Source organism: Sceloporus occidentalis, unplaced genomic scaffold, assembly GCF_023333645.1.
Source record: "Sceloporus occidentalis isolate IW3139 unplaced genomic scaffold, rSceOcc1.0.p SCAF_15, whole genome shotgun sequence".
Taxonomy (NCBI): Eukaryota; Metazoa; Chordata; class Lepidosauria; order Squamata; family Phrynosomatidae; genus Sceloporus; species Sceloporus occidentalis.
The window spans coordinates 11,428,283-11,572,461 of NW_028316995.1; the positions used below are offsets into that span (position 1 = coordinate 11,428,283).

Here is a 144,179-nt window from a genome sequence, read left to right on the forward strand (position 1 = left end):
ACACTTAGCAACAACACCAATGGGGTGTACAATTCTTTTCAGGCTTTGAAGAGTTAAAAGACGTTTCCAAGGGTGTTACTGAGGCAATCAAAACAATGTGACTTTATTTGTATAGTGTCTTTCATGGATAAAGCCTCACAACAGTGATAAAAATAACAAGGAACTATTGGAGAATCCGTATTTGACTCTGGGAAGTGAATCTTTGCCCTCAAGAACTAACAGTCTAGACTAGCAAAGTGACATCTCAAGACACATTTTTTGCTTGTGTAATTTTATAGACAAAGCGTGTAAACATTTTAGGTAGATTTGAAAAAATTAGGAAACTGAGAATGCTTTCCAAAATAGACACATTAATAGTTTATTTTTATCATTTAACAAAATGCAAAGTGATTGAACAGAAGTGTGACCAACATTTGTTTAGCATCAATTCTTCTAATTACAATAGGTATAGTTTTCTTAAAGATCTTGGCAGATAGGTTGTTCCAAACATCTTTGAGAACTAACCACGATTCTTCTATGGATTTGGGCAGTCTTAGTTGCTTTCCTCTCCATGTAATCCCAGATAGACTCAATGATGTTGGGATCAGGGCTCTGTATGGGCCATACCATCACTTCCAGGACTTGCTCATCTTAACACTGAAAATAATTCTTAATGACTTAATGACTTTGGCTGTATGTTTGGGGTTGTTGTCATGCTGCAGAATAAATCTGGGGCCAATCAGATGCCTCCCTGATGGTATTGCATTGTTCATTCCGACCAAATCCCCAAATCCATTTGCAGAAACGCAGCCCCAAACTTGCAAGAAACGTCCGCCATGCTTCACTCTAGCATGCGAACCTGTACAAGGGTGTACCAGGGTCCCACTGTTTCCTGCAATGCTGAGCTGACAGAAATGCTGGACATCTTCCGATCGCAAAGGAAAATAAGCGTTATGTGAATTTTATCTGCTGCACACCTAGCGGCACAAATGAACCAAGGCTAGTTAATACAATGAAGAACAGTGCTGATCATGAAAGACCCTGGTAAGGGCACAACACTCTCCAAATACTGGCCAATAACCTGCCTCCCTACAATATGGAAAGTCCTTTCAGGTATCATAGCCACCAAGCTATAGGACTGCATGGGCCAATATATGAGCACAGCTCATAACGGCATTGGGAACAACACCAGAGGCTCTAAGCACCAGTTGCTCATAGACAAAGCAGTCACCCAAGACTCAAAGTCTAGACAGACCAGCCTGAGCCTGGATTGACTACAGAAAAGACTATGATTCAATGCCACACACATGGATCTGTGAATGACTGGCGCTATACAAAGTCAACATGACACTAAGGACCTTCCTCAAGAACTCAATGGGAGTCTGGAATAGAACATTGGAAGCCAACTCAAGAGTGAAACTTTCATCAGCCGCCTCCTCTACATGGATGACATCATGCTGTATGCCAACAAGACATCGACTTGCTGATCATGGATCTACAATGAAGACATTTGAATATCATTCGGACTGGAGAAGTGCAGCAGGATTGTAGTAAAGAGAGGGAAGGTACTTAAGACCAATGGGGTAGAACTATCACCAGTCCACATACAAGTACCTTGGTATCCAACAGTCACATGGGAACCACGATGAGTAGGCAAGGAATAGATGTAGCGGTGCCAAGTGATAACAACATTAGGAAGAACGAGTATGAGAAGCTGGAGAAGTACCAAGGCCAGAAGGAAGAACTAGAGAAGATTTGGAGAGTGAAGAGCAAAGTGGTCCTAGTAGTTATAGGAGCACTTGGGGCTGTGACTCCTAAGCTAGGAGAGTGGCTCCAACAGATTTCAGGAACATCAGAAGACTCTGTCCAGAAGATGAAGTGCTACGAACAGCTAAGATACTGCGCAGAACCCTCAAACTCCTAGGCCTCTGGTAGAGGACCCGGGCTTGAGGAAGAGATATACTACCCATAGGAGTGAGAAGGGAATTTTTTGCATACATATATATGTATTGTTTTGACATAGCAGGGGGATGGAAATTACTTTTGATGAATTCACATTTTTTTTATTTTGTAGATTTGAATCCCTAAAAAGGGACACTCCCGACCCTCATTTGGACTTTAAAGGGGTTAATTAAAATGTTGGTGATGCCCCTCTTGCAAATCCATGGGTGGATTTGCCATTGCCTCTATCCCCAACCACAAGCTATTTGCAGTGCAGGAGATGTGTTCTCCTGACACATGATCAGAATCCCTCCTCATGCATTAGCCCTCTCCCCATCCAATAGTTATTTGTTGTGCAGGAGTTGTGTTCTCCGGACACATAGTACACTTACTGCCAGTCGGCTTCAGTTCTGGCTCGGCAAATGTCGGAGTGGATCTAAAGAGATCTCCTGTGCACATGCTCAGAAACTGCTCCCATGTTTTGTTTTGTTTTTAAACTATATTTAAAAATGTATATTTATGCACTCAGAAAGGACTGAGTAATAGTCATTATATAATAATAGTCATTATTCTTTGAACTAGCTCCATGGGATGCTGGGTGAAGGTGATACATTTTATTAGGCCAATATAGAAAAATATATAGAGCCACAGAAGTTTTTTACTTTTCAGACCAGGGACTATGCAAAAATGAATGTAATTTTTCTGTATGATTCTACAGTGATTCTGTAGTAAAAAAAATAAAAAAATGGATAAGGGTCTTGAACACTTATTGTCCTTCCCTAATCAATTAACGCTATACAAATTCAGCTGGAATCTGATGGGAGGATTTTGTGATGTGTGGAAGGATATGATAAGATCCTGTTTAGTTACTTTACAGAGAAAACTACTCACAACTATTTTCATACTTTTCAAGATATGTTGTACGTTATGCAGAGAACATGTGAGCTCTTTAAGACAATCATTGTCAATTAAGTTGACAGCTCTAATGGCACCATATAAATAAGTAATAATCATAATAATAATAATTCAGTTTCATACATAATAAACTGTTACTTGTTTTCATTTTCACATATAGTTTCACATACTACCATACTAACTACTAATTTTATTTACTTATTTGTGAAAACATTAGCAGCCAATGTGCTGGATAGATTCAAAAGGAGGAGGTAAAAACAATGGATTGTGGTGCAAAGTTTGAAAATGTAGAATATATTTTTAAATTTAGCCAAGACATGTAACTCCAAGTTAAGTGTGAAACGTTAGCCCTGTTTGATAAATCTAGGGCACTTCTGAATCTAGGTCATTTGCTAAACAGTTGTAATTTATTATTTATTATTAACCTATCACTGTCAAAATAAATACAAGAGAACGCCACGTTTACTTGTTTTATTTACTTAAAGAACACAGTAGTATGAATGATTATGGCTGCATTATTATAAGCTACAAATACATATTAAATTAAAGGTGGGAGTTATACGTGTTTACTTCCTTGATTTTAAATATTTTTTTTATCATGATAACATTCTTCTAATAAGAAAGTATGGCAAAGCTTAAAGTATATCAAGCGTAGATACCTTCCTCATTTACCGCTGTTATTGATTTACAATTACTATAATATGCCCAAAGAAGAAACCTAGCTAGTCTCTAAAGTTTGCAATCGTTAATACTTCAGTTATACAATAAAGGTATGATCTTTACCAAATTTGCACTTTTTCTTTCAACTGTTAACCTGGTATAACCTGGTATATCTTGAGCTACAATTGTCATGATTGTAGAGGATAATGGGAATTGTGGTTCACTAACAGACTGAAAATGCCTGGTTTCCTATAACTGATAATAATAATTTGTAGAGCTGTCACATAGAGAACTAGTTTCAGTAACGTATAACTGTAAAAAAACGTATCAGCCATCACTGTAAACCCCCTCCATTGCGGTGGATTTTAAAGGGACCATTTTCAATCATATATTTGTATACAATAAAAGGAATTCGCTCTTCTCCTGTTTGGATCTTCCCTTATTGCTCTTAGTGGCCTCATGAAAGCCTTCATACTTAGCTCCATGTTCATTTTTGAGCAAAATTATGACCACTGACAGGTGTAGCGAATAACACTGATAACCTTATCATGACAGTCCATGCATCTACGGGTCAGGGCTGTTATGGGGGCAAAAGGAGGACCTACACAACATTAGTCAGGTGGTCATAATGTTATGGTTGATCAGTGTATTTAATTAATTGTCTGTGGGAAATTAAAAAACATTTTCCAGCTTCAAATCGTTCACATAGCTGTTTAGTGATCAGGTCTCTTAAATAACCCTGAGCAGGGTTTTAACCCTTTAGGATTTGGCAAAGGTATCACATGCACCATGCTGATTTACATGAGGAATAAAACAGAGAGATCAGTGCCAAATGCCAATTCAAAGAATTAGGTAAAGCCAAAATCCAAGTGAATATAGTGTAATATTGAAAAATATAGACCAGACCTGCCAGCCTAGTTCTTATTGGCCTAGGTCAGTATATGCTGCTATATGGCAGAATACACATGTTAAGAACCATAGAGAGCTTTGGTACTTTGACATAATCACTGTGTTTTCAGGAAATAGCCCTACTACCATGAACAGCAAGACCAGCTTTCCTTAGTTATTTCTCAAATTTAAAAGATTATAATGTTAACATTTATTTAAAAATAATAATATAACCTCTTTTGTGTCCCGTATTATGAACTGATTGTCTGCTATTTCTTCCTGGATGTCACAACACTACCTCAAACTTAATCTGTCTCAGACTGAACTCATTATCTTCCTTCCTTCCATCTCCACCCCATTACCTGAATTCTCAATCTCTTTTAACAATATGACTATCTCTCCTACAAATCAGACTCAATGCCTCGGTGTCATCTTCAATTCAACCCTCTCCTTCTTCCCTCAAATTCAATCCCTCAGATCCTGCCACTTGCACTTAAGAAAACATCTCTTACACCCGCTCATTTCTCACCCAAGAAGCCACCAAAACCTTGGTTAACTAGGTTATCCTGCCTCAGCTGTTGCAACGCTTGTCTGGTTTAAATTCCTGTGTCTCAACTCTGCTTCCCCCTCTGTAAAGCCCTCCACTGGCTCCCTGTTAACTCAAGAATTAAATTAAAAGTTCTTCTATTAACATATACAACCCACCATAACACTGTTCCTCCACACATTTCTGCCCTCATAATAAAATACTCCCCTACTCGATCTTTACGTTCTCATAACAAAATACTCAATCCTTTTTTTCTTCTTCCTGTGGCATAAGGCTTTCTACCTCCCTTATCACCTCTTCCTTTTTTTCCACTTCAAGACTTCACTCGTACCTCACATCTCTGAAACACATTTTCAGCCAACCTCCACCTTTCACCAATATTCAAGAAAAATCTAAAAACGCTTAATCTCAAATAACTCTGGGACTATGTGAAGAGGGTTTTCTGTAAGAAAAATGGACATAGCGGTATTAACTCAAACGAAAATGAAAATCGATACCTTTAGCTGAAATGGATACATTTTCTCGGGCTTGAAACTCGGATCTGTGTCTTGATCTGTATTGGTCTTCATGCACTTTTTTCTACTACGCAGCCCTATTTATTGCTGAGCAAATCTACTTCACTTAGTTTTTTCTCTCCCATCGCATAACCCTAAACATAAATTTGGTACCATCAATACTGCTCTTTTCTTTTCCTCCTAACCCAACATCTCTTTGGTGCTATCTTCGTTCATTTTACTCCTTCTCTCTTGCTCACTCTAATCTCTACCCTAAGACCTTTCTGCCACTTTTGACACTGTGGACCACCCTCTTCTTCTTCAAAGCCTTCCCAGTCCTGGTATCTGTGACAATCTTCTTTCCTGGTCCTCATCCTACTTCTTCCAGAACTCATCCCCTTCGCTTCCCTTCTCAATTAGCATACCCCAAGGCTCAGCTCTTGCACCCCTTCTGTTCTCACTCTGCAATGCCACACTTATTATTATTATTTATTTATATAGGGCCAACAATTTACACAGCACTTTTTTACAATACATACATCCAAAGGGCATGACAAAACTTAAGACCCTCATCTTCAGGGAAGCATTTCAAATCTAAAGTTAAATCTTTTCCTCCCACATGCCTTTGCCTTACTTTCCTAGCCTCACTCTTGCTGTTCGGTGTCTCCCACCATACCCTATTATTTTGCAGTATGTCTGGCTATTGTATGCATTCAAGTGTATATAATGGCTGAGGTGTCTCTTTAATCAGAAATATTTTATACATGTCCAAGGTTTGATGTAGTTAATGAACAGCAATCTGACAAATCAAATATTTTCCAAATATTGTACTAACAATTATCAAAATTAAATGAACTACAGAATTGACAAAATTGTAATGTGATAAGCACAGACACACCAAAGTATGCTAATGTTTGTCCAAGCTGGCCATAAGGCATACATTTCTAGAAAGGAGAAGATTACTAGACATGCCTGACAACCCATGCCACTGTAAAGAGAGTAGCCCTCAATTGTCCAATAATAATGTGTCCATCAGGGGTGCATCCCACCATCCCATAGCTCCCTGTAAACAAATCATGTAATCCTATCCACATGAAAGGAAAGGCTGGATCACCATTTAGCAAGGGAAAATACAGAATTACAAGAATTTATTATGAATAATGCTTGCTATTTTTAAGTCAAGAAATATTTTCCTACCAATAAAACCAGTGGTGCAATGAGTTGATCAGCAGCAGCAAAAGGGATGCATGAACTTGATGGACTCCATTCTATCCCTTTAACGCTAATTAATATCTTACAATGTTACTTACTTTTCTTTATAACTGGAACACTTTCCCTCTTTAGAACTTGAAGCTACCATATCAAATAATGTGGGCATAGTAAAACCAAGTAAAATAATTTAGTTCCAACCCTGGGCATCCTAATATGTGTACCAAGCATGCTTCCACTGTGCTTTCATCAAGCCAAGTGCCTGTTCTTAGTTCAAGTTATTTTTTATCACATATGGGCAAAATAAGTACTAGATATTAATACATAAACTCAACATTCAAGGATTTAAAGTTTTATGATGAAATATGACTATACGTGCTTAAATTCTCATAGAATAACTAATGTCTTCATCACGCTCACAAAACTAATCTTCATTATTCAAATGCACATATTGTTCTTTCCCATGAAAACCTTGCTTCCCAGAGTTGGTGTGGGAAATGACCATATATATTTCATAGCTTATATGTCATGATTTCTGTACACATGTCATTCAAGGTTTCACTTTATAAAATGATAGAATTCAAAAATATTAAAAGTTTTGTAAGGTTAATAAAACCCAATATTTGATATGCAGATAAGGTTTATAATGAAAAAGCCTGGTGATACTCATAGTGTTTTAATGGACGGCTTGAACTATTCTTTGAAGTAATTCAAATTAACTTTAGGGGAAAAGTAGTATATTAAATATTCATATTTTTTAAATATATAGTTAAATATACAAGGAGTAAAAAGACCAAAAGGGAAAAGTATTCTAGTTTTTTTCTTTCAAAATAAAAAAGGTATTAGGTCTGAGGATAAACAATTCAGCTCTGTTGTGATATTACGATCTGGCTAAACATAAATTTAGTTACATATGACTGCTAAATGAAAAATAATGATGTAAAGTATCCACTGTGTCTATTAATATTTGTTGGAGTTCTAATATACTTTTGCTAATGTTGAGTACATGAAATTATCTAATTCAAAACCAATAGATTCACTGAGTTTTTTTTATTTAAATGGGATGCAAACTGTAAATCTCCCAGTTTTTATTTTGAGGGAGTTTTAAGATACGTTGAGGGGCATTATTTTAAATCAGTGGAGTCAGCATGAAAAAATAATAATTTGTTTTTATTTTAGGATCAAATTTCATTTACTGCACTCAAAGTAGTACATCGGTACTTTGAGTTCATATACAATCCAAATTGTTTCAATCAGAAATTCTAAGACTCGATGTGCAAGGATTATAATTAATAACTACCGGCTGCCTTGTTTCTTGAAAAAAAAGTTATCAACAAGCATTTGTTTTAGCACAACAAAAAAAAGTATAATTAGCTTATCCCACTTAGTAAATCTGTATGCATGCCAACTCATACCAAACTGCTACTCATACAAAATAATTGCAACAATACAGTTATCTTCCAGTCCTTTTGCACAAAATTTATTTACAATGTATACATAAATGTTCCATGATGGGACTATGGAAAAAAAAAAATGCACGCACAACTAATGCCTTGCTGAGAAATAAAGTCATCATATTAAAAATAAATCTTCTTCCGTTCTTGTTTTGAGCTGCGTAAAATAGGAAGTGATGTATATATTGTTTTTCTTATTTTATTTTTTTGCTGCGTGGGGACTGATGCTTTGATGTGACAATTAGGCTCCAAACACAAGGCCATTTGGTTTCCATGCCTCCTCCTACCAGTTTCCTTAAGACACTGCTTGCAACAGCTGATTAATCATTGTTGATGACTGAAGATTTTCCCATCCTTTCCGATTTACATCTGTTCGGGCCAATTCAAATATGGTGAGTAAATGAATTAGACATGCAAATTCAAGCCCCAGGCTAGAGAGGGAGAGAAACAGAGAGCGAGACAGGGAGACAGAGAGAAATAAGAGAAAGAAAAAGAATGACGGATAGAAATGTGCATGGCTAAAATCCATGGATCGAAGAAAAAAATCTTCTGCCTGACACACTTAGTGTAATGTTCTAAAATAACCTGCAAAAAATGATTTTTTTGTGGTTTGCAGAGTAACCGTAAGGCTTTTTTTCTTATTTTCTTTTTTAAGTAAGGAGGCTTCTGGAGGAAGTGAAGAGCTATGGAAACAACACACATAGTGTGGAAAAATTTTCACATTTTTTTAAAAAAATCTATAAGAAACAACATAATATGGTTAACAGTATAATATCATTTACAATATTTCACTCTTTGTTCTCTTAATGTCTTATATAACATATTTATTGTCTCCCAAAACTTGATTTCAGTGGCTGTTTTCTGCTTTTCTTTTTCAGGGGGAGGGGTAGGGTCCCTATGAAGAACCTGGGGTCTGTTTTGGTCCTACATAGATGCAAAGAATGTCACAGTCTGAGCAGAAGACAGCATTTGAAAAACTGTGTCATTGTAGACAACAAATATTCCTTTGTTATTGAGCATGAATGTCCATCGCATGTCCACTCATTGTTGGATCTCCTGTATTGAGCACCGAAGGGCTGGATGCTGACATTGGCATTCCAGGGTGAGCTGGTCCCCCATGCATCATCATTGCTGGGTGGTGATGGTGTCCAGGAATGTAGGTATGCACAGAAGGCCCATGGCGCAGTGGAGCATGATGTAGGGGCATCTGGGATGGAGAATAACTTGGCTGACCCATACTCATACCCATTGGACCACTCGGAGATATGTAATTCCCTGGCATACCGTGCAGTACTGTAAGGAAAAGAAATAATAATTAAACACATATATGTATCTAGTGATTTAAGTGGATAACGTGAAATTCATTTGTGTAAATTTAGTTGGCTCCATTTATAGAAGCAAGAGAGATAGATAGTTTTCTTACACACAAATACCTAAATGCAATGTCTTCACTCAGGACCCTTACCATGACATGACATGAGTCAAGGAGAGCAGACTGTTAAGATTGAGAACATCAGACAGAGGTATAAACAGGAGAAAGAAGAAGAGTGATAGTATAGGAATTAATGTACTGTGCCAGCTGTAAGAGATAAGCACAATGAGCAATTTGAAATGTAAGTAACAAAAAATATGACAAGAGAAAATGGCCCGTGGAAGGTACAGGATGGATGGATGGGAAAGTATGTGCGAGAGACGATGATGTAAGTGTTTAAAATTCCAATATCCAGAGGAACTAAAATTGTAAAACATGTGATGGCAACAAAATACTAAGCAACATGTTATGACGTGTCTTCTTTCACTGCATGCATTAATTTTACAAATCATGTTATGTGTGGGAGCGCCTTAAAACACCAAAACTTGTTTGGTGAACCATAGTAGTAAAACTCGGGAACAGGTGGATGATGTATGAAAAAAATCAGTGTTTGTACACATGTAAGAAATCAATAACTGTTGGCAATTAATTCCTTCCTTCTGATCACGTTGATTTAAAATAAATCAAACTGCAAACTCAGTCAAGCTTTCACTAAATTTCAGAACAATGAGAAAACGGAAAGTAAAACAATAACCTCCTCCTGCTTTTTGAGGGCCTCTGTCTTCTGCATGGATTGCTATGGTTGATGAAAACTGACAGGTGTATTGTTTCTGAGAGCAATAAGCTCCATAATCATCAAGGGTGAAAACCAGAACGTTACTGCTAAGTAGGTTCAATTGGCTTTAGTTGTAAGTAATGGGGCAGCATGAACACCTTGAATTCAGGGCTCAAGGAGCGAATGGTTGCTTAATCTAGCCTAAAGGAACATTTTGAAACTAATGAAAATTGGTTAGAAAATGTGCCTTTATATGCTGGTCTTTAATCTAAAGTGGTGATTTTCTTTTTTCCATAATAACTTTTAATTTAATTGCTTATGAATCATGGCACACATGTCTTTAAAATTAATTGACCCAGAAATTAAGAAACAATATTTAGATTAAGCCAGAAAATGTCCACGATATTTTGAAAAAAGCATTCTCTAGAATGGTTAGATGTGTTGGTCCTTAGTCCTGGAAAACACATTCAACGCAGGCTTTACATACGGAAATAGATTAAAAAAAAAACACACACATGCACATGAAAAAAAAAACTCCAGGGCTTTCTATGAAGAACAATAACACAACTGAATTGGGGAAATGAGATTGAGTTTGCAGGATTTTTACATTCCTTTGGAGAGAATAGAAAAATATTTTCTATACTAAATAACACAATGCAAGATTGTGGGGACAGTTTATCCAGACTTCACTGGGCCTGCCGCTAAGAGATTGCTTTAATGATCTCTATTTTTGTATACTGAATAAGTCAAATCCATTTGTCACACTGCAAGTGATGGCATACTTAATTTGGATATAGTCAATTAGCCTGGGCTAAGCTTCACAACCTGCTGTGCACACCTCTATTTTATATTCTTTTTCTTTCCCTTTGCCACACGTAATCCTGTTATAATGGGCAGAACAAAGGGAAGTAAACTGAAATTGTTAAAGTTTTTTTCCCCTTTTTTTCCATGGATAAAATTATAAAGCGAATGGCTACTCCAATTTGCCAGCGTTTATTTGCTTTAAAGGAGTCCCTGTTTGCATTCTTGATGTCTTAAAGGTTAGGGAAGAAATGTATCCCATGCATCAATTGTGTTTAAACAGATTTATGACACTTTGGGGACATGCTCTTTCCTTCGACTTGCACTGCTGCAGACTGCTTACATTTTGCAAATCAGTCTGTTGCCACGGCAACACCCCACTCCCCATCACAAGGCTCCACCGCCTGCCTATTCCTTGTTTTGTCATGTGGTCAGTACTGTATAATAACTAACACAAGAGTAAATGTACGCAGCGTACAAAGCTTTGTGCTTGAAACAAGCGCCGAGTCAATTCAGGGAAACAGGATTTTTATGGAAAAGGAATGAACAAGCATGGAGCTATGGGCACACAGACAATATGTGATATGAAGATCCAGAGGGAAAAAAAAAAACAAAATATGAAGAAAAAAATTCCTAGAACAAAATAAAACAGCACCCCTCATTGTACTTACTTCCCCCTTGCTTTGCCATTGGTAAACTACGTGAAGGTTACATGTAGTGCCACTGCCCCTCCATGCCCATATTCATGCCCATTCCACTCATAGGTCCTAAAAGGGAGATAAAAATCCAAGAAGATGCCAGAAGATCAGAAAAGTAAACAGAAAGCACCCAAAGAACCAGTGTCAATATAGCATCTGAAGAACAGGAAATGTCATAGAGGAAGTACCCAGATTTTACCCACTGAAATCTTTAAGATGCACAGATCAAGAGGTATAGGCAAAGCAAGATGTTATGTAGCTCACATAAAACTACCTATTCTGGTTACATGGCACACATGATTCCCCCACAATGGAGTTCACACTCATAGAGTTAACTCACCTGGTGCTCTGATTCCCATGTGTTGCTGGCCGTCCATTACAAAACCACCCATTGGCTGCCCATCGGGATTGTACGGAGTGCCTTGACTTACTAAAATGCGAAATATTAACGTTTAAATTGTAACTGTGAAGATCACTAAATGTTAAGGATGTGATATAACTGTATACTTAAAATTAAATACACTTAAAAACAACAAGATTAAGTAGAGAACACCTTGGTTTAAGAGACAATTGTCAACAGAATATTAGTCTGAACAGCAGTACAAAGTAACCCAACACCATTTGTGACCAGCATGCTATTATACTATGAAATGGTACGGTGATACATGTTGATATTTCCTGAGTCAAGTCAAGAATATGCAACATACGTCATTCTGTTACATTAAAGACTATGGATTAAGAACCACAAAAAAACATCAATAAGAAATAGTTCTGAAGATATATTATATTTTTAAGTTTCAGCTGGACACATAACAAGCATTTTTCAAATGTAAGTTGCCTTAGGCTATTAAAGCACAAAAAAAGATCTACCTTGATGAGTGCCTTTGAACCTTACCAAGCCTCATAAGGGATACTGACCCCTTACCCTTTTGACAGGTTATAAACTTTACAGCAATTCCACACCAAGCCATGCACCAGGGAGTAGCAGAAGGTATAGCTGAGAAAGAAAGCTAATACAATATATTTAAAAAAAAAAATCATAGATCAAATTTAAATAAATTAAAATGAATCAACTAATTTGCAGTGTATAGGGTTTCTTTTAGGTGTGCTTTACTCCCGGCAATCATACTATTTACCAGGTAATGGACCTCCCGGTGAATGGCTTGAGGATGGTTTTCGCCTGCGAGACTTGAATACAGTTACTATTGGGGACTTGCCTGCTCGATTAGATTGGTCTATCATGGGCTGGACTATTCTTCTTCTGGCGTTTATAAACCTAAAAAAAGAAAACAGACATGTGTATGGTCAATACCGTAATTGCTCAGGAACTATTCCGCATTTGACTGTCGATTTGAGAAGAGCAAGATGCAGTTCAGTCAGATGGTCTTTACATAGTTATAAATGTTCTAAAGGCAATGTAACCCCTTGTGACCTTCTGGAATACAAGCTAGAGGTTTCCGAGTTGATTTATGTTTAGCTGCTTTTACCACAGTTGGACATTTCCATTTAATCTTCACATGAGGGAATTCGCCAGGTTTGCCTGAAAACAATACACGTATACCGCTATAATTTCATGTTCTAAAAGGAAACAAGAATTATAGAATATATCGCGGGAAACCTTACACAGAAATGTTTAGCAACCTAAGTAAGGCTTCCGTTATCATTTTGTTTGGAGTCCATTTCGCAACTTTCATAAAAATTTCTCCTCTCTTTGGATCCTAATTCTATTTTAATGCCCACTATTAAGATAATGAACTGTAATGGCAGTACACCATCAAATGAGGGAATGTCTGGAGTTTTATCACCAACAGCTCAAACTGCTGGGGAGTTCACAGTAAAACTTAAAGACTTTTTTTTGTTCTTTTCTTTTGGTGTATTCAGAAACTGGGGTCAAGACAAGGTCAAAGTCGTAGAGTATTTGTGCTTACAATCTTGTTTTGTAGAGAAATACAAAAAAAATATCCTAACATTGCGAAAGGTAACTCCACATAAATATATAATCAACAATTAACAATTAAATTATTAACAGTAGTTTCCTAGTTCTGTAAATATTAATTAACCAAACACATTTTTGAAACATATTTCAAATGTGATAATTCAAGTTATTCAAATTAAATATATTTACTCAGATTATATATTCTTAATAAAGTCAAGTTCTCTATTTTATCCAAAACGAAAGGCACCACTAAACGTAACACAAATAAGATTATAGGTAGGAGGAAGTTTTGAATTTTTTAGTGTTTTTCATTGTAAATTAATGCCCTTTTGCATCATACAAAAAAACTAAGTAAAACTGTTAAAAAACTTAAATTTTTTACCTTTGCCATTTGCAAATTAGACAATGTTTAGGGGAACTTTTTGGTTTAAAAAATACTATACACTGTAAAAATAATAAAACAAAGAAATAAACAAAGCTATTGTCCAAGAAGGCCTCTTTGACCTTCACTTAGAGTGCATATATCCCTCCCCTTGTGACACAAAGATTTCTGAATGCCTTTCTTAGCTGGATGCCTCTGTATAAACACTTTCCCGTGGCCTCCTTACACTGGGGGTTCATTTGCTATTGTTCCCCAGAACCTTGCATTTGTTGCAAATGCTTACGTCGGTTTAAATCTCATTCGTTAGTCGTTTTAAATTAAAATATCCGTGTTCTCAATCATCTCTGTATTTAAAAGACTTCAAAAATGAGATTCTCTTTCTCCGATATGGTAACAAAGCAGGGGTTGCATGTGGAACGTTTAATTAAACAGTCCGTCCTTAATGTAGGAACATCAGAAACCCATTTCAGAAGAATGTATGGCAGCTGTACTTCACAATAAACAAACTTCTGAAAATACTTCCTTCTTCTTTAGCTCAGCACGTATATATGTAAGTAGATAAACTACGTAGGAACAATTTCTTGAAAGCCTTAAGGGAAAATTAAGAACATTTCCCTTCTAGGCAAGGTAATAAAATGGCATTCTTGCTCCTCCCAGAAGAAGTCAAACTGAGGTCAGCATCCCTGCCTCCTATCTGTTTAAATAAATTGGTCCAGCTGTTTATTCCCTAAATGGCCTTTGACCTTTTCTATCATCCCCCTTACTCTGGTAACCAAATGTTTCACTTTTACACCCAAACATTAATTACTATAAAAAAAACGCGCTTAAAGGGTAAAAATTAAACAACATAAAAATGTTTTAAATAATATAAAGAGGGGATTCTAAAACATTTAAAATTAGCTTTGCAAGTTTTTTGGGGGTTTTTTTTATGACTTACATTTGAAAAAAAAAATCCCAACTTCTACTGTTTAACTAGCCAAAACTTTCTTCAGGAATTACCTTCTCAAGTAAGCCACTTTCTTAGTACATAACGTTAAATACAGGAATATATTTTTTTAACATTGAGCAAAAAAAAAAAAACAACACGTTTTTGATCCTTTATTAGTCTGGGGATTCGGTTAAGATCCACGCAAAACCCACATGATTATTAACAAATGTTAGGAAGGGCACTGGAAAAATCCCAGAAACATCTTCTAAGTCTTTAATTCTTTGCACCAAATAAAATAAATACTGCAACAATCCCAGTTGCTAGCTGGTATCACATGTGCAGGGGATGTTAATAAACACCATATTACAGCACAGCAGTTGTAGACTTCCCTTTCTGTGGTTAACCCTCTGAGTTCAAAGTTATATGCAACTCAAAACCAATAAGATAATAATAAGATTTTATATATATATATATATATATATATATATATTAAACTGCAGACTCGGGTGAAAGATAACACCGTACAGGCCAGGTGCACCTGCCTATGTGTCTATCCATCTTTCTGTTTATCAATCTATCTAGTGTTTCCGTCTGCCTGACTGCTTTTCCAAATGTAGGTATTAAGATGATGTATGGTGTGATTTTCTGAATAGATGGTATTTTATTGAGCATTTAAAGTTAGAATAGGAAGGGAGAGTCTGACGGGATGGTTTATGAAAATTCTAGAGAATAGGTACATCTTGGGTAAACCCCTTAAGACATTAATTGGAAAAGGTGATTATGATGATGGTTAGAATAGTACTTGGATATAAAAGTGGCATTGTGTGTGTGTGTGTGGGGGGGGGTTCAGTTTTATTAAGGGCTTTCTAGGCAAGGCTCTTTAGTTTAAATCTAATTCTGGGGGTATGGCGAACCAATGGGACAGCAATATATTATTGTGTTTATGTAGTGTCATTTTATTCTTTAAGTTAGGACACTGTCATTTTACATCAGTTTTTACAATATTTTCCCGTATAGTAATGCTGTGTGAATTATTCTTATATCTTAATTAGTTAATGCTAAGCTCACTTTGAAACAAGTATCATTTGCCTTAAATTTTCTTTAAAACTGCTACCACAGCTTTCCGTTAATTAAATGTCATTACATAAAAATGGTTTAGCTTTTATTGCACTGCAACAACTAATTATCTCTATAATGATCATACATTATACACACAGAGTCCCGACTTTATGCAAAGCTGATTATAGTACAAATAATACGGGTGTCTCAAATTCATGCGAAAAGCGTGTAACCACCCAAATTTTATTTTTAACACAGAAAATATATTGATACGTGTGTCAGTAAGTCTGCAAGTAACAGTCTGTCTGAAAAGCAAAATACTTTTATTTATACATTTGTTGGGGAAACTATTTTTCCCCCACTTAACCATGTTACATAAACTGTCTGTTTCAAAATTGCAGCGGTTATTGTAAAAAAAAAATGTTGTATGTGCTCTCACAATTTTAATTCTCTCAATATGCCAACTAATCCTATCAAAAGGGATAACAAGAGGTCTTAAGGTCTTTTCCAACTAGGATTTGCTTACAAGCCATAAAGAAAGAGTATGGTTGGTGAGCAAAACTAAATATACAAACACAGCCCCTTCTTCAACCTTTCAACACTGCATCTACTTGTCAAAAACCTGTCTCCTCCAACAAGTCCTATCCTTTTCCACTTTGTCTTTCCTGATCCCCTATGCCTCCTCCCAGGCCTTATTGAATTTTTTTATATATATATATATATTTTTTTTCTATGTTTACAACATACAAGCATTTTTTTCTTTTACCCTTCTTACAATATAATCCAAATCAGCTCATTTTATTATAAATGTTTTATCTTTTTATCTTCTGTTTTCCATATCGCTTTAATTTTGTATTTCTCATGCTACAATGTACCCTTTTCTGCTACTTAATTATGACCACTGCAGCTCTTTTCCTTATTTCCAGGCCCATGTATTACCCTCCTTTTCAATGTTTTTGTGGTAATCATTGCACAAAAAAAGTTCACACCATTATTTAACCCTTTAAATACAAGCAGGAACCTATGAGCACATTATTCTACATATTTATAGTCCAGTCTTTGTAGTCGGGGGTTGCTCGCTGAATACTAGTCTAGAATGTATGAAGTAATACCTGGCACATTAAGCAGTTTTTGTCTCTCCCTCATGCTGTGAAAGAAACATAACCTAAAATTATTCACAAAGCAAAGAGGAGAGGATGAATGCATGCTCCACTAACTGCCTACTTCAGAAACATAATATTGGAATTTACACAAATCGCAGCAAGTCCATCAATCATACGAATCAGTAGATTTTTCTTCAAGCTCGGTTCTACTCCTCAGGCAGTAATGAAAATTTGTACTATGTACTTAAAAAGAAAAAGAGGACTATGTAAAAGCTTTTCAAATGCTACAGTGTGATAAAACCTAAAATGAGCAGTACCTGACAATATAAATTGCGCAAGGACAATACATCAGATATATTCAGTTTAGATGACAGTTTGTAGCAGCTGGAATTTTAAATGAGAAACTATTTTTTGTGGAAAAACTCTAAAATTGGACAGTGCGAGAGACCTAAGTTCAGACTGTTTGTGTACACTCATAGCATAAATATCCATGTTATAGCAGTAACAGCATTTTTCAACTGTGATAAGCTGCAAAAGAAATTCAGCATAATTAAAGGCTAGGTTTCTGGGTGCAGATAGTAAGTGTTCTGTTTAATTGAGGTGCTACTTTCGGTCTTATCAGCTGTAGCAACGGCTTTCCACAGATACAACCAAAAAAAAAATCCCTCTGCCAGTTCTGAGCCCCCTCACATTAAGATGATAGTTTAGCAAAGAACATTGAGATCTATGCCAGAAGAGTCCACTACCACACAACCAAGAACCATACGGAAGAGCTGTTGGTCCATCCTAACTTTCTCCTCACCACATCCCGCAAAGATCATTCTATAAGCAAATCCTAACCAAAGTCCAGGATTTCTCGTATATACTATTCTCTGAGGATTACAACATTTATGTGACAATAGCTCACAGTCAACCAAAGTTTGTATCGATTGCACTTGAAGGATTATCTGTGATGAAACCCCATGAGGTATGAGGAATGGGAGGGCCCTACTGAAACCACCTTACAATCTAGAACTATGCATAGTAATATCCATAGAACATTAGTTGTTCTTAACGGGCCCATTAGAAAAGTTGTATAAGGATAACATCCACTAGTACACATGTTTTTAAAAATAATTGTAAAATAACATAGGATTTTAATTTAACAGATCTGCGATCTCTTTTTTGTAAGCAAAGGTAATCTTCAAACATTTAGTTCAGATACAGAAAAGCCATACATCATTTACACAAACTCATTCCAGACGAGGCCCTGGACAATATATGCCTTCAAATGCATTTCTTTTGCTGGTGCCTCTGGCTCGCCTTCATTTTTTAAGAAGAGAAAATTGTTTTATCCAACAAGGAGGCAACATTTGCCCCATTTTCAATTTTTCAGGCTGACTTTTTAATGTCTAAAAATGCAGTTTGTTTTATGAAGGCACAGCCTGGAGCAACTCTATGATGTAAGGGAGAGGAGGTCTCTAAGGGAGAGCTGCTCAGCTTGTCGGGGTTTCATTTGACAGTGGTTAATTATGCCGCACCATTCTTGGCCACTGTTGACTCAAAAATAGGCAGGGATCAGGTCTGTGCAGGCACTGAAATACCACAACGCCACACTTTGTCTAAATACATATAGGGAGATTTAACAAGAACAGACCAAACCCTGACTTGTACAGAGATTTTTTTTTGTTAGTTCACATTGTTATTTTGTTAACATTCCCCGAAGACCTTAAAAGCACAACTAGATGTATTCTTGGAGAGGGTTCATTCTTGTTCTGTTGAGTTGAGACTATATGGTGCTTAAATTATCAGTTTCATATGACTGTACTTAACAGAGCCTTAAAATGAAAGGCATATGTAAAACACATTAAATAAAATTCTCACAGCTTGGGACCATGGACTTCTTTATTTTCTAAAATGGCCCTCAGATTAAAGTTCTAGAAAATATAATAAAGATGGTACCTAGAAAGGATATTACATGAAATGTCTAATGAAACCCAGAAAAAAGCAGTTAATGCCCAAAAACTGATATCTAAATTACTTAGAACTTATAATTTTTAATAAAGGTTCCAAGTTAAAGTGAACCACAATATAATTCTGAGAAACTCGGTACGCAGACAAAAATACTAAACTCAAAAAAGAAAATGTGGATTTCTCGAGCAATGCCCTGTACCTCCTATGTTACCAGGGGCATAGTCAAGATTCAATAATACAATGATGTCATAGAATCAATCAACATATAGCATGACAATTAAAAAAAAAAATCACTCAATTCATCATGTGTTCTTAAGACAAAGTCAGTCTTTCTTGCTAAAAATGGGATTAGCAAACATTTTATAGTAGACATCACTACCATTGTTATATAACTAATTTATACAGCATCTAACAAAAAACTCAGAATTAGGCAATATCCCCAAGGTTTTGAAATGACATATTGCATGTGAACAGATGTAAACATTTTTTTTAATATTATTTTATATTATTATGGCTATTCATTTATTTGTGTAAGACAGATACTGGCATCATCTACATTATATTTTTTATCAACAGCGAGAGATAACAATAGTAAACTAAGTTACCCTGAATTATCATTGACATTTCCATCCATACATTCTGCTTTGGCAGTCTGTTTGACTACCTGGATAGATTTTTAGGATGAACAACTCTTCTGTGTTAGTTATTTGCTCAGCTTTTCTGATAATACATTGGTTGTCAGGAAACTCTCCAAGGCCATCTACAGCAATATGCAAGCTAAACATTTTTTGAGTGATTACAATTAATATTTTTTTCTCCTAGGTGGAACTTTATAGCATTTTATATAGTGATATAAAGTGATTAATGTCATTAAGGAACTTAGCAAAAATGCACGTGATGCATCTAATTAAAATAATTACTGTGACTAATAGTACTTAAAGAGTCAAAAGTATAATTACAAAATTAAAATTATATATATATATAATTGTATCATATAACTGTATTTTAAAAGGAAAATATACCCAAATAGGCTATCCTAAAGATATATTTCTTGCCATTTTAATTTTTTATGAATTTAACTAAATGTTATTGTAGATAGTAAATGTCTCACTGCCCCCCATTATGCTAAGAATGTAAATGAAATCGTGTTATTCAATTCATACAATGGTCCATAGGGTGACAAAGATTCCTCAGATACTAACAGATACTAAATAAAGGTTGTAATTTTTTTTAATAAAAAAGTTTTTTTAAGGTTTTGTTTCTTATGGAATTTTTAGGCTATACAATTAAACAAAGCTTTGTAACTGCTCATTTTTTAGAATGAATTTCTCTGTTGCAATTTTATCTCCTCCTGAATAATCTCTCAGAAGTCTCACCTCACCGTCTGCTATGAAACAACAATGACATCACTAATGAGCTTCTAGCTGAGTGACTAACAGTCTGATTAGCTGAGCAACTGAGTGTTCCATTAAACAATGACACCTGTTTAGAAGCAGGGTTTGGCTAATACGTGCGCTGTTTCAGCTGTTCTGCAATGCCCTTTGAAACAGTCACTTTTAAAGGACATAGTATGGAAAAAATCCTAAACTTACATTTAGACATAAAATGTGAAGAATAAAAAAACAATATTTTTTCCAAATAAAAAAGTCTCTTTACATGAAATTATCAGTTCTACTACATCATTGAATTATTTGCTGTCATCTAAAAACTGTTAGCTTGGGTTTGGAAAAGGTGCCCAAATGGCTTCTTGAACTGGAGATGTGTCAACTTAAGGAGCAAATCTGGTCACCACAGGTTAGGAAAATATCATGCTGGAATGTATCTTCCCAAGATCTGTACATTAACATCAGAACTTTATTTTGGAACAGATTAATACTTTTTTAGAAACTGATTGATTCACTTGCCCTCGTATCAGGAGATTCTGAAAACTAGTCCTTGTTGGGGTACTATGAATTTAAAGTGAGAAACCCCAATTTAGAACACATCATAAGAAGCTGCTTTTCTAATAAACATATGAATCATGACTTAACATTTGGTATGCATAGACTAGTACAAAAATCAAATCAAGATTACTTGATCTTTGTAAAAAGATCTTTTTTTTCAGAACAAGCTGTAAAACCAGCATGTAGACAGAAAACACAATCTTATCTCTGATGTTATCACAGTATTACTGGAAAGTGTTCTTGAATTTTCATGAAGTATTAGAACGTGATGTAAATGTGACAGGTTAAGGGCTTTGTCAAGTCAAAAGCTTGGGAAATGCATATCATTAAGAAATGTTAAATTCAACGATCAGCATACAACGAGAAAAAGTTAGCATAATAATCCCGTCCAAAAATGCAATATTCCAAGTCATTGTTAAATACCATCCTACTGGAAGTGAGTTTATGTTTTTATACACATTTCATGTATTCCCACAAGCTGTGTTGCTGCCAATAATTTATGACTGATCTGCACCCAGGCTACCCTTCAGCAGCTTATTTAATCTCTGCAACAGTGATTTACAGTGGCTCATCATTAATAATACAAAAATGTACATGTGTGATAACAAGTAAGGCAGAATCTTTAACAGAAAAGCAAAAATTTTGCAAACTTATTACTTGCAGAAATTACTCAAAGCACAATAAATCAAGAAACACTTGTTTACCGTTCCCTGGAGCAGATTTTTGTATCCAAGATATCAATCCTAATATTCATGAAAATCTTAAAATGCTATGAAAGTTCTAAAAACAACAACAATATATATATAAAGAATATATATAAAGAAAATAAATTAATCAAAATAAAATGTTTGTCTTATAGCTACTAGTGATAATTAGGTATTTATTTTTTTATCATAGGTAATATAGGTTCCTCAAACATGCCCTGTAGCTCTATGGATGGATTTGGGAAAAATGATAAAGAATATTGTTTTTCTAAAAGTTATGCAATAAACTAGAGCACTCCATGGTACTCTTACAACATTGTATTCATATTACTTATAAACCCTAAAATATGTATTCATTTAATAAATTAAATATGTTATGCTTTTTATTTAAATAATATAAAAAACATTGTCAACTGGATATCATATTAGGATCTCCATGGTATAGACACCCTATAGTAGCAATGGTTAACAAACTCTAACAAGCTATTTTGTTACTCAAATGGAGTACCGGGGGGGGGGGGGGGGGGGGGTAATAAAGAAAAACCCTATTTATCTGAAACCCAGTTCAATTTGGTTTTCTGCATTGTTCAGAAACAAATAGAAAGTTTTTGACATTTAAGTTATTGAATGTAACCCTACCATACTTAGTCTAAAGATAATGGGAGTTAAGTCTGAAAGGAATTAGAAAGTGACAGGTTGGCCACTTTGGACATACAGTTATATAAAATACTGAAATAATCTATTTCATAATGCAGTTATGTTCTCTTACTAAAATCATATGAAATAAAAAATATTTATAAAAGCTGCACTTATGTAAATAGACAGCGTTCTTGGAAATATATTTGCATACACAGAACTTTATGTATTCCCAGTCCTCCATTTAATAGGGCAGCAGAAAATTGATCTCCCAAGGCAATTCAGGTCACATGAAATGATAACCCTTATAAACCATGCTTGTACGTTTGCCTGCCTCACATAGATAATGCACTGTGGCTATTAATCCTCTAATGGCAGAAATAACATAAGCATGTAGTTATCACTGAGATGATACATTGCAGATTACATAGGATTATATTGATAAAAATGACATTTCCTGTAACGAAGTTTAAATATCTGATAAAGCTCTTTTCTCTTGCTGATTTAGCATGCTGTGTTAATGTAAGTACAGAGACATCAAAACCAAACATAACTTCTTCAACCAATGTTTCTAGGCTACCATACTTAATTTTATCCAAATATCCAGTTTGTAGTATTTTGTTCTAATAAATGTAGCAAACCATACTCATCAAAGTCTGAGGGTGCTTCAGCTTTGTCCTAAACAAACATATAATCACATAGAGACCTGACCCGACCCAAAACTATTCTACTGATACAATCCAAAAAAATTATATATATCTTATGCATTTTTAGTGAGCCTGATGGATTTACAGATTCAGTTTGATAGTAGATATGAGCCATTTGGCCCATTTAGTCTGTCCATTTTTCTATCTGTCCCAAAAACTTCAAGCCTCCCTTGGTCTTTTGGCCTTGATTTATATTCAGGATAGCTTAATGTCCATCCACACATTTGTACAGTGAAGGTTTGTCCTTCACTGTATCAATCTATTACTCCAACACAACAATTCCAATAAAAACCATCAATGTAGGTAAATTATCTTAATGCTTTATTACATAGTAATGCTTCAAAGATAAGTTTCCTTAAAAACAAAGTATAGGTTAAAATGTGTTTTCAGGTCGCTTTAAAGAAAACACAAGGCACCCCCAAAAAAATAAATATAATGCACTATTTAAAAAAAATACTTTTACTTGCCAAAGTATATATATTTAAAATGGTATTGGAATGAATTCATATAGCACAGCAGTATAAAAATTCACATCGCTGGAAATATTCTTTAGGCATTATTACTTTCGCATCAATAAACTACGAGGGAAAGTAGGCACTTGCTGGGCGTGCCATATACCAACGCAAATCATTAGCTGCAGCTTGCCAGAGGCTGAAGCACTGATTGAATGTAGATATTGCCTCAAATTACTTACCAATTGTTCACTTGAAGTATGGTGAGACCTGTGTCTTGTGCCAACTGTTTTTTCTGTTCTTCTGAAGGGTAGGGGTGCTGCAAGATTAAAACAAACAAAAAAAAAAGATATTTAAGATTCATTGCCCTGTCCTCTTTGTTACAAAATAAAAATGTCAGCATGCAGGAGATAATTAAAAACTAAAATGCTGAGGTGTGTCACTAGTATTAGTTAAATACTACATCAGTGAATTATTAGGCACAGCAGAAATACTAATTATAAGAGCTAGTGAAGTGAAAAAAATCGCTATTCGGAGATCTGGCTTTACGCTGATATTCAATTTATCCTCAATTGGCACACAGTGGGAGAAAGTGCCGTACCAACAGGCAATCAGCTCAACATTTGCTCGTACTAGTTTCAAATTCAATTTATAGAGGGAGAGGGAATTGTACAAAAAAACTGTCTCTGTGTGCAAAAAGATCAGCTCCTTATATATTATGTGGTTTATCGACAAAAGGCAGGGATTTTGTATCTGTGCCAACTTAAGGTCATTGTATAGCATATTGTATAGCATATTTTGTCTGACATTAGCATAACTGTCTTGGCTAATCATAAGACGGCAGAGGCCAAATACAGCTATTCAAGTTGTTTTTCCTTTCTTTTTTTTAATGTTAATTGCAGGATAAAATTTCTTGTGAGAACTTAGAATGTTCCTTTCGAAAGAAACAAACATCAAGATAAATGACCTGTGAAAAAAAATATAATACGTGTAACTGTTTAAGGAGAGTTTTGTATCGACTTAGGGTCACCAGAAACTCTGATGTCTTCAGGCTGCCTATGAATCTCTGCGTACAATGAGGAATTCTTTATACTCTATGCATTGGAGATGTGATGTTGATTGTCTGAATCTGAAACACTTTAAACAAAGTTCAAGAACCGACTAATCACAGGTCTGAAACTGTATCAGTCAATCGTTTTACATTTTAGAACCCTAAGTAGAAATGGGAATATTTCTGATTACATGAAAGTGTCAAATGTTGTTGATGAGCCAAGGCTAAATGGAAGTGACCCGTTTATTAACTTATAAGGTTCATTTTTTCCCTTTATATTGATTTAAACACATATATCATTTAAGAATAACTTGTGTTAATCACTTTACCAGTTTTTTCATGAACAAATGAAGCCAGCAATCCAATCTAACTTATAGTGATGACACTTTGAGCACCCCAACTGCCACTTAGGTGCCTCGTTAATGGTGTCCAGAGAAGGCTTTAAATTGCTTGAGGGTTTAGTGGGTGAAAATGCAGTGCAGTCTCACTGATTCAGCTCCTTGGTAAGCAATATAGCCATGAGAAATTAGATAGGACTCGCCAAACTTGGGGAACTTTGACATAGCGGCGGGCTAAGCAATATATAGTCATATAGTGTGACAGAATCCCAAATATTTATGCCTCAGGTTTTTTTAAATGGTATTCGGTGGGTATGCACTGAGTTCTTGCTCTGTTTTGAATACTGACACAATCGTATCACGAGACAACTAGATAAGGTTGAGGAAAGAGAGACGACTTCTATTCTTCCTTCTGTTTTTTTCTTTTTAAGCAACTCATAATCAGTGACCCAAGAGCTCCAAACAGCTAGGAGCAGATTCACTGGGGAACACATGGAGCAATTGCTCCAGGGCCTCAGTACCTCTCGGTACTTACAGGATATGACCTGTAGCTCCCTCACCGTGCTGTGCATGGAAATGACGTAACTTCCTGGGCGTGGCGTATCAGTCAGGAAACATAAAGGACTGGCTATGAAGGACATCAGGGAGGCAAGCAGTCGATGTGGCAAGTACCTTGCTGATGGGTGGTGTAAGTGGCCTTTTTTGGTCTAATTCCGCCAGGGCCCCGAGTGCCTGAACCTAATCTTGCAAACACTGTATTCTAAAGTGAATTTATGCATCCCGTCTCCAGGAATTCCTAATACTAATACTTATGCTTCCAAGGTATCCCATGAAATATCCACAGATACAGTATGTGGTGTTTTCAGAACATATAGATTTGTTCATATAGTTACACATTATTTTAGGGTAAACAGAACTTAACAAGTAGCGCATAACATAATTTACAGAGACAACAGGTAAGGAAGGTCCTGCTCAAACGGGTTTACGATCTATTAGACTGTAACTGTGTACAAAATCCACAAGCTTTTAACCCTGCAATTCCCCATAGAATGAGTGCATGGATACCACTGGCTTTCAACAGGCCACGTTAAAACGTAATATATCTAAACCAGAATAAATTTAATCTGGCAGGAGATTTCGTTCGAAAACTATTTTAAAAAGTAATAATAATTTTTTAATAATAAAAAATAACTTTCTTCCACAGTTTTTTTTTACAGATATAAACATGCTTAGTTGCTTATGGGTAGCTTTAAATTGAAGGCACCTGTAAAGAGACATTTTGTGCAGAAGAACATGCTGGTTAGGCTAGCTTTTAATTCCATTAGCATTATTTGCTAAGAAGGATTAGACATGCCCTAACATTTCTTGCATGCCTGCCTACTACACTCTGATCCCCGTTTCTCTGTATACAGGCCTGTTGTTTTTAAAAGCATTCCACAATTCTTCAGACTGCTCACACAATGCAGCCCTTTAAAAGGTGTAAAGAATATATTAGCCTCAGTAAATCCAGATGCTTTGCTTATTTTTACAACAAGGAAATCAGAACCTGCCGAGAAGTATACATGTGCTTAAATAAGTCGCTATTAATTTTGCCCCCCCCCATTAACAGATATACTGCACGTGAGTCCCACGTTATGCAATTTTGAAGTTTAAGTTCATCATTTCCGTGGCAAAAATATATATTAAATATCATGCATATTTAGTGGATAATATAAAATTTCTTTTACATGGGAAAACTTTCCTGCTTTGTTCAAAAAAGAGCTGATTCGTTTTTTTTTCTTTCAAAGTCTGATGTGTTTTGTAGCCTCCTATATTGCGATAAAAAAAATCAGTATGTATTTAGTAAAAGGGGATGATTTTTTTCTTAAGTGAACACATCTAAAAGTTTGTAGAGTTTAGTATACATTATTTCAGCTTTAATCAGTTATAAGGAGATTGATGGTATAAAGTAAGGGGAACTCTTATCATATGATCTTAAGTAATTGGAGGAAACTGTGTTGAATGCCATAAAGAAAGCAATAATTGCTAGCTTGCCTCTAGCCATTGAAAATGAGGACTTAATGTCTATTATGCTGTTTTCAATTGTTCTGCATTCTTTCCAACAGACAAGACTGGGCAAATTAGGCATCGAAATAATTTAGCCACAAAAATACATATAAAAAAATTCTATTTAATAATACAAATTTCCCAAACTGTACTACGGTGAGTTCAAGTCATCCGATCTTCTTTTCAACATATTTATTGGCTTACTGTAGCAGAAACTTTCAGTTTCATGAAAAATCTATAATTGCCATAATCACATGAAAGCCATGACTTCATTCAGCTAATCCGTCTCAGCCAATGGTCCATAATGACACAGACCTTTTAACTGAAATGTAATATGTTTAAAATGTTTAAATACTCTCCATTCTTCTTAAGAAAAAGTTCCTGTGTGTTTTTTTTTGTGTGAGTTTGATGTGTTACTTCTAGAACGAGTAATATTTATATGACCTAACAGAGAGCCCGATACAATCTGAAGTGTAACCTCATAATAAAAGGATTTTCAAGTACATATTTTTTAGGTCAATTACTGGGGCTGAAGGTAAAATAAAAAGTAGCACACAAGGATAACCTGATAACTATCAGGCGACAAAACTTATACAGGTAATTACTATTGGATTAATTTGCAGATTTTGGTGCAGGGCATTGCCGCAGTAAGATTACATTTTGTGGACAGTGGCAACTTTACATAGCTGCCTTGGGCCAACATTCGTCTGTGGAGATCACTGTACTGATGCTACGTATTATGTTCTCAATTTTGAATCAATTGTATCAGCTTCTTGGAGCAGTCTTACAGCAGCTGCTGTGTTTATCTTGTAATTTCAAGATGGCTGATTTGATCATTTGTTTGTCACCTAGTAGAGTGGGTTATGTTAGGTCAACAACCTGGTGGTTTCACATGCACCTTGAATAACATGAAATATGCAAAGGTACATCAAAGGTGATGTAGTACCTTTTTTAGTACCGGCGCTGAGGTGACCTAGTACCTTTTTTATTAAATAACTCCCATACACTTCACATGTTGTCTAGTGCAGTATGGTCAATGCATCCCTGCATTTGAAGCAAAACTATAATTTCTGCCACCCTCAAAGCCAAGTGAATCTGGCGGTATTTTACTTTTGACCAAGTATTATCTTGACATATAACTACTGCATTCAATACCAGACAAACACTGACCAGTGGATATACCTGATTAGAAACCACAAGTGTCTGAGGATATCTGTCTATCCCCTGGCAAAAAATACGTTGACAATTATATTTGGTTATGTCCATTAGTCATGTACCCTTATCTCTTAAAAGCTTAATTATTTGCAAACAATTGATCAGGATGGGAATATGAGAAAGGATTGTCTGGGACCAGGGGAAGACTACAATGCATTAGGAGCACAAACAAAATTACCTATAGTTCTCACAAAAGAAATTAATGATTGGGATAGTGTATATGCCATAGCACTGGTTGTAATGGTACGGTGGAGTTGTGTGGATCTGATCTTAATTTTCCTACGCACGTCACTTGGTTTCCTGTTAGTCCCATACTGTCATTGCCCCCATAAGTAGACTGCCCTCCCCTCTGCTCATTGCATTAGGAGGTATTATCTGAGAACTGGTTTATGGATTAATGGATTGCAGATAAATAGTATATGCTTAGTATAAGGAATATGTCTATAGCAAGGCAGCATGCGTGTCTTTATTCAAATGGTACCTGCCTCTGAGAGCTTAAAATCTAATTTTAGTGCATAGGTTAAAGGGACTCGTTTAAAACCACAAACAGAAGTTCCTGAGCCAAATGGATACATTTCCAAAAACTGCCTGACCAAAACAGGAGTTTTCATTCATTTACAGGCCATTATTGTAATAACTATTTGCCGTCCAAGCTTATTAAAACTCCTGTAAATAGATCTCACAAAATAAGGACGCTCGTAAGATCAGAACCCTATTTTCATTCTGTACCAGTATGTCTTAATGCGTGCTAACGATATAGTCAAATTGTATAATGCTGATTTTAATGATTTTTTTTTTTGTAATAGCGCTATGGAATCTGCTGGCGCTCTATTAACAAATGCACTTTGTTGTAACATATAACATAAACAAACACAGATGAGCACTGGGCCTCCTACAAGTGAGAAACAAACAAAATGGGAACTCTTACATATATTAAATCGTTACCTAGATGTGGTATAATGACTTTTCAGAACAGAAACGTTAATAAGGCAATACATTTCCTTATCAAAGATCGGCTGCGTTATAGAAAATTATAGCTCTTAATCTTCCTAGAGGTAACTATTTCATAGCCCCTATCACAAGGCTGCCAGCTAATAACATCTCACCCCCAAGAGGATCATCTGTAGGAGATAAGTGCTGTTTGCAAGAATCTGAAACAGGAAAAAAATCAGTATGCAGCATATAAAATCAGAGCAGTCCTGCAGTGACTAACAACGACCTAAATGCGATAAATTAAAGTTAAACATTTAACTTCCCCGCCAGCTTATTAAATATTCAATATTAATTAAATTTGCATCACTTCGCCCCAAAAAAAAAAAGTTTTTCATTAACAATTCAGAGCTGCTTAACATGAGCACAGCCAACCTTACAACAAGTTAATGACAATAGGAAATACAACTAAACATCGGTACAGGCAGATGGAAAATGTCCAGCTTTATATCTTAATGAACCTCCTTGTCCAAATGTACTCCTTTCATCAAAGTTTCCACCACTGGCAGCCTATGCGGATGCCAAGAAAGTGATACACGCCAGTTTATCTTATCTGCTCTGGTAACCATATATCAAAAACATTCTCTCCCTCGCTGCCATGCCCCTGTGACAGCATTTTGCAATGTATGAAGGAAATTTGAAAATAATCTTACACAGAGCTAGCTGCCGAGATAACAAAACCTCAAAACAAGTTCTGTTTTAAACTTCATCCTTAGTAATTTCATTTGACACAAGCGTGTCTATGCTACAAAGTAACAGGAGAAGATCCAAAGAGGTACATGACATGTAACCCTGTTGGCACCAGAAAAGTTAAAGGGGACATCCTACTCTCTTTATGAAACATGCATAACATGTAGAAATTTCATTAAATCTAGCATTTCCGACCTGTCATATAGATTTTTAATTTTGTTTTCAAAGCTCTAACACGATCTTGGTCTGCAGGATAATCACATGGAGGATTTGTCTTGCTTATAAAGAACCTTATAGAACACAATAGAACACCTGCTCCTTGGTCCCTAGTGGACCATTTGACTAATAAAGTCCTATGCAGATGAATGAAGAAGGTGGCACCCAAATATCACGTGGTTTTCTACAACTCTAGGTCAGTTGATAAAACAAATAACAAAATGAGACAATAACAAATACATTTACGCTTTTCCTTAACTTCTAAGCCGCACAATTCTATATACCGGATTACAAAACATTACTTCATCCTTATGGAAAACACGTTTCTCTTTTCTACATCACAAGCCCCCCATTCCCCCTTTACCATTATGGGGGGATGCTTTCTATCAGAAAAAGACTTAAAAGGAAGAGACTAAATGTGTTTACCTCTCAGCATAAAGACTGAGATGGAAGAGCTGCTCAATATTTTATGAGCAATGTGCTTTTTTCAACACATGCCATTTCATGTGTGAAGCAAGATAAATAAAGTCACTACAGAACGGATGTATTTGGGAGATTCAAGCTGATGCTGACACTACAGCTAGAGATTAAGATACATTGTCTTGATGGACTTATAGAATCCATATAACTATAGTGTATTATGATTATTTTGGTTTTACCAACGCTATAACACCTGTTCTTTTCTAAAAAGCCTCCTAGTCCAGTTGATGCTTTGTTAGCTATCCAAGGCAGAGAAAGAATACAGATTGTTATGTCTCATTAATGGGTGTGGAGCTGCGGGGTAGGACAGGAAATGGAAAGGGAGCAGAAGTTTACTAGATAACAGTCCCGCACTCGCTGATAATTTGTCTGTTGCACAAAATCATTATGAGCCTAATTTTTACTTAAGAATTTGAGACACGGACAAGCTGGCAAGAAGGAAAAAGCAATCAGAAAGAAGAAGGAACGATAAAAGAAAAGAAACAACTCTTCGGTATGGCAATTATAATACGTTGGCAATCAGAGTTACATGTGATGTCATCAACTGATACCCTCACTGACTGTGAAATGCCCAAGAGGATGAAGAAGAAAACGGATCTGTGTCAAGGGCCACTTTCCTCCTGCTGCTGAATTATATTAACGCTACAAAATACGTTAACACAAATTTGTTATATTTGTCTCATCGCAGAGCAAAGAGCTCAATGGCAACAAATAATCACATGTAACTGCAAGAATAGAACCGCAGAACCATTTCCTTCCCCAAACTTCCCGTGATACACTATATGGGAGGTACACAGTACATGCCCTATACAGGGATAGAATACATGTTTTATTCTTGAACATGTGCCACCAATGACAGTCGGCAGGAATTAGCTCATGGTTACAGACAGACACAGAAGCCCTTTGTGGATATTTCGATAACAAGAATTTAGAGGATTTTTCTTATCAATATAATAAAGGCAACAGCCGCGTACACGTTAATAGAAAAGTAATGTCGCAAACGCATGCCTATCTATAGAAAGAATATATTTATTGTAACCACTTTGCCTATTAGACACATTTTTCTTCTTTGCTAGAAATTAAAAGAAAACCTAGTTTATTGTATTTCAATTTTCTGAATTAGGCTTACTGTTTTGGTGAATGTGTTTTTGCATCTGAGTGAACATTATCAAAGATGCACTTTGTGCTGGTAATTTGCATTACAAAAGCAGGGCATGGCGTAGTCTTAGAACATAGCTTGAATTTATAGTAGCTGTGCCCTGTATCTTTCTAAATACTTGAATGCAAACGAGGCCGCCCTAAGCAGCAAAATCTGACGGCAGATCACTGTATTTTAAAAGAATTTATAGCTTTCTGAGCCATACATTAGTTTTTAAAAATATATATATTTATGTATATTTTATTTATTTAAAATATGTTAGTCCCTGTTATATAAAGGCTGTTATTTTTATTTTTAGCAACATCTAAAAACCACCATAGAAACTAAAGGCTTCTTCCCGCTGACTGGACTGCTCTCATAGTTGCTATAGTGATAACATCATATTTTACACTTTGCACCACAATCGCTTTTCCAAAGAACTTCCAATATGTCTATTTTTTTTAAAATATTTTTCTGAATAATCTCTTACGAAAAAGAATACACATATAAGCGGGTTGCTGCATGCCTCAATTTTATGCAATGAATATCATTCATAATTTTATATCCTCGGAGTAAGATTTGCAGTAAGCAAAAGTTCTCAGCTTTTATAAATCAATAATAACTACTTTCCTGGGTGCAGCTCCCACCAGATGGATACAAAGTCCAGAAATGGAGATTTGCACTCACGGGTCTCCAAATAATACTTTATTTAACAAACAAGCAGCATGATAAGAAAAATCAAATCAACATTTCAGATCACATCATGGTCCTTTATCGAGACCACATTTAATTATGTTAACCGTGCATTTTTGCATGTCAATCATATTGCGATCCTATTATGGAAATGACAACATTGTCCTGTGAGCTTACATTTTTCTATGCTAACAATTAATGTATTTTTTCTTAATTGAACGGAAAAAAAAATCACCAGAAAATTATGCAAAAAAACATTTTCAGCGCTATAGCACGAGAGGTTTAAATTGTAGTTGTTATATATATCCAGAGCGTACTATTGGATTATGATAGTCTAATAATAACTTTTAAAGGTGGCATCATTCAAAGAAATGAGCACATGAAGTGAATATGAGTACATATATTGAATGACATTATTTGGTTAATATGATATTCTGAATATATTTTGTGTGCTTAGTTCCAGATGAAAACAAGGAACCTAGAAGCACCTCAAGAAATGACCTATTAACTCCAAGAAATGATAATTTCATACAGCAGTAGCTGCCACTGCTTACAGCCAAAACTTGAGGATCCCTTTAATATTCAAGCTAGTGCAGCCTTGTTTTATTTTGAGCTATATATTGCCCTGAAGCTACTCGTAAACTTCGACTGAATAAGTAAAATATCATAGAAATCTGATGACTTCATAAACAGATCATGTCAAAGCTCATTTATGCTGACAGATGCTAAAAGGAAGGCAGTAACATGGATGTCTCTTGAAACAGTGAGGCATCGTATTATTTACACCTTATTTTATTGTAAGACTAATCTAAAGCATACATAACCCTCTGAGATCACAACAGTGGGTAAGACGCTGAATAACATTTCCAGGTAATCCACATAAGCATGAACAGTGTGGAATTATCACTGCAGACCTGTTAAAGTACAAACAAGGTAATTACACTCAAAGCATTAGTGAATGGGGGGGGCATGGGGCAATTGCTCCCCCCCCCCCAAGATAGGTGGCAGCATGCTTGAGGAGTAGGGATAAAGAACTGAGTCCTGAACCCTGGACTTACCTCTTTGTATCCCTAATTTAGTAAGTGAATTGCTACTGTGTGTGTCTGTGTCTGCGTGTGTTAAAATGTGTGTGAACGTGTGTCTTTGGCTAAATTGTAGTAACTTCAATGCTCGCTCATTTTCGCTCAAACAGTCCCTCAATTTAAGCAATGATCTATTCCCCTTCATCCTCCTAGTAGATTGCGAGCTCACTAGAGCAGGGTTCTTTTCTTCTTCTCGGTATGTCTTAAGGTGTGTTAATGTTATTGGCAATTTTGTATATTGTCTACTCTAATATTCTTTTTCCCCTATTGTAATAGCGCTACAGAATCTTCTGGTGCTCTATAAATTGAATGCAATGTAATAATACTTCAGGGGTCTTAAAAGATTAAATAAATCTATCGCACAATTGATTCCATTAAAAATGTGAGCATAGACTATACAAATATCTACAAAAAAACCCAAAAAATAAGCATTGTGGAATGATTTTTTTTTGTCGGAAAAAAAATTCTATGCAAAGTGTGGCATTCCTGACTTTCTTAGAATTGCTGTGTTTGGTGAGCTTGCATTCAGTCTTGTTGGATTAACCTGATGATTTGATTTTGGTCTGAAACAAAGAGTCTAGTGTAAAAGGTAAAAAGGAATTTTTGGAGGCTTGATCTGTGTCTGTGTCTATGACCTGTGTTCTTAGCTTTAGGTTAGCAGATGACTTCTTAATTCACTTGAGCAGTTAATAATTTGGGGCATTATGGAAGACGCAGGGTCCACTGGATGAGTGTTCAAATAATAGCTTACAGTATCAATTATTTTTCAGTTTATTGAATGTGTGCTTGCTTTCTTAACACTTGTACTGAATACACTTTATGCAACAGGTTAACTTAATTAATTCTGGGGGCAAATTTAGCCAATGGTGGTCACAAAAGATATTTTTACCCATTTCCCATTAGGCCTGTTTAAAGAATTTCTAGTAGTATCTGGTTATGTCATAATATATCTCATCCTGTTGTTTTTTATTTACCCACATAAGCTGCAGTATACCAAGATGCATAACTAAAATCATGTTGGATCTAGTCCGCCATGGCTGGCTTAGGAGAACTTATTCAGTACATACATTTTTTAAATGAGCATTTTCGGCATAATTCATGTGTGGAGAACATCCTTGTTGGGATGGTTTGGACCTGGAGATTGAAATAGTCTTGAAGACCTAAACTCCACCGACTGTGAGCCCAAAATATTACTGGTTTTCTATGTGCATGCCCGTGTATACACTACTACATTCAAATAGGGTGAGTTTCCACAGTGGAAACGGCACAGCACAATTATTTCGCAATCAGAATTAACAATAATAAAACTGCTTAAATGCCCGTTTTCCTAAACAGCGATTTTGATTAGTACCTTAAAAGTGATGCAAACCAAGCCAATCCACTTAGCATATGCATATAAGATGTCTCATTATCGGCAATGTGATAATAATATTTTGTTTGTCAGGGCAAAGCGTATTTCCATAATCATCTGTTTTTTAACTGCTCTCAAACCCTGTAAATGCGCAAGTCAATGTTCTGGAGGCCCCTCCATTTTTTTTTTCCATAATATTTTGGATTACATTTTCGCATTTACAACATTATTAAGCGCAGCACATCTTCGCAACCGAATAAACGGTACATAATTTCCAGTGTTAATTTCCCCACTTAAAATACAGTTAGAGTGTGGCTTCATCTCATTAAAGATCATTGTCCCCAGTAGACGGTTGAGTTTAAGAAGGATTCTCACTGTTCCACACCTGCTGCTCAGGTTGCTACGTGATAAAGGCTTGAATACAAACAGCCGACTTCGGCTTGCTGGACTGCAACTGATGAGCCTAGCCTAATTCAGAGGTGATTATGTAGTTTACTGGACCACTAAACCTCTTTAAGCTTGTAATTACTGCCTATTTGAGTAAAGAACATTCAAAAGCAATTCACTGCATCATGCCTGCCACAGCTGGAAGCAGCCTGCCAGCAGTCAGAGGGGACATTGAAATCTACAGAGACAGGGGATTCAAGCCCGGTTCGCAAGTATTAACATCGCCAGCCAAGTGTTTTCACATTCCTTCTCACCTTTCACTATTAAGTGCACTGTTAACCCCACGGCGGTTAGTAACGCGATGCAGGTGCATGTGGCAGCCAAAGAGTTAACGAAGGGCAGGGAGGGCAATGCATTAAAAAAAGAGGGGTTTAAAATAAAATAATAAATATATTTTAAACTGTTTGCTACTAAATGGCTTAAACTGACCAGAAGCTAGCAGAAAATATATATATATATATATATATATATATATATATATATATATATATATATATATATATTAAAAAAAAGCTAGTGATTTGTATATTATACATATAAAATGTTGGTATGCATATTTTCCACTGTACTGCATTACTTTAATATGAGACATTACATAATCTAAAATATTTATTTAGTTAGCCCACAGTGTGGAGCAAATCCTAAATCTTATTTTGCTGTAAACCAGATTTTAAGCCCTGGGATAAAGGCGCCATTGTCAGAAGTTTTTGCTGTATTTCAGCTTTTCCAAGTGTATATTGCGATATTCCCATGAATGTAAGCTGATGTATTTATTTTAATAAAAATGCAATAATTCATTAGCAAAGCATGCTGAAAACGAAAATATTACATCGGAGAAACCCCTTGTGTCTATGCTTTATGCTAGTTTTACATGATTACAAGGTGAACAGTAATGTACAAGCATATATACAATGTGACACAACAAATTTGACGTGACCGGCGGAATCCACACACACTCCATTGCCTTGTGGTCATAACGTACCTCATAAATTGCCGTTACACTCCCACATATCCAATCACCACTAAAACACCAAAGTCGCAAAGTACAGCAATTATTCACATTATGCATAATTTATAAAACCCCTGCCAATTCAACTCGCACACTCGGTTTTGAACAGTTAGCCCAGGTTTGAGACTCAGACTTGAAAGAATCATGTTATACAGCAGAACAGCCATGAGTAAACCCTCGATGGTGTCATGTTTGCTAAATTTGCTCCAGAAGAACAACATAATTTATAGTTTCCACAAAGTACAGCTAATGTGTTTAAAAGAGAACTCCTACCAATTATTTTATTACCAGAATAGAAATAAAAATATTGTGGCATTTTTTTTTTTAAAGCGGTTCTAGTTTTTGCATACTATAATGTTTTTAGGCAGCTGCTATCTTAGCCCAGTGTAAGTCTTAGACTGGGCTAAGACAAAAACACTGACTCCTTATCATACTGTCTGCTGTAAACAATACAGTGGTTTATTGTTAATCACCCAGTCGGACATTGACTAATGAAAGTCTATGGAGTAATGTAATGCATTAGCATTGCCGTAAAGCATTAGCTCAGTGTGGTGTTTGAGCAGGAAATGTCATCCAAAGTATCACATGACTGACAACAATGGCAGCCTACATGGCTGCAGATAAAAAAAAAGTTTAACACAGCAAAATGAGATCAAATTAGCAATGTATTTTATGGTCAAGGAGAGAAATATTTTTTAATCGAACAGTCTCTTGAAGACATCAGTTTCTTAACCACATTTACTGTATTTATGTCTTCTACAAGGAATATTAGTTGATAGTTTGTACTCTCAAATCTTAGGAAGACAATAATATATGAAATAAACTACATGTCCTTGTACAATTTCACCAACTATCCCAAGTCCCACAATATCCCTTTTATCGCAACGATCTGTCATATGCTTTAAACGAAAGTTAGAACCCTAAATACTATTTCATTAGTGTTCTGGAACTGAATAACACCTGTCTGCTTTCTAACATGATAATGTCTCCTCTGCTACAATAGAGCAATTATTCATTATTAGTCATAATAAAAAATTTGTAAAAGTTACCACTCTACTTGTGTCCAGACTGAAACAAAAGAGGTTTTGGCATGAAATAATGTAATAATGCTATATTCTAATTTATTCTGCAAGTCAAACAGTTAATAAAGATGAAGACACTGTAGGAAACTAGAAGAGCTCTATTTGGTAAGTTTAGTGTCTAAACATCATTAGGAAATTGGCTCAAAAGGACACTTGACAAGCGCTGGTTCATCACAGATACAAAATATTCAAAAGTCAATACAAATACATATATCTGGAGATCTAATACAAATTCAAGTTAAGACGTTTAAATTCATTTCATTGATACTTTTATAACCTCAAAACGCAATCAGTGTGTATATTGTACTACTAGTCAAGGTGTGTATGCATGTATGCATATTTACACTACCGTTCAAAAGTTTGGGGTCACTTAGACATTTTGTCTACAAATAACATCAAATGGATCAGAAATACAGTGTAGACATTGTTAATGTCAATGACTTTTGTAGCTGGAAATTTTTAATGTAATATCCTTATATTCAGGCATAAAGAGGCCCTTTATCATCTCCATCACTCCAATGGCACATTGTGTTGGCTGATCCAAATTTAAGTTTAGAAGACTAATTGAACATTCTAAAACCCTTTTGCTAGAAATGTCCTTGTTTTCCATGAAAACAGATAAGTGACGCAAACTTTTGAACCTTAGTGCCAATTTTCTGCTCCACAAAGCAAACAAATTTGTGACTACTTAAACCCTATATGTTAAATTATTTAAAAAATGAAGCAATTAGACCATCAGCCCAAATAATTAAGGGAATCCCTTGTACTAGTTTTTACGGTGAAAGATTTTAATAAATCACTCACATATACTCCTGTTTAATCTGCTAGCTATTCTGTATTCTAAATACCCATAATTTTAATGGTTTCTAATCCTCACTGGATATTTCTGAGTAAACCCATTTTAAGATTATGGGATACACACCAGTAAATCAAAACAGAGCATCTGATTTATACAATGAGAATAATTCTTCCAATTTATTATGATATTAACATTCCATATTTTTCCAGTGTACACTGCACCCCTTTGAGCGCTTAGTACCAAAAGTGCTGAAAGCTATGAAAATAATAACAAATATATTACAATATAGAATAAGATAATTATAAACGATGTCACTAGGTTTTTTTGATTTTAGTTTAAACTATAAGCAACATTTTTTTTTCTTGCTGAACACACAATGCACATATGACTATTAAAAAGTCATAAAAATATCAGCGAGCCGAAGTTCATGTGGATATTATTCTGCACATAAACCCTTCAGATACGACTGTTCCAATTAAATAAAAATTTAAATCTAATGACACAAATGATGGGCTTTACAAGCAAGGGAATAAAATACTATTTAATAACTTCACTTACTGTAACAACAAAGAATAACTAGATCTTAACAGATGAAGTCTTTTTTTTTCTTTGTGCATAAATTACAACGGGGAGTTTTCAAACAACAATTGTTGAAATATATGAAAATGGATCATCTCGGGGGTCTCATTTTATAAACAAGTGGAGCTGAAATAAACCATGCTGGAATAATTACAATATGGTAGTTACCTTTTGATTTGGTTCTAAGATGCTGTTTTCCCATGGTTGGAAATTAGCTTAACCCCCCAGGCTGCCAACCATGGAATTAAAAGCTCTGCATCCCATGTAAAAGCAGTTTTGATGTTTTATAAAATTGGCATTAAGGCTATGCTTTAAGTGGCCCTGATAAACTTATGTAGGGGTCCTTTCTTTGACGCAATTGAAAGACAAATTAAACCCCTGCTGTAACCCTCTCCCCCAACAACAAAAAAGTTCTTGATGAGTTTTCACCATTGTAATTACAAAAGAATAGTAATCTTTGTTTAGGTATCAATTATACTTATCTTTACTTGCTCTGGAAGTTAATCTTGGGTAAAATACACAGATAAAAAAAGAGGACAAAAAGAAAAAAAGGAACAGATTGCATCGCTAAGCAAACAACAGAATGAAATTGACATGCAGTATTTAAAAAAAATGATATCCCCATGTCCCAGACCAAATTAGTGAGCAAGTAAAATATATTATAGACATATTATCCATTTATGTTATATTACTGCCAGAATTTTTTTTTTTAAACTCTAGAAATTTACACATATGGTTCCCATTACAAGGAAACAATGTTCTTTGAACCCTATTTTCGGCAGCGAATTGGTTAATGGCTTGTCGACCAAAGATGGCAGCTCATGATTAATGGTTTACATACTCCTTGGCTCTACAGCATTGAGGCCTGAGGTCTGATCTGACAAACATCCCCTTCGTCTGCAGCCAATCAGCAGATGTAAGCACATAGGCCCTGTCAGGTTGACATATCATTTCTGCGACAGTGTCAGCGAGTATTAATGTTCAATTATCTGTCCTAGAAATAACCCTCGCCTTTATGCATTGTGTTGCTGCGCACGTGGCACAGCGGTAATCCGAGCGACAAGGGCACAAATGCCCGCAATAGCCGAGTAGCTGTGAGCCGACATTCCAACATTAGGATGACATTGCCTCGCGGTCTTGAATGGAGGACTTTTATTTGTCTTTCACTTTTAGGAAATCATGTTTGGACCGCCCTGGAGACTTCCTCCGACTCTCTTCTCCATGTTTACATGTCAATAACTGTTACGTGTTGATCTCTCGAGGGAACTTCTTTTTTAAGTCTCTATGTAATTTAAACTATCATTATTAAAACTAATGCTTGGGGATATTGAGGTTCCAGGGCTTGTTTATTGACCTGCTGATGTACACAAAAACATAAGACATCCTTAACAATACCAAACATGTTTTCCATAAGATGGAGCAGATGAGAAGTACGTAGGTCAACAACAATGAAAGCTATAAGATCGCATACAGAAATTACATAAAATACCACTATTATTATTATTTACTCACATAGCTTTCCGAGAAACTCCTAAAGGGAAAATGTTCTTTTACCTACGGTGACGCATCACTTCCAGATATTCCTGGCTAGCGAAATGTAACTGCGGATTACTCAGATGTCAAAGAAAGACTATCAGCTCAAAGATAAAGTACTGACTCGCAAACTTTGTTTATTTGTCTAACCTCCTTTTCACAACATTAGTCTTTTGGGTTGAAATAATGTGTGGGTCATTAATTGAGATAGTCTTGTCTTTTGCTGTTTACTTTAAGGTAAACTAAACATCATCAATCTATTTCCATTTTAAACAACTCCACAACATCACAAAAAAAGATATACGTTCATGCAAGTTTAACAAGCTTTTTCTCCTGGCTCCACACAACTTGGTCTCCCTTATGTTTTTTTTTTGCATTTCAGAGACAAAATCACTCTCAAAATGTATGTTTTAACATTTATAGGTCAGCTTTTACTTTCGGCTAAATATATACCTCTTGCTATATGAACTTAAAGCTTGTAGTCTTCATAAATGTTCTGTTAAGGTCCATAGGATGAGTTATTTTAGGTTTTTGCTACATTTCCACCAGACAGGGGTGCTATATTTCTTGGCGCTTCACGTGCTATTTCTGAACAGGAAGCTGACCGAAAGTGTAACAGGAAGTACAAATGTATTCACCCAGTTGCCCGAAACACAGCAACGTTATTTTTATTTAAGTAGCCCCTACTTATCCATCAGCATTGTATAGCTGGGTTCCATGCGTTTATTTTTTAAACTTAATATTTTATTCGGTTGGGACACAAGGACTCTGGAGCACAGTAAAATACCAGCAACACTGATGTGTTTTTATAATATTCAAAAACAGGTGTTAAAGATCATGTTTTCTCTTTGCCTTAGACCACCATTTGACGTGGTGTTTCATGTAGCCGGATGGAATGGATGTCATTTAATGCCATTCTTTTTCCCCTTTAGATGACTTCCACAAGTGACCTCCTTACATGGAATCCCTGGGGCCTGTCATTCTTGTAATTGATGATGTTTTCAAGGGAAGGTGTAGGTTCGGGGCACATTAGGTCTCAATAAAAGCTAAACTGAGTGATTTGACTCAGCTATGCTTCATATCCATGACTTCCCCTACAAAATGCTTCTCAATACTAATGAGAAATAAGAAAGAATTCACCACCAAGGTAATCCAGATAATCCTATGGAAATTTTGTTAAATTATTCTTTTCAAAATGTATTAATTTGTTCAATATGTTTGTGATTTATTTTTTGTTGCTGATCATGTTCTAAACTGAACTTTCTTCTTTTTAATACTCAACATTATCCAGTTATTATTATTATTTATTATATTGTTTGTATAGTGCCAACAATTTACACAGCTCTTCTTACAATACATATATTCAAGGGATATGACAGAATTAGAATCGACAAACTAAGACAAACCTATACATTAGGCAAAGAGACCCTGCTCGAAGGTTTACAATCTATGGGGTTTTTATACATTTTCCGTGTCAGATTTTTCACAGATGGCAGCTATTTTTCTTAAATAAAAAAGTATAATGTGTATTTTTGTGACAGTGTTGAGCACTCTCTCTATTCCTAATGCAAACTGGAAGGGGGGAAATAAGGCTCCCTGCCAAGTCAGTGACAGCATGATATGTCTGCTCCAGCATACTATGGGTGACTAGTGAGCTGACATCCTGGGGACCAAGCACAGAGCAACTGATGTCTTGTGATTTACAAACATCCTATGACTCTTGATGGTCAAACAAAATACATGACGTAATTAAAAAGGCACCACAGTTAGCTGGCTCTGCATAATGCAAAGTTCAACAAATGGGGTGAATTCCAAGAACTCTCATTGTTTTAACTATGCACTATACAGGGTTATCCAAGCTCTATCGGCAAGAGAAGTTCTCCGCTATTAGCCCTTTGTAATGTATAGTATTATCAGGCAGTTGAAATGGTGAACTCTACTCCAAATTCTCGCTTTAGTGACCAAATATGAGAATATGACAAAAGAAACCAGCATCACTGTATGTTGTCATCATAGCAATAAAGCAAACGACAGGGTTCTGTCATCACTCTGTTCTGTTTTACACCACACAGTCCTGACAGCCTTCTCCACCACCAATCATAGACATATATATCTTGAATACGTTCTGTCATCATGGTCCTACTGCATCATTGAAGAGCCACTACCATCATGCTACAGAAAAGTAGTCCATTGCTTTACACTCGGCTAAGAAACGTGAAGCATCTTCTTGTAATAAAATTTGCAACTAGTTTTATCAAGAACATTTATGATCTTAAATTTGCAGAAATTGTCCGACTTGAGAGTGGTTTGAAACCCAATTGAGTGTGAACCAAAATATCATAAAATATAATTATTTAAATTGTTATAAAAGCTCGCCAGGATCTGCAGGGGTACAATTTGCAGTGGTTATTGTTCATTTGGTTTCTAAAGTATTAATTCATGGTTACTCAAACCTCTTTATTTATTTTAGCACAATGGAGATCATTAAAAATACAACATTGTTCTTATACCACTCCATGTGGTATGCACCATAGAAAGAAGTGGTTAACAGCTAAAACTCTAGAGACCATGATCTGAAATGCCAGAGCCTATAGTACTGCATTAGTTTATTACTAGTTTGGATAAATATCTTAAAGGGAAATAGTCACCTTAACAGTACTTACTGTGAGTATCGAACATATACGATGATGTACAAGTGATAGAAAGTGAAAGCAAGTATGCAGATCAATTCCTGAACAACTTGGTTTGCATAAATTGTTCATTAAATATAGCAACCCTACTATACTATTGGACAATGCAAACTTAACATACACAACAGTAAATACACAGTTCATTTGAAACGCAAAGGCATGTTCCATTTAATGTTCCATTCTACAACTATGTTCCTATGCAAACAAACTATTAGTCATTTAAAGCTCATTAACTATTTATCGATATCTGTCTTGCATTCACCTGGGAACTTTTATAGTAAATTACATGCCCACAGCTGCAAAAGGGGCATTCACCCTTTCAACAGACAAAATATGTTTTAACAGGCTATATGAGGGTGATTCTTCTGAGCAGCATTCTTCCAATGTGAAAACACAGAGGTATTAGAAAATTAAAAATACTGATACCCTCTGTATGTCCTGGAGGATGCTGAATGGTTTATACTGAAATGATCTTGTTAGTAATATAATAAAATGTAATCAAAGGGGGTAACATCAGTGGCATATTCTGTCCTATGTTGACCTCCAAGTACTGGGGTCAGCACCTCTTGGGCGACCAAGCTTCCTGTAGCCCATTGTTTCATAAGCCGGTTAAATCATTGATCTCCCCAACCGGCCCATCAACACTATGAAGTACTCAGAGCCTCCATAGTTCATACCCTGACACTCAGTATTAAGTGAGTGATGGCTTGGAGGGAACCACTGGTGGCGCTGCCCTAGCTCAGGTCTAGGGCAAAGGTAAATATGTTACTGATATAAAGAATTACATCTGAAAACCACTGTGTGCTGGATGCCTTCTGTTCGAATCATAGTTTATTGTGATTTCTGTAAATAAAGTGAAATCTGATTATCTAGAAAAATCTGTAACATCTTTTACACTCAATGGGGAAGCCACAGTTCATTATGAATGATCGCAATTAGCAACTATAGAGTCGCAGCCTATGAAACATATCTTTTCAATTGATTTTTAGCAAAAACAAATAAACATAACAGAACAAATGTTCTCAACAACATTCCGGCACAGATCTTGAATCCAGGGAACGTTCAAATCACAACACACTAATCCTGTAGGCTGCTAATTATTTTCTGTGCTACAATATTGCAGAATATTTCTTGGCCGGCACGGTAAGATGGCTCCAATGCATTAATACTTAAATGCTCGTATGCATCGCATCTGTCATTCTGTCCTGCGGTATATGAGGCACATCCAAGACTCTGCAAAGCCTATTGATTTTTTTCTTGCATTTGCTTTACTTAACCATTGAGAAATACATGAGCCCATAAAGGGGGTAACTGTCAATTATCGTTTGTACAAAAGACATTGTTTTTGTTCCGACTCTGGTAAATATTTCCCAGGATATACAATGTGCATGCCATGTAACTATGAATTATAAAAGGGTTCACACCTGTTTCTCCTAGCTAACTGCTGCACCGAGGTATGCTATAATGTGCTTAAAGACTGAATAAATATGAACGCATTATTACATCTGTGTGCACAGGGTGGTAAATTAGATCCTAATTACATTAAGCAGGGAGGCTGCTTCCCAGCTTAAATTTTACATGAGCACTCTGTACAAATCGAAAAAGTACTTCTGTGGTTTCTTTACGAGCTGGTGATTATAGCAACTTCCTATGTGGTCACTAAATATTCTGTTTACAAATAAACGAAGAAGCTTTGAGCCAACTTGCCTGGGTAATAATCCGTTATTCCATCTAATTTTATTTTTTTCTTTAGCAGGCCCTCATCGCACAAGCATGGCAACAATCAGGAGCCCTGGTTTCTACTAATTACTCTATCACATAATTTCACAAATTGTCTTTTCACAGGGGAGCCAACTGCAAAACAGGCTCGCGGTGGGATTTCGAGCAGCGGCTTTAATTTACTACTGGTTTTCTTGTTAAATTAAACAAGAAAGAAGTGAAAAAAAAATACTACTAAATGAGGCGGACGATTGTAGATCCTACTCACACCATTCAAACAAAGGAATCAGTGACAGTGTGTATCTTTACAAAGGTTCTCTTAAATCTCGAAACACTTTTGCTTTGTTTGTGCACAAGGTGGGGAAAAAAGCCAAAACGCAAATAACATTTAAACAGGGTAAGCAGTGGGTAAAGAAAACTTTTCTGCTCGTTTCCACCTTGACTTGCTAAACAGTTAAACTTTAAGGACGTTGGTTGGAATCAGGAAGAGAGTGTTTTTGAAAATTACCATTAATCACATTTGCGCCAGATAACGTTCTTGTGTAATTAGGTGGATATTGCCATATTTAGGAAGATTATAGGGTTTAGACTTAAATTAAAAGCCCTCAAGAGTATTGGCGAGCTTTCGATTTCAGGGTGAGATTTAGCTATGTTAATGTAATATTTTAGGCAGTAGAACCTTATCCCTGGAGCAGTATTTTTTCTATCATATAAAAAAAGCATATTCTGATCGATAAAATGTATCAATCTATCAAGACTCACAAGCTAGAACACAACTCTTAACGTGGCATCAGTGGCATTGAAGGATGAAGGAAGATAGTCCTCAACGGAGTAATTTTCCAGGGACTGTCACAGTAACGTTCCTTCAAGCTAAGGCGGAAAAGGCCCTCTCCCGCGGAACAATATTGATATTCTATACACGGCAGTTTTAGATGGGTTTATTAGAAAAGCTGCATAGCTATGTCAGCATGCCATCATTTAGAACACTTTGTACATGTGCACACACTAGGCCAGGAGCTGGTTCTATGGCATTCTCTTTTGCTGATCCATCAAGCTGATGCCTACTATGGGTGTAATAACTGATCTTCCCATTGATAAGTGCAACAACATTCTTATCTGGCAATTCTTCCTCTTTAAGGCAAAAAACTTTGTTAGACAAGAATATCTTTCTAAATGTAGGCTCAGCAATGTGTATGGGTTGTTTGCATAAGTTTGAACTACAAGGGAAAGTTTCATTTCTTGAGGAATGCAAAAGAAAAATGTATTTTTTTTTTAAATAGCGCCAAACTTTTAGGGTGCGGCCTATAATTCCTGTATGTTTTGTGGAGGTGTGTGAGTCCCACCACATAATGCAGGTAAAGTCCACGTGTGATATCACTGTCACAGTCTGTCCCTATGTAATCTTTTTTAAATATTAATTTTAATATATGTAGTGTTTCTCGTTATTGTATTCTTTAATGCGTACAGAAGAATTCATATAAAAAGACACAACCGTGCACACATCTGCTGAGATGTTTACAGCTTGTTCTAGTGATGTTACAATAAAGTACACACATTCCTACCAAGGTCCTGGGTTTACAGAATCAGTTACTATGGAAAATAGCAGCAGAATGTGCCTGAACTGGGAAAGCTCTATTGAAATAAGCCGCAGAAAAATTATCAAAGGGTTTCCTTATGGCTTTGGAAAGAGGATACCAAAAATAATAAAACATAATGTGGCATGACATGAAAGTGCACAGATTTGCATTTTGCATGGTTTTAATCATACTACGTTGGAAATCAGGTAGTGTCAATTAAGAGCTCTGCATAATGTATAGTTATTTGAAACTCTCCCCTGATCGACTAAGTAATAGTGACAAATGGGGAGAGAATTTCATGGCGGCTAAGAAGACCTGAATTTAACCTCACAGGGCATTAAGAGGCAGGAAATGAGTAACCTGAAGGTCATTGTTACTATTAGGGATTGTTCTGTGCCAGTTTTGAAGTCTTTTAGCAGTCACTATACAAGTCAGGTATCACCTTTTCAATAGAAGGCGCTGCATCGGCTATGTTTTAATATTCTTAGTCCTGGAGATAAAAAAAGACAAACATATGTAGTGCAGGAGCTGGATGGTTGGACCATTACACGTAGTGCATTCCAGCTCGTTCAAAAAGCCTTGTAAATCCAGCTCGTGTTGTTGTACAAGCATTCTGTGTTATATGCACACAGAATTTGTATTATTAATTTTTTAAAATCTGAACTTTATAAAGCATGTCCTGACCTTTTATTTTAAAAAGATGAAAGATCTTAGGCTACGTTGTTGGACTGTGTAGTTAATATCAAGTTTTCAAAAAAAATACAAAATTGCGGAATAATGTAGATAATACGAGTTTGACATTGAGAAGATTATGTATTATACAATCATCAGATATATTAATATAGAACAGTGTATAGTGCTGTGGAATGTAAGGTAACTAGATAAATACATTTTATAATAATAATGATAATAATAATAACATATATAAAAATCGTATTATACAATTTATTACATTGTATTCTATTATATGCATTGCTTTGTATTCTGTGAAAATAAAGAAATACATTTAATAGAACTAGAAGGAATAATATCACAGGGACGAAATAGTTCTGGCACATAGAATTAGCAAATGCTACATATGATCAATTCGAAATTACAGAAATATTAATTAATATTAATAGAAATCCACGTACACTAATAAAATCTCTAAATAAATAAATAGTTTTATAGCCAAAATTTTGTTTGATAGCTGGCACGTGTTTTATGAAAGAACCATTTGTTCTGCGCTATGCACATGCAGTATCTTCGTAATTGAATCAGTAATACCTGACAAGACAATGAGCTACTCAAAACCAATTCAAACAATGAACTATGCTTTAGTAGCCACTGGGGAAAGCACAGGAAGAAATTATTACACATTGTCGATTTCCTTTTGAACGTAAGAAAATAGAGACATAACATGCACCATGAGGTTAAATAAACAGCTGTATATCTGCGATACTTGTGATCATACAAGCATACTTTACTTCTCTCTATGTACATATATATATATATATATATGTGTGTGTGTGTGTGTGAATATACTTTAACATTTTTTTCACATTCCTGCGTATTTTGATAATTTAACAAGTATTTGTTACTATGCTTTTTTGAATTTTTTGCTTTCTGTCTGCAAATGGATCACATTACTGGAATTCAATAAGGCTTAAACATATAAAGGGGCAGGCGTTGACAGGCCAATAAGTATAAAATTCATATAGGATACTTGACTCTGACAACGAAGGACGTATACCAAGTAAGTTTGATTTAATCAGTGATTAAAAATGGAACATGGAAACTTAAGAAACAAACCTTACTTAAATTACAAGTAAAGTTTGTTATACAATTTGAAAAGTTAATGGCTCTTTAATTTACTGCTGATGTTTACATGCTAATTATAATAAAATTAATAAAAACATTATATTTTTTTCCATGGACGTTGCCCCAAATTATGTGATTGTAGCAAAATGTCTCAATTTTCTCCTTGATAAATACACTTTTTATCACTTACTGAAATCTAAGAGCCCATTTTTTAATGTTGGTCTCTAACCCATACATTTTCATTTCTATTATTGTTTGATATTTTAAAATTAAAAAAATACTAATAATATGAATTTCTCTTAATTTAATTTGTGTAACTTGTATTAGAACTTACTGTTAAATGTTGAAATAGCCAGGCCCTCATGATGTTCGTGGCTACTTTAGGAAAGATACCCCGCTTTTTATGACGTTTTTTGTCCTTGTCTGGGTCATCATCATCTCCTGTGCTGGGTGAGGCTACACTGTTATCCAAACCATCACCTAGAAAAACACAAATAATAATCTTGATGAAAATTAAAGTTCTTGAAAAACACTTGTCGGTTATATATTTGCAAGTATAAAAAAGAGAGTTGGTTTTAGACTTTAATGCATATAATAGGTTTTCCTCTTTAGAACCTTTATCATTTTATGGAGGGATTTTCTGTCTTAAAACAGTATTATACCAGGTTAGGTTATTGTTAGTACATGTTGTTGAAGACTGTATCACCAGTTCCCAAGCAGTAATAGCTCTTAGTTGGCATGGGTGCCCCTGAATCTTCACAAAAGCAACCTTTCACATATGAGTAGTGATGTCGTCTCATTTTTTGTGATTTGTTTGCGATTAGTTGAAGAGACACCATTGTTAACCTATTTAGCTTTTCTATTAGCTAGAAAACGAGGTTTAATATACCGGTAATAACAAAGATTTTGAAACCTCGACAAGCATGGAATGGTTTTTGAGATACTGCACCCTTCCTATGCCCACGTGCATAAGGGTGTTTTACGGACATTTGGTACCCTTTCCACATAAGAGGAAATGTTCAGTAGACGTGAGTCCATTATTTACAAGAAATGTTAATAATCAGTTATTGCATTTTGGTTACACTTTAATATTTAATTCCTGCAAAGCTCAAAACATCTACAATTATGGTAGACTATAAGGAGATAAGCAAGTAATAGGGTCAAGCTTTGTTGGTATTTTTTTGTAGTCCTACAACCACCCCCTGCATAATTAAACGCTCTAAAAGTACTGAAATTATTGAAATGTATCCCAAATTTCCACTTCCTCTGAATGTGCAAGCAGCCGGTGTCCATGAGAACAGATCTGTTTCTCAAGCATCGTAGAAAGTCGGTGCTGCTTACTTGGCTGGAGAATGCAAGTTTACGATATGATTTAGGGCTCTGCTATTGGATGTGTATACCTTATCATGCAATGTTTACACTGGGGAAAAAAAGCTGAATTCGAGCTTTTGTTGATATATCTGGGACGTTGGTGTACTAGCTGATGAATTTAACCCTTTGAATATTGATGGGATAAAGTCACACCACAATTTATTCTGCAATATTTGAACTGTCCCCCTTAAGGGTCATTAAGTTAAAAATCCACCTAATATCTGAGTATGCTACAGATAAAGATAATATATGTCTAATTAAAGCGTATTTCATTTGTACAGCAAAAGGTAATATGAAATAAATATTTTAGTGCTAATTTTATAAAGAGAAAGTGCTGTAGGTTTAAGGCTCCAGTGACCTATTTCATCTTAAAAGAATTGCTTGTACAGTCACAGGTCGCAAAAAACCTGTGCCTGTATCTTCCTATTTTTTTGTGTAAACCATGAAAATCTAAACCTGCATCAAAGAGGCATGCTCCGAGAACCAGACCATCTGCATTTAAAATTTCAATGAGCCAATCTGCTTTATATGCTAAAGAGGCACCGTTTGAAAAGCAATATACATTTGTTGATTAAACAGCAGTCACTTTGAATTCACTTGGACTTTTTGGGGGGTATAACCTTATTTCCCGTCCCATTTTTTCAACCATAACTTCTACTTTGTAAAAAAAAAATGCAAAAAATATATATACAAGGCAGCATCCACTCTACTTAACATTAAACAAAAATAAAGTTAATTGATTATTTATGGAAATACCTACTACAATCCAACGGAGATGACTTTTTATCCAGCTTTTCGCATCAATAGATAATCAAGGCCTTAAAACAGTCTCGGCTTCCCATTACCTCGGGCAAAAGAATTTCTGAAAGCATATGCCTTAAGGGCACCTGAATTATATACTCCATTAGGAGAGGAAGGCCTCTCTCGGCATTCCATGTATAACACTCACCAGAACCCTTCCTGTTTATTTCTGCCGTATGAAAGCAGAAGCATTAGGAACAGAATTTTGTAAAGTGAAGACTTATGTAAATATAATGGAGAAAACTTTCAAGCCAGTGCCAGATCTCCTCCTTTCGATCCCTGGCAATGACCTATCACAAATAAAAGGTTTCTGTTACATCATTAGGTCAAGCCAAAAACAGCCCGGGCTTAATGCATAGTTTGTTCTTCCTACTGTTTTTAGGCAAATACAGCTACTTTACTCCCATCTGGGAGGGAAATTACACTGCTGAGCGGTAATCTAAGACAAGATTTTCATTGGAAGCAAATGCTTCCAATGTAGTGTAAATACTGATGCATGTTCAGAAAAGCCTAAAACAATAAACCTTGTTCCTATCCAACGTGAGTTAAAGAAACAGAGAAAAGAAAAGCAAACACCGAGGAGGAATATTTTGTCAAGGAATGTTTTGATAATCGCAGACAGTTAAATGTATGATGTAGACGCACCCTTATATTCGGCTACTTGGTCAGTTAAATGGCTGATCCTAGAAAAATGCAGAAATATGATTCCCTTTAAAAACTGGTTGGCTTGTTTAAAATATTATCATTATTGTTTAGATATGTTGGGGTTGTGGGAGTGTAGTTATCACTAAAATAACCTGGAGGTCTATGGATAAACCACATGGTAGTAGTGGTCAGACACAGCCACAAACTGCAGAGGAAAAAAAATTCTAAGGAGTGACTTCATTCTTAGACTTGACTTCCCCTGCTGCCAAACGAAGGCAAATTATGAAGGCAAACTGAAAAGGTGGAAATAATCATAAGAATGATTCCAGTCCATAAACAGGCTTACAGCCTCATTAGTATAGAAGTAGGCTCCACTGGGTGATTTCTGCTTGTTTTGCTGATGCCATGAGGAAATGCCATAGGGCAAGTTTGGCCAACCGCTAATGGTTTCTGACAGCTTCTTAGCAACTAGTGTAAGCCACGTTGTGGCGTTTGCTAGTGACAGAAACTGAAAATGTCATGTTATCTGCCCATGTGTCATGAAGCCCGTGTGGCAATTAACTAGTAGGCCAGTGACTGAGAGGCCAGAGGCTCTTAAAAATGGCCTGTGGCTATTCTGGGCTTTTTTTTTTTTCTTGCATTCTGCTTGCACATATGCAACATTACAATGCACAGACGTGCCTGGCTGTACCTTTGTCTGAGCCCTCAATGAGTGCGGTATACTCAGATCTCGTCTGTATAGAAGCTCTCTGTGTCTTTCACTTTAGGCACTGCATGACATTATCAGAGAAGTTAAAAGTAATTTGATTTGATATTTGATTGTTTGAAATAACACTTTAATTGGCAATACCTGATTTTTTTCAGTTTTTGAACGTTGCCTCCAAAAGGTGCTAGCTGTTTTTCTGCTTTCACAAATTAGTCTAAAAGAATTTAGGATCACTGAAGCAGACTCATTGCCTGTCAAACCGCTTGGAGCACAAGCATTCTGCACAGCAACGAGACACTGTTTAAAAAAGAACACCAAGCTCATAATGAGCACAAGTAGAGCTCCCTACTTCTGCTCCCACCTTATGAAACCCTTGCTCGGTGAGTCAATCTGTCAGACAGGGCCGTTTGCTCTTTCAACTAATATTTGAGAATCGCTTTTACTAAATTTTAGAAGCCTCGATCCAGTGCAAGTAGATAGGAATCCGTACTACAATTTCTGTATGGGCAATTCCTTTAGGGACCCTGGTCTATCCCTACGGAGTAAGGCAGGTGACCTATGGAACCCTCCCTTGCTGTCAGGGGGCTCAGATTTCAAACACGCTCAAATCAAACGTCCCATAGTTGCCTATTTAAGCACACCCAGGCATTTAGGACATGCTATCTTGTTCCTTTCAAGAAAGGATAAAGCAGCATTTATAGTATTCAAACCATTCAATGGGTCAAACTGGCCATGTCAGCAGGGGTCTCACACATGCAGGTCAAAGCTACCCCCTCCTCCTACAACCTTCCTTCCCACAGTCTAATGGCATTTACTGAAGAGGGAAGGGAGGGGGCAACAAACCTTTACAAATAAAAATTTCCAGGTCATGACAATTTTTTCCAGTATTTTCCTTATCGGTGGAAAGAATGAGATATGTATGCTAACAAGATTATCCAAGTGGTTTCTATGCAACAAGGCTTGATTTGGTACACAGTGTATAGTACAGGAATGTCTTTGCCTCTCATAAATTCGACAACTTATCTTCATTCTGAAACCGCAATTACAAACGTGCTCTAGAATTATCACTCTGCTTTATTCCCGGTGCATAAGAGCCTTCATTTTGTGCATGTCTTGTCATCACTACATAAAACTGTTCCATTGTGTATATGTCCTTGTTTATGGGACATATTTTTTTTATAAATTTTTAAATGTGTGTGTGTTTAATCATTCCTATACAACTGGTTTATTTTGTGTGTTCTTTTTATGCGTGCATGTGTATATGTGTGGTTTTTGAAGTATACATGTATGTTTGTGTTTGTTAAGACATGCGGGGGAAGGGTACACAGTTCTTTCAAAAAGCCCTTTTTGGTATAAACACCTAGAATGTGTCCTTTTTATCATTAACGGTCTCTGTTTGATTCATGCATGGCCTAATATAATAAATATTCGGAACACAATCCATATGCTAAAGTTGAAAAAGATAAACGCAGCAAAGTCAAGAGTTTAAGAAGACAGGATAAGTAGAGGGTTTAATACTTGGAATGAAAGTGCCATGCAGGAGCAATCCCTTAGAGGACTATTAACATGCTGAGGGCATTTTTAAAAGACATTGTAAAAGGAGCTTAAAACCAGTAAAGTGAAATGTGTTAAAGAGTTAAGTGGTACACAGTCATTTTCACCATCAAAAAGGGGCCCACCGTGGGGGGGGGGGCATGGCTTGGACCACGCACAGCTGCAGAGGCTCAATAAAGCACATATGACTACATAAACCTTGGTTTAATGGTCACTGCAAAACATAATGGACTGAACTAAGGCTAGCAAAAAAACCACGATAACAATAACAAATAAAAATTAACAAAAAAAATAAAAACTCATTCAAAAAAATCTGAAAAAAAGTTTGACAAAATAAAAATAAATATAAAAAATATAAAATAAAAATAATTTCTTGACTGTATGTAAAAATAGTCTCTACACATGACCTTACTTTATATTAAAATTAATGACATCACAGCATTGCCAAAAAGTGAGCAAATAACTGGGATTAACACACCACAGCAATAGGAGTGAAGTATACTTCTATACATATGGATATAATATTGTACTTTTTCTTCACAATTTTTATATAAAATATCTAAAAACATAACAAAACAAAAGTTCCGAGTTTAGTGGGAACTTTTATTTGTTTATTTATACATTGGCTGGTATCCCAGTTTAAATTGTTGTAAGCAAAATTTATGAGCAGTAATTTTCTTTCATAAAATCATACAACCATTACAATTACTGCAGCGGCTTTATCACTTGCCAATAGTAGCATTAATATATAAACCTTCATTATGTTATAAAGGAACTGTTTACAATGTACGCATTTGTCTTATAAAATTCCAATTGGTCATTAAGAAAACAGTCTATATTTTACACATTGGTTGAGGTAAATATTTTATACAAGGACTTGAATTATTGTTTGTTCTAAATTAATACCATGCGTGGATTTTTTTTGTAAAATTCTTCTATAAAAGGGCCAAATATCAGGGACATTGGTAGGTTCCAATTTACTAGCCCCGGGAATGTTTTAAACTTCAGGACTATAGGTAAAATCAATAAACAGAATAATAAATATAGAAATGTGTTGAAAAAAATAGCTCATCACAACTGTCTGCAAATAAAAAAATATTTAGGTACTGACGTCTACAATTCTGCAAAGTTTTTTGGATTTCTCTAATGTCTGTGCAAACAGATAGTTATGCCTTGTGTTATCCGGAAAATACAAATTTTTATGGCACTCAAAGACTGAAGACCGAGGTTCTAGAGGGGCATCATATAGGCTCTACTAATACAAAAATGAATTTCATTTCTTAAATATTCAAATTCACAAAACTGTAGTGGGTTTATAGGCTGTCATCGGGTAAGCATTCTGTTTCACCAGGTCTTTTATTATCTCATCTGTGTTCAGTCAGGGATGTAAAAAAGCATATTTATTAAAGGCTACATAGGTAATTAGCAAGTGCTTTCATGCTATCTCCACACACCTCCAAAATCTATGCCATGACCCCGGCTGATCAATTATTCCTCCGTTGCCAATGGATTGTTTTCTCTCTGGAATGGCATACTTTACATCCATTATGTTTATGATTGATTTGGTTCATAGCCAAACATATATTATGGGATACTTCAATGTCTTTAAATGATGATGCAGTTTTTTTTTATTTACCTTGAGGAAGCAAGGATCACATTTTATTAAAATGTTTATTCAACTGGAACTTTTTGATTCTTTTCAAGGCAAAAGCAAATACAGGACTGCCAATTTGTAATTCACTAATGATTATATATAGTAAAGATTTTATCTTTATGGTATATAGAAAAACACAGGAGTTGGGGATTGGGCAGTAGTGTGAGTTCTCAAACTTGCCACGGATCTGTTCACTGGACATTTTTACCTGGTACTGGTCAGCCCAGAAATTCCTCAAACTCCCAAAAAACATCTGAGAACCAGATAAGAACCAATCGGCCCATTTTAGGAGAATGAGAAGGGGTAGAGCTTGGAGCCGACAGCTACAGGGATGGTGCGCATACCTCAAAAGGTTGGAGACAGTATCATGGGCAGAAGTTGGAAAATCTACAGACCACTTTCTTTTTTTCTGCCAGACTGAGATTAACTCATATTTCCAGAACCACAGTGTCCACAATGCATGGCTATCCTTATCAGACATTCCAAATTCCAAACTAATGTATCAAAAGGCATATATCATGGATATTTCATGTAACACTGGTATACTAAATACTTAAAGTGAAAACAGTACGGCCTCAGTGTTCACCAATTTTACTTGAATATTTTTATTTTTTTTAGAGGAGAGGATGAGTTGTTTTCTAAGAAACCGTAAAGACGATAATTCAGTCGCAGTTTTTTTTTCTTGGAGTGTATCTGTTTTAACATGTAAAATTTATATGGATCCCTGAGGGTGTCAGACACGCTGTTTTTGTTGCACCGTGCACCCATTTAATTACACATGATTAAATTAAGTACAACAAGAACTTTCACGTTATTACTTTTTGCACCAATTACACACGGAAGCAAATCCTTTGCAAAACAGAACGTAGGCCCTATTGCTGGCCATTTGATGAGAATAAGAATATAATGCAACCCGTTTCAAAATGGAAACACTGGTGGAAGGGAAGCACATCGGGCTTCGAGTTTTTTTTATGTCTCTTCCACATTTAACATTTAATCAGCTGCTGATAAGGAACAATGGTTAAGAAAACAGCCTGTGTATTTGCAGTGATTGGGTTCTCCCTCCTCAGCCTAGCAGTATCTCCAACAAAATTCCCTTCCTCTCCAATGTTGATTCTAGATTGAGTAAACTTAACACAATGGGTCACATAGGTCTCTACCTGTTTACAAAAATGTTTTCCTTATAAAGAAGGCTTTCAGGCCAGCAGATGCCGAGCTATTTTAATTAAAGGAAACAGATCCTTGGTCTTGCAAGAAAAAAGAAAATGACCAGCCTTTTAACTATTTTTTTTTCTTTGAACTATACATATTTAAATCAGTAAGACCAAAGAGATCTGACATCATTACAATAATACTGAAGCAAACCACTTTCTCTTAAACAATGTAGGGTCTCATAAGGCTTACTTGTGATGGTAAATGCTAATCATCAACTTGCGTTTTAAGAAGGAGTCAATTAGCCCTTTTGTTTGAAAGTTTAATGAGGATAATGAGGATATTATTTAAATACACCGGCCAATGCATACATTATGGATCAATATATATATATATATAGTTATATACATAGATAGAAGTCTTCCGTTCTGCAGATCCAATAGGAAATATGAAGATGTAATGTGTTATTACCAAGTAGGGGGTGAAAGAGTAAAGCTTAATGGTGTATTGACCAAAAATTGTCTTTCTGTTTTAATTTCTTTCTCTAAATTTTTGGTAATTAAAGTGTATTAAGAAAAAACATTTATATAGTGAGGTTCAGACTTTATTTTATACTTCACCAGTATTCTACCTGGTCAGCTAAAATAAGATTTATACCTAAACATGACATCAGAAACAACAACAACAAAATCTTTATAATGCCCTAATCCTACCCGGATAAACCTCTGCCACATTCATATTAAACCATCTGAAGACAGCGGAACAGCACTGGAAACATTTGAAAAAATAATTATAGAAGAACTACTTAAAGCGCTTATTGCTTCTATCAAACATGCATGTTTCTAATAAAGAGTCCTTTCATAAGCACTTCAGTAGTGTATACTTTACAGTGAACAGGGAGTTAATGTACTTTGTTTTTGTACTTACCATGATACCAGAGGAATACTAGGCAAACCCTGTCCATTTTTAACAATCTACATCCACAATTTTTCCTCTATCTTTGTACCAAGAAGTAGTTGGTGTACTAAACCAGCCCTGAGAACACATACAATGAGACTTTACTACTGTCTTATATTAACGTAAAAATATTTTACGTTAATATTTTTTTAAATATTGGCAAACTATATTAATTTCTGCTTTGGAGCAAAAAATATAACATTTTCTCCTACACTGGTTATTTTAGGACTCTATTTGCTTTTTTTTACTACTAACATCCTTTGAGAAAATACCAATTACTTTTTATTTTATTACAATGTATTTGTTTAATGCACATGTGCAGAAAGCATACTCGAGTACTCTTCCTGCTTTCAGTAGAAGCAGCCAGGGGAGGAGGAAATGGCAGATGTTTCTAACTCTGTTAACTAAAGAATGGCTGCACCAATTTGAATTCAGTAAAATGATTTGACGTCCATGCAAAATGTACACCAGTATGCATTTAAAATAGGGCTGGATTGTTCCTTTGACTAATTTCATTATTTAATGGTAGTACTTGCTATGGCTCATTTACCATTGGCTTATGGAACTATGAAACACAAAATTAAAATGAAAATTGGCTGAGGAATTACTTAAACCTTAATACTTGAAGCACGTTTTACTTCATTTGCATTCCATAGATTTAAAAACACTGGTTGCCTGGCTTGCAAATCAAAGCTATTTGTACCTGGGAGTACAGAAGAGCAACTATGATGCATTCAGCTTACCCAAGCTGACCAGTACAGTCATGCTAGAGGCATTTATTTTCCAGAACAGCAAGCTGGAAACAGGCTGGTGTATATGTAGAAAAGATACACATTTCCCCATATTAAACAAATATATGAAATACCGTTCTCTGGATAAGAGATATTAATAGCTCTAAAATTACGTGTACAGTTTTCCGCAGGCTGGGGGAAGCAATTTCCTTTTACACCCCTATCTTCCTCTGCAGGAGCCTGTCCTCTGCTGTGCAAGACACAGCAGGAAAGAGAGAAGTGCAAAGGAAAATTGCTTCCCCCGGCATATTAAAAGTAAGCACATGAAATTTCACACATTAAGTTCAAGCGACATATGGAAACATTTACATATATGTTTGTGAATTTTCCAAAATGATCTTTCACTGAAGAAGATTTTGTAATTCATCAGAAGCAGTAGTAGGGTACACAAAACGTTCTATGATTCAGAGAGTGCAATGGTTCATGGACCAGATGTCTGCTGAATGTACAAGTTTGGGAATTATTCAGTTCTCATTAATATGCTTGCATATAGATATATATAACTTGGATTGGGGGATATTAGCGTGCTATTCATAAAATTAGAATAATGATGAGAAAGTATACATCAAGCCTCCCATACAAAAGTCCTGTATCTTGCTCCTTAAAGATTCCTGCAAACGGATGTACTTTATGATACAATACAGAATTTTGCATAAAGCAACAGGCAGGTGCTTATATTATCTAGTACTACATAGCTGCGTAATCTGATGGTGCTATATAAAACAATAAATAATAAATAATACCAGTAATTAAATGCTGCTAAATTATTTTTAGTGTTTAAATATTAATATGTTTGAACTTATTGCACCTATGTTACTTTATTCAGTTGTAAACCAAAAAAACTAAATACATAATGATAGTTTTATAGTTGGGATCTGATACTTGTTTACCTCTGATAATGCTTTCACTAGCAAAGTTTAATTCATTTTTCACCGCTCACTCTGCGTACCTCTCTATATAGAAAGGTAGGCAGAGAGAGCTATGACAACTATCATTGCCTGGAATATTTACCAGCCCTTCATATATCAGTAATACAAATACATAGAAAGTCTGGGAGAAATGCTCCTCAACGTTTATTTCAGGAGAAGCTTTACGCCTTTGGTCAAATTGCCCTTCCAAGCAAAAAATAGTTAATAAGCAGCAGCAATTTTTTTTTCGAGGGACCTAAATTTAAAAGCTGCCTACAGGAAGCTTTTAGTTGGGAAGTTGAGGTTTAAAGTACTCAGCAACAAACAATGCGCAGGAGAGATAAAGATGCAATGGAAATGGTACGAAACAGACCTTAGACACTTCCTGCCAAAGCTGACTTGTGAGCATGTGTGCTGCCATGATATGGACCAGCAAAGTAAGTCTGCTCGTATTTACTTGGGTATTTGTTCCTGTGCAAACCTTACAAAAACAAAGAGTGGGGGATAAGCAATCTTGCCATCTCTTGTTGCCACGTCTTTCACTGTAGCAAGTATCACGTATTTCATCATGGAAACGGTGTATTTGTCCATATTGTTAAGATGTAACTAAGATCGCCTTACACTTTAAAAGGCATACTTGCCGCGTCCTCACCATTGTAAGAACACCTTTTTATGTTCCTATCCAAGAACAAAGATCTCCAAAAACCCTAAAGCCACAAAGTAACTTTACTGAATGTTGTGTCTTATTCTCATTGTGATGAGTCCTTTAACCTCATGTTTCTGGGTCAATACTGCCATCATTATCTGTTCTTCACTTTTCCCCCATCTTTCTTCTTTTTCCTGTTTTGTTTTACCTTCCTCCCCCAAAACCAGGTATCTATATCAAAAAGGAGGCTCTTCACTTGTCTGGTTTGTTTGACCAAGGTCGCTCACGGGTCAATCATTTCAGCAGTTGCGAACACAAAAGCTTCCAATGGGTCTCCAACACAGAGTGTTTCATCTGCAAATATACTTTTCTGTCCACACAAGGTTTTTCTCAGTTTAGCAAGAACTAACAACTCCCTCTCTGTGAAGTGGTCTCGGTGACAAATAAATAGGTCAAAGACTCTTAACTGAAACCATAGAAGCTGAGTTCTCTAAATATGGAAGCATAATGGATCTGCCTGCTTAAAGAAGCTTTTGGAATGCTATTCAACTCAGTTCATCTTTATTACTCAACTATCTCATACAATGTGTGCCGTTAATACTGATTTAAACATTAAAAAAACATTTTTTTTTTCTAGGAAAATAATCAATTCTTGTAAAAATTGATTTTCCTTTATGCATGTGAGAAATGAAATTTAATTTAATCAAATATGTAGCAAAACAAATTATGTTAGCTCTCATAAAAAGCATCAAGGTCAAAATATGTCCAGTTAATTTAATTTGATGTTACTTGAGACTTCTGCAACTATATTATTTTATATAATCTTACTGTGCAGAAATTTCCTTCTCCAGCTCTTAGCTGCTCAAACAATGTGTCTCTGTTGAATATTTTACACTTGAATACTATCACCAGGATAGCATATGGCATAACCATAGTGGGAAGTTATCTTCATCTTCTTGTAAGCTAAAATTAGTTCAACATCTTTGCCGCTCTCCACATGACTCTGGTTGTAATGTTAATAATAAAAGAATAATTCTTGACAGGTTTCCTTTTTTACTGTGCTAAGAGTATTATAGGCTGAATACTGAAGGACCCAAGAAGCACATTTTCACTCAAACTTTATGCTCTCAGATGTTATTTTCTTGTTTGAGTGTCTAAATATCTGTCCAAATTATTGATTTCATAGAAATCAAATTTTGTCCTCCAACTCTGGTTTTAAAAGAGCATACAATTACCTGTTAGTTGGTTGCATATACCTAGGGACATACTGCCAGATCCCTTGTCTTCACAAAAAACATTGGCTGTTAGGTGTGAACATCAAGTACCATCATTATGGGTACGTTGTGGCCCCTGGTCGAAGGACATTGTATAAAAGGGCAATTTACAGGACCTCATGGTTAAAGAAAAGAATTTATTTAACAAAAAACAATAATTTCCATATTCATATTAGTGGGGATTTTATGTTATGGAAACATGTTTTAAATAAAAACATTATTATTACATGATTATGTTTATATGTAAATAAGCAAGATATAGGTTAGTTCTTATTAAGAAATTATAGTGTATATAGATATATATATATATACATGTTGTGGAACCTACGACAAAACTATGCCAAGTGTGGGAAAGCTAAACAATATATTTTCTGTGTACTGTGCAAATTCTGATGCAATAGGAAAATGTTGACATCATGTTCAGAATGAAGGAGTCTTTTTCTCCCATAAAACAAGTTAAACAAGCCTTTATGAACAAGCAACAACACAATGTATGGTATTTTCTGCCTTACAAGGTTGTTTATTCAGTTCGGCCATCCTGTAAATTAGAGAGGAACTAATGAAAAGTCACAACAATCCAACAACACTTAACACTAACTTACCAACACAATTCATCACATGCTGTTTACCTTGCACTTCTTAGGTGCCTACTAATTACTGCCATTTGGTGGTGACTTAATAGTTAATAAATGATAGGAAAAATACAGCAGACTTCTCGACTTCATAAATATACAAGAAACTTTACAACGTCCACAAAGACACGCTAACACAATGCAGTTTATGCAGTAGCGACTGCTGTCCAAATTAACAATTCATTAGTCTGGTGTTAATAGAGGCTGTTTGTATAATGCTTAAAAGCCCACACTGGAGGAATACCACTTCTGTGGTCAGCCAATTAAATTTTAAACCCCTCTTTTATCCCAAACTGTTAGGATACCAAAAAATAGACTAGAAAGCCATATTCTGAATTTACAAGATTTATCATACCAGTGTACTTGCTCATTTCCTACTTTGTTAACATTCTAGAATGTTTAATCCCACTAAACGTAGCAGTTGTACGCGCAGGAACACAAAGTAATGGGTTAAGAACGTGAAAGGTGATAATGGTTTTCTTCCTGCTGTTACTTATGGGTAATTAAATAGCAGATGAAAACAGTATATTATACAATAGCACTCAAACAAACTGAACAGCAGAAGCGATGCCTTATGTTATTTTGTAGGCTTGAGTCTTATTATTTATTATTATTATTATTTTGGGGGTTTTGTTATTTCTAAAAACCTGAACATTAAAGGTTAATTAGCAACTAGCTACTAAGTAAGGACTATTAAATAGTAAGCAACTTAACGTGCTATGTTCCTGTGATGCTCACGCGTGTTGTCTAATTTGATCACTTGTGTGCATTTTTGATGTCTGCATGCTTTCTTTTCATAATAGATCACACAAAGGTAGAAAACTTGTAAAATAGTTAAACTGATATTGCAATATTATACATTCTCTTATTATACATTTGCGACTGGGGGACTGCCCTCTGGACATGCCGTCCAAGGCCTAATTGGCCTAGGCCACAGTACGCTACTGCATCTCAAGCATTTTTTTATTTCTCTAATAGGTCTTAGGTTAGGTTTTTTAATTTTGAACCGAAATGCAGCGTGCGTCCTATTCAGTGCATTCACAAGCAAAATGCTTCAAATTTCCGTCTTTCGTATCCAAATTCTAGTAGCTGTGCAAACTGTAGATTAGAAGAGCCCCTTGTTTACGTACACATACATATGACATTAGTGGCAATAAATGGACACTTTCTTTTCGTTTTCCCACAGCGGAAAGGAAGGTGAAGTAAGCAAATTTGGCAAAGGGCGTCAGACAGTTGCCATTTCCCACAGCAATATGGTATTTTCCTCTGGGAATAAAAACATTTTCCTTAAACTACTGTTTATAACTCTTATCAGCTTAACAGTAATAGAACCATCAAGTACAATATCATGTAGGGAGAAGTCAAGGTCAATAAGTACTTGCAGTTTTGTTTATCTTTAGCTGCAATTGCTACTGACATTCAATTGGGCAATAAACGTAAGGACTGTCAACTGCTCTCTGGGAACAGGTGACTTGTTATCACAGAAGGGGATGCAATTGCATGGTAATCAAACAATCCTCTTGGATGTGCATTCGTTTATGGAAGCAATCGCCTGTCAATTTTGAATGAATGCTTCCAAACCATTCCCAGCGCCATAGAAATGAAGGTGAGAAAATCTACGCTAAAACCGCTTGTCAACCCCAGATGTCTGTCAAAGGAAGCGAGAAAAAAAGGGACTTTCAACCAAGTTTTGCTTTAAATCATTACAAAAAAAAGCTTTGGTTGGTTAAAAACCATGAGACCTCATTAAAAACCTAGAAGCCACATTAAGAAAAAAATATTAAAGTACAGATTTTTATTTCTACAAATTAAGTGCATTTTACCTTACTTACTTAATTATAATCTATGGAAATTATATTAAAAAATGAAATCAAGACCAAAGACCATAGAGATGACAAAATATTTTAGTTAGATTTTTAACTATATATAGTGCATAAAATGGTGTAATTACACTTTTACATTACACTTTACTTATAGAGCACCAGCAGATCTCGTATCACTAAGGCGGAGGGTGAAAACTAACATTAAAATTGGCAATATGCAGAATTGACAATACTATTAAGCTCAACGCAGTTCTACATATAAGGAAGATTTAATAAGGGCAGATGGAGTTCAGATTCAGCACATAATGACATGCAAATAAATGATAATGATACAAACACATATACCATATAAATAACAAGGGCTAAGATGTTCAGGAGATCAGCTATATTCACTCACTTACACTTATTTAATTTTTAATCAAAAGACGCCACTTTTCAGAAATAACTGACAAATTTAACGCACTATATAGAAAACATATATGCGATAAAAGAAAAAGAAACAAATAGAAATTAGCTACAATGGCATTGGCCCTACTATTAGACAGAACATTATATTTTAGAACAATGATATCAAAATATTAGTATAATCAAATAACAGGATATATATGTGAATATAAATGGTATATGGTTTAAGTTTAGCTTTGAAAACCGGAATTCTTCATATATACCTCCTCCAACCCACAGTAATATAAATATATATATATATATATATATATATATATATATATATACATATATATATATATATATATATATACATATATATATATATATATACATATATATGCATCAACTCTTCAACTCAACATTTCTGGAGAAAATGATAAAAAAAAGTACATAGGAAATTTCACAAACAGTGCCTTCCAAGTTTAATGGTTAGCTTTACTTTTTTTCTCATGCTCTTCAGCTTATCTTGTTCTGTAATTTATTTAGTTCCTAGTTTTGAGACCATATCCTCGTCATTGTATAGTTAATAATTCTCAGTTAGAAGTACATCGCCCCTTGCATTTAGAGTCACATGGGTTATAAATCAAACAGCAATGGAACATAGAAGAAAAGACGCCAATGTTATATCTCTTCCTTTCAAAAGAGGAAACAGAATTTTCACATAACGCCATACAATCACAATACATATCTACACAATCCAGATGATTTTGGGTTCACCGATCAGCATAGATCAAAAGCCATTGAGTGATAACAATTACATTTCAGAGAAGGACATCAAGTTTGCTATGTCCAACATCTAAACTCGGCTAAACAACTAAACTCGGCTTACAAACAACAGCAGATAAGCAGAGTGAATTCAAATAATGATGACCATCTGGCCTTCCATTTGCAGGATCCCCAGTCTGTCTGAGAACTTGACACCTTTTGCTGTGTTTTAATTTCCTTAAAAAACATCCAAAGCATGTCATCCGAAATCATGAAAACCTCTCCATACTGCTCTAGAAACTGAAATCCCAAAATAACTAGTTTTTGACTTTTTAATTTGCAGGCACAATATTTTATGTTAATGATCATAGCAAATGCAATGGACTCATCAGAATCTGTTTTTTTCCTCTATGAAACTGGCAAATATTAAAAAGGTTTATGTGTATGTACGAGAAATTGCTTGGATTTTTGTACAATGCCCCGTTGTCTCACCTCTTTGCGGTCTATGAAAAAAAATTCCCCCAACATTTTAATATCCGCACAAGTTTAAATATTTATCTTATACAAGGTTTAAATTGCGTTCAGCATGACAATACATCCATAGTCATGTTGACTGATGTCCAGTCTCTTTCAGATGAGGGTGGTATTAAGCCTAAAACAACCGCATGATAATGGCATCGGTAAAATCTGTAAAGGTCAATCAAAGACAAGGCAAAGCCTCTGCTATCTGGATGACCTTCCAAGCTTGTGACAAATTGCTATCAGTCAATGTCAACTAATGACAGCAGCTCTTTAGTTAATCAATTGTTCTAAAAATGATCAAGAAAACTACTCACAGGACTGCTCATTTTCACATCAATGCCTGTGAAGTATGAAAAGCTAATTTTTTTGTTGAGTTTTTAATAAGCTCATAAGTAAAGCAGTTACTTGGTAACAGAGGTCACCTTACTAAAAAAGATAGAACTTCTGTCTGCCATTTTGCATATCCTTTCATTTCCATATTATAGTAAAAATATGTCACGCTATTTAGTATGCCAGAATGCCAGACCTTTAAAACAAGCACCAGCTCTGATGGACTACAGACAGTGAAAGCACATCTGAGACACACTTTTTCTAAATGTAACTATCAGAGGGCACTTTTGTTTTACCCCTCTTAACACTTTAAACCCAAAAATGGGTTGATCGCCTCTTCGGCACTAAGTGCCAGGGCAGTGTGCAATTCTATAGAATAGACTGGAATATTTTTGGAGCAGAGTCAATTAGATAATTATACATATAGCGCCAACAATTTATGCAGATCTTGTTTATAATTTAGAGGATGTACAATGGCGGGATTTACTTGCTATATAATTGAAAAAAAAAATGTTTTAAATAAATTATAGGGTAAAGATGTCTATGAGATTGTCTATTTATATGAATTGAAATAGCTTTCATTTCTCAAGTAAAAATAACTCAAGAAATCTTGTTTGTTCGACAAGTAGGGCTGGTAAGCGCAAATTTAGCAGCAGTTTCATTTTACATTCTAAACCTGAAATGCTAGTTTTTCAAATTAAAGCGTTTCTGTGGCCTTTCAACCATTCTAAAGTTGTCCATAATAAAAAAAAGAAAGGAATAAGGAAGGCAGGGCAAGAGTTAAGCTTCACTATAATTGGAAGTATGTGAAAAATGAAGTGTCAGCTTGGTCAATAAAGGGCAAAGGTCAAGGGGAACTACATCCCAAACGCTGCGCAAAATGGGCTCATTAAGACGTCCAATCAGCAAGCTCTCTTCAACCTATCACATTTGCCATCAGACAGCGAGCTGCCCTGCCCTCTGCAGTTATTACTTTTCATGTTAATGTAAAAAAAAAAAAAAGGGAAGAGAGCAGCTATATAAATCGTTGCTCAGTCATCTGGAACATAATGTGGTCCTTCACCAACCCCCTTCGTCCAGTTCTATGTGCTAGCTTCCCAGGCTCGAAACAGCTACCTTGAGACTCCCTTCAATAGTATGTGAAATTTGCTGTGCCTACTGGAATTCAAAACATGAACTAAATATGTTTACCCAATGACTGTGTCATATTTGTAGATACATATATACGGAATGCCCCCTAGCAACATTAAAGAAAAACTTAAAATGTATTAGCTTAATACAATGTTACTGTATACAGTATATCACATGTCGGAAAGCAAAGTGCCCCTTTAAATGTATAATAGCATCATATATAAAGTATTAACATACTTTAATATGTTTTATTGCATAAAAGTAGGTAATGATTCCAGGTCATCACTCTGCATAATATTTTCAGGTGGCCCTGCATTAACTGGTACCCTTTGCATAATGGCAGAAAGTGACACTCCCCATTTACTACTATATGTAATAAAATGTTAATAATTGATGCATATTTATCACTATTACACAGAATAGCATAGTTCTTTTAATGGAACCTAGTTAGATTTAAAGTGATATTGCATTGTTATTACTTTTGGATTGAAGGGTATGCATCCTCATCCCAATAAAACAACCCCTCCGTAACCCCTAAAATCTAGTAAAGAGTAATGGGTGTTGTAGCCCGAGGACTGGCCATTACATCTCCCTGGAGCATGTAATCATGGTATCTGTTCAATTGGGAAGCATGTTTGTAAAGAACTGGACCCTTCACTTATATTTCTTGAGACCATCTATTTTTTTTTATTTAGTTAAATTGCTTACCTTCCTATATGTCAGTAAAACATTAAATAAATACTATGCCAGTCTCTCTACAGTGTCAAGCAGGTCTATGAGCATGTGGCACGATGGATCGCTATCATGTTGGTTTCGTTAATGCTAAAAAGAAAGTAAATGTTTCCAGACTGTATCCCCCCTTTGAGCAAGGAGGTGTGTAGAACCCGCTACTATGTCTTTTTTCGTAGCTTATAAAAAAAATACTTTCAATTGTGTATCAAATTCTTTATCCGTGATTATTTTCAATAAATTTACAGTCTAAAAACACAAATTGTTTGAGGTCAATTATAACTTTGAAGATAATATATGTATGTGTTTGCTGAGCTATATTAAGGAATTACATTGATTGAAAATAATAATAGCTATTTCTAGTTTTGCTTTTTTTTATTTGGGATTGCCGACAGTGAGTGGGATCATCATTTTAAACCTGGACAAATATCCAACCAGATTACTGAACTATATTTTTATAGTTTTTTGGGGGTTTTTTACACATAATCCTGTGATAATCCATGTAAGGGGACACAATTGAACATTTAATATTTGTAAATATACTAAGCATTCACAAACTAAACACAAGTGCTCAAGATCTGCTAATGTTGAGATCGCAGGGTAGCTAAACTAGCAGAGCATGCAAATATGCGTAAGAGGCATCTTAGACTGTAAAGCAAAATCTCCCAGAGGCCACCCTGAGGCCCAAAGGTTAGCTCCATGCGCAGACTGATTCCCATGCCGTGCAGACTTAATGATTGCAAAGCCTTGAAGTGCCAAGGAGGCTGAACTCATGGCGGAAATATTTAGCCAACTACTGTTCATACACTGACTCCTGCTGACTTCTGAAAAACCTTACAGGAGATGCAGCTCAGAAAAAGTCAAAATGTTCTTCAACACCAACTTAATAGGAGCACACCATTTGTGGTTCATTAAACCTTTCAATATAAATATGGCAAGACATACGACATGCCCTTCTTAATCAAATTATTAAGTCTTCCCGACCAAAACAAGAACAAAGGCTCCCAAAATATAATTTCTAATGTTAACATTATTACTGTATTAAATATTCTTTCATACCCACATACTCTTCCTGGCCCTTAAAACAACTAGCGAGATAACTTCACCATTTTACCAATACCACATTTAGGAAGATGGTTCTTTTTTCCCCATGTAATCAATTTTGTGACCATAGATGACACCAAGCAATTCACAGCAATTTAATGAACTCTCCGCTATAATTAAAAATTGTCATGACATACAAAAACATGGGCCGTGCTGAATCATAGATTATGCCAAGTCATAAAAAGTCCTGATAAATAATTGAAATGTAATAAATTGGGATATTATTATTTTTTTTGTTTATTAAATATATATGTAACATCAGTAATAGTTTACCTATTGACTTCCTTTAATCAACAACCATTGAAACTGATATTATTCAGGTAGAGTAAATCAGCGCTTTCATATGAGACTCATTGGGTTAATTCTACTCCCATGGTTCTATGAATACACATGGTTGACCTCAGGCTGAATTATTATAGGCTTATAATATAGAGCATAGAATGCACTTAAAGCCAAGAGTCCTACCTTGTTCACTGCTGTTATCCCCACTATGCGACGTATGTCCCCCACTTGAAGGCCCAGGCGTACCTCCTGAACGTGTCGATGCTGTATCATCATGGTCTCTGCTCCAGGAAGGCTGCAAAAAAAAACAAGCATAATATTCAGTGAAACACAATAAGCGAGAAACTCTGTTTAAATGTTTCTGTTGCATATATTTAACAAGAACCAATTTAATGTGCAAATTTAGAGGAAAGCTGCCAAACGGGTCTCCATTAGTTTCTTTCACTAAACTAAACTACATGGATCCCTCGTAATTGCACGCTGAATTACCATTGAAAAAAGAAACATTTCGGCAAAGGAGCAAAGAACTGCTGCTAGATTCTGATTATATATTTAGCTGGAGCAAACCCTCTGGCATGACAGTCTGTTACTCTGCAAATGCAAAATGCAAGTGGTCTTGGATTCTACAGTTTATATACTCTCAGCTTTTGATACATCATAGGAGACAAGCGTAGAGGAGCTTCAAAGATTCGGAGACAATTGGGCCTCGGCGTATAATAACCTGTATGTCAGCTGTTTGCCGGGTGGTATGTGGCAAATGGGTTAGACATTGGGAGAAAAAAGGAAAGAATCCAACAATGGTTTCACATGTTCTGTGTACACTCAGCCCCATGCAGAGCCCCCTTGTACTATTGAACAGAAAACAGATGTTAGTTCTTATCACTGGGTGAATTTGAAAGTATCATTCAGATAGAAAAAATTGGCTGTAAATTAAATTCTTAGAGAAAACAATCACAGCAACACTCCTCCCAAATCTTCTTTTATCACTAGAAAAGATTTTAATTAGCTTTTAGTGCTAGCTTTTAAAAACATCTAAGTGACTCGGTTGGTCATCCTACACGGACTTGCATGCATAATGAAATAGTTCTTCTTCTGCATGAACTAGACTACTGCTGCTACCGTGCTTTATTCTTCCCAGCCATGGCAAAAGGACCCTCTTATTTAATAAAACTTGCTGGGGATTATACCATATAAATAAAGCTTTTTTCTACGTCAAAGAGACATCGGTGAGTGGTTCCACATTTGAAAACCCCTTAAAGGATTTTCAAGGAACAATTGTAGAAGATGGACCAGGTGGCATTTTCCACACTTCAGCACTCCCCAAATCCTCAAAATAGTACCGTGTTCAAACACTATATATATATATTTTTTTTAATGTTGACCTGCCTTAGCCATCTCAATATTTATGTTTGGATATCGTGCCAAGAAAAAAAATTCACTGAAAAGAAGAAGAAAAAAAAAAAAAAAGATATCGCGAGTAAACTAAACAATGTCAATTGTATTTATGATTCAGTGACTGGTAGAAAGATGTGTGAACTGTAAAGAAAAAAATGCTTTTAAGAAATATGCACTCTTCAGCATGCCAGAGGTATGCCGTAAGGGGTAATCTGGAACACATGCTTAGAACCCAAACAGTTAATGCATACATTTTCAGTTTGTACAACTGCAGCTTGAAAAGGGGGACTTGTTTATTCAGAGCACTGCAGATAGAATGGTACAGCACCCAGGGGACAGACAATACCAGGCACAAAGCCCTGATGCCTCAACATGTAAAAAGGATGTTTTTCTATGTGCTACAAATCCCACTTGAAAATATAATTAGATGAAGAAAATGGCAAACTATTGCATTAACTGTAATTGAACAAAAGACCAGCAAGGCATGTGGGAGGCTGCAGGAACCCGTGGGAGATCAGGGATGCATAAGATCATAGGAGAGACATCTCCAAGGATCTCTGTCTATATATGTTAGCCCTTAACTGTTATTGTCAACTGGCAATCTGAATTGTAATTATCAGAGAATCTGGAGATAACAAGCTAAATAAAGTGCAGACGCCCACTTTTTAAAATAAAAGTGTTGATTAATCGTATGAAAGTGGCATTAAACTACAAAAATGTACCATTTTAGAGTAAACGGTGCTATCTCCTAAGACAACAAACATGCTGCATTCACTATTTTTAATGAGCTCTGCTGATTTATGCAGCTTTGTCCCATTCCCCTTCACTCACACACATACGTTTCTATTGAGTGGAGGTGTAGATTAATTCAGTGCTTAATTGTTGAGTAAATTCAATTTTCCACATTCTATTCTGCACAGTGTTAGCTAAGGTTCTTAAATCTTTAGCAGTGAGCCCTGAGCCTGGTGTTTCTGATCTGTGCCTACCTTTTTCTTTTTTCATCACCATTTTTCTTCCTCCACCACTTAATTCACCATGAAAAGATTTTCCTTGCTGGAAATTCTGATTCTGCTATGATCTGTGAGGCATTCCGATTCATTGCATTTTCATTGTGTTTGGTCTTAGATGCTGGGTTCTTCTTTTCTCACAGCTATTGCCACATTATACAGGCACTCATGCAAGAAATGTTGAATTCCACCTCAGTTTATCAAAATTGTGTGTAACACTCACTTAACCCATACGTTTAATTCTGGTATCTAACAGAAATAGCACAAAAATATAGCTAATATAGCTATTTTTTTTCCTTTTTTTTTAATATTATATTTCAGTGGCAGATGTTTAATAGGGATTTATAAAAAATCTATAAAACAATCAAGATTTTTTTTTTGTTACTGCATTAGGTTTTATTCTTATTTATGTTAACAAAACGCTTTAATAAGGCAAAAAATTGTTTCAGTGTAATAGGGATTTGTCAGTAAAAACTGATAAGAAATATCATTTAGGTTCACTGATTAACCCTTGAAGAACCTGCACCAGTCTGGCACTCTGAGAGTTAATTTAACAGTTGCGTGCATAATACATTTCTGTAAAAAAAAGAATAAGAATGTGGTAGAACTGAAAATGTAGATTCAGATTCTGTATTATTCTGACCTTTAACAGTCAGTAACAGGAATTAACCCCCTCTGTCACACAGCCTTTTACTTTTTATCTACTGTAAAGGAACTAACTACACATTTCCACACTGCAGGGTATTGAAACAGAGAAACTATGGCAAGCCTTCCCTGTTCCTTTATGTGGAGACTCTTTCATCCAGTTAAATGACAAACGCTATGGGTTTTGGAGTTTTATACACTTAGCAGCTTAATAACCCCATAAAAGAATATATTATGCAATTAATGCTGATATGTTTCTAATTCAAATTAATGAATTACAAATTTATTCTACACGTACACAGCTAATGAAGTCGGCTATGAATAAACCGTTGAAGGTTTATATAGCAATCATTTGTAGTGTATTCTTCAGTCTGTGAATTCTGTTCTCTTCCGTGTGATGTGGAGCTACCTAAACTTGTTGCTAATAATGACACACACTAAAAAGACCTAGACATAGACCTAATTAGAGAGCTTCCTTTGAAAATATATTTTCCGTTTTTAATATATGAATATTTTAGTTCACATCTCACTATAGTTAAAGTACTTTACATTAACTGTATCTTAAGAGCATATCAAATATATGAGGTATCAAGTGGTATCCTTTTAATTTCGTGCAACCTTACTTCCTGAGTAAGAACTGGCGGTAATACACAACAGGAAGTGAGCGGTGCAAACCAAAATCGCGTCCCTTACTGAAAAATGGAACACAGTTTCAAATTTCTTAAATGCTTTATATTACATAAACAGAATTTAAATGTGCATGCAGTAGGCATATGGCTGTCCTGATGCGACTAGACTGATTAAGGTTTGAGTCTTTACAGCAGGAAAAACAGGCAGACAAGATGGAGCAAATAGTTCTTATCCGCCATCAAATTCTATGTTTCTATCTGGCCAAACAGATGTCCCCACGCTTCACATAATTTCAGCTGAGACAGAAAATCTAGAAAGAGTCATATGAGAGATTTGTGTTGTCCAATTTTCTTTCCATAGCAACCTTTATCTGCTATGTGTTAGTTCTCCTTAATTAACACAAACATTATGCTTCACAACCAAGGGTCAAATGGTCAAGCTTGGCTACATACAGTAGACCTTCATAGGTAAAGCAAGATCAGATCTCAAAATCAGATTTTAGTGCTCAGTTCAAGGATTAAGTCAATTTAAGACACAGAAGACATCATAATGAGGATTAGAAAAGAGGAGAACAAAAACTAAATTAAACTAATTGTATTTTGAATCTACCATGGTTCATTATGACAGGTTGATGGATTCATCAGACTTTATGGATGTTTACGTGTGTGTTATGAATATGCATGTGTGTTCAATTTCTTTTAATGGTATAAATGCGAGAGGTACCCTGCATTGGAAAGCAGGATTCACTTTTACTTTAAATGGCAAATTATAGCTACATTTTATTTGTTCAACTGTCTAAATATTGTCATTTTTTTATGGCTGCAATGTCCTGATTCACTAATAAAATTACAAATCATTAGTCCATGTGGAGTAACAATCTTGTTTTCTTACTTTCATAAGAGCTTAAACCTGTTATGGAAATATTTGTAAAGTGATATTGGGTTGGATTCAACACCACAGATAAAAGTATCACAAGTAATTGAATAGAAATCTTCCCATAGACGGCAATGGAATTTGTTTTTAAAAAATAAACAAATGTAATATATATTCCCCCAGTTTCATTGAGATAACAAAAATGTATCCCTCTTCTTTTTTCTTTTTTTCAATTACTTGTGATTTATCTCCAGTATTAAATCCAGCCCATTGTATATAAACTGGTAGATATTTTATAATCACATAAATTAGATCAAGGCAAGGAGTGAAAAATCCACTAATTATTTGCTGACATTTTAACTTTAAAAATAGTAACTGATGGCTATTCACATCCAGAAAACGAATGTATTTCACATTTCACATTTGTACATCTGTGTGCATAGTGACTATTGGTGCGTACAGTACAATCAGATATTCTCTACAAATCATACTTAGGAACACGGGATAAGAGCTATTCTATGCCTCGGGAAAAAAGTGGCTTGAAAGGGAAGCTTGTGATAGCATGATTTGCATCAGTAGACTGTGTCCACTAGTGACAATTTGTGTCACACAACTCCAGTAGGCAAGATTTATGAAAGGGTGCTATGCTGTAGGTAAAAGTAATCCTTATCAGGAAAACTGAGCTCAGTGGCCTATGCAATATAACAAGAACCCTTAACATCATGGAACCGTAAGAATACTTTCATGTTTAGTCCCATTCCCTAACTTGATCTTCTGTCTCTTGGGCAATTTGGAATAACATTTGGCGATATCAATAAAATAACATTTATCAAATCATGCACAACAGAAGGTGTATGAAAAAAAGATTAATATATTAATGTTGGGTTTTTTTACTGGTTTCTGCTTCACCTCCCATCATCCTGAGCCAATCCAGCATTGACAGACTCATAGGAAAGGTTGTCCAGCATCCTTTGGGGAACCCGATCACTAGAGGTCCAGTATTGGGTCATGTTTGCATTGTCTCTAATTTTTTTTTATCCATTAGTCATTTGAAACACGGAGGATAAAATGTATGTAGCTCCATGAAGCATAGTGTTAAATTAGGTTACATAATACTCAAATGAGGCATATGGCATGTAGCCATGCAAGGGAAGAAACACAAGCCATTTTAGATTATAAAATCCATAGCCACACCATTATCCATAATGTTTATATTATAGGCAGAGGATTGAGTAGGGAATTTCCTCTTCCTTGCTCCATTACAGGCATGTGGTAGAATGATCTACAGTTGGTACCATGGGAAACAAGATGTAGGCAGAAGTACTGTTATTAATGGACATTAATGTCACACCATAAGCTGCAAACAACTGTATACTTCATATTCAGCGATTATAATGGGAATATGTTATGCATTCTGCATATTTGTACTCAACCTTATGGTAGAAAAACAAAATCTGTCATCGTATTTCTCCATTGATTTCAAACTCCCAAATGGCACAGATGTTGAAATACATAGGAAAGAAAGGCGATGTGGTGGCTTTAATTGCTAACATTGAAGGCAAACTGTAGATCTTAAAGGTTTTGTATTTGGAGATTTCTTTCAAAGGCCTTGGGTACAACAGAAAATCCTAACTCTGTGCCATTTAAAATCAAGAAACAATAAATGAGTTATAACAGTGATATTTAAATCCCCTCACTGTATTATCAACTGCCCTCTCATTAAAGTAGAACTTCCTTACATTACCTCTAAACCCCTGACCCTCTAACATTGCTCCTCCTTAAAATAAGCTTGCTGTACTTTATTAAATCCCATTAAGTATTTAAATGCTTCTATTGCATATCCCCTCTCTCTTCTCTCCTCCAAGCTATACATAGATCCCTTAGTCTTTTCTGATCATTTCTATCTTGCAAACCACTTACCATTTTTCTAGCTCTCCTCTCTACTCTCTCAAACGTGTCAATAACTGCTTACCTTTAAAGATATCATACAAAATACTCCTAAGTCACTCTCTTCTGTGACTGACAGAAGTGTCTCCAATGTTATATGCAGGTTTAGGATTTTTACTTCCTAAGTGCATTATTTTACATTGAACAACATTAAACTGCATCTGCCATACTAGCCACCATTCTTTAAAATTATTTAAGTAATTTGCCATTTGACTTGTTTCACCCAGAAGGTCTACCCTGTTGCAGACCTTTGTATCCTCTGCAAAAAGACTTAATTTACCATTAACACCTTCTGTAATATCACTAATACAAATATTTCGATGTATGGGTCCCAATAATAGTCCCAGAGGTACCCCACTTGTGACAATTCCTTCTTCTGACTATATACCATTAGCTACAACCTTCTGGCTGTTTTTTCAACCATTGCCCTATCCACTAAACAATTTTGACACCTAAACCCAAAGACTACAATTTATTTATAAGTCTTTTATGGGGGGACAGTGTTGAATGCCTTACTGGAATCTAGATAGACTCTGGATCAACAGCTCCTCCCTGGTCTATTATCTTAGACAGAGCACAATTTGATTACCACTGCTGTGATGTATCATCTTTTTTTCAGAACAACCATTATATTGTTTATTCTCATCTCTCCATCATCTTTATTGGATACCTTTTCTTCAATTTCCATTGTTACCTGAAAGTTCCCTGTTATGAACTTAAAGTGACCTTACAAGCATGTAGAAGAACACCCACATACATGTAATTCTGGGTAAATGTCCCAAGCATTTATTTTTACCAATAATAAAAATGTGGAAAGATCTGTCTTAAGAATGTTTTTGTTTGCCACAAAATATGACAAAAGTAATCAAACTCTTTTATATTTGATATGTCATTGAACATTGTAAACTACACTGATTTTGAGATGTCACACTGACAATGATTTGTCTGATCTTTAACTTACTTTCTGTATTCATTTTTAACAAATAAAAAAATTAGGGGTTTTCAATAATTTTGGGCTTGCCAAAATCCCTTAAACTGCCTGTTGTAGCAGGCAATTGCTTTGAATAACGTCCTATGCAATTCTGTTGATCAAGGGGATTCCCACAGAGACGTGCTTTAGCATCAGCGTTAGAAGGAATTCTTCACTTTGTATGCAGAGGAGGATATATTTCTTTCATCATTACCCTTCTTAAGTATCAAAACATATCATTGGAACATTAACCCAAGAAAATATACAATACTAAAAAAAAATTTAAAAGATGGTTCTGCGTTATCATTTAAGGAAAATATACCTCACTACAGGTGTGACACTCAAAATAATTCCCTCTGAGACTGACACTTACAGACAATATTAATAAACTTATTGAAACGTGTTACAGTAGCCATAAACTTTTGAAACCTGTTTTAAACCAAGTTGAAAAGTATTTGTTGATGAAAAACAAGAAAGAGTTAAAACAGTAACAAGTAAAGGAATTGAAAAGCAAGTACTCGATTTTTGAGCAATCGGGTAACCTCTGAAAATCTAATCTTGGGGCCGAGACAAACTAACTGATCTTTTAACCGTTTACCATCCTTTATAAAGTTTTGACCTCAGGTGTACAGTGAAAATCAGTGACTCAATAAAGCCCCTCTTATAGTACAAGTTGGAGGTGGCATTTTACATACTTGACAATAAAGTAGTAGTTTTAGTATCCCTTTAATGGTAAAAGGAAAAACGATTTTCTTCCCACCAATACAGTCACATTCAAGCAATTGTACTTTTCCATTATACAGTCTGCTGTCTGCAAAAATTAAATTGAATTAACTATTAATATTTTTTTAATAATATTTAATTATTTTATATGTATTTTTATTCTGTATTTAAAAAGTACGGTCACAGTCCCATACTAAATGAATGAGCTAGATTAATGAGCGTTAAATAAACTCCTCTCCCCAAGTTCAAAAATGTAACAGGTATGTCAGAGGTTTCAAATGATTCTTATTAGGAAATTGATCAAGGTGCCATCTTCACAGTTTGACCAGTTGACAACTCAGTGACACTCAACTCTACAGACCCATCAAGCAGCAAGGGAGATCTTTTGAGATAAATATAGATTTCAGTAAAGAATTTCAGATCAAATATGGAGAATTAGGCTGTTGGGATTTTATATTTGGTTAAATATCAGCGCTCACGTGCAATTGGAATGGGGCCCCTTGCTTGAAATATTCCTTTCACTAGCTTTCGGTAATTTAAGGCATCATTAAACAATGACAGCGAGAGAATTTCAAACTGCTTGTTTTTCGGCTAGCTAACATATTTGAGTAACTTGGATAATGGGGTAGGTATTTTTAGGGCAGTCTACCGTCGATCTGTGTTATAAAAGTGAAGAGAGTCATTGTACAGGAGAGATTTTAAGTCATTTGTGTTAGGAAACGGTTGTAGAGAAAAAGAATCATCTCTCTGTATTTTGATGGTACAAACATTATTAACCCTAGCCTTATTCACAATAAAGCCATTAAAGAAGATAACAAAGTATGTGAAAGTATAACCACGCACACGGAAGGGTATCCACCATACTTTAGTTTGTTAAAAGTTGCATAGTGCTAAGAACTGACACCATTCTTTCTACAGGGGTAAAGTAAACATTCCTGAAATCTCTCCGGACTTGACATAACTAATAAATCATGTGTTGTATCTGCTGATACTACATCAGTTTTTAGCACTTTCCTTTGTTCATTATATCTAGTGTTTCTTGTTTTATATTTGATTCAAATATCCATGTAAGCCAAGGTAAACAGTACTCAAACCTGGCAGCATAAATGATGTCAACAAAGGGGAGAATATGGCAACAAGTAGGCGAATTGACACATACGAGTATTGAATGTGGCTCAGATAATTCCTCTCGAAATAGCATTAAAGCTTTCAGAAACCCAATCCGTATTATTACCGTGATCCTTCTGTAGCGGACTAATTCTGAAGGAGCCTTTAAAATGTTACGCCTTCTCTGTCATTGTATTTTTATTTAGTACGCGTCATATAATAATTTATTATATAATACATCATTTTGTGTGTATTATTATTAAATATTATCGGAAATGATCTTTGTCTTTTGCATTTATTCTCATTCTCTATACATGTTTGCTGCCTTTCAAAATATATTTACATACGCAGATCCCAACTGAACTTTAAATTGTCGGTTTGTAAGTGTCGGTTTGATACCTATTTTATAGAAACTTTTACAGAGCAAACTTTTATAATACGCATTTTAAAAAAGCATGAAGCATGAAAGTAAATTAAAGAAGGACAAGACAGAAGGGAGAAGACAACACAATGCCCTCACTAGAACTCAAGTGTTAACGGATACTGAAACAATGAGTAATGGTCTGCCACTCTTTCATACCATCGCCTATTTCCTACATCCCAGAGCTCTCTTTCCAAGCCCCCGATAATTCCTCACGTCTCTAAATCCCAACAATGACAGATTATAAACCCCAGTATTAAGCCTGGGCTGGGGCTGCAAAGTATGATGCCAATATAGCTGGTGTGAGGAATCTTAATACTTGTAAAATATATATTTCTTATACAGTACAGTACAATACAGTAACCATGCTCTCTAGGTCCATGGTACTAGGTTCCATGGACTCAACTGTGTTTGTGAATGTAAAGGGGTAGCGAGATTCAAGATGCTTGATATTTTTCTGCATAATCACAGTCTTTTTCTAGTTATATAAATTACTGAAGCATATCTGATGTTTATTATAGTACCTAATTATTACTTTTGTACATGTTGCCATTATAGTGCAATAGTTGTGTGACCTATGGCCTAGTTCTGGTAGAAAAAACTCTCCTACAGTAACATAAACAAACAGTGCAAGGTTTCATGGCAACCAGGTGTAAACTCATCCTACTACATAACTCCCAATATCCAGGCCACCACGGGGTAACTATAGTGTGATTGTGATTTATTCCATCCACTTATGTACTGATCTGACACCCAGATCCATATTCATGAAGGGCCATCCTGATGTAATGTTCCAAATGTGTAGCAATCGTCATGGAACCCAAAGTTTTGGTCCTCTTGTTTGACTGCACATGTAGCAATTTGGAACAGATTTTTAATGTGTAGGCTCTATTCCCTAAAACGTTTTTCTTAGAAAACTAACAAATCTGTTGACTCTTTATGAAACATTATGATCATGATAATGATGATGGTAAATAATACTAATGGTGTTATTTGGCTAATAAAACGTTGGTTTTCAGGCATGTTGGGGCCATAAAAATTAGCTTGTGGGCCTCCAGTTAAACAGCCCAAATGTACAGTGTCACCATTTATTTTTAAAGTACTAGACACTCCAATAAAGTGAAAAACATAAAACCCAAGTCTCTATTCCAGAATGAGGTCATTCTTTAGGAATTCCTCTTTCATAGACACCATGGTGGGGAATGTATCAGAGCTTGGCTCCAGATTGAAAGATTTATTTTTGTTGCTTTGAACAAAGGTGTATTTATTAAACATATACATATTCAATGACATTTCCCCCTTGGTATAAAATACTATTAATATTTAAAATATAAAAATAATTTTATAGTGTAAAGAAACTCAAAAAATGTCCATTATGATAGCGCAATTGACTTCTAAATGTTCAATGCGTAGTATTTGTTTTCTCCCTGCTGGTTTAGCCAAAGAGCACTAACGGTGAAGAGCCGTGTGCTAAAAAGAACAACACGGTAATGGGTGAACCTGGTTCAAATCCTCATGATATTTGGCCTTGGTTAAGCTATTTGTGCCTCAAGCACCAAACCTGAATTATATATGGTATAAAAGGTAAGCACGCTATACAAAGAGTTTACCACTACGTGTACCAATTTATGTGTATAGAATGTGTATATTGCAAAATGTGTTGTAATATAGTTATCGTTCCGCTGTCTTTGTTCATCTTTTTTCATAACTGTTAAAATTAATCCAATTCTTTATATTCTTAAGAAGTTATGACCTTTCTTTGTATCATGTATACCTTAGCGCCTGTCGGAGAAATTCTTTTGAGCAGCAACATACTCAGTTAAAGAGATAAGAGAATGAACTGAGACTCCCTCGGTCTACATTCTAAGCATATTTTAGACTCTGGTACATGCAATTCACAGCATATGTTTTCATTATGTTCTCTATTTAAACACGGTTTGTATCTTCACTATTTGATTACTGCTGAATTTAGTTTTTTTCAGAGTGTTCCTACGTGTCCTTTATGGATGATTAATCGAAAAACACACATATTTATACATTTTTAGTCATTTGGGGGAGGTAGTTTTCTATTTATTACAATCACATGGGAATGCTAAATTAGGGCGATCACATATATGTATATATATATGTTTAAGGCAAAAAGTAAACAAGATCAGGGGTCCTCCCCTAAAGATTTTTTCCCAGCAGTCTGGAAGTGCTTAGTAGAGCCACTTCACTTATTTGGTAGACTGCTTGCTTCTTGCCCTGTGACCTCCATTTCCTCGTGTGACACCAAAATACAAAACTGACACTAGTCATCCCAGCCAGCAGAAGCCACTGTAGACAGTGCCGACCAGGGGCGGATCTTCAGGTAATAACTCACTAAATTATTTAAATTATTGCCAGTATTTAACAGATAACACATCATTATGTATTCCTTGGAGGAGAGGAGGGATCACATATTATTATTAATATTTATATATATATATATATAGAGAGAGAGAGAGAGAGAGAGAGAGAGAGAGAAAGCTTGCATATCTATCATGCAAACAATTTTTTTAATACTTTTTTTTCCAGCTCGTTCTGAGTTACGGCAGGACATATAACATAATTCCCCGTAAAGAATAAACATAAAAATATAAAATATTGTAAATGACATTAAAGTTACATATGGATCAGCTGTTTCTACAACATGCTGTTTTGAAAAATCTTATATTTGAAACCTAATGAAACCTTGACTCAGTGGACAGTTCTAAATCCTGGTAGAATATTAAAATTACATTTTAGTCATGTTCTATCCTAAGATTAAAAAAAAAAAAAAAAAGATATTTGCAAATATTTAAGAGAGCATAGCAGAAATGACTGTGATCTATTACCCCTTTTCTGTCTGTCTCCCGTTTCCTTGACACTTTAGTCAAATAATGTTGAATTATAGTCACTTTTTTACGGGAAATCTCATTGCATGTTCATTTTTTGATCGTTTCCCTGCTAGCCCCTATAGGAATTTGGCTGATTGCCGATTTGATTCTAGAAAGGTTTCCATATTTAGGCTTGGCATGGGTTTCATAATTAAATGATCATTTGCTCAAACTCTCTATGAATAATCACATTTGTTAAACATGTTTCCTTTTATTTAAAAGTTCAGATCCAGAATGAGACATGTAGTGGGAAGCTTGTAAAATTGTAATTATTTGCTACCTGCTATTCATGTTGCACAATACCATTTCAATTAACATAAGTATTGTAACAACAACTTTTATTAATTTTACTGGATGGTTTGATAATCTGATATGTGGGTGCGTAGGATGGTTTCGATATACAAGTGAAAGTAGAGATCTCTAAAAATGGGTAGGTATTCTGTGTTCTGAGAGATATTACTGCTAGCCAATGGCTAGCAGTTGATGAGAAAAGAAGCTGGGAACCAAGTTACCTTTATTGTGCAGAATGTTTAATGTTCTCACACTATAGACCCTTAGCTATTTCTGTTGCATAAAGATGATTTTACTTTAAAAAGCACAACAAGAAAGAAATAAAACTTTTTTCTTCAAAAAGACGGTAATGCTTCAAGTTAAACACAGTTTATAGGAGATAACAGAAGTATAGCAAAATATATATACGTCATAAGGGTTGTAGATTTACTATTCTAATTTATTTCTTATATGTGCATTTCCTGCTCCGCTAATCAGGACTGAGCTTGGATTTGAAATACGTCAGATCTTTTACAATTTTTTTTCCTCTCGTAAAGGCATTACTGCTCCTTTAAATAACATCTTTGGCATTTAGTATAAATGTATACATTCATTGAATTTATACATTGTAAGAGAAAGAAATATGACTTCCAAATTAAATGGCTTCTTAGAATTGATCATTAGTCCTTTATTTGTAAGATGAAACACATCAATAGCTCAAAATACCACAGGAAAGCAACAGACTTAGCTTTATATATACCGGTATATATATATATATATATATATATATATATATATACATATATATATGTATATATATGTATATGTATATATGTATATATATACACACATTACTGCCATATTATTTATTAACTTTACAATATTAAAATATAGACATCTCAATTCAAAATATTTCTTATGAAGTGCTCCGTACTGACACACTGTAAACTTAATTAGTTACATTATCCTTGCAGGGTCAGGTGAGTATATTAACCCGTTAAGTACAATGGGCGGTCCCAAAACCCATTGAAAACAATGCATTTTGAGCCCGTACATGTATGGGCTTTGTCATTAAGGGGTTAATAAACAGTTAATTTAAAAAAAAAAAAGAAGCTAATATTTTAAAATATAATAGCCGTTTGAGTACCAGAGACTTTAGAGGCATGACTATGTTTAATGTTCTTAATTTGATTATCTGATGTTTACCAATCATTAGATGCAAGAATTAATACATAAAAAGTGTTTTTTTTCTTACTTGTAAGCTTGTTTGAACAGCTCTGTCTTAACCTTCTGAGTATAAGTTATGTGTATAATTGTTATGTGACGTGCTACTTATATCTTGTTTACCCAGTGTACAGTGCTGTGCAATATGATGGCGCTATATAAATCAATAAATAATAATGTGCCAGTGTAAAAATTATACACAAGAAAATGGATTTGTATGTGTGTGTATATATATATATATATATATATTTTTTTTTTTTATTATTATTATTATTTTTTTTTTTTACATATTTACACATATAATAAATATTTTTGGTCAGCAACCACTGAATGTCCATGTTTCCATGTTCTCCATCTGCCATAGCTAATGGTTTCCTTCTCAATATTTTATTGCATGCATTTAACCAGAAACAAAATATTTTTGTGTTTTTTTAATTATCTGTATTATATGAAGTAATTTTTGGGAAAGCACAAATTAACCCCTGTATAGCCAGAGGGCTTAGGAAATATGATCTTAGCTGACATTTGCAAGGAAAATATAACCTGGGTTCATGTATGCTCAACGTAATATGGAATCTGACACAAGGGCTAGCTTTGAGTGCTTTTCCAAAGCAATTTAAAAAAAGAAAAAAAAAGCAACAGGTTCTACCAGATGCAATTTGTTAAGAGTTATTTTGACACAAGATACATACACACACATAAGGGAAAAAAAGAGGGAAAAAAACTGAGTTGGCTTTGAACATTTTGATGTAACATGCTAAGGATTCTGCTAATATGGTCTGCATTGTACTCAAAAGGGAGCCAAAATCTGATTTTTAATCCAAAATAAAACACTGCTGGAAACAACTGGAATAAATTTGCTATAAATCTTGTACCTAATTATCAACAGCAAATTGAGTCATGTCCATAGGCATTTGCACAGTCTCTTGTACCCAGGCACTGGGCACAATTTAAAGGGATGGGTTTTTTAAGCCCAGAAAAATATAGGTATATTTGTTTTTAGAAAATAAAGAATTGAAATTGTACATTTACAAAAAAAATAAAAAGTATTGTAGTTTCCTAACGCAACCACAGAAATTCTTCATATTTTCCAATACAGCATTTCTAGCGTTGTCAGTCTGGCAAAAGATGACTAATTGCAAGCACATTAGCTGCTAGGCAGCAAACCGTATGAAATGCGCACATATAATCAGATTGTAAGCTTGCAGGAACAGGGCCCTCTTCTACGTCTGTACCAGCATGTTTTAGCATGTGTTAATGTTATTGTCAATTTAAATAGTTAAATATTTTCACTGTCCCCTATTGTAACAGCGCTACAGATTCTGCTGGCGCTATATAAATATAATGTCATGTCACATACCAACAACCTGCAAAATTCTCAAATCAAGAGGCCGATGCCTGTCTAGGATAATTAGAGGTGGAACTGAAGTCAAGGGTCATGTCTTGGACAGAAAGCACTTACATTAGATTAAAAAAAAAGATTTTACTGCAGACTGTAAAGCCGGATAAAAGCCGCAATCTTCTTTAAGAGAAAGAACGAGTTAAACAGGCAACTAGCCACGGCAGATCACATAACACCTGAAGGGGATCTGCGTTTGTCAGCAAGTAGACAACAGAACAGTTGGAACTGGCTTGGTCACATTCATAGTAAAACGCAAAGTTTCATTTTTTTTTTCCTTTAGACTACAGCACACTTTTCGGGGGTTGGGACTTGATTCTGTGTGTTCTGTTCAGTTTCCCTTCAAAGGGTCCTGATTTCTACACTGAAAACAGAATTAATAGCAACCTTTCAGGATCACGTCAATATATCAGCATTTTGACCGTCTCTTTTTTTTCAGTTTTTCCCCCCAAACAAGTTGTGATGGCCTATTTCCCAGTGACATTCAAAATAGTATGTGCAATTTGTAGGGACACCATGTCCTTTAATAAATGCGATATATATCAATATTAGAAATATTAGCAACTACCATCATATCACTACAGTAGATGTGACATCACACGGTTTCCAACACTTTAGCAGTTAATTATCGTTAACACTATGCTACTAAAACCTCAATTTATTTTAAAATGAGAAAATTCAGGCAAAAGCAATGTCAAGAATTGAACACTTTTATCAATGCAAACTCTTATGTTAAATAAACGCATGCGGGTTATTAAGTACATGCAGGGCTGACATGCTACAATGAGAAACAAAAACATAGCATGTTACTGATCACACTTGGTGACCTCCAGTTCCTACAAAAAGCCAATAATCTTTTAAGAAGTCCAAAAATAATTTTGCACTTTTTTTCTCGTGCCAAACATTTTCAAAATCTGAATTGCTAATTGATATTGCCAATATTATTATATTATATTTTCTTCTTTTGTCTCTCGCTTGTTCAAGAAAATAATGATTTCTTGGGAAAATAGGGCATAAATCTTCATTTTGGAGGCAATTAAAGTGTTGATTTCATTTGTGCCCCAGAGCCATTCTTGTAATTTGCTCGGATAGCTTTATGTACCCAGCGCTCCAGAGCTTTCAGAAACCCAATTTCTAGCTAGACTTGTTGGATTGCAATTTTACTTCTAGGGCTATGGCCTCTGTTTTGCTACGAGCTCCTAGGATATAAGGCTTAAATATATAAGGGCAGGCTGAGTAGGCCTAGTTACGTGTAACAATTGCTTTCAGGCACACATATGTATGTGAGGAATGAAGACGTAAGCAAAAAGGACTTGAACACCAACTAAAAATTACACCCTTTATGTGTAAAATACTATTCAGTTGCTAGGTGATCGACAAACAAGATATCGCTGTATTGTTTGCAAAGCACAGTCATATTCACCCATAAATTGAGGAAAAAAAAATATTTTCTGTTCTAAAATTAGTATAGAAAAAATTTTCCTCGGCTAGGGCACGAATTGACCTAACGACAAAGCAGCCACATAAAAAAAATCTGATTGTATCACAGATCAAAAAGTCACATAAAAGAACAAATTAACCCCTTCAGTGTCAAGTTTCCCAAAGGTGTTTGCCTTCTCCATGCATATCTAGAATGACTCTGATGACCTCTGAAACCAATCTACAAGTCATTTACTAAAACATGTTCTTACCTATTGTTGAATTTGGCTAATTTGACCAATAAAACATAACAAAAATTCATGCAAATTTAGAGAATTTTTCATTGCAATAAGTAAATAAAAAATTAAGTGAAACTATTAAACTAAATAAACTGTTTTATTGTCTATCTAGATAATAATCAGGGAATATTTATATTTTGAGTCTGCTCTGCCCATACACTTCTACCGATGTATATTTTCAGAAATCCATGAAATTATAAGTAATAAGCACCCTCGCACCATATAAACGATATTAACACATTAAGCATCGCAAAAAGGGTATTAAAATAACTTATTTAAATCAATTTCTATTCCGTGCAAAATTCCATTATGTAAAACTGTTAACCATTACAACCCAGCTTCCTCTAATACACTTCCACATCAATGTTTCTGTAGTTACAACCTAATTAACCCTCACAAGACCGCAATATCAACAATGGCCCATAACACTGTGTCAACCCCTTTTCTTCCAGTTCGGCTGGTAGAATTGGCTTCTTTCTTCAAGCAAAGTGGGAATCCTCAAACTATTAACCCTTGCTTGCAACATTTATAAAACCTGATCAGTGCCGGGTGGGTGGTTCCCAATTAATCGCAAACAAACCAACGGGTCCATTCCAAAATGACAGTGTTTATCCCTTCGGCAGCCTCAGGGGGGCGCGACGCATTGTGCACTTTTTATGGCTCCCCCTCCGTGCACAGAATAGGTCGAGCTCAACGTGCCAACCGAGTCAATAAAGTGAATAGAAAATCAAAGGCGCCGCGACCAAACGTCAACTGCGCGGGGGTGTTATTATTTATACGGGTCTAAATATACTTCTGTTTATAAATAAAAACGCACATATACACGTTATACACACATTATATATATATATATATATATATATATATATATATATATATATATACACATTTCTATTTTTTTTTAAACAAGAAGAAGTGGGTTAAAGATCATCTAAAAATAGAGCTTCGAGTCGCTTTGTGCTGTATTTATTTGATTTTTTCCCCTCGCATGTGTAAGGAGGGAAGGGGAATGGGCGCGCTCTCTGCAAGCAGCCTGTACACAAAGCAATGTGCAGTGAGGTCTGAATGCGCTTGGCCAAGGGAAACTGACAAGCCAGGCTAATGAACCGTACAGACAGCAAGAAAATAGCCCGGCCTTTGCTTCATTTCAACCCTTCTCTGTGCTATCTACCAGACCACCTAGACGGGATACATCCAATATGTTCTCACTGGGAAACATCATGAAACGAGGGGACCCCCTCACTTAACGCGTTGGACAGAATGGAGAGTAGAACGCGTAGTGGAAACAATACAACACAGCGCTCCGGCGCCGAAGAGGTTAATGGCTGCTCTCTTAAGTAAATTGATCGCGTTGTTTCTTAACGCTAAAAAGGGGGGGGGGGGCTTAAAAATGTCATAATTAAAGGAGAATTGAAATCAGGCACATATAAAAGCCACCCAAAAGCAGGTCAAGTTGGCTGGCAGAGGCTTTTACAAGCTCATCTTGCCAGGTCGAATCCAAGAGCAGGGCTTAATGAAGCAATAATAGGCACATTATTCAAAAATGTTCATTTCGATGGAAATGTATCTAAAAGGAAGTTAATCATATGCAAATAATAGAAAGGCCCCAGCCAACGGTGTGCATACCAATGGGATGGATGAGAAGGAGTATATATAGATATATATAAATACACATATATAGAGAGAGGGATCTGCTTACCTGATCTGATAGGTTTGCTGGTCTGGTCATATCTTCACTGTCTGATTTGGATCCACCTTCTCTGTCCTCTATCACCAGATCGATTGGCATTTTCCCTTTCAAACAGCTGATGTACCGATGACAAAAATTGTCACATAATTCGTGTACCTACACCAAACCAGAAATAAAAAAATATACATACAGTGAGAAGAATGAAAGTATAAAATAGCTAAACATAGATAAATGCAATTATCAAGCGCAATCAAGATCTTTTTTGGTGACCCTGAGAGAGCCCAAGCAAGGGGAACACATTGCAATTATCCTCCAGAGACCATCAGAGGCTTGTGGAAGTAAGAGTAACTTTTTTTTCTGCTAAAATAGAGATATCCTAGAAAATTGACATTGACAAGATGATTCACAGGCTACAACATATTCAACACCCGTGCTAAATTCATCTGCTCCTGGGGCTGTGACCTGTGTGGGTGACATTAAGAGTAAACTATTTAATTTCACCTACTTATATTATGATAGGAGGGCTCTTAGCATCTGCTAAAGGCAAACAAAAAAAATACATCCATGTGAATATGCTGATGTATAGAATAATGTATTGAAGGGCACCTTTATTACCAATTCCTAGCAATTATAATAAAAAAAAGCAATGATACTCCAGCTAAACTGATGCATTTGCTTTAAATGGGGATTGTGTAGAAACATCACACTTGGAAGACTTAAAGTGTTTTAATATTTAAATCCAAGCAGAAATTGGATACATAAAAAAGTATCTAAGCTAGCATGCAACTTTTATAGCAGACATCAAGCTGTAGTCCTGTTTATTGCTCAAATGCAAAACAGCCTGTAAAATTACATTATCCTCTTCCTTCTCCCTTCAGCATTCAGGAATAGTCCCAGAGAGCAGAAAGCAGCTTTGCTTTTGTCTTTGGAAAACCTCACACAACAATAACTGACCTGGATTTCACCTCCAATCTATTTTTTTGTTATTATTTATATTTAGTTTCTCATGTCTTTAAAATAAAACTGAAAATTATAAAGTTATAAATATAACAAATCTCTAAATTTAAATACTCCTTAAAATCGTAAAAAAAGGATCTTATAATTAAAACTAAGCTGCTAAAAATATAAAATACACGAAAAAATCTAAATTTAATATAAAACATACAAAAACATCTAAATTTATTATAAAGCATACAAAAAAAGCTCTAAATTTACATGCACCAAGAATATCCCTCGGGAAAAAAAAATAATAATCAGCTAACATACATATCAGGTAATGAGAACAAGACATTTGTGATCTTGGGGTTCAGCAGTAGAAATAGTAATTAAATCTTGAAGAAAAATGGACTTCAAGACTGGCTTTGGCACTAATTACATAGAACCAGAAATAAAGACATTTATGCAAATCCACTATTAGTCGTGGCATTGGGTTTCCCTAAAACATATTGTAGATAGAGAAATTACCTTTTCCAACTCCAGCAAATGAAACCTTAATACTTGTATGGCTTGGATCATCTGCAAAATACACAAACACCACCATCAATTTTGTCTCTGAGAAAGAATAGAAGATCAGGCTTTGGGTTTATGGCAATTATTCAAAAACTCCTCTGCACAACTTTTTTTTTTAACAATGTGGATTTGGCCCCTATAATGCGATTGCAAAATATGGAGTGATGATCCAAAAAAATAAGGAGAAACAAAAATAAGCCAAGCCTGTTCCATGTTAAATTCTACATCTAGGAAGAATAAGAGGGTGGTATAAGATTTCAAGCTATTCCTTTTCACTTTTTATGATTTCCATTTAAAATCCCTAAATAGTAGGGGGGCTTTTGATGTGTTTTCAATCTGTTTGTCTACAACTGTAGGGGATGTGATAAGCAGAAAGAAAACTAAAGGTTTTGACATCCCCTAAGTAAAAAAAGAGGGGGAATAAAGAGAAAGCTGATTACTGCAGTCACTTACTGGGTGTTATAAAACACAAAAAAAGCCATCTCATTTACCAAGTGCCTTGGATATCTCCTCTGATCACTGTGTAATTTACTTAAACCAAATTGTTACACTGTATTACTTGTAATTAAAAGCTCCATGCAAAAATAAACAAGCACACAAGTACAAAGAAAAACACAAAAAGTGTCACATCTTACCAAATTATCCAATTCCGGATTGGAAGAAAACAAGGGCTTTTCTGCACGAATCTGTGACCAGATAAACAGATTAAATAATGCAAACAATATATATATATATATATATATATATATATATATATATATATATATATATATATATATAGTTCCATGGCATGTGCTTCTATGCTTCTATAATATGGTCTATTATGTAATGCCATGTGCATGTAACTAAACAGTGTACTTTATAATTTGATCATACAAACAAGTCTAAGATGTCACATCTACCCCCAATCAATTAGCAGTGACATTTATAATTTAATAATATTTACTATTAATATAAGTGAAATTTTTTAAGATTAAGCATGCATGTGCAGATCCATAATACAGCGTCTGCGTGTTTGTGTCTGTTGTATGTATGAGTGTGTTGTTGTTGCTTGCATGTGCATTGTTTGGCTGACCTGTTTGGCGAATACAGCTATGTCTTCATTGAAAGACTCCGAAGAACACACATCCCCGCCAGCTACACCCGGCTCCCGGGGAGTACAAGTAGCTAATTCACATTTCTCAAAAATCAGTGCTAACAGAGGGAACAGGGGGTGTCTGTAAGAAAAAAAACACACACAAAAGTCACACACACACAGCAAATAACACACAGCAAACTGCTGCTAGTGCCACACTCCAGAACACAAGGGGTTAAAAAATAAAGAAGAAGAAAAAACTTGATCAAAGCACATATGCCCTAGTCCCAGACTCCAGAACACAACAAGGTGTTAAAAAATGAAGAAGAAAAATGCGATAAGGGCACAGAAGCCCCTGCCCACCCTAGCAAGGGGTCAATGCAACACTCGTCTGGGCAAAACCGAGGGCCGAGGGCGAGAGCACTTACATGCAGTATATATATATATATATATATATATATATATATATATATATATATATATATATATATATATATATATATATATACATACATATATTATTCAGATCACCCCTCTACGTTCTAATTTAGTTGAATAATTTCCTGCAAAAATATTTTTGGTAATCCACTATCTCGGATTAATTATTATATGAATTAATATATTCTGCGATCATGCAGTTAAGGACAGCTAGGTGACTGCCAAGATGGATCTGGGGTAATCGGAGGGGGTGTAAAAAACCTCAATGTAAAAAGCAGATGTGGATTTGATTTGCATTTGAAATATTATTTAAATTCTGTTAGTGGCAGAGAGAAAACCAGCGTTTTGTAGTATTCTTCCTAAAGTGGATATATATATATATTTTTTTTTTACACTATATTAACTAAAGAACCGGGTAAATCTTTACTATTTTAATGTTAGAGAGGAAGAGGAGGATTATATTAAGATAATGACTTCAATTAAAAGTGCGGCATTTAATTTATTCCAATGTGTTTTCTAAATTGGAGGAATATATTTAAAACCTGAATTAAAGTACGCGTAAGTGGTTTTTGGAAAAGTGTTATTTTATAAGGAATTGTTTTTAAAAAATGCTACTTTTCCAGCATGTAATACCAATATGCGTTAAAATAAACTTTAAGGATACAAAAGATTAGGTCTTCCCACCGACAAATTAGTGAGATTACACATGTTTTCACAATAACCAAAGCGTGTTATTTTACTTTATTTAAGGCCTTTCAGGGCATATTGAGGGAAAAGGTATCCACTTTAACACAATAATGTCTATTTAAAGCACTATACTCCTTTTAAAATAACTGAACCTTAGAGTTGTTTTTCTTAAATAGGCTTTTTTATTTTAAAACTCACACTACATAAACATTCACATTTTACTTATTAGCACTTTATTTTATTATCTTAAAAGTTTGATCTTAACTTATAGAAAGTACGTTTCTAGTGCCTTGTAGCCTAAAAATATCGCCTATTATTTTGTTTAAATAAGATTTTGGTTAAAAAAAACCCTAAACCCTAATTGTCTTAAGAAACATTGTTGTGAAACTTTTTTATTTGTTTTTTTTAATACATAAAAAAAATGTTTTTAAATATTTTAACAACATTTTCAAATGATCTTTGGGGCAGCACTATGAATATCCAATATATCACATAATACATTATCTCATTTAGCCCATCAGATTAACAAAGAAAACCTAAGAAAGCTTAGTGAAAAGTCGCAAGAAGAAGTTGGATATTCGTTGGTTGTTGATATGTTTTTTGAGACCAGAGATGATCTGATTGGTAAAATTTGCTATTTCCTATAGAGCTTGATGCCAGATGTACCTACCCATAAATGGCATCTTTATCTCTCTTTAAAGCGTCATTGACAGAGGTGCCCATGCTGGGTGGCATGGCGTTGGTGTGGGCCGTGTGCGGGTATTGGTGGGAGTGCAGCGGAGGACCGTGATTCAGATGGTGAACTGGCTGCATGGATCGGGCAGCATGGGGATCCCCATACATTGTACTGGGAATTCCTACTCCATCCATCCCACCGTAATGGGGCAAATCGTCGTACTGTATAACAGATAGAAAGACACAATAAGCAACCCAGCAAAGGCAAAAGGGCATCTCTGGGGCCTCCAGTTGCCTTCTCCTCCTTATAATGGTGCATTGGCTTACTTCACTTAATACATATTTACCCCCCACACCCCCAAGTCTTGAAGGATGAACTCGAATGTTGATACAAAAAAAAAGAACCTCAAGAATATAGAATAATACTTTAGATGGTGGACATTCTATCTGGGAGTGAAGCAGAGAGGGACTGACTTAATTCAATTGCCATATGCCAACATTTTTAAATGAGGGCAATTATACCATGCATGTGAATTTATCATGTTGGGTGTTTGCATGTTTATTGTCCAAATGCTGGATTTCCAGGTAATGCCTTTTATCTGGACAAAAAAAGTTCAGCATACGTACATAGATAATACGCATTCTCTGTTACACTGTGTATAATGTGTAGATGAAACAGAATTCTTTAAATGCATATATTAGTGTAATGAATGGATACTATTTTATTCCTGAATTTTCCAACAGATTTATCCACATAGGGACTTATTATGTTAAGTAGATTGTACTAGAAAATAGGTTCTGTTGTCTGAAACTTAGTGTCAGCACAGCCACCTTCCTATTGAAGATTGCTTCTTATAGTGTCCCACTCCTATTACACAAAGTTTAATGACTTTTAATTATTGGAATGCTCCTGAATATATACATATTCGGAATTAAGTGGCTGCAATTAAGCTTGACTTGTGTATTTAGAATACATCTTCACTGAAAGAAATGGCAGATCCAAGAGAGAGATTAGATCTCCTTTAACATTCCCACTAAGCCTGAGCCACAAACACTTTGAAAACTCGGATTGTTGGTGGTGTTATTCGCTGTCAACAATAAACACTTAAGAATACTGTTTGGATAGAGGCATACATTTCACTGTATATATGCTTAGCATTGTGTTACCAGAGGCAGATGCACAAATTAAATATTAGCTTTGTATTTTTAAATGTTTGATCTTGGATCCATTTTTGGAGTGGGTGCATGGGTGCCTAGGTGTGTGTGTGTGTATATATATATATATATATATATATATATATATATATAGTGTGTGTGTGTGGATGAGTGTTTGTATATACACATAATATATATCTATATATATATTTACATATATATATTATATATTTATTTACACACATATATATATATATATATGTATTTAAATATATATGTATATATAGTATCCTCTGTCCTCATCAGCTGCATAAACTGAAAACTAAATCTTAATTCAAATGGAAAAATAAGTTTTCTAGGCGCCTGTCTGAGCCACGTTTCAGCAATAGGGAACTGTACATAAACTTTAAGAAATGTTTTAGGTACATACCCTTTGAGCCATCGGCCTTCCTTACTCCTTGCTACTTCACTTTCAGATATATCCTATTTAAGGCCAGTGTGGAACAGAATGAATCACGCAACTCCACAAAAAAAATTTAATAAATAAAAAAAATTAAAAATTGTAAAAAAAAAAAAACTCCCTTAAGGTTTCCAGCGCCGTGGGAATTTAAACCAAATCTTCTTCTGCTTGCTGAGAGAAAGAAAACAATAATTCAGCATGAAACTTTCACTTTCCAAAAGAGGGAGAAAAGCAATTTTTTCCACTTTTTTTCCCCCCAAATCAGTTGAAAAGTGCCCCTGGAACCAAAGCTACCAAAGTCTCATGGCTTTCTGCCACTTCAGCTGTCAATCATAGGCGAGCTTGTCAAGGTGGTGAATGAATGATGATCCACTGTGCGCTTTGCACCGGTCAAAAGCCCTTAAAATAGTGTCCAGATGCAAAATGTAGAACGATCAGGCTCTCTCTCTCTTCTCTCAGTTAGTCCCGATCGCGCAGCCCTCTCTCTTTTTTTCTCCCCACTGCCTCTCTCTCTGTGTGTTACACACGAGTTCTGCAATGGAGATGGAGAGAGAAAATGTCTGAGTTTCGTCTTAAAGAAGCCTCGATCGATGCTGCTCGCTCCCAGCCTCGCTGCGCGTGTAAAGTGTGTGTGTGCACAGGCGGAGAGCTGGGTTTGGACCAGAATGCTGGAACCCGGAAGTAGTGGTGGCCATAACAGGTCGCGTCTTACACAATGCAATGGGCTGCATCAACTAGCTCGTGTGGGGAGGGGGGAGAGGTGGGGAAGGGAGGACATCCCAGACAGGAGAAAGCGGCACACAGTCCAATAATATGACTTTAAGGAAAAGAGCAACTCTTCCAGGCACTGGAGGCTGCTGTATGATTCTGTTTAACTCTTTGAAGCCCTGTATGAGTGCAGCTCAGTAAGGGGGGTCTCTCATCCATCAGCATAGAAAGGGTTACATGCCATAAACTAGCAATCTAAGTGCTGACCATTGCTGTCACAAATTTCTTTCCTTATTTATAGTTAATTGTAACTGTTTGCAGAGAGCTGAGAAAGTGAAGGCTTTTAAATACAAAGAAACAGCTCTGCTGTTTAACTTGTTACATTGAAGCTCTATGGGTGCTGAAGCTAAAAAGGCTGTTCTGCCTATTGATTGCCTTCCATGCATGATTTGTGTCACTGATGATACATCTATTCATTCATTTTCCAACGTGTACTTTTTTTAAGTTGTAACTTTAAATATTATTTCAGGCTGTTTTCTTATCGATTGAGGTAAAAAGCCAAAAAAGAAACCATGAAACTTCTTGCACCTTTTAATCTTGCATCAAACACATGCATTTATTGTTGGTTTTTTTTAATGCGAACAATCGATTATTTCCTTGAAAACGCCTAAGAGCAGACGAGAATGAATAATAATTAGAATGTTTAAACATTGCAGTGTAATGGGATGTGGGGTTATTTATTTTGTATTCAGCGATTAAATAAAATGTCCCCCCTCCACACGCTGGAAAGTGAGCTAGCCCAAATCTCAGTAGGCAGCGGTAGAAAGACTCTTATCCAATGAAATGCGGGCATGGAAAAGGCAGCACTGCATTGGCTAGAAAGAAAATCAATTATCAAATAATCGATCAGCAGGGCGCTTAGAACTGCAGGGAGTGCCGGCCGGGGCTACACAGAGCGAAAGAGCGGGTTTCCTTACGCTGAAAGCCTGTCGTCTTTACTCTGTACCCGCAGCAAAGGCGGCTGTAGGAGGCAAAGACGAACGCGTCCAAGCAATGGGCCCAGGAAAGCCAGACACAAATATGTGTGCATATGTGTATATGAATGTACCTGATATATATATATATATATATATACACACAAAAAAATATATATATATATATATATATGTATGTTAACACATATAAGCATTTATATATGCATCTATATTGTATTCGTGTGAAGCTATAATGTTGGACATTACACGTATAACCCTATTTGCGCTATAAAGTTCACACCATGTTTTTAATTTTAATTTACCTCCAATTTTCTAACGACCTGATGCACTCATTCCTAGTTTTATCGCTTCCCATTGTCATATTATAATTATGAATGGATTTATTTAGCGCGATCATACTCCGAGGTGTTGCACAAAGGGCAACTGGGTTATTAAATGCAAATAAGGAATGAGCGGACAATTAGATGGAGTGATAATGGCATTGTATTCGCGCTTTGTGCGCTGATTTCAGTTCCATTGTTTATCTGCGGCTTCTGTTTGGAAGGTATGATTGCTGCTCGGTTTAAATCCGAAGTATGTTACAGGCTTTTAACACCGCAACCTGTTGTCTGTTGCCTGCTAGACTATTGACCAAAGCCTCAGAAAACAAGCGCGATGAACCCCTGTCTTATCTGTTTGCTTATCCAAATCATTCTCAATCTCGATACTTCCCATTTTAAAAAGGAAGCTGTTGTCATCAAGGTGTTTAGTAGGGAGAAGCAAACGTGACAAATCAAACAATGAAATTTACACTCAATGATCCACAGTCCACAGCACATTAAGGGCACCTGGCACCGTGTGGGTTAAATAAGCTAGTTTAAACTTTCTTGGTTAAAGCAGATCAAATAAATAAATAATGGAGCAGGTAGATAGGAATTTGATTTTCACCCAGACTGTCTTTAAGGAGACCGAGGAAGAAGCAAAAGCTCTCAAAGCAAGGTATACCACCAGAAGAACATGTGCCACCATGTGCCACCTTTCTGATGGGTCACTGCATGTCACATTATTCAACAAAGGGAACCAATCTACCCAGGGAGCACATGGAATCAACCTGAGCTGGAACTGGTAAGACTTTTAATCATTCTTAATACTACCCCAACTTAATCTTTAGTACCGTTACACTGATTAATCATTTGAGTTCCAGAGGAGTAGGCAATGCTGTATATAATAATCTAAATGCCCAGATCTAAAAGTAACCTGAGTGATCACAATTAACAATGAAAAGTTGTAACAACAACTACTTTTTTTGCTTTTGTATGAGTAGCAGGGATATCCTGGAACATCATACTAAAATACCATGGGTCCAAAACACGTTAGGTTCCTTGTACTGGGCCTGTGTTTGGATCGCCACACAATTGTTTAGTAACAACAGGAGCACTAATAGTTTGTCCAAACCTAATCCTGGATAAGGCTTTTACAGTTGGCAAACAGTTTAGTGGTGGAGTTAGCTAGAGGAGCTCACATTGAAGCCTCTAACTGGGGTAATATGCTGACCATAAAAAGACTAAGCAGTAATTAATCATGTACTGGGATTGGAAGGTAAACACACAAACTCAGCTATCCATATCTGTGCTTAATTGCATGTTTGCAACATTCTGCCTTTTAATACTCAACAAATTGCATCTAGGCATCATACATTATTAAATAGTATATATTTATTTCCAAAACTTTTCAACTTTTCTCTGTAAGTCAAACATTACATTTTTATTTTTAAACTGTAATATATATATATATATATATATATATATATATATATATATATATATATATATATATATATATATATTGTAATGTCATATAAATAACCATACTATTGTTTCTTGGAAAGAACAGTATTACATGAGATGACCCCTAACCAAGGAAACTGTTAACAATACCACATTATATAGAATGTACAAATTGAAACATGTCTGAAGTCAACAGTAGATCATGTATCAATCATTAGTTATTGAAACAGTTTCAAATTACTTGATATGGATAAAGTTCCATTAGTTTTGCGCACAGTGAGAATAATTAATCTCAATAATGTCCGTGAGAATTCAGAATAATAAAAAAAAGGCTAAGTAGAAAGAGGAAGAGAGGGGGAAAAAAGGGGAAAAAAGAGTTAAACAGGAGATATGTAAATGTAATAGAGAGATAATGCTGGAATGCAGCTGATAAGGATGGGAACTGATAGGAGAGAAGGAACCCAAGAGGCTCTACTGAGGAGCAGGAGAAAAGAAAGATTGCAAATACAGATGAAGCTGGCTTTTAGCGACACTGCAAGAGAACAGCGGCCGGAAAAAGGGAGGCAGACGAGAGGGAGTTCAGTGCAGGATTAGAAGTGAATTAAGAGCCCTTATGTGCAGGGCTGGAGTGAGTTGGGGGGTTTGTTTACTGGATTCTTCTTCAGGAGACAAAGGACGCCTGGTCCAGTTCAGGAGTCAGATAGAGGTCAGCCTGGGGTACCCAGCAACCACACACTAAACAGTTAAATTACTAGACGCATTCAGCCACTTGATCTAAGCCGGATCATTCTTTAAACCGGGTTGATCGTAGTCTTAAACGAATTTTAACTTCTCTAATTTTAGAGAAAAAAATAAAATGTTATTGTATATTTAGCATCCCGTGCCATTAAAACACATATGTATAATAACACAATATATTTTAAAAACATGCACTCTGACATTAATTAAAAGTTTTGTTTCATCTTGTTATTACATACATATTACAAACGCAGGAAACTTTATAATATATATATGTTTGAATCATCACGTACACTAGCTTCTGTATATTTAATAAATATATTCTATGGTAATTTTTTTCGAAAATCGTATAAGTAATAATAATAATATTTCAGGAAATATAAATAAAATATACATAATATAAAGAAGGTTTATTTTACAACGTATTATTGTCTCAAGATTTTTCAGATCACGAAATGAAAACTATAATATTTTTTATTGTATCAATCCCTCCTTTGTCATTAATCATTTATTTGAATAGGTGGAAAATCCACGATAACGTTTAGATAATGTGTTAAAACTTGAGAAACTTACATTTTAAAAAAAAACAACAAAAAAACAATTTTCTTTTGCACAATATAAAGTATTCCAGCAAGTAATGAGGTGTTATATCATATGCACTGTACTCTTCCCATAGCCATAATACAGAGCTTGTTGAAAAAACATGTATGGCAAAACTTTAATTAAGAAAGGTAGAAGATATATGTTATTTATCCTCACTTGGTTATAAATTCAATTTGCCTGAACCGTAGAATGTGATTTGCTTTATGCAAATTGTTTACAGGCCTCATTGCTTTTAGAACATTAGTTATGTATTAAATTTACACATAATACTATAAAGACACATGAAAGGAGAGTTTTATGTTTGCAAGATAAAAAAACAATCCAGGCTGGAGGAACTAAATCCAAAAGGAGCTTAATTTTAGTTGATCTTTTGCGCCGCCTTGTGGACCTTTTGCGGACTACAGTGGACTACACGCGAATTTATCATATCTTTAATAGACCCATCGCAACCTCAAAAACAACTTTTATTATTTTTTTAATTCGCAGAAAATAGAACAAAAAAAATATTAAGTAACCTGTATGACAAGCAATGTATTTATAAGACGGCACAATACATAGTATATTATATTTGCTTTGTTTAATATGTGTATTACCAATGTCAACTGGCAACTTTACAACTGAAGAGAAATAAATATACAGAAAAAAACATTGCAGAAAAAAATTGCCACTTATAGAAAAAAAATAAAAAAATGTTTTAAAAACGTAACATTCACTTAACGTTCTAAAGAAAAGTTTTTTGAAAGAAGAACAGATAAGGGAAATAAAATTAAAATGCCCTATTATTTATCTAAACTTTACTGTTATATATTTAAATTGTATATTTTGAATACCGCAGTAACATGATTTGATAACCTTTTGTATTAGCGTGTTTCTAACGGTACGGGTAACATTCTAAGAAGAAATTGTTAACCCATAAAACGCCATATGGGTAATTAGGGTCCTGTTTTCCATCTGTCATGAAAGGCATCGCATGACTGCATCTTAAAAAGATAAGACATTTGGCAGTCTGACTCATTAGGTTTTGGTACAAAAAATGACATAGTTTCAAATTATTTGGTTAAATAAATCTAGATATATTTTTTTCATAAATACTTAAAAACTGTAGTTTATTTTCATATATACAAAACTTACCGTTGTAGTTAAATCGCCGAATAGTAATACCTTACATCATAGAAAATAAAAACAATCAAATTATATTGAAATACAAAAAAAATGTTAATTTTGGAGTTTTAATAAAAAAGTTTCTCTGTGCATTTTTCATATATGTTATAGGAAGATTGCCCTGTGTTTTGTGTTTTTTGTTACAATTACAATTACATAAAATTTTTGTTATACACACAAAATTAAGTTAAATAATTATTTGAATGCATTGAACAAATAAACAATAATACAATTATATTTTTAATAAACTCTTTAAATAGCAGTTCTCATTTTTTTCTAATGTTTACCCTCTAAAGCTAACAGTCAAAATTAAAAATAACTTTTTAAAGGTGATATACTCATAGGGAAACCCTCATAGGGAATGATTGTACATGTCATGTAGACAAGCAATATGGTATATTTCAGTCCTCTTTATTTATTTATGTATCTATTTATTTACTTTAATGTTAAGGCCTGAAGCATCTACCGTGGCCCCTCGAAAACAAGAAAGTGAAAAATGGTTAGGCATAGCCTGATCAATGATGCTGTTTGCTTACTGCAGGAGGTAAACTATCTAAATGTTAGTTCTACTTTCATCAGGACGGTTCTATGTTAATTAGAATTCTTCTTCAGATCCTTGTGTTCTAGTTTATGTTTTAACCAGTTTTTTGACCCCTGCCTTCTGCTGCTTTCCCTGCCCATGTTTACCCCTTTCCCTGTTTCTCACACACTCTGCTATTGCCCTACTTCCAGCAGACACGGTTCTCTGCTCGCCTGTTGCTGGTTTATCCTGCGAACCCTGCAGACACCTCTGTCTTCTTGAGATGGTCCATTGAGCGGCCCTAAGGAAACCCCTGTACTAAGAACTTCGAATCTCAGGAAGGTATCAACCTTTTTATCAGTTCTATTATTGTGCAACTGCTCTAAATATCGATCGCAGGCATGCATATAGTTAATTAAATATGTGTATTTATGAATGAAACAAGTTTTTTTTCATTTTTTAATTATATGTTAGTTTTAATATTAAATTTCTTTCCTACATATTTAAATATTTGTATTCCTGTTGTGATCATTTCTTTAAAGGTTTGTATTAATAAGCCTGAGAAGACGTTACAAAATGTTACTTTATGTACAAACTTGAATGTGTATCTGTTTCGCTTTCTCTCTATCGAATTGCATAATTATTAGTACACATAATTAAAAAGTTTTCTTAAATTGAATAATAATAATAATAATAATAATACAGTTTTGATTGATGCCATTCCATCTATGGTTGTCCTAAGTTGTTCAGGTAGTTGAGAGTGGAAGAACTGAAAGTGACATTGATCCACACAAGGAAAAGTCGGCTTTGGTGGACTGCAACTTTCTTGATGCTTGTCCATGCAAAAGACTGCTGGAGCATAATGGAAGAGATTTATTTTCTATACCTAAATGTGACACAGTGAATTGGTGTTGTGGATATTGGGAGCTGTAGTCTATTAACAACCGCATTGCCTCAGTGGCCTATACCTGTTGTAACTATTTTGCAGTTATTTACAGATCACCCTTGTGCACTACAGAAAAGGTAACAATTTGGCCTCTGTGAATGACTTAGGGTGTAAGGACCGAGTTGCCATCCTTATGCAATAACCAGCCATCAAAGGCATTATTAGCAATCGTCACTTAGCACAGCAGGCACCATTGTCGAAACAAGAGGACATTTGTCGCTAAAGCTATTATTTCAGGTGCTCTAATGGGATTAGGTGCCTGTGAGAATGGGGGATTAGTGTGATTGCATCTCTCAGGTAGCAGCTGCAGCCCCTGCACACAGCCCTGAGGTGGAAAGTGGAAGCTGACTTTACTCTAGCACCCACTGCCCTAGGAAGGGGGGTGGGGTCACGGTCAACCAATCCCGTGCGGGGAGCCGCTCACACCTCTCTGGAGGCTGTTAATTGATCAGCACCTTCAATTGAAGACACTGCAAGAGGAGGGATGATTAATACATGACATGTGTCCTAGTGTGAATTCACTGCCATTCTGACACAAGATAAAGTGTGGGCTACCATCTTTCCTTTATCACATCACTTATCGCACTCTACACCACTTTATATTAGACGAGTATGTCTTTATCATCTGCCAATGGCATCCAAGAAAAATACTAAAATTAAGTCACAGTATCTATAGCAAAATAAAGAAACTTTTGGAATCTGATATTGTATTAAAATATCAACTGATCAATGTACTAAAATTTAACCGTATGCATATTGTTTCTGTATATAATTGTGGGTGTACAACAGTGGGTATGGTGTCAATATCACTGCATTAATTTGAGTGCTAATATATGCGTAGCTAATCACAGTTATCTCCAACATTCTAATGCTCCATGTGCTGTCAGTATAAATACACCATAAATACATAATATATGATTTGTGTTGTATGCCAGGGCAAAACAGGTACTCCCTTTTTCTAAGAGATCTCCCCTTCATAAAGTACTGGTTAATTAGTTTTGCTACTGCCACAATACATTGCACTTTTAATTCAGGGTACTTTGTCTCTAAAACTCCTGTAAACTAACCCTCATTATGCTCAGCCAGCCTTTACTGTGATTCACAGCAACAGGGATGCAAAACTATCTTCTTAGCCTTACTGTCATCTAACACATTGTGATACTATTTCTAGGTCCTTTTTGTCTTTTTGCTTTTGTATTTTATATTATGTACGCTGTTTATAACAGATTTAATGACATTTTGGCAATATAAACTTTTCTTAAAAGAGAGTGTTTATGCTTAAAATGTGACTTTTTCTGTGCATTGCAGGTAATGCCATGCCACTGAGAGGCAGAGATTCGTATTGCAACAAAGTTACCTAAATTACATACATTTGCAACTTTTTTTAATAGGTTGTTTGGGAATAGTGGACTAAATATGAAATCACTTTTCTGGCTTGGTACAACAAATGCATGAACTGCCAGGCCTAATTGTGTCACAATTGATCTCAATGATATATATTAACTCCTATTTCTCAGGAATAGGTGTCTTTGATGCATCGGAATGAACACTATGGAATACCATGTTTGCTTATATTTCTGCATAACACCAAAAAGTAATTTTTTCATTTCATGCAAGCTGAGCCAAATATGCAGAAAAGTTTTTTTTCAAGATTATAGCATAATTACAGGCATTGAAATTTTAAAAGAATGTACTATTTTGACGATACATAAATACAATTATTATTATTATTATTATTAAACAAGAATTGCTGCTGTATCCTTTTAACATTGTCTTGTATGCATTACATAAGAATATTTATGTATACATGTGCACATTCAGTTTCCTATACATCTATGTTAGAAATGTATTAAGTAAATTTAGTAGGTAAAATTTCTAAGCAAGGACCTTCATCCTCTGTTTATACTTTTGCACTTATTTGCACTCAATCTATTTTTCATTGTCAGTTTAAAGCGCTAAGTACATTATTGGCAGTATATAAATACAAATAAACATATGTAATGCTCAGGCTCATGTTATAAAGTGGTACAAAGTGGTGTAATGCAATTACATTTCAGCAAACTACTTATGAGCCATACTGTTTACCTCTCAGATTGCAGTTATAATAAACAGTCCCTATTAATTTAGTGTGATGCTGTTAACTCTACATGTCACAGGTTCACATAAAAGGGGATAGCAATGATCTTGAGAAAAGAATGCCGTAAATTACAGGGAATAACTTTATTTCGTCACTTCTGGACCACATGCTTGCTGAAAACCAAGGACAGGCAAAATGTGAGGTCTGTAGACTACAACTCCCAGAGTGCTTAACCTGTCACATCTGTGGACTACATCTTCCAGAATGTGAGCTGATCATGATGGAAAAATGATGTATAGCATGGGTGGTGGCAGTGCTGGACTAATCTTTCATTGATGCTTCCACTGGCTGGCTGAGCATGGTGTGAGTGAAAGTTAACAACAGATCTGGTGCCAATTAATGCATTCCCTATCAATTAATGCTAAAGGCATGATCCAATCATTCCACTCAGATCAGATTATGAAATTATTTGTATCATAATCAGGAATTAAACAGTAGGACACTTGTTGCTATATAGTAAGTACAGAAGTGAAATCTGTTCAGAATGAGTTATAGCAATAATGGATAATATACAGTTACTGTAATTTTATTTAGAGTTGTTTTGTTATTACTTGGCAATGATTATAGTTAATCAATTGCAGCTGTTAAGAGGTTTAAAGTTAAATTCATAATCTATGAATGAATTGCATTTTCCCTTCAAAAGTTTAATGTGCTTTGTGTATTGGTTTCCCCCCCCCTCAAAATATTATGATAAAGATCAACAATTCTATGACAATAAACTGAATGTACTATGAGAATTTACTATGTGTTATTTACAATATTATTCAGAGGAATTTTGCCAGAGCAATTACTCTTTAAAGAGGAACCAAATATATGGGGCGCAGGTACATATAAGGGGAAAAAAACAATACAATATAGTGCAGAGTGTTTGATCAATTTTGAGTGGAAATGATGTGTTGCACTCACAAGTGGAATAGATGATTCAGACCCATCAGAGTGGAGTAAAGTAGTAATATCTTTAGGTAAAAAACAAATTCACCGGTAAAAATGCACTCACAGTTAGTCCATGCACGAAAGTGCATATGCAGGTGTATGGGTAGAAAGTCCACCAAAAGTTGAATATAAAATAGTCCAATTTGATCCTTCGACGTGTTTCGCCAAGTTGGCTTCCTCAGGAGAAGTATGATCAATCGGTAAGTCTATATTTCGTCTATATTTCTACACCCTGAGGAAGAGTGTCTTTTTTCATTCATTCATTCATTGAATATATAGTTTCTTCACTTTATCACATTATCACGTGATTTTAGGTTCATTCACGTTGTCATACTCTTTAAAGAGACCTGGTCATCAAACACTGTATGGCCTTCAAGGTACCATTGAAGAAAGAAAACTGAACCTTTGCAATGTGCAGGTCAGATTAATTCATATTCTTAGCTTGCTTCCCTTTGTAGTATTCTTCCACATCTACATGAATAAGTCTACATTATCTAGTTATAAACTAGGATGTTCTGGTAAAAAAATATACCCTTTTAGTTTGTTATATCTGGTATTAAATGGCACTATGTACAGGTGTAAGAGAGTAGCCATGCCTCTTTTTTCATGATAATATGTATAGGTAAAATACTATAGTTCTGATACTACATGAAATTATTCTTTTCCTACTAGTTGGCTATGAAAGTTAGGAAAGGGGGAAGTTACACACTTGCTGGGTTCCCAGAGTAATTCCATAATAATTTCTGATCAAGCACAGTTGGACCACATTTTTATTCATTGTAGACTATCAATCAGAATTATTGGTATGATGGACAGTGTATCCCTGGTTCTATTCTTTGTAATTATTAGTCGTAATTATAACTGCAACATATCTTGCAATTCAGCACTTTGTTTTTCTCTTAAGAAATCAAGATGTAAACTTTTCAGTAGTGCAGGGACAGAGTTTCTGTGCATTCAAGCATGCAGTAAGTGGATTGCAATTAGGGAATTCTAAAGATTATAAGTCTTCTGACAGTGTTCAGATATCACAAGCTACCTGTTCTATCCTGTCTAAGAAGTACATAGCTTATCTCAAACTTTTAAGTGTACTTAAGATCTTCTTGGTAAAGACACGCAATTAACAGGCACATAATCAAAGGACCCAGAGCAAGCATTTCAAGAGGACTCCCCTCTAGATTGTATCTATAATGTAAAAGATGTGTAAAATTGAATGCAGTATGGGAAGTTTGAACACCTTGTCACAAAAAGGTAGATATATCCCAGATTGAGAGTGGGACCTTTTGAGAATGTTTGTTTATAAGGGAGTGCACTACAATGCATTTTAATAGGAATCCAAGCCTCTGTGTATGCCAGTGTCAGATAATTAGTAGAATTTCTATGGTTACATACAAATAGAAAACATAGGCTTGGGATCTGGAAATCATTATTACAAAATGTATATAATTATAACCCATGGATCAAAGGGGATAGGCTGGGAATCTGCAAAAACCATGGAGTGTCACATAAGACCCCAAGACTGCCAATGGATAACAATGATTTTTATACTAATATATTGCTTGCTATAGGGATGTGACCGAAGTACTACAATATAGAAGAACTCGTTTGTAGATTTTTTATCTAACAAAATAACTTTGCCTGCACAAAAAATGCAATTATAGAATTTCTATAATAATTTTAACTCATATTGTTAAATTCTTCTCTGATCAGTTTCCATTGAAGTTATTTATACAGTCAAGATAAACCTGACAACTACTGTAGATATAAAACACAGGTTTCTGCACAGAAAAAGGCTCTGGAGCCCCCACAACTATGGAGTATGATCATCCAGTAAGAAGCTCCTTCTGTAGACACATGTTGTAAGATACATTGAAGGCCATGCAAGCTGGACTCCAATATGCATTAATACCGGTAAATAAAAATGGAATTTTGTGGACTATACTTTTCCTTTAAATACAGGTGCATACAACAGTACTACTCAGTGTAGTGCTTTATGATTTGTAAGAATGTCTTACCAAATCATTGTATAGTATAATTAATGTGCTTGGTTTCTATGTTTCTTCCAAAGGTTTTTTTTAAATAATGTATGATATAAATTTCACATGAAAATGTACTCTCCTCTTAGTATATCATGAGTAGATACATAGATGTGTCTGAGGAAAGTTATTTAAACTCACTGGCCACCTTAAATGTATGTCAACTGCAAGGAATTACAAATGAATAGAAAAAAGAAGCCTCTTATATCTGATGCATTTTAAATCCTAAAATGATGGTTGGGTCTGATCTTAATGTTTTTTGGCTTTCAGTGCTATTAGCCAAACTCAAACTGCAGTTCAGCTACCACCTCCTAATCCCCATGAGTCTTCCGCTAACATATATTGTGTTTAGATGAAGGATACATAGGCCTGATAAGGATCTATCTTGGAAGGTATGTTTAACTAAAGGTGTTTGCCCATGTTTGGTGGAATGACCTTACCATTAATCCATGTAAGCTTTAACACAGTCCATTCTTCTGTACCTGTCGTTCCTCGTCATATGTTAAATTCCTGTCTAATCCTTAAATAAGGTATGGTTTGCTTTCCTTCCCAATCCAAAATTCCTTTCATGAATTTTGGAAAAGAATGCTCAATTTCTAAGTACATTTGTGTTCATTATCTACTCCTATTTTTGATTACTCTCTATTACTGTATCACTTTTTCTTTTATTTTTCATTCAATAATCTATATATATTGCTGACATTGCTAGGCTGCATGTCCATGTGTGTTTTAGTGTGTATAAGTATATGTGAGAGCTTGTGTTTATGTTTTAGTAAATGGTCATCTGCCCCGGTGGGCCCCTGGCCATTGCAGCTCATACTCAAGCAATCTGCCGCTTATCCGAACTGGATATCCCCAGCCGAACACTATTTGAGCATAAATCTGCTGGATTTAGAGTTCCAGGGCCACCTCATGATTGCCAGTCCGACCCTGTGTGTGTGTATGTATGTGTTATAGTGAGTGTGTGCTGTAGTGTGGTAGTATGTATGTGTGTATGTTCGTTACTGGGGGGCAAAGGACTGGGGAGCTATTTAACGGTACCTGCTCCTGGACCAGAAGGTGCCAGCCATCTCTTCCTTTTCATAATGTGTTTTGGCAAACAATAAAATAGCTCAGCCTTCATCGCCCAAACCAAAGACTGGTGAGGAATGGACTTGCCATTAATAATCTGCTCAGCGTGGTGTTCCAGCAGGGTCACCAAAATATCCCAACAAAAATGGCACCCTCCAAGAAAGTTTATTGGAACAAAATTATTATTATTTATTTTTTTATATAGCATATTTTTTATATTCCATAATGCTGTGCAATGGGAACGAGCAGTTCTGTATTTTTATTCTTCCTCTGAAATTTTACTCACATAAAAGCAATGTTTAAGAATCTTTTTCAGTCTTTTTCAGTCAACAACATATAAGTGCCTACTTCGCGATAACAGTTTAATTATTCAACCATTGACTTGTTGCATTAAATGTATGAATACACATTTTAATACAGCTAGCAAAGTTGGTCCCTTCCCTGTTCTTTTCAACATCTATAAAATCAGTCAAATTCTCCATATTACTGAGGGATCTGGTGGCCAATATGTAGTGGTCTAGGAAGACATTCAACACAGACTAGGAGGAAGCAAGGAGAACAGTTCACAGAGCACATTTTTTCATATCTCAGACTATAAGGCAGATGCAAGAACTGCATTAGGTGTTACAACTTTTATATTTACAAAATGAAGGGCAGTACTGTCCTTTGAGGTGAAGGTGGGAAAAATAGATATATATATGTTGCATTTGCCCATTGTGTATATATGTTATATGTGGCTGCATAAGTGATGTTCCACAACTGCAAGAGTATGCGTGAAATGCAAATGAAGGATCTTAATCATGTTCTTGGCTCCATTGATGTGTAAGGATGCTATCATCAAACAGGGAGGACTCCCTCATCTTCACAAGATGGCCTTGTAATGCATTCAGCAATACGTTCAAGTATATATTGAATTCATAAGAAGACAGGACAGAAAGAAATGACATATACAAGGTATTTAAAATGGACATCATTCTGTATCCTTATAAATGTATTTTAAAACGAGGTGACCTGAAGGAGTTACTATCAGTAAACCATTAGCAGGGGAGAAACCTTTTCCATAAAATTACCAGTAGGACATTGAATCATTAGTCCTGTTGCTGAAAGTCACATAGAAAGTCTTAAAATTATACAATTATAAATATAAATCAATTCATGGTGTCATTTCTGCTTTTCTACATTAATAAATTAACCATGTAACATTGTTCAAAATTATGTCAGTTACGCATATAATAATGTTTTAAATTAATGAAGTGATGAAGCAGTTTCATGACGTTCGTGATTTACCGGGCTGCTTTTAGCTGATGCTAAAAGCTTTTCATTTAATAAATTACCCCCTTGAGAAATTACCAAAAATGAATATTTTCTGTGCTAAATGTTCCAAGGTTTACACTTTTCAATAGATTAATAAATGGCAAGGGATATGCATTTTTCAAAATATATCGTCTTTTACATATATTTAATTGAAATTAATTAGTGTAATACTTTTGAAGGAAGTGGTCAAACCAAGAGGTTCAAGATCATTTATAACAATTTCATAGAGCAATAAAGAAGAATTTAAACAATAGAATTTATCACGTATTTAAAACTTTAGTGGCAATGATAGTACTCAAAGATTTTAGGATTAAAAAAAAGGGAAATTTGAGATTACAGACAAAGAGGCAATGAAATATCTGATTGCATTCATCTCAGTACCAATTATGTTCATGCAAAGCACTCTTCAACACAACAATGAACTGGATTAAATGCAATAGATAAATATATAACATGTTATTGCAACAATCTTTACATCTATTGCAATAAAAACTGCTATAAAGAAACCAGTAATACATGTTAATGAATCTGGGTCAATATATTTTTATTTTTATCTCATTGTTTCATTGCAATCAATGCAAAATGGATATACCTGTATCTACCCAAAAGCAGAGAGAGTCTTTGGTTGAAGATGGTACTTTTTGTTGGGCCAACATAGAAAAATAAATAAAAATAGATAAGATTTTGAGGACCAAGCCGTTACTTTTTCTTGTTATTATATATAGAAAATCTACAAAGGAACTACAAAAGAAAATCTACAAAGGAGTGTATCACTGGCACGAAAGCTAAAAACTATGATTTGGGGCAACACTATCTATTATTATAGTTCTATTGCAAATATACAAATATACATTAAAATGCAAATATACATTGATAACAACATATATATATATATATATATATATATATACACATATATATATATATATATATATATATATATACATATATATATACATATATATATATATATATACATATATAAACATATATAAACATATATATATATATATATATATAATATATATATATATATATAATTGAAACAGTAAGTTGATGTATGTATACCAAGAAAATGTGTCTTCTGTTGGAGGATGGTACATATCCCATAATAATAATAATAATAATAATAATAATAATAATAATAGTAATAGAAGTAGTAATAGAAGTAGTAATATTTCATTGTGGATCCAGACTCAGAAGACATAAGCAGACTGAAGTTTTTCTGGGTTCATCTCACAGTACTCACCAGTAGTAGGCAGCACACTGTTCACCTAGTCTTTCTTGGTTCTATGTGATAGTATATTATTATTATGATTATTATTATTATTATATTTACCTTTTATGTACTAAGTGCCAACAAATTACACAGTCCTGTACAATTTAAACGGGACAGTTAACACATCGATAACAAATATACATTAATACATACGGACACATCAGGAGGTGGGAACCTGTCCCATGAGCTGCCATGAGCCGCATGATTCTTTTATACACTTGAGCCATGACAATATAGCTCAGGGCCACACTGTGTGTGACAAGGCAGCCACAGTAGAAGTGAATATGTAGAATCATACATTCACAAATCCGCATAAATTGATCAATGTTGAAAAATACAGTTCAGCTTTATTTCATAACATGGCATACTCCTGTATTTAAAGAGTCTGGTTTATTGGCCGTATTCTCTTGATGAATGATATCATTGCTGCTGCCGGCTGAACACTTGCAACCCTTATGTTTTTTTTTATGCTCACCCAGCAGGCACTGGGGCATATCAAGCTGTGATCACACACTACAACCAATCTGCTACTGGAGCAGCAGATTGGGTGAGTGTGGAGCACTATGGAGTACTGGAGTGCTCCTGATGTTTCTTCTGTAGCTAACGTAACATACCTATGTATCATATACTGCTAAGACATTTTCTTTAAGAACCTTTTCATTTCTAAGGAAGATCAGACTGATACAGTTGTACAAATTCAATAAACATAATTGTATAAAGGGTCTTGCTTACCAAATGTTATCTAAAATGTATATGTGCATTAAACTTTCACAGTGCTGGTATAAAAAATAAGTGAACCCTTGGATTTAATAACTCCAATAACCTCAAACAAGCGTTTCTGGTAGCTGCGGATCAGACCTGCACAACAATCAAGAGGAATGTTACACCATTCTTCCTTACAGAACTGCTTAAGCTCAGCCATATTTCTAGGATGTCTGGTGTAAACGGCTCTCTTGAGGTCATTCAACAGCATCACTTATGGGTTAAGGTCTGGGCTCTGACTAGGCCGCTCCAAAGGGCAGATTTTCTTTTTTTAAGCCATTCTGCAGTAGATTTACTTTGATGTTTAGGGTAGTTTTCCTGCTGTGTTCTACTGAACTTAAAGCGACAGACAGCCACCCTGACATTATTCTGTATAATACCTTGATAAATCTGGGAATTCATTGTCCCCTCGATGATGGGAAGCTGTCCAGGCCCTGAGGCAGCAAAGCAGCCCCAAATCATGATGCTCCCTCTACCATACTACTTCACAACCCGTTAAACCTTAGTTTCATCAGTCCACAAAACATTTTCCCAGTAGCGCTGTGGAGTGTCAAGGTACTCTTTGGCAAATTTCAGGCACTTTCTCCATGGCGTCCTGCCGTGGATGCAATGCCTGTTCAATGTTTCACGTATTGTAGACTCATGAATAGAGATGTTAACCAATTCTAATGATTCCTTCAAGGCTTTAGCTGTTACTCTAGTGTTCTTTTTTTCCTCATTGAGCATTCTGCATTGGGCCCTGGAGTTATCTTGGCTGGGCGCCCACTTCTAGGGAGAGAAGACACAGTACTAAATCATCTCCATTTATAAACATTTGTATAACTGTGGACTGATTAATGTGTAAACTCTTTAAGGTTAATTTGTAACCTTTATGCAAAAATTCTTGATTTTAGGACTTCTAACGGTTATTTTTTTGCGAGGCACTTTGTGTACTTTTAAGCCAGGGTAAATCTTTGAAGACATTGCATTAGAAAACAAGACACATTTCTTTCCCTTTTCTATTTAATCTCTTATTTTTTGATTATATGCAAAGCTGAGAATAGCTGAAAGAATATTGTCATAAAGAATGAAATAATTCAGCAAGGACACTTGCTTTCACTTACATAAATGAAACACAATGGATGGTTCTAGCACAGTGAATACCTTAACATTAACAAGAAGTACATGCAATGCAAATGAGAAACATACGGAGGAGGAATTTCTGTAGCTCCAAAGTTTGTAAGTTCATGGTAACACATAAAATGCCAAAAATATGTGCATTCCTGCTTTTCTAATGTTGAAACCTTTTAAAAACAATTTAAGTGATCCCAGGAGATCATTTCAAAGTCTCTTTTTCTGTAAATTATCCAGATGGGCAACTTTTGTCTGTTGATTATTGAAAATAAGCTAAACAAAACTGCAACTCACAGAACATTGTATCTGCAGTAAACAAATTTTACCCTAGCAAAAAATTGTTCCATAATATGTTGCAGTAATATAATCTAATGCTTTAATGATCTGTTCTTGCAGATCTAAATCTGAAAGCTGCACATGAACATGGTCACTAATAATAACCAGTTGTTGACCATTGTTTATAGCCTAGTTTTGATTGGTTTCTGCATTAGCTCTGTTTCAATTAACTTTTGTAAACATATACTGAAAATAAATAATGACCTTCTGGACGTAGGAGCATATTATAGGGCAAATACTCTTGCTCAGGCCACTCCCCTACATGTGAATGAGGGGACTAGTGGAGTGGTACCCTGAGTGGACCAGGAGAACTCGTATATCAAATCTCTGTGAGTATTACAGATTATGTGGGTTCGGAAGTCAGAGAGACCTCAAGGCCTTTTAGTCCCCATTACTACAAATTTGGCATCAGGGATGAAATCCTAAAGAAAAAACAACATCCATACTGCTTTCTGGGTCTTGTCCAATATCTTCACTGATTTCTGGACTCTCCCTTCAGGGTTGGAGGGCTTGTGGTATACAAAACATAGGACAACTTTTTGAGAAGAAGGCCCTGAGATCTCCACTCTAGATGGGGGCTCCCAAATAGGGAATTCGATAAATAATTCTTATTATTGAATCAACGATGCTTTGATAGGGGAAAAATATATACCATTTTTCGATTACAGACAAATGTGAGAGGGTATTGGCAGCTAATAAAAAATCTCAATATGCTACTTAGTACTCATAGGCCAACTCCCCAATAAGCACCTTCTCTATATGAAAACCTGGGAGAAAGATCTAAACCACGAGGTCACCCAGCAGCAGTGGTATGAAGTGTAGGAATATATGATGTGGGTCACATTGTAACACTTCAAGCTACAAAAAATGATTGTGACTAGTAACACCCTCTCGTATGGCAGCAATGTTCCCAGGTGAAACCTCCCAATGCTTGGGATGATGTGGTCAAAGGATAGACATGATACATATATGATGGTCTTTTTTTGAGGAACATATCTCTTCCCCCTTGAAGAAGTTAACAATACACACATTATTAGCAACGATGATGATTGATGATAGCCAGAAAGTTGAAAATAGTGGATCCCCCTATACGCCATGACACTTTCTAATATTAGATTATCACAAGATTATGGAGGAAATGGAAACTTTGGGTTACATGAGAAGATATGGGTCCCATAGTTCTCTTTAATTCTGGATTAAAAAACTTGAAATGTAATTTAACAATTTAAGCTATAACACATGAATTAGGCCACTATACAATGACATAGCTACACTTGGAATTAAATATTTTGGAAAGAGTCCTATAATACAATGTACTATGATATAATACTCTGTATTGGGTCTCCATATTGATATATATTGATATGCTGATTCTTTATCTTATATTTACTTACTTACAAATGCCCAGTGGGCCACTTGCGATTAGCGATGGAGAGTAGACCGGTTGGTGTAGCATGCAGCTAGCAGCTGGATATCTTTGGTCAGACGTTAAATAAGCATAACAATGTTGTAAGGATCTGTAACGAGAATACTGGTATAGGAGTCCGATATGCAGAATATAACCCACTGGGCATATTAGGGACGATGAAATCAGCCTTGAATGTGCAACCACCCATGCTGACTTTGGTGTGTTAGCATGTAGAATTTGTGTAAGTGTGTTTACATTTGTGCGCCAGTAGAAGTTTTATTAAACACTCATCTACAGACACCAGACAAGCAAGAAGGCTCATTTTTCCCTCAGAAATCTCATGGTGCTGCCACAACCTCAAGGGATTCTGGGTAGGTGCATGCAAACAAGGTTAACAATTATCACCTTTGCCTCTATATCCACTTTATACATGGATCCCTTGAAAGTAATTGCCCGCTGTACAAGACAGCCTTTAGACAAAACTCGGGAAAGAGGTACAATAGCCAGATCACCATTCATGGACAGCTGTTTCGTCCTTAACAGGACTCGTCAGCATGAGGTTGTGATACGTGTGCCAGAGTGTGTGTTGGAGTGGGAGGAAAAGAGCAAAGAAGGCACTTATAAGTTGTTTGGCGGGCAATGATGGCACAGATAAGCTGTTTGAGGGCAATGATGGCACAGAGCAGCTGTTTGGAGCAGAAATTACATAGATAAGCAGCTTGGGGGCACTGAGAACCTAGGGGCAAAGATGGCACAGGCAGGCTGTTTGGGGGTTAGGATGGCAGTGATAAGCTGCTTGGGGCAAAGGTGGCACTCACAAGCTGTTTAGGGCAAACATGGCACTGTTGGTCATATTGCTTAGTGAAGTTGGGGGGCAATTTTCACACCAGGGATGCCCTTGGTCTGTAAGTTAAGGATGTGTTGGGTACGTGCTGGGACTGTGAGAGCCCTGGACCCCATTTAGTCCATTAGTGTATGTGCTATAGGAATCTGTAGATCGAAGACAGCCTAGTTTACTCCACTCTGGTGCTTTCACAAAACTTTCAAGTTTTTATTATTCAATTTCCACAAAACCAGCATCAAGAAATATGTTTAGTAGCATTTGTTTTACTTATTTTTTTCAGGCAATTATACACTGAATTCTTGGCCTGTTTGAAGCCTTCAATGGGTCCTCAATGCCCAGTTGTGCATCACTGAATAAGCTTGAAACCATTAACTGGGTCAAAATGTAGAATATGTCTACCACAACAAACCAAATATAATAAAGATACAGCAAATATTTATATTATTGGAGGTATTTAAAGGGTCCTCATAACTTAAGGGCCAAAACTGTGACTTAGTTAAGTTTATCTTTTTTTGGCAGCAGTCACTGCCATATACTCCAAGACTCACTGCATTTTACATCCACAGGTGCAAATCAACAAACATGGTCTATGGTTGGCCTAATTAAACACAACTACTAGAGCCAAGCAAAATGTTTGTAATCATTTTTTTCCAGACACTTACCTAGTTCAGTTTACTTAAAGCAAACAATGTCATTAATTTTGAAAAACTTTTAGTATATTCGAAGTAAAACATAATGTATTCTGGTGTTTTCAAGTTCAACCCTTCTACCTATGCTTCCTGCCAATGAAGGGGAAGGGAACCCCCCCCCAATTAATCTATTTTTTTAATTTTGCCACTTACAGGGAAAAATCCTTCTTGTCTCCAAAAGGCAATCAGATTTCTTCTGGGATCAAGAAGCTCTAAAATATTATTGTTTATTCTATTACTTATGACCCAGTATGTTCTACTTTTCTTAAAAAAATATCCAGACCCTTTTTGAAGGCATTCATTGGATTTGATAGCACCACTTTTCTTGGCCGTGAATTCTATATCTTTATTGCCCTTAGTGTAAAGAATCTTTTCCTTTTTTTTTTTGCATAGCCTCCATCCTGTCTCCAAACCCAGTTTTGTAGCCAGAGACAACTTTACCTTGAGCATTACCCAAGGCCTGACCTAAGACAGCCATCTCCTCCACAGCTGCCATCTTCACTGTAGAGTGATTTTTTTTATGGGGGAACATGTACCGCTTTAGTTTCACAGGCAGTGACGTTATTCACATTTTGCTTAAGAAGTCTTCTACCTTTCAATAGCACTATGGAAATACTGAAGTATTAGGAACCAAATAATTTGTTACCCGATGGAGCCTCAGGAATCTCATGACAATATGGAGTCATGGGCAGTGCTATTTATATTACTACTTTAAAAAGAATGCTCTCTTGAGTTTTGTGTGATATTTACCTAAGAGCACTTTTCCCCCAAAGACTACTTGATTCACTTTCTTTTTTATAACATTTCTTTTTTCTGTTTTACAGATATCTTTAGAAGTGCACAGTAAAAATAAACATATGAGAAGTTTAACAGTACGCAAAAGCTTGGTTTATGTTATGCTCTGACAATTCTTTGAAACAGTGCAGGTTCATTTTAGGTTTCACAAATAAATGGCTTAAGAGTTTAAAGTAAGAAGTTAAATGAAGAATGAACTTAAAATACATAAGCACCAATGTAAGCGAATAAGAATAGTGAAAATAGCAACCAAAAATCTATCCATGGTGAAGCACACATGTGAACAATTAAATTGCATCTTTGTTCTTGGACTGCTTTAGTCTGTAACATTTTTCTCTTGCAATTTGGGACATCAAACATCTGTAGTGCAAATCTTCGGGGCAGCTGTCACCAAAACACTTACCGTTTGTCAACACCTTTTTATTTTTTTGCCTTGAGTGCAATTTGAAAGACTGCATGGTAGAAACTGTACAATTAATATTATCGCAGATTTTTTTTCCGCAATGACAAAACCCTTGTTTAAACCATGGCAGAAGTCAAGAGGGAGTTATTAATGTAATACCCTCTTATTCCTCTCTTCCTGCTGTAATCTTTCTTCCGTCATATTTTTTCTCAATGATAACATAATCGCACAGTCTCAGAATACAGATAAACTGATACATAGTTAAAAATGCAAATGCTTATGTTATTTGAACATATCAAAATTACCATGTGCAATATGGACATGGCTCTATCATCTTGACATTTTTTCCTGATTGAAAGGACACTCGAGCCATTATATGTACGTTAATGCATATTATGTGTGGTTCCTTTCAATTTTTGTGGTTTCCTTCCCCTTGGTTCTGCATAATCCCTCCATATGCATTTGCCCCGTTTTCCCATACCTAGCTTTTCCTGGAGATCTCAATGCGCGTGGCATGCCTCAGCTCCAGTGGTCGTGTGTCAAACACTGTAGCAAGGGTGTGCTCAATCTCCCTTAAGCATGCATGGAAAAAGTACTTTCCTACCACTGATTGGCTTCTTTGGTCAGCCAATCGAAGGCAAGAATCATCGGATTACAGAGACGGATGACAGCTATAAGGCTACAACTTCTACTTTGGGTTATTGTTTTTGAAGAGTGCATATTAAAATACTTACATGGTACTTTAATATACATTTTTTTAGTGGCAGTGGCAGTACACTCTCTCTTTAAGGTCCCTGCAATGCTTCCATTAAATTAGCCTTCATTAATTAATGTCAGCGACAGTCAACAATGGCTTCGCGAGCAGCATAGTCTCCCTGATGCTAGTGTTATGCACTTGCCTGCATTATTTCCTCATGTCTCTCACCACCTAATCATAAAGCTTCAGTTTCCCTTAGCTTAAACCTAATACAGTTCTCTCACTGGAATAACAAAACAAAAGTATTTCAAACATGACAATACAAAAATTATCACTTTGTGGTACCCATTTAGTTATATTAAAAAGGCAGAGTAAGTGTGCTAGACTTATCATTTCAGACAATGGACCAGAGACTCTGAGGGAATTGAATCATTTCAGGAATAATGATGGAGGAGTCTAGACTTCTGGACTACTTCTTAATTATAGTTACAAGCATACCTTCTAGGCCATGGTTATTAATTGTTCCAAGGCTGCTTCTGATAGCATCATTGCATTCTATAATTTAAAAAAATCCTTTTTTTTTTTAGAATTCCAAAACTTTAAAATGTTAGGACTGCCCCACCACATCTTCTCCCTATTACTTCAATGTAAGATACATACGTCTTCAAAAAAAGGCATCACTCTTTATCAGGGAAGAAGGAGACTTGTGTCTCATTCAATGTTGCCTACTGATGGACAGCAGGAGGAAAAAATCAGTCATGGCATGAGACTCACACCATTAGATCAACAGGGAAATGTGTCCAGGGGAAGCAGAATGGGTTAAATGTGGCCATTGTGACCCTTTTACAATTATTCTAAATTTAGTAAGACTCTTAAAAGGTATAATAATACTCAAAAATCAACATTTAGAAAGAAATATCTTAATCTTTAAGGTTAGTTATACATACTTGTTGCATCATCATCATTTTCATAATCATCATCATCAAAGAAACTACTACTGTATAGCATGCTACCAAGCAAAACATACAGTAGGTCCACTGTACTCAAGGTCCTCTCCTGTAACAACCATTTCATAAGCAATGCATGTTACCCTCCCAGACAGCCTATTCCACTAAAACAAAACTTAACTGACCTCAAAACATACATTTAACCCAACCAGAAAACCATAAATTAAACAACTATTCAACCTCAAACCACACCGCCTTCACAGCTCAGCAGAGCTGTGTCCTAGGTTCAAGTCCCAGCAGGAGCCTTTCCTGACAGGCTTTGAGCTTCTTCCTAAATGTAGACATTTGACTTTATCACAGTTACTCCATTGCTGCTTCTCTGTGATCAGTATTAATCCAGCCTGTCCCTTCTAAAGAGCATAATTTGTCAACAGAATGTATTATTTTGTCCCCAGCAATAACCATCATTGGTTTCACATGATCTACCTTGCACCAGCGATATTATAGATATATCATATACGTTTGTCCCCTGTGTGTTTTGTAACTAATTTAGGAAAACAACTTTCTGCTGATGTCTTGTATTGTTAGGTTTGACACTCTTTTGCAAGCCACTGTATTTATATTTATTGAGATGCTGTGTGATCAATTCTGGATGCCAGGTTTTAGATAAGTAACAACTTTATCTTTTGAAAGCAAATATCATGTTTGAGCCGTGTGATACGGTTCATATTACACACTACATACTTGTCTTATCAGTTACAAATTCTCATTATAATCTTTAGAATCTTATCAATATTGTTTCCAGAGGATTCAAGGTGATTTTTGAGGTGGATTTGTAGTCATTTGAAAATAAAAATGTCTAAACAATACTGCTGTTAATTATATTTTTTCCTCTCTAAAATAACATTTGAACAACAAGCCAAGAGTGCTTTAAATTGACATTGTTGCCTATACTGATATTTAAATCTAATGTGTATGTATTAAGATTAGTAATACAAAATCTTCACCGTAAGAGACAGAAGACACATCTGATTAAAAAATCCTGTTGGAAACATAGAAGCGATGTTTGGGAATGTGTCAAACACTTTATCAGTTTATAACCAAAATGTGATCTGCTGTTCTGGATTCCCTTAATGGAAAACAGTGATCAGAAGCTCTTGGTCATCAACACGCAAAACAAATATATATACGGTATTCTTGAGCAGTCATATACATTAGTGTAATTAACTATTTAGTTATAAATCTGCCATCAACACTTTTCCTGTAAGGAATCCCTTTGATTTGGTTATCATTTTTGAAAAATGTTTAATATTTAAGTATATAAATTATTGTTTTTTTTTTTATATATATATATATTGTTTCCTTTTTACTTTTTCGGAATTACGTAGTAAATGGTATCTACAAGGATATTGTAACATAATACACCAATAGTAGAATCTACTCATATGATTAAGCAGCATCAGGCAACAAAATATGACATGCTTAGTAATATTTCCACCCACTCATGTCTGACCATTCACCACCAATTGTTTGAGCATTCACAATTAGTTTCCATAGGAGGTTGTTTTATATGGGGTTTTATTTGGGGTACGTTAATATTTGGTCTATTTTTGGTATTTGGGCCATCATTTTTTGCATAATAAATATAATAACAAATATATGTTCTTTTTTTTTTTTTAATCAGACCTTAGTAAACCTCCGATGCACACTCCTGTCATAAAAAGTAGTTTACATCAATTTAACCTAAAAAAAACTTTATATTTTATATAAGCTGGACAGAGAGCTTTGCAAGAAGCTAAACAGGTCTATAAGAAGATAACAAAAATGTATAATAAATTAAAAAGAGCCACAAAAAAGCAAATGTCTGAAAGGATTTTAATTTGGACTTTGAGACTTGGAGGGATCACATTGCCTTGTATTGATCAACTGCCATCTTGGTTGGTTCGAATATTGTACTTTATTGTATTATTTCTTATTTTTTGGTTTCCTGAGCGCTAATCCTTACAGACTTAAAGTGTGTCTGGGTTCTATAATCTTCAAAGCGAGTAACTAGAGACCTCTTGCAAATACTGACCTTAGCAGCTGAATTAAGGATACTACACAAAAAATACCAGTTTAAAGAACAAGTAAGACTTGAATATTCAGTATGGTGTTAATACACTGAAAGGAGTCTGTGGAAGACTAAACATTGACTCTTCTTTATGACTTCACACTTTACTTTATCTACTATAATGTTATATCACTGCCAGGACTCCTGACTGTGTTCTCAAAATGAATAGTATTGCAGTAGATTTAAATAATGTTGCTACTTTTGATTGTAACGTTTTACAGCAAGCTTTTGACTATAATTTCACAATTTTAGCTTGATATTTCTTCACAAGAGGTATGTCAAAGGCAAAAATGTAATCTGCAATAACAGTTTATGATGTAATCCAACATATAAGTAATGAGGGGGTTGCTTATATTTTTTTGTTTTATGTGTAGTACTGTTGCTAGAATCTTTAATTCTGGTGTACATAATCACACTTTATGGTTGAAGAGCAGATCACTTAGTTGCATACAGTATTCTAATTTAGACAGACTAAGCCCAGGACAAGAGGTCCATGGTGATGGCAGCCCTTCTGATGAGGCTCCCAATAGATGAGGCTCCCTGTACAGCCACTGAAAAATTACTGATCTCCCCAATAGGCTTATTAACTGGCATAGTCCATACTTTACTTCCACTTGGTGCTGTGTACTTCATATCCAAGCACTGAAAAGAAGGATGGTAAGGACTGGTGGAGATATATCGGGCTAGGAGAGCGGAGAAGAATAACATTGCACCAAATGAACATCTTTGACCTTTACACATGCTTTGCTAATAGAACCTGGGGGCAATTATGAAAGATGGCATTTTTGATGACTTGATATTAAAAACTGCACCACAGGCCAATTATCAGCTGCAAGACCTCAAGCGTCTGGGTCAAGCCCACAGAGTTCCCAGAAATACTAATTCATTATCTAAATCTTCATATGAATCTGTACAAGCCTTTGCTAATACCAACTGAGTTTCAGAGACATCAAAATGTTATCTGCATTTATTTGACCCCTCCCCTACAACAGCATATTGTGCTAACATCCGGTAGAAAATAAAGAATCTTTAGTACAGGTTGTCAGAACAAAACTAAAGTGAAAATATGAATGACATACTCTGGGACCATTGTTCAATATTTTTGATACTCACGGACAATGATAAATTATAGAAAAAGTATCGATTGTCATAGAAAGTTAAAAATAATTGCATAAAATTTTTATTTCATGGCTTGTTTTTCATCCCTTATACTTATACCACTAAGGAATTTATATGGCATGTATAAAAAGGTATTTAAAGCTTTTTTTTTCCAAATGTACCCTGTGTAGATATATGAAGCAAAGAACGAAGAGACTGGATAGCGGCCAATACAATCAATTGCCTTTTCCCTCATGGGGCCATGTGAGATATAACCAGTCTCCATTTAATTTGACATGTAAGTGAAGATTTGTGAGTGTATTATTCTTGTTTAACTATCCTTTTTATTATAACTGCTAAGTAACCCAAAAATAGGAATCATTTTAGAAGAGTGTAAATGTGATTCAGATCATTCCTCATCATTAGCAATTCAATAAAACTAAAATTATTGGAAAATATAATGCAGAGTGTCCTTTAATTAATTTCTACTATTTAACCCAATAATTGCTGCAAATGAAAATCAACCCAACATATAGAAAATTTAAAAGAGTATATCTGTATATGAATTGAATACCCTCATTGGGAACAGGAACCCATTCATTTTGAAGACCAGTTGATATGAGACTTGTGCATTTGGATTCATCCTAATTGGAAATCGTTGCTTTGTACGAATCGACAAATTTGCTAAAATTAAGGTGGATGGAACCTCACCAAAAGCTATGCCATATTGTCCTAATGTGAATGTCTGTCAAAATGTTGGTGCTTTCAGTTACATCCCATCCCTTGATTGGAGTATTAGGGGAGAGGACGTTACCGGAAATGTCACTATTTTAGCAGAAGTTTGCGCTAGGTTATGTCTGCGGAGATGTGGAAAAACATAGAAGAGATAACAGAGTAGATAAAAGATAAAAGAGAGAAGATGAAATTGAGAAGATAGAAGATGAAGAATAAAAAGGTACAGGAAGCAGCAGTTGAAGTGGTAGGCAGAGAAGGTAGGGAAACATTTAGAGAGCGTGAGAGAGTGAACGAGAAGGTTAGAGTAAGATGAGAGTGAACGAGAGTGACTGTGGTACCAGGCAACAACATGTTCTACCGAACTGAATAAGCAAGGAAGGTAATTCGTTGCCTGAAAACAAATTGGACATAAAATTAACCGAAAAATTTGTCTGAACTGTTTTGGCCCATTTGGACATGTCAAGTTGCCATTATCAGTGACATGACATTTGGCTGTGCATGCAGGATTATTCTTTACTGGCAAAACCATTTTTTGGCTTGGCTGACTACCACTTCACTATCCAAGCTCTCACTCGTAGCTACCTAGCTCTACACTTAATGGATCAACAAATACCAGAACATCAGCAGAACCCAAAAAACATAACAAATATATAGCTTTTACAGGAATCATAGTATGTGTCAATCAATTGTGTTAAGTCTAGAAGACATTCTAAAAATTGTCTGAATGTATAACGCAATTTTCTGTTTGTGCATTAGCCTTTGTGTATGTACAAAATATTACATGTGGTTATATGAGACAGTTGTTTGATTATTGTGATTTATATTTATACTTTTTAATGTGATTTATAACATGACTCCCCATCAAGGCATGGGCTTCAGGGAGAGCATGTACTATATAATAATTTACTGTTCACATTACTACATATGGTTTGGGAGCTGTTCTAATAAATCACTAGTTCCACATTGTGCAAAACAAATTGAAAATAATTCTATTCTGGCTGCTATATATTCACTTTTTTGTATCTGTCATAGTAATGGGTTTATCCCCACTTTATTTATTTGTGTGGTTTTTTTTAAATTGTAGTCCTGCAGTTTTATGAGATATCCCTATAGTATAATTTGTAAATTTCGATTTCTCCCCACCCCAAGGCTGCCGAAACTGAAATATTATATTCAAGAGACAAAAAGAATTTGAAAATATGAAGATACATAAAAGTGAATGTATCAATATTTCCTCTGATTCATTGATGCACATCAGTTTTCCACCCATTATTTTTGCATAAAGTTTTCTCACAATAGTTTATTTATTAAAATGTATCCCTCTTGAACATCAATATTTTGGTTGTGTATGGATCAACTGGGAAATGTCCTTGAGCTTACTATGCCGTTCCATTGAATGAAGAAGTAAGAATGAGTCTGAAAGAAGATGGTGACATAAGTTGTAAGAACAAGAGACTTCCATTCCTACAGTTTTGACAGCATTAGTGAAGGAAGATGTTTCTACTTGGTAGGCCTGGGTCCCTACTACTCAGAGAAAAAGACAAAATTATGAAGAGTAAGGAAAAGTCCTTGAGAAAATCTTTTGCCCACATGACTAAAGGTGCTCTTTAAAGTATTCAAACCCTAGACACGTATCAGTGTAAAAATACGGTATAAGGAGTATGACTCATAGAACATAGACATCCATTCCCATAGGCAAACATTGGCAGCTGAATGGGTCACACTGAAGCGCTCAGTGACTTTAAACGCGGCATTGTCACAGGATCCCACAATACAGTTCGTGAAATTTCCCCCCTTGGTTCTAGTAGAGGGTAATGTTAATGCTGCAGCATACAAAAACATTTTAGACAATTATATGCTCCCAACTTTGTGGGAATAGTTTGGGGAAGGCCCTTTTCTATTCCAGCATGACTGGGCCCCAGTGCACAAAGCAAAGTCCATAAAGACATGGTTGGATGAGTTTGGTGTGGAAGAACTTGACTGGCCATGCAGAGCCCTGACCTCAACCCCATCGAACACCTTTGGGATGAAGCGGGATGGAGATTGCAAGCAAGGCCTTCTCGTCCAACATCAGTGTCTGATCTCACAAATGGACGAGATAAATAGATAAATGGGCAAAAAAATCCCACAGAAACACCCGAAAATCTTGTGAAAGGCCTTCCCAGAAGAGTGGAAGCTGTTATAGCTCCAAAGGGGAGACCAACTACATATTAATGTCTAAGTATTTAGATTGCTATGATGGATGTCATGTGTACTTTTGTCCATATAATGTATATATATATATATATATATATATATATATATATATATATATATATATATATATATACATTTACATATTTAAATCTATTTAGGTTCCTTTTGTTCTAGAGAAATGAGATACTACTGTTTTTATAATCATAAAGGACAGTTAAGAGGAGGCTGGCATTTTTTTCTCTTCTATCTTACAGCTGGCCTGCATCTTATTTCAATATGTGTTCAGCTCACGCAGCACAATCTGAAATGAATGTTTACCTGTGCATAGGGACATGAACATTGACTGCAAGAAAAAACTCCTGAAGTTAAATACATAAATCTGCCACTTTATGCACTTTAAAGCTTTATATATTATGTTCCAAATCAGAATTTATTTGGTACTACCTTGGACCTTCTTACAATAATAATTTAGTAAGTACCATCAATGAGAAAGTTTAAGTTAACAATTTAGTGTATTGTTTCCAGGAATTGCACACTTATCTTACATATAGATTTTTCTTTTTGGCAAACTTTAATAAAATACATTTATGGAAAATATATATTGCAAAAATAAGACATTTTGTTTTTCTAAAATGCTATTTTGCTTTGAAATTTGAGAATCTCCCACACGTTGGGAGCTTCAGTACTAGTAGTATGCTGAGTGTGCACAATGCAGCAACTTTATAAATAATGGGGGGATTACAAAAGTCAGGGCTTCTCGGCACTTGCTTAGCACACCTAATACATAATCTTTCACTGAATGTTACTATTAATAAAAATAAAAAGTATACATTTATGCTCCACCACACACACACACTCACAAGTACACATCCAAGCTCTCTCACACACACACACACAGGTACACATGCATGCTCGCACACACATACAAGTATACATGCGTATCTGCTCACGCACAGTATGCAAGGAGTCTTGGTTTCACCGCGGGGTCACATGACCCCAATACGTTAGAAAGGGCCCTTCCGTCATGGATTGGTTTCTAAACTATTTTGATGCAGTATGATGAGACAGGTAGAAGGGGTCGCAGGGGCCGCACCAGGCCACTTAGAAGCACGGGCCTTGTCATTACGGCAGTGCTCTGTAGGTCAGGGTCAGAAGTTTAAATTTGATTCTGGAGGGAATGGGGAGCCAGTGGAGAGATTGGCACAGAGGAGCGGAAAATAAGGAAAGGTGAAAGAGAAAGATAAATCTAGCTGCAGTGCTGAGGATGGATTGGAGCGGTGAAAGGTGGGAGAGGGGAAATCCAGTTAGTAGGGAGCTGCAACAATCCAGCTAATTTGTTATTTCTTGTGTGAGGTATGGGCCGAACATTAAATAAAAAGGAATACATTTTTTGGGGGTTCAAGTAAAACTCCATTTTAACGCAGCAGAATAGGTTGCTGTTTTAGTAATTCTAATAAATTAGTATAACATTTCTAGCCAGCTTTTGGACCCTCTCAAGTTTATGCAGCATAACTAAGGTGATTTTTTGCAAAGTCAACAATATACTTTATAACCCTAATTTAAATACACAGTTGCATTTTTCCGAGAAATAAAATACCAAGAACATAGCCATTCAAATATTCCCTAAACATTAAAAAGCATTTTTTATTTTCAGAAACCTCTTCACTATATATATATATATATATATATATATATATATATATATATATATATATATATATATCCCTGTCCCTACATTTAAAATGCACAGACATCTATACTGAAAAAGCAGTTCATAAAAAATACACTAGCCACCTATGTGAAGCTAATTTTTATGATATCCTATCATTTAAAGACTGCCAGAAATATTATGGCGTTAAGAATAACACTTCATATACTTCAATGCTTTTCACAACAAAGTTACATTAATGAGGTTTCACCAGCAAAAAAAAAAATCGATTTTAACTTGAATATTTTGCTTGGCAAACCCAATAGCCAATATCTATGAATGAAGCCCTTTAAGTGTGGAAACTCAACACTTTAGATGCCAGTTAATAAGTTTCTTGCTGACTTTAATATATTTTACGAGAACAATATAAACTTATACATCAAGGAGTTTTCACCATAACAATCTTAATTCTTAAAATATGAGATGTCAGTGAAAAAAGGGAATTAAAAAAAGGTTATATCAGGTCTTCACTCTCAACCATGTTTCCTTTTGCAAAATATCTTAGAAGAAAAAAACCTTTCTACTATCTCTTTTTAGAGTGTTTTTCTTTGTCGTTCACAAAAGGAAGATTTTCTTTTGTAAATCCAAAATAATTGAAACCTATGACTTCTTAAGCAGTGACCTCAAAGTTTTGTTTCCTAGGTTTGCCTTTGACAGCCATATTACTGCACATCTTACCCTACTTAGCACTAAGCCAATTGATGGCCCTGCAATCTGCGTGAAAGCAAGGAAATATTCATTAGTGGTACTTCATTAAAGAACTGTTAAAGGAAAAACCTAAATGCAACTTTGGCAACTGAAATCGAGAGCAAGCTGTCTATTAGATTGTAACAAAGACAGTTTTGGAAACTGGACTCCGGCTCAACTGCTGCGGATTAGAAGGGTTGATGGGATTAGTGTTTAATGACTTGGGGCAAGAGACAAAGGAAAATTCTACAAAGAAGCTTAGATATGGAAGAATTAACACTCTCTATTCCAGCCATGACTCTGGTGACTTTCAATGTTCTTTTCAATATCTAAAATACAAAGAAAAAAAGACTTGCAAAGCCTTCCTGCTTTTTTTGACTTTTTATTTACGTTTAGAGAAAAGGTAGAATAATATATAAATATCACTTTGCAAGCTAGAAATCAAAAAAATAGGACACATTTGCCCCTGATAATGTGATTCACAACTAACCTAGTAGTTTATTTTACTAATAGAATGAAAGAATAGTTATTATTCTTATAAGAGTAGATAAGTATTAGTATTGCTATTATGTTCAGGCATTCTAAAGTGAGAACTGATTTTAAAATGTATTCTGAATAATATGTTACCAAAACATTTATTGTAGGTGAGCAATATACATAAATCCAGTTAAAATGCAGCTAAAAAGATTTTCATAATAAAAAAAACCCTTATTTTTAAGTCTGTTACTGTCAGGGTATATAATAGACACCACATACTGTCAATATTATTATTCAAGTGAAAAACTGAATAATTTCTCTAGAAATGAAATCATATTTCATTGGCTAAAAGCAAGTGTCCAACGTGTCCAACAACCAATAGAGTTGGGGGAATCTATTGTACCTAAAATTGGAAAGTGAGAATGAGTTGGAAAGGGCAAGGGAACACGTGGGTGGAGGGCATCTCAAATGGTGGCATGGAGATTTTAGAGACTGGGCAGGGTCCTACAAGCACAACAACCCTACTAACAATAAAGACAGCTTTAATAACTGTGAGATGCGCTGTATTATGTGGGGTGCACAAACATTTTTACCATAAGAACACTCTAACATCATACACTGACACACACTCTCAAGCTAACACCATACACTAACACCCACACACATGCTAACAGTTAATACTAACACACACACACGTAATCATTCTGACAGCATACATTAACATACACAGACTCTAACATCATAGGCTGACACATACACTCACATCATACAATAACAATTTTAACACCATGCAATAACACACACACACACATATTAATAGCACAAATGCTAACATACATAATAACACCATACAGTAACACACATTCTAACACCATCACTAATAAAATATTCAAGCATTATACTCTAGCACACAACCCGCACGCTCTCACTCCAAGACACACTCTATGGCCATACACTTACTCATACCCACACTCACTCTCCTTCCTTCCTTCCCTCTCACAGAATTCCCTCTCTCCTTCACTGTTTACCCACTCTCTCTCTTATAGTTCTCCTTCTCTCTTAGTTTTGCTTCCCTCCAACCTCATGTGGAGCCTATATCTTCAGTACAACTCTTCTGAGCTGCCTCACATCTCCTGCTTAGTGAAGTAGTTACATAACCTTGCTACACTCCTGGTTACTGGGAACCTGGGAGCTAGAGAGGTGAGAGTGTGGGACCTTGTTTTGCCCTGTACAAAGGGAAGCCCTGTCTATAATTGTACACATTGTTGATCAACATATTATTTTATTTTTTTACCACGTTTGCAAATTTAAAACCAGATAGAAGCAGATAATCAACTGCGGTAACCAGGCATGCATAATGACATGGGTCCTGAACAAAGTTTGTTGTGGGACCCGATATCACCACTAATATGAGTACATTCACTTTTATTGTTCATGGCCGTGACCTTTTAAATTTTTTACATATTAGGTGCAAAAATAAATAATAACAGATGGAGGGTACACATTAAAAGGAGGAGTCTCTCTGTCTGTAGAAATTACTACATTGACATCTAGTGGTGAAAGTGTGCAACTTTGTTTGCTGAAGAGATTATTACATACAACAAAAATTGAGTGGAAAAAAGTTATTTGCAAATAACAAGCTTTAAGTTCCCTTACATATTGATGTTTCTAATTTTCATACTATTGAGATTGTAAAAAAAATCTTAATATGTTTAATGTCCCACAGAGGTTTACAAGATAGTGTGAACTAGTTGGCCTTACAATGTTTCTAATGTTGTGGTATTAGACTTGTATTGCCAACATGTTTTATTTCAGGGGTCGGGGAGCCATGGCAACTGCTTGTAGGAACCTGCAGATAGATAATGCAAGTAGCATGTGAAAACCAAACAGTGTTTGGCTACTTTTGTTTGTTTGTTAACAGTGAGTGAAGCTAAGGGTTATAAATGCCTTTGGTTTCCATGGCTAATTGAGCGTTGCCTCCACTTATGCTGAGCTATGACTGTTTAAAGGGGATATTTAAAGCCAATATGTTTCTAAGTTTTAAGAATAATTACATTAATTATAACTCCTAAGTAAGCCCAAACCATTCATTCAAGTTAGACTTTTTTTTTATTCAATATTCAGATTTATAAGCAGATATAACTAGTACAAAGTATATTCATTCACAAAATGGGGTTCCAAGGGATGAGGTTTATAAAGCTAGTGATGTTAAAACTACCTACAATTGAAACTAAAATGACTTGAGAAAATACAATCAATGATTGAAATTGTTTTTTTTTTGGTGGGAAATGGGTGAACTGGATAATGTCAGCTAAAAACTAACCAAGTTTGTAATTAAGTGTAAAGTATAAAGCCTTCTGAAGTCTCCAGATATGGATGTAAATTACACCATGTGCTTCATTTGTTTAAATTTAACAATCAATTGATTGGAATCTTAAAAATAGTTCAGGACAAAGAGCAATTTCTAGTCCACTACAGTTAAAGTATATTATTTTATTGTAACTTAAAAATGGAAAATTTGCTTTTTTGTCATATGATCAGATGAACATGAAATAAACTAATATATATATATATATATATATATATATATATATATATATATATATATTGTAGTTATGAAAAAGTAAATACATCATTATATATTAATATGTATATATAATACATCATTTAAAAAACACATCAGCAGATATCAGGGCAAAATAAAACAAATGATCTCCAATTTCCACTGATTACGTTAAACTCAAGCTTCCGTATTTGCATGCAATATTATTAAAAACAATGTGGACAGCAAATATAGTATTTTTCAATGTGAAGTATAATGAAAAGAGTTAATATTAACAGCAATTTATCTGTGAAAGTTTATTTTCAAAATCAATTACATATAATCAAGCAATATAAATTTGAAACATCATTTTTATCGCTGTCTAGAACGTGTTTTTAATTACTTTTTTTTAAATAACTCTTATATTTTAGTAATATAATTTTACTGTGTGCAAAAATACACTTATTATACAATAGAAAGCTTTAGCAATAATTGAAAAACATAACTAGTTTTACAAACGTAGAAAGATTTTCTTAGAAACCTCAGACTGCAGGAATTGCTCTTATTGCCAGCTATGAGAGCCAGGGATTTTTGGCAAGTCTGTAGTCATATCAGATGTCACTATTTGTATATAATTCACCTTTGATTTTCCTTTTTAGTTGAAATTATAGAACTCAATTTCTAGGTATGCTGTTCATAAAAATGAATATTTCTATCTGATTTCATTGATGTCGTTCTTTCATGGCTTATCTAACAAAAATAGGTTTGTTATGTCATTACTGACAATTATATGCTATGTACGAAATGTGTATTAGGTATGTGTGATATATGCCACCATCTGACTGAACACCCTGAAAATGTCATCACCCATGTAGAATTAGAGATGTTATTGCCATTGCACTGATAGCAATCTCACATTTAGAATAATCTAATAATAAAGTTATATATAACTACACTAACACACACATACATATCTACACCCAAAATCTCTAGGGGAAGCCCTGCTTCCTTGGGTCTTCAGGTCAATTTCAAGATTCTGTAATGCCTGCTTCTTATAGAGTGGTTGTATAGCCCCATAAAGTTGCTTTGTAGTTCTATAGTTTGCTTTTTTCCAGATACAAATAGTTTCCTGGGTGGAGTACATAAGCGTAAGGAGCAAATGTACTCCCATTCACTTTTCATATAATTCTTATTTCTAGATATTTGTTTTACAGATCTTTTATGGTGCCTCTGTGTCTCAGGAATAATGTAACTCACCTGTATGTTGTTGAGCAGGTAAATAAACTTGGCTTGTTTGACCTTTATTTTGATCTCTGGGAGAGGGCATGGTATTAAAATGTAAACTTTGTTTGTGACTGACAGCAGTTAGGAAGATCTCATTGCTTAGTTAGGTCTATAAATGTTTGCACTTTGTTGGTTCCACAGAAGACTGTGAGGCTATTCAAGGATTGTAAGACAAGACACTGGTACAATGCATATGCTAAATTCAGAACTACAAAAAATTATATGAGGGTTGAATTATTTTGTATTTGTGTATAATTTGTTTCAACAAAAATTATACAAATAATGTAACATAACATTTGTATTAAAAAAGTTATAGCAGACTGAATATTGATATATGGACATTTCGTGTCAGTTTACCTAATATGCTCTGGAAAACAGAACATTTTGTGCTGTGACTATGTGGAATTGAACTTCTTGCAGCTGGGGAAGTTCCAGACCTGTCAGGAGACATCTTTTTAGTGGACAATTTATTTTGGTATGACTTCTGAAAAGGATGTCTAATGCTTAAACAACCCTTTTCCTTTCATAATGATAGCCAATATAGTAAAAATCTTGATAGAATCTAAGAACCATGGCAAGTGTTCTTTTTGCTTGGTAGATTTGGTACAGTGCAATATTTCTACACTTCGTTTGAGTCATATTTTCACTTCATGAAAGTAAATTGGAATTAAGAATTACATTGCCTGTGGGAATACTTGTACATTTAGACTGTTAGCAATGACTATGGCAGAGGTCAAGAACCCATGAGGTATTCTAAGCTAGAAACACTGTTTTCAATGTCTAGATCTGAAGCAAAATTCTCTTTCTGTTCCAATCTCAGCATTAAGCTTGTACAAAGTAGAATATGTACAAAGAAGTGAATTGCAGTACCATACTCTAACAGCACTGCCACAAGCACTTTGAGAATTATGACATAGGTGTCCTAAGATTATGACTTAAAAACCTTGTGAAGTTTGACGTGTTATAGTAGTCATACCATATCTAGGTATTTGCATGTATAATTCAGTATAAAGAATAATTAACACTCTTTCGTGTTCTTTACACTATGGGCATCAACAAAAACACGACCGACAACATTATTACATGTTAATGTCTAGACTGAAGAGTTCAGTGCTTTCACTGACGTCTTTAGCTTGATTGTCAAATATGCTGATCCTAGCATTGTGTACTCTGACCAGTTCACCATCTGTGAAAGAAGTCTGATGTTGCAATAAGGTCAACATATTTCACAATGACAATAGTGCTTGCATCTTCTTCCTTTCAAAATCACTTTGTGGATCCAGCAGCTGTTTTTTTATGGATTTAGTTGATGTCATTTGTACTTTATCCTGAACATCTTACCCAAGATGCTCATAATTCTTGTTCAGTGACAACTATGTAATTGTATTATCAAGTATCAATTATAAAGTACCATTGACTTGGTAGGCTAAGAAGCTATGTTAGGAAAAAGGTACATGGGATATTAGAAATGCTGATTGAGATAAATGGAATAAAAAAATGGAGAGATTAAAAGGAGTGAATGTGAATAAGACCACTCGGTTAGCATGCATAGATTAAAAAAGAAAGAGAAAAACAGAGGCAGAAGAATGAAAAATAACAGTGAAAAATAGGGGAGATTATTTTTTAGTAAATATTAAAGTTGCTTAATTAAAGTATAAGTATTCCCCATAAAAAGGATACACATTGTGACTTTCTGGGAAGCATCAGATTTGTTTCCAGTGTAAGTACCCGAAAGCTGAAATATCTTGTTGATGATCTCAGTGGATGAAATAAACGCTGCTGTCTGTGGGTGTAACACACATATTAAACAATGCAGTTTGTGGAGCACTCATTATTTAATTAACAGATTGGAGAAAGTTTTGTGAGCAGGGCACATTCTGAGTATAGTCAGTAGGAATCCGAAAACCTAACCAAACAAAAAGCATTAGACGATGAAAAGAAAAAGGGCCTCTAGATACAGTTTGAAATAGCCCATGGTGTTCTGCAAAAATGGTACTGGAATTGCAAGCAGGGGAGGGATGGCAACCCTTATACTGGGAGACATCTGCATTTAAAAGTCCCAGTAGTAGAAAGCCAATAACACATCCAGCAGACAACACATTGAATGTGCACCATCCAGTCCTGTCCAAAACCTATTTACCATAAAAAGTATAGAAAAACTTATAAAATAAAAAACCCAGGAAGGGTTCAACCATCATGTAAATGTTGCCTGATGTGTTGGCTGCTCTATACAGTGAAGTGGCTGCACATGGAATTGCAAGCACCAAGAGATGAAGTAGATGACCTGAACAATAGGTAGTAGTAGTAGTAGTCAGCTGCATCAATGCACATTATGATCGTTGGGGTTTTATCAGGGATTTTGAATGACACTGTTTACATCCTATCTATCCTTCCTCATTAATGTCCTAACTTTCCACTCAGGTATTTGATTACCTAAAGGTGGGTAGGTGTTTCCTTGGGATAAATATTTATGTTATATAGATTATGACATATTTGGTTTTAATTATGGTTAAGAAGTATGATATTGTTAATACAACCTACACAATAATAGTGACAAAACTCCATTACTATAATCATGCTAGCCAAATACGAACTTGTCTCTCTGTGCAATAGGATTGGATATTTACATTTGCTTACAATGGTGCCTTGTTGTATCTGTGCTACTCTCCCCAAAATCTTAAAAAAATGTCTTGGTCTTGCTGTTTCCTCTAATATACATTTTCAATGTGTGTGTTTCGTTTTGTTGTCTTTTCACGCATAACATCACGTTACAATAATTTCATATTTTCATATCCTTAAGCATATAGACTCCAAGATTGAATGAGAATTTCTGTGCATATTTTATAAACATTTACAAGCTTCACGGTATTTCTCTTAGGAAATGACTGTGTTATGCAATTTTCTTCCTGGCACATCTGCAATTAAATAAAGAAAAATATACTAATCTCCAGTTTGCATTGTTTTAGTGAGAAAGAACATCTGTTTATGTTTTAATTCATTCAGCTCTAAAACATTTGAAGAAGCAAAAACCAAGGTTCAAATTCTCACTGATACTGGGCAAATTCTTGAAATTACTATATATGATAGAACTGCACACCAGCTAAACAAAAGCAAAGTTAATTTAACTTTGTTGTCATCTTAATATCAATTTAACACCCCTTTTGACTTCTCATTCTATTTTGGTATCTATATCATTAGAGCAGGAATAAAGCATGCGGAATGATACACTGTTCCTCCCAAGAGTCCATCCCTAGGAGGGACAGTGACACTTTTGGACCTAAATCACTGTGTCCCTCTTTCTTCCCCTGATGCCCCCTTTTCTAGAAAATCAGAGTTTGCTGAGTATGAGTGTATCACAGTGCTCTACAGGGGGTTAAAAGACTTATCATGGGATAGAGTGGCATATAGATTGCAAGCTTGCGAGCAGGGCTCTCTCCACCAAATGTATCGGTTTGTCTTAGTCTGTCAATTCTTGTCTTGCCATATCCCTTGAATTTATGTATTGTATAAAGCGCTGCGTAAACTGTTGGCGCTATATAAATAAAAGATGATAATAATAATAATATAAGGCATTTCTGGAGGCACAGTGGCACCCCCGACTTACCAGTTGTACTTGTTTCATAATAAAGTTTAATAAGTAAACATAATAAGTAACACTTGCTAACTAATAACATTAAAATAGTGAAAAAAATAGGTATATTTTGGAACAACATTTTTTTGGGACAAAAATTTTATAATACAAAAGGAGGTGGCTGGGTTATGGCATTACAAAATCAATAGGGGGGGTGGCTGGGGGTAATACATATGGCAGTGGGGGCATCAATAGACAAGAGGTTGGTTGGGCATCACATTAGCCAATACAAAAAGGGTGGAGGCATCAATACACAATGGAGGGGACTGGCTGAACATAACATAAATCAATATACAAGGGTGTGGGGGCATAAATGCACAATGGGGGCAATACACAAGGTTGTGGGGTAACACATTTATCAATACTAAAGAGGGCTGGGCTGGGGCATCATTACATAAGGGGGCAAAAATACAAAAGGGGCCGTTAATGACAAAGCAGTGTAGAAAATACATTTTTTCATGCCTGTGTGGCAGAGCCTGTCCTGGTGTGTTTGGCTGTCGGTGTGGCAGAGCCTGTCCTGGTGTGTTTGGGTGTCGGTGTGGCAGAGCCTGTCCTGGTGTGTTTGGGTGTCAGTGTGGCAGAGCCTGTCCTGGTGTGTGTGTTTGGTGTATCAGTGTGGCAGAGCCTGTCCTGATGTGTGTGTGTTTGGGTGTGGGTGGGGCAGAGCCTGTCCTGATGTGTGTGTTTGTTTGGGTGTCGGTGTGGCAGAGCCTGTCCTGGTGTGTGTGTGTTTGGGTGTCGGTGTGGCAGAGCCTGTCCTGGTGTGTGTGTGTTTGGGTGTCAGTGTGGCAGAGCCTGTCCAGGTGTATGTGTGCTTGGGTGTCAGTGTGGCAGAGCCTGTCCTGGTGTGTGTGTTTGGGTGTCAGTGTGGCAGAGCCTGTCTTGGTGTGTGTGTTTGGGTGTCAGTGTGGCAGAGCCTGTCCTGGTGTGTGTGTTTGGGTGTGGCAGAGCCTGTCCTGGTGTGTGTGTTTGGGTGTTGGTGTGGCAGAGCCTGTCCTGGTGTGTGTGTTTGGGTGTGGCAGAGCCTGTCCTGGTGTGTGTGTTTGGGTGTTGGTGTAGCAGAGCCTGTCCTGGTGTGTGTGTTTGGGTGTCGGTGTGGCAAAGCCTGTCCTAGTGTGTGTGTTTGTTTTGTCAGTTTTGTGTTATTTACTCTGTTTGAATCTACATATTTTATTCAAAAGGATTAGTGGTAGTAAATTGTGGCTTCAGGCAGCCTGTGTATGATGACTTTTTTAGTGTACTGATTACTCCCAGTCCCACCACACAAGATTCTATCCTATATTATCTGTCGAGCTCTGATATCATCTTTATCCAGTACACATCGATGCAGATGAGTTAAGATTCTGTCTATTTTATTTATTTCCATAAAATGGCCACTGAAACCCTCAGCACTAGGCCCGTGATGCTCTTAATCTGGCCTTGCCTCCAGTGTGCATCAGCCATCTTAAATCCAGCTTGTACCCACAGTGTGCTCCAGCCTTGTACAGTTTTATTTGGCTAAACTTGTTTTAAATGGTTTGTGGACTGACCTTGTTTTACTGTTTAAGTAATTTAGTATTGATAGAATGACATATAAAAGTTGATAAAAAAACATTTCCACTGCTTTTTCCATTATTGCCAAATTAACCCTGTATTAATATGCATTATAAAGCTAAAAGGCCAAATGAGTACGGCCCACGTACACATCCATTTCTGATGAAGTGGCCCACTGCAGAATACACTTGGACACCCCTGCTGTAGTGTAGTAGAGGAGGGACAATGAAACACACAGAAAAGTGCTAAATACAAACTGGAGTTTGACCACCATTATTTTAATGATTTAAAGTCAAAATAAGGGCAAGCATGACACGCCAGTAGCGTTGTCTTCAGAAATGACTGATTCTCTAATGAATACAATAAGAAGAATTACTACAGAATGATTAGGCATGGGAAATTAACAGAATTTGCAATATTTTTTGTGCAAAGTCACATTTTATTAACTAATGTAACATAAGTGACTGCAGGGCTTGTTACTATGGAGCAAGATTGATGAAAGGTCCCTAGGAGGGCACATGAAATAAATACACAAACCAATCACTCACGTTTCCTGTCTCCATGAGTAATGAGTGTAAACAAACACAATGGCAAAAATATACTAGGTATGAAAATACTCTCAGTAATAATACTTTAAGTGTGGAAAGATCTATTACCGCAGAGATCAGGTATCAGATGTAGTGTAGACTGTAACTCTCAATCACTTAGTTAATTTGGATAAGATGTTAGCTCCAGGTTATTATGTATAATATATATATATATATATATATAAATATAATAATTAACAAATACTAAAATAATAATCATTACCTATTTATCTTGGCTTGATCCCAATGTAATTATCAACAACTTGAGATTTTTAGCGATTTATTCTAAGGTTGAAATTGAAAATTGACTGATTGTATGGTTTTTGAAACCATGCAAATATTCATATCCCTCCCCCCATTTAAAAAACTGATCCCATTATAGATAAAATAGAAAAGAGACATGAAGGGATGTTTTACAGAGGAGTATATATATATATATATATATATATATATATATATATATAGATATATATATATATATCTATCTATATATATATATATATATCGGTGAAAGCAAGAGAGCGCACTTAGGATTTGTATTGTAAAAAAATGTTTTAGTCGTCCCAAGGCATTTTTTCTCTTGATTATTCGTCTTTATAATACAAACCCTAGGTGTGTTCTCTTAATTTGTTTCAGTCTTTTTTTTGAGACTGTGTGCAGGTTTACATTAAAATTACATCTAATTATATATTTTATATGTTTTACACCAAAAGGTCTTTAGTGTAATATTAAAAATAGATGTAGAAAAAAATACAACTAGTAGCTGTAATTGTTAAAAATTTGATAAGACTGGACATTAAAAAAGTCTATCAAATCTAACTTTTCCCAGGTCACTCCACGGTTAATAAACTTCAAAACAAATTAAATTTTACTTTCCTGATACAAAGCAGACACTGCATCTGATATGTAGTTCGGTTAAACAAAGACATTTGTAAGAACTAAAACGATAGAGCAAATTCAGGAATGTTTCTTTTCTTCTACCCAGTTTTATAACATTGACCTCTGTAGTTTACTGTTAATGTGACTTAAAATGTGGCAAGAAAAAAAAATATTGTTTATTCCTTGCATTTCTGCCGGAGCCATGCTATTTCTAATCTCCAAAGTTTTCCCAGAGAAACTACTTAGAGCAGAATGTAATGTTGGCCTGTTCACATCATCTGGAAATATAAACTGAGGTCAAGTAAAACCACCACATCTGGAATGTGAGAAAGAAGGTTTTGCTGTGAAGTAGTTAATGAACTCTGAAAATGAAGCCCCAGACTTCACTCATTTGTTTAGGCTTCAAAGCAGAGTTTAATGTAAAACTGAAATAGCTACAACGTGTCTCTCTTCTGAAGAAATAAAAGGAACACCTTAATTGATTTAAAGTTTTCTTTTTTTCGAGGGCTGCTCTTAGCCATTGGCTGTTTGGTGCATTTTGCGAACGTACATAAACCTATGCTGACGTATTCTATTGAAACACAGTATTAGCTGGTGATGCGTTAAAGTAAAAATTTACTTAAAAGTAATTAGCAAAAGCCTTTTGTGAGCACTACACTAGTATAATGTGAATGAATGAGTAAGACCCACACATGGATTTCCCTAGGCTGTAGTTTTCTATTTACCATGGTTCCTAACCCCGTCCTCAAGGCACACCAATAGTCAAGTTTTATAAATATCATAAAGGCTGTTGGCCTGTCCTCTGTTCTGTCTGATATTTGCATGACCATCTTTATTTTTTTTTAACAGTATGCTTGTTGAAATAATAGATTATTTGAATCATAAATTCATAGCTTAGTTTATGTACATATAAAAATTGAAGTTTAACTTTCTCTTTCCGATGATATAAATAGCAGGGCTGGTAAACACAGCACATTCCCACAGTCACTACTCAGCAGGGCCGGACTGGGACTTAAAATAGGCCTGGGCATTTTAAAGCACGGCAGCCCATTGTGCCCCTTATTCATATACAGTACAGGCAGGCGTGAAAGAATGCTGTAAAGAATTGTTTCAAAAATACACATGTTAATGGTTTTCTTTTTTTATCATTTAACAAAATAAGAAGTGAGTGAACAGAAGAAAAATCTAAATCAAACTGATATTTTGGTGTGACCACCCTTTGGCTTCAAAACAGTGACATTTCTTAGGATTCGAAGGACTCTAATACTTTTAAATGAGTATGCAAAGTGTAGTGCCCTTTTTTACACATTTACACATTTACACATTTAAGTTATTTAATTTTTGACTCCTCATGCCCCATACAATGAAGTAAATTAATTGTCCAAGGCAGAATAAGTAGCAAGCAGACACAAGTGATAGCAAAGAATTGGTGAAAATTTCAAGGAGATTTGCAAAATCGAGGCCACAATAGCCCAGTTGGAATAACATCATATTATTTCCACTAGATCACTTATACCAACCTTACATCATCTTACTATAGACACCTTTACATCTGCGATTTCTTTCTGATAACAGGAAGAGCCAAGTGTTTGAAAACACCTTAGGTTGTGTATTCTTTATTCGTTTTGTTTGTCCATAGGGTAGCAAAAACAAAAACAATCACATGTGTATAATACATAATCTACTAAGCATAAAGAATTGACTTGTAATAAGTGAAAATGTGTTCATCATATATGAAACATCTATTTACACAGACCATCTGCTTGTAAATTCCCTACCAGCCACTGTCATGTCCCCACAAACCACTGCCATCTCTCCCTCAGACCCTGCCATGTTCCCCTCAGGTCCTGTGTTGTCCCCACCAGCCCCTGTCATGTGCCCTCTAGTCCCTTTATTGTCCCCCCAAACCCTTCTATTGTCCCCCTAAAGCCCGGTTTTGTCCCCACCAGCCCCTGCCATGTCCCCTCAAGAACCTGCCATGTCCCCTCTAGCCTCTGTCATGTCCCCACCAGCTCCTGTCATGTCCCTACCAGCCCCTGTCATGTCCCCCCAAGCCCTGTTTTTGTCCCCACCAGCCCCTACCATGTCCCATCTTGCCTCTGTCATGTCCTCATCAATTCCTGTCATGTCACCTCCAGTTCCATATCCCTACCAGCCCTTGTATTGTTCCCTCAGGCCCTGTATTGTCCCCTGACCTCCTACATAGTGGGCACACAAAGCAGTTTATACTGCTACCAAAACCTTATTAATGTGTTGCAGGCTTACTTGCACCTTCCCAACACATTAATACGGTTCATATAACCAAAACCTCTCATTTATATTATGTTTCCATATTTGTTTATACTTTATTATGGGGAGAAGCGCAGACAGTTTTTCTTTTTTGTATACCCTGTATTGTTCCCACCAGCCCCTGCCATGTCCCATCAGGCCTTGTATTGTCACCACTAGTCCCTGCCATGTTTCCCCTAGGCACTGTACTGTTTCCCCCCCAAGGTTAAGAGATGTAGTATCTGATGACACTCCTAAGGCACTTGCTCAGAGACCCACCTCAGAGTTCTTGAGGATATCTTTGCTTCTCAAGCCCAGAACCCTGTGACTTTATTTTGCCTTCATCATGTAGATGTGCATTCCCAAACCTTCTTTAAGAAGTATGCGACTATTTCCTGATTCATGAATGGAAGTATAGTACAGTAATGGAAAGGAAAATGTGCCGTCTGTTCTAGTGTATTACAGTCTGCAGACTTTGAGTTTCAAAGGCCAAAAAAAAAATACCAAGAATCTACAACATGGAAGCAGATGTGGTAAGATTCTGAAAATGTTGATTTTTTTAACTGTAAGAAAATGTACGGCTAATGACGTAGGAATACATTCCTCATATATACAGTAAAAGCATTCACATTTTTAAATATGCGGTATCACTCAAAATTAACTCAAAGTACTTACCTCATCCTCATTATTGTGCTTTTAGAATATTTTGGTAAGCTTGGGTTACTTATGTTTCACATACTAGCAGGGCGTGCTGTCACAGCTTCCTATCCGAATGAATCATAGCCTTTTGTAAATAAGGCTGTGATCTGATTTCCAGTGGGACAGAAGTTGTAAAGGGCCAAGGATTTGCATTGGATTTACAGATATACTGTTTCAGTTAAGTTACCAAAGATGACTTAGCAGGACTTTCCGGCAGATTGGAAAACACTTGCCACCCAGCGTAGGCGTGAATAGGTTGCTGGAAGTTTTTTAACCGAGTGAGAAAAAAAATTACATTTGTTTTGTAACAACTGGCTTTAAAGACCACAGTCTCCAGGGCTTGATTCATGTAAATGAAGTGCTGCTATTCTCCTGCACTGCTATCGGAAATACTTTTTTCAATAATTGATCACATCCTGACTTGTGCAAATGACTTCCATTCTTTCAGATGTGAAATTAGTGAACAACACTTGTTTGAAAACATGTATTTCTACTTGGATCGAAATACTATAACAAAATCTCAATCAGGTTACAAAAAACATTAATGTTAGGTTTTTTTCTGCTTTTTAAAAGCTGATTTGCAAATCCACTAGAGGTTTTTACACTGTGTTTTGTACAATCTGCTGCTAATACGCACTCTTCAGTGTTATTTCATGTTAACAGCTAGTGTACCAGCTATTTAGCCAGTAGTGAAAATGTGTTATACATGAAAATTAAGACAACAATATACTTGTATTCACTTTTTCCCTCAGTACTTTGGCGGCTAAACATTTACCAATGAAACCATCTTTATAACAACAAAATACACTGTGAACATTGTGGTATCTACCTATATTCCAAAGTTGGTAATATTGATTGTACATATTTTCTTGATAGCATATTCAAGATATTTAATGTCACTTGCATCCAGGACCATCATTTGGGTTGTGTAAGCTATGAAATCTGTGTCTATGATGACATTAGATGTGGTGCACAACACATTGTATACTGTCAGTAGCTGCTGTATGGCATCATGATACCCTTATGATGGTTTACAGATCACTGACCAGAGAGTGGCATAGGATCAAATGTCTGGATCATAGAGCATATATTTTTTTATGTAAATATGGCCTGTCCCCAAAAAATGGCCATTGAGCTACCAGGGTTAAGCCAAAGCAGTCACCGATGACACTAAATCACCGCCTAAAATATCTTACATCTCACTTTTTATTATAGTGATCAGGTGGATATGATACAGGGAAACAGAGCATCTGATGGCCTAATGCTGGACCTTTTCTCCCGATCAAACCATGGTTTGGAGCAATTTAACATTCAGATATAACAAATTGTGAACTGTTTTACTGTTTATTTTTAAGATTCAGGAACTAATTTGGTCCAGGTGCTTCAAAAAACATGGGACCCATTGATCTGAAAGCTCTGATAAGAAAAAGATTGTAGAAGGTCATTGACAAAGGAATTGTTGGGAATATCAGTATTGAAATGAGCATAGATTCCTTATATATAAAACATGTTTGATTTGGTATAGAAAATGGGTTGTTTTCAAAAATCACAAAACAGCAATAAGACTCATTGGGAAACTTTATTTCAGAATTATAAATCAACCATTATTAATATTTTCAGGGAGTACATTTTGTGTCTAGAACATACATTTACCATTCAAACAATGCACAAAAATTACTAGTAACTAGTTATGTGGAATATTGACTCAGAAAGGTGGTCAGTTTTATCACAGTAGTATGACATTTTATTCTGATCCTTATTACAGAACTCCTACCCTGTAAAGGTGCAACAAGAACTTTCTCTTTCAGCCATAGAAGACCTCCTTCTACTTTCAAGCTTGGAAAGTACAGGTCTTAGACTATTGTTAACAATAATACAGTTATTGCGGTGCTTTCCCAAGTCTAACCTTTTCTGATGATGGCTGCAGTCATCTGGGCCAAAGTAATTATTGTCACCCTTTCTATATATATACAGTATGTGAGGAAGTAGCCTTAACATGATGACTTTAGCCATGGCTTCAAAATTCCAGTCCCAAAAAATTAAATTCACTTTATATCAGAAGTTATGAACGAAGGAGTGTAAATGAAGCTACATTCTGTTTATTCAGGGTAATAAACAGCAAAACAATAACAATATGACAAAGAAAAAAATGAATAAATGAATGTGAAGAAAAATAATTATTATTGTACACAAAAAGGGCACCTTGTGTTTAATTATAAACTAAAGATGCAATAAACTTGTTGGGACATTTTGTTGCTTATTCCATTAAAAAACACTTACCTAGTTGTGCTTTAGTCCAAATTCAATTCACCTAATATTTTAATGCTCAGTCTGTGGAAAGATGGAGAAACAGCAATACAAATTAGTATATTGTTTGTGTATTAACCACTGCTTGTAATGCTTCATTAACATTTTAACTAGAAGGGTCAGGGGGCTTCATTGATTTTTCCACATTTTCAACAATTTGTTTTTTAAAAAAAATCTTATTAATGCAGTAATCTTTATGTAAATCAGAACGTAACTTAACCGTCATAAAAGCCTTATTCACATTTTGGCCATCATAAAATAATGCTTCATTTTTACATTATAAAGTATGATGAAGATCATTATTTTCAGCTCATTATCATGTGTTGAGTACCAAGTGATTACAACATCCTTTACACAAATTGAAACTGGAAATGTTTCAGACAAGCCAGGGCTAAAAACACTGAAAATGATCTGTGCTTACAAGGAACATGACTTAGACAGACCTAACATGCCCCAGCTCCATCTGGTATATCTATAAAGGAGCACAAGCACGACCAAATCAGCCAATGAAACCATATTTTTATACTACTATAAAAAAGCTAGTTAATACCACTAACCGCTCCGCCTTGACAGGCAGCCAATTTCGAAATGGAGAGGTAACAGCTCTGCAAAACATATAACTTTATTTTGTTGTGGTTGAACTTTGTGAATGTGTAAAGTAATAGTTATTAAGAAGCCCTCATTAGCAGTTCATTGTTTAAGAGAAAGGGTTTGGATGAGAATAAAGAAAACATAGTCTTGACTATGTGTTTAAAAAATCATAAACTGCATATATTATTAATGGATTACTTTATTTTATTTTTTTTATTTATTCTTTTTATTAAGTTTAAATATTTTCAACATACATTCCAAAAAAAAAAATTAAGAATACATGACATCATCAAAATTGTCCAAGAGATATTCTCGGTAATACAGATTTACTTATATATCCTATATCTTTCCTCAATATCCAAATTGGGATGTATACTTCTAAAACTTAAAATAAACCAAAAAACATTCACTCATCAGACGGCAAACTAACTTACAACCAGATTGTGTTTACATTCAAATTTGACGACTATCAGGGGTATAACGAGATAGACCTGAATGCCAAGGGGATGAAGTCAAACTATATCAAACCGTATCAAGATATATTTTTCGCCATGGTAGCCAAATTAGGTCGTATTTTTTTAGGCTGCTATATGCTCTAAAATAGTGTTTCTCCATATTATATTGATAGTCAATTTGACTCATGATTTGTGTAACTTCCAATTACGCGCGATACAGATTTTAGTCGCTGCAAATATATTGATAGCTAAATAAAGATTTGATTTATTTTTAAGAGGTATATCTATATGAAATAGAAAGGATTCAGGAGAAAGACTCCATTGTGTTCCAAATAAATTTTTAAAAAGATTCATAAATTCAAGTTTTAAGTTATTTAATCTATCACAGTTCCACCAAATGTGAGCCGCTTTATTAAAGTAAGATTATATCTCAGATACTCTGTTCCACCTACTTTGTAGATTTAAACACCTTTAAGTACAGTTGGATGTAGAATTTTGCCTAGTTCATAATTTTCAAGGAATGCTTAAATTGTTATGTGAGAAAAAACACATAGGTTGTTGTCATAGAAGCTAAAAAAAAACACCTCTATAATACCTATAGATAGTCTGTATGAAGTAAAGTATTTTGTTTTGAAATTGAGGTTTGAATAGATAAAAATGTATCTGATTTTCTGTAGTGTTCTATTCTGCTGCTTCAAATTTACTTTTTCAAGTTGTTGGCTACCCGAATGAGAGGTCTTACAATTACAATTAGGTGAAAAAAACCTTTGCTATATTACTTTATTGTTCCTGGGGTTATTCTATGTTTGGGTATGATGCCAGATTTAGATATCAACAATTATCTCTGGAGTATGTCCCCTATGTGGCTCAGCAGGACCCCTACTTATAATTGTTCCAATGTGTCTTACTTTCATTTGTATGTAGTAGACTTGTGCATTTGGATTCATACAAATTGCAAATTTAGCAAATTTTGGATTGTCAATTCACACGAGGCCAGAAATGAAGCAGAGGAAAATAAAGCAAAAAGCTCAGAATTTTCATCCAAAATTTGGTGGCCCTTTCACTCACACGCTCTCACACTCATTCTCGTTCACACTCTCTTTCATGCTCTCCA

The 144,179-nt window shown here is 35.4% G+C and overlaps 1 protein-coding gene across 15 annotated transcripts; it reads right to left on the bottom strand.

Moving 5' to 3' along the window:
• Window positions 1–9,096: 9,096 nt before the first annotated feature.
• LOC149303239 (homeobox protein Meis1-like) lies at window positions 9,097–93,062 on the bottom strand. Of its 15 annotated transcripts, XM_089481669.1 has the most exons (14): window positions 93,051–93,062; window positions 91,461–91,687; window positions 89,666–89,807; window positions 89,226–89,276; window positions 88,546–88,596; window position 87,352; window positions 87,091–87,185; window positions 79,744–79,746; window positions 68,349–68,460; window positions 48,336–48,481; window positions 23,719–23,795; window positions 12,887–12,949; window positions 12,010–12,099; window positions 11,684–11,732 (listed from the first exon to the last, which is right to left on the bottom strand). In XM_089481669.1, the coding sequence occupies exons 1-14, from the start codon at window positions 93,060–93,062 to the stop codon at window positions 11,684–11,686; spliced, it is 1,119 nt and encodes a 372-aa protein (XP_089337795.1). The 15 variants fall into 15 exon arrangements, with proteins under 15 accessions (XP_089337785.1, XP_089337786.1, XP_089337787.1 ...); XM_089481659.1 differs by lacking the exons at window positions 11,684–11,732; window positions 79,744–79,746; window position 87,352 and adding exons at window positions 9,097–9,380; window positions 70,690–70,695 and having other exon boundaries at window positions 12,014–12,103; window positions 12,891–12,949; window positions 87,091–87,237; XM_089481660.1 differs by lacking the exons at window positions 11,684–11,732; window positions 79,744–79,746; window position 87,352 and adding exons at window positions 9,097–9,380; window positions 81,061–81,063 and having other exon boundaries at window positions 12,014–12,103; window positions 12,891–12,949; window positions 87,091–87,237.
• Window positions 93,063–144,179: the final 51,117 nt, after the last annotated feature.

What these genes read in the sequence shown, in the direction of transcription:
- LOC149303239 (XM_089481659.1), bottom strand. An exon ending in ATTTGCTGGAGTTGGAAAAG is followed by an intron (nt 87,238 to 88,545) that starts GTAATTTCTCTA and finishes GGTTTGGTGTAG; the next exon opens with GTACACGAATTATGTGACAA. An exon ending in ATACTTCAAGTGAACAATTG is followed by an intron (nt 12,950 to 23,718) that starts GTAAGTAATTTG and finishes TTCTTTTTTTAG; the next exon opens with GTTTATAAACGCCAGAAGAA.